This window comes from Protomyctophum bolini (assembly GCF_963924005.1).
Source record: "Protomyctophum bolini genome assembly, contig: SCAFFOLD_176, whole genome shotgun sequence".
Lineage (NCBI taxonomy): Eukaryota > Metazoa > Chordata > Actinopteri > Myctophiformes > Myctophidae > Protomyctophum > Protomyctophum bolini.
In genome coordinates this window covers 1-118,177 of record NW_027666183.1, presented here as the reverse complement: position 1 = coordinate 118,177, position 118,177 = coordinate 1, and the positions used below count along the sequence as shown (strand labels likewise).

Sequence of the window (118,177 nt, the reverse complement as noted above, 5' to 3'; positions counted from 1 at the left end):
AATAAAAGAAAACAGCTCCCATGTCTGGGGCAGCTGTAAAGCAGTACTATAAAAAAATAGGGAAGAGGCAGTCACAAAACCGAAAAAAGTAAATGATGTTGTCAATTCTCCAACTCGGTGTACCGTGAGACCGCTACAAATTATTCTAAATACACTGTGATGTGGAATTAGTTAGGGGCTATCAAAATAACTGAGTTAACTAAAAATTGAACATTAATTTTAATGCAATTAATGCATGCTTGGATGACCCGCCCCATACATCCCATCTAGCCCTATATGGGGAAAAAAACACAAGTGGTTATGTCCTGAAAGGCTGCAAAATGTAGGCAGCAGCTCAAATCACATACAGCGTGAGAGACAGAGAGACCACACATCTTATACCACACTGGATTTGTTATAAAGAATAGCACATACATACATACATACATACGTATGTTAATTATATATCGCCTTCTGTTATTTTATCTTTCCATTCCCACAACAATATAGAAATAGCCCAAAAGACCAAACCAATAGGTGTGAATTAGCCTGGTGCCCAGCAGCAGCAGCAGCCGGTCCCCCTTTCTTATCTCCGGGGAGAATTGGCCTGGCATGCTGTACGACCTGAGGCAGAGAACGCCCATATAGGGCAGGACTTCGTATAGGTACGTAGGTATATATGGCTACATCCCTCGGAAACTGCTTTTCCTCAACTAACCACCACAGGATTTCATGCACATAAACAGATCCGCAAAGTTATGACGTCGACCGTTTGAAGGCGACATATGCTTTCAGTCACCAACACAAACGGACTCTGGGATTGACCCACAGCCACCTCTGCACTGAAGCACAGCCGGACACAAATGGATATACTGTGCAGCTAGTGACTCCTGGCATAAGCTGTGCAAAAGGCAATCGGATCGTGCATCATCATTGATGATTGCCCGGGCACAGCGCGCGCACAAGCACACGCACACACACACACACCACAGGCACACACACACACACACACACACACACACACACACACACACACACACACACACACACACACACACACACACACACACACACACACATTCGACTCACAAGCACAGACTGTCCCGAAAATATATTTTTTTATGCCAGATTAAACATTAATTGTCATGGGTTATGGATTATGATTTATGAATCCCAGAGTTCATGTCCTATGAATAGGAAAACACTACTCCCAAAGTCACGCTATGCCTGTTGGGTGAAGTTTTCAAAATAGTGTGGAATGTGACCGCAACGCATAAAACATTGTTAGTTTTTTTTTTAACTCTATGTTGGAATAAATGGAAGCAGGCCGGTGTACCCTTACAGGTCACTCATCAGGCCTCATCTGAACTTCAGCAACATTAGGAGCAGGATTAATGTAACTTGCGCAGCCATGGTGCAGTACTATACAATCAGCCATCAAACTCACAAAGTTGACTCATTGACTTAAGAATACATTGATGTTCTTGTATGAATCATTAATGTAAATGAGGGCCTCGGGCATCTTGTTTAATATAATCTCTTTGCTTCTCCTACACAGCAAAATCCTTAATGTACGCATTCACTACAAGTGCGTACAGGTCCATTTGGTTCGATTTCTACGCAATTAGAGTGCAATTGACACAGAGGATTTTCCTGTGTGCAGCTCTAATGGAATGCTGTGCATGCAGTGGAATTCTTAAAAGAGATTAGCCAGGCACTCACCTCCAGTCTTCCTCCTTATTTGAATGTAATTGCGTTCTGCACAAATCTGCACAATAAATTCACTTTACCCCTTGAAATATCTGCAGCTCTGTACCGTAATCCAAGCTCCATCTGAGAATGGTGTGCGTGCGTGCGTGCGTGCGTGCGTGCGTGCGTGCGTGCGTGCGTGCGTGTGCGTGCGCGCTGTGTATGTGTAATGTGTATGTATGAGAGAAAGGAAGAGGAGAGAAGTGAGAGACACACACACAACCACTTTCATGCCTGTCTGACACACAGTGGTTCAATCTGACTGTGTGTGTGTGTGTGTGTGTGTGTGTGTGTGTGTGTGTGTGTGTGTGTGTGTGTGTGTGTGTGTGTGTGTGTGTCTGTGTGTCTGTGTGTCTGTGCGTCAGAGGCCTAGGGCTGCTGTCAGAGAATATAGACAGCTAGATTTTGACAACTCTTGCTCTCTTGGTGTGGGATGTTCCCAAAGTCCGTGCCCTTCGGCTCAGTGCACCAAACCGCTGATTGGCAGCAGAGTTACAATGATTTAATTGTCCTGATTGGTCATTTGGGTTACGGAGGGTGTGGGGGGGTGGGATTATTATAGATCAGATGCCAATCAAATGTCTGACCATAGACGTGCAGGCCAAATGAGAGGCTGCTTCCACATTGATTATGACTAAATGCATTAGATTATTTTCAACTCAAGGGCATCATGTGCTTAAACTGAAAGTAGACATTGCTATATCAAAGAGACATTTAATCATTCTGTGTAGCATAACAAAGAAGATTGCCCATGTGAGTTGCTAGTCTTAACAAGATAGAGTTTGTATAGTAGTAGTAGTAGTACTAGTCTAGAGTAGTAGTAGTAGTAGTATAATAGTAGTAGTAAGAGTCTTTAAGCTTTCGCTCAATTATTTACTAGGTATTTTGTCATATACAAAGCAAACAGCGTGTTGCATCGCGATGCGTTGAGAGCTTTAGATGTGTCATTAAAAAACATTAATGATTCTTGCTGATAATGACACGGCAAGTCTAATGTGGTAAGTATGCAACCATTACATTACTGATAAATACCTATACTAGGCCTACTAGGCATGATTACATTTAAAATTTGAATGATAATCATGCCTAGTGTTACTGCTGTTGTTGTTTGACCCAGCAGTTAAATTATGAGGAGGATAATAATGAGGTTGTAAAGAAAATAATGTTTCTCTCAGATGGCAGAGTCAGTACTCCTTATCTGCTCTCTCTTTCTCTCTCTCTCTCTCTCTCTCTCTCTCTTTCTCTCTCTCTCTCTCTCTCTCTCTCTCTCTCTCTCTCTCTCTCTCTCTCTCTCTCTCTCTCTCTCAGTAATCACTGACAAGTGTATCCATCAGCACAGCAGACACTGAGGTATTGATGAACTTATCGACAGCAAGAACCTTTCCAGTTACAGATATAGGCCTATTGCAGTCTATGATCATATCCTTGGTCGTGTGCAATATCAGATTGATCCCGCCTGCAATCGCAGAGATCATTACAAAGGTTGTGCCCCATACATTGACAAATATGCTGCTGCATATTTGTAATTACCCGCCTATAGCCTAGGAATACATGTTCATGCATACGTATATTCACACAAAGGCAGGCGGTCTGGCAGGCACGCACGCACACACATGCACATGAACACAAAACCTACTGTACTACTAGAGAACCAAAGTCTGCAGTACCAGGTTTTGACCAGTAGGGAGACAACTTTAACGTTATTTGAAGTTGGTGGGTTCTAGAGTTACGTGGATTACACACAGACAGAGACTTGGTGCATTTATAGATAGTTAGATAGAAGATGCTGTTGATAACGTTAGTTTTTGCTGTAACAGCTAGTTTGTTTTCCTTATCACTCTTCTTGTGTGTGTGTGTGTGTGTGTGTGTGTGTGTGTGTGTGTGTGTGTGTGTGTGTGCAAGTGATGTGCATTCCATGTGTGATTATGTCTTTAAAGCAGAGCTCTACCACTAAAAGAACACCAAATGCAAGCAAGCACACACTACTGAAAGTAAGGGTTCTTTTCAGTTCGACAACCAGTGGCTTTTAGCTGACTTCACACTAAAGTCTTGTCCAATAGGAATATTTCATGGATGGGGTAAAGCCAGGCCCTTAAGGGGCAAACACTGGCCAAGTAGCAGCCAGCAAGGCTCACTTAATGCCACAGGAAACCATGCAGGGACGGTATACAGGCCCAGGAACTGATCTTCAGTCTACTTCTGTGGAGCTTTGTAGTGGCCAGCAGTAAAAGACAGTATAGTTATACAGCATGATATTCCTGATGGGAGTATACGTAAGTCAGTGAGAAAGAGCATTTATAACAGCATTTCCAATGCTCTCCTCCTCCAGTAATGTTTTGAAACACATTCTCCTACTTGTACCCAAGCCCAATCTTCGCCGTCTAAGATCCTTCTGTGCTAGTAGACGGATTCTTCTTTTGTTTTTCACTTCTGTTATTATGAGTGTTCTTCAGTACTGTAGTACCACACCTGGTATGGATGTCTGTCTGCAGCCCCAAAGTCACAACTGCTGCAACAACTGAACATTTGTTCAAAGATTGTTGGACAACAACTTCAGAAACTTTATACATCCACATATGATAACATAGCATCCTAAGGTTAGCAAGGAATATCACCTCTAATACTAAGCATGTGTTGTATGGAGAATATAGGTTGCTACCTTCAGGAAGGAGATATGGTGTACCAGCATTACAATAAGGTCAGACTAAAGAGGTCCTTTGTCTACCAGTCGACCTTGAGGCTTAATCAGGAGATGTAGTAGCCACAGGATAATCTAAGCGGTGGATATTGCTCATGTCTTTATGTATGTAAATTGTCTTGTTCTTTGTGTTTGTATATGTGTTCTGCATACTTGGCTGCTGTGTCGCAAGACAAATTTCAGTGTGAACTGACAATACTATATCATATCATATCAATCTCCCCTAGATTCAAATTGTCATTTAACGATGAATCTGTTACTTGGATTAGCAGCGGAAATAGTTTTACTGTCAATTTAAGATAATAATGGAACGAATGGATGAAACGGCCAACATTAATTGTGTGGTGTTTATGCTTTGATAGCATCTGTTAGGGAGACATGCTGGAAGATTATCTGGATTAGAGGGTCTGCTAAATGCCCAAATTGTACATTGTATTAGAACGGAGGGATGCTGTGAGAATGAAAACAAGATTTGACAAGGCTTCATTAACCATGTTAAACTAATCATATCGTCTCTGTCGGGTGGAAACCGGAAGATGTGTGTGATGTCTATTTAATTCACAAAGCTCTTGTAAATATTTTTAATTTGTGTTATCCTATATTACAATTGGCTACTGGGAGACCGGGCCTAAGGGCTTAAAAGGGACATGGACTTACAGATATGGATTTACAGATATCTCCATATATGGAGATAAAAGGGACCCAGGTAGTCAGAAACAGACATTTTCATATAGTGGCAGCTGCTGCTGCCACTATATGAAGCTATTGCAATGTACTTCCAATGACCTCTAGAATACATTTGCAATTCTCCTTTTAATTTCTTTACCGTCTGAACCGCAATGTTGAGTAGAGGGCATTTGTAATCTCGAGCGCCAATTTGGTCAAATATAGCATTCTTTGCATAAATACACCTTAAGGTACTCATCAATCAGGACTCCACTGACTGAACTGCAGGGAGACATAGTGTACCTTGAGCATTTTAAATCCACATATAACAGACTGCACAGTGAAACCCTTATGCTATATAAGTTAACCCTTATGAGATCTATTTGGTTACCTTTGCACTCTCTTAGACTTACAGTACACTCAGGATTTTACAGTTTGTGTATTCACGGTACTCTGTAACCCATCCATAAATCGCCATCTCCCTACCATTTATCAAGAAATAATCACAGAAACCCATCCCACCTGCCATAGTTCTGGTGTTGCAGCTGAGTGTGACAGGCAATGACTTAAGCATGACTTGTATTGCCCCTTGCCCGTATATAACGCATGCCTCACAATAAATATATTATCATAGCATTAGCGTGGAGGGCTGTGAACCTCTCTAAATCAATCACCTGGGAGGCTGGCTTTGATGCGGCGCAGACAGCTGCAGAGGATGTGGGGCCACGCTATAGTGCTCCTCTCCCCTCCCTCCTTGTGATGGAAATTAGGAAGGTAGTTAATCAAATGTTAATTAGCATACCACTCTGTCCTTGTAGATCATAACAGCAGCCGGTGTGGCAAGAATAGTACAGTTGTGTCAGAAAATATGGCATTTGTAACAGTTTTTCCTCATTAACTCATATACATACTGTAGTGACACACCAATGGAACATTGTTTCTCACCACGTTTACTACTATACTTTACATATATAAAATGAACCTGAGCACTTTGACATAAAAATCACACCTGTGTGAAGTGAGGGGCTCTCTTATCATTATACATCATCATATCATCTCATGAACAGCTGAATTTATCTGATTGGCTAGCCAATTTGCTCGTCTACATATGACGTACATTTTCCCTTCATTGTCAGTTGTGTTTAATGTTTGTGTTGCCACAAATCTATGCCATATTTGACGGACGTATGACCTAATATAATTTCTCCTTTCATTGCAAATATTGTAACGTGTGGGGACAAAAGCTGTACATAGGAGGCCCTCAAAAATAGCATAGAACTATAAAATCACACCCGTGGGAAGTGAGGGGTACATCATCTTATCATCGTACTGATTCGTACATCATCATGACGAAAATAGACACTATGCCGATTTGCTCAGACACTATGAATCCTCCATTCATAGTCAATGGGAATTTAATGTTTGTGTAGGACAGAAATCTACACTAATATCTGAATATAGCATAGAACTAGAAAATACTGTTCCTGAAGAAACAGTGTGGGCTCGAGTAGCCCTCTACTCGATGATGATGGATTGACCCACACAACGTCACAGCCCCCCTCACTCTCTCTTCCTATTGGTTGACCCACATGATGTCACAGCCCAGAGGGCAAATGCCAAACGGCCCAGGGAATAATTACGATAACAATAGTGGACTCGCTACTCGAGCACACACTGAGCAAAGTACAGTGTATCATCAAACTCAGTCCACTGCCTTATATAGGGGAGAGAGAGCCAGGGAGTGAATGATGAAGACTAAGACCTGCATTTTTGTCCTCTGACAGGCTGTGACAGCCCATCAATTAAGTCTGAAATAACAGGAGGTCCATAACCAGTTGATAGTCTGTGAAATAGGATAATTAAACACAAGTTTCAGCCTTGGGGAGCATGATAAACGCTGGAATAGAAGTGTCCGTATGAGAGCTGTAAAATGTTTATCTCCGGACTACGCTGTGTAATGAAGAGTGGGCCCTGGTGCTCCTTTGAATCTATACAGTGTTGTTGGCCATCATGGTGGCTGAAGCCAGAGCCATAGAGTTACGACACAGAAGAAAACAGCCCGGTCACGTGGTTCATGTAACTCGTTTGTCACTATAAAGCCCATAGACTCCAATGCATTTCGTCAACCTCCTGTTCAGGCCTTTGTCACTATTCGCCAATCGAAGTCATTGGACTGGCCCCATGAAGTGAACGTAGTTGTCGTAACTCTGTCTTACTCTATGGCTCTGGCTGAAACGTAATTTACACTTGGTCATGTGTCACTGGCCGAAAAGAATACATATGTGTGCGTGCGTGCACGTGCGTGTGTGTGTGTGTGTGTGTGTGTGTGTGAGACTGTGTGTGATCCACAACCTTTTACCAAGGTCTCTCGGTCAGATACTGTCATTCACACAACTGGTGGTGGCTGAGATTGTGCTGTAATTTCATCCCATTTTCTACTACACTACATACATTATAGACCATCCGATCTGTATTTGAACTAATGCTGTACCTCTGCATTGATAGATAGATAGATAGATCTTTATTTGTCATTGCAACGTGTACAACGAAATTAAAAGTGCCAACCAATCAGTGCATTATATCACAAACAACCTATACAAGCTAAAACAAAACACACATGACTTCTTGTTATTGCACAACCCCAGCAGCATAATGCACAAACATGTAATTCCATCTGTCATCGCACAACAAACCCTTATTGTACTTTAAGATAGCAGATAAAAAAAACTAAAAGTGTCGCAGTAACAGATCATTTTTTAGCAGCATTGAGTGCAACTACCGCTGTGGGATAGAAGCTGTTACTGAATCTGTTGGTCTTGGACTTGATCACTCTGTACCGTCTGCCTGATGGCAGCAGTTCAAACAGTGAGTGAGCGGGGTGGGAAGTGTCTGTCATAATGTTCAGAGTTTTTTTATGACAGCGGTCTCTGTGTAGTTCTTCCAGTGTGGGGAGAGGGCAGCCAACGATCTTCTGTGCTGTATTTATGACCCCCTGGAGCTTTTTCCTCTGCGCCACTGTACAGCTGGTGTACCACACACATATACAGTACGTCAGTATGCTCTCAATGGAGCACCGATAGAACGACACCAGCAGTCTCTGTGTGATGTTGTTCCCCCTGAGCACCCTCAGGAAGTAGAGTCGCTGCTGGGCCTTCTTCAGCAGCTCAGAGGTGTTTCTGCTCCAGGTCAAGCCCTCCTCCATGTGGACTCCTAGAAACCGGCAAGAGGACACCCTCTCCACACAGTCCCCATTTATGATCAGGGGTGGAATGATTGTTTTATTCCTCCTGTAGTCTATGACCAGCTCCTGGGTCTTGGACGTGTTCAAGAGCAGGTTGTTTTCTCTGCACCAGTCCGTCAGCTGCACTACCTCATCCCTGTAGGCAGACTCATCTCCCTTGGAGATGAGCCCTACTACTGTGGTGTCATCCGCGAACTTCACCAAGGTGTTGCTGCGGTGGGCGGGGGTACATTGGTGAGTGTAGAGGGTGTAGAGCAGCGGGCTCAGCACACAGCCCTGTGGGGAGCCGGTACTGAGGCTGAGGGACGTTGATAGATGCTGTCCCACTCTCACCCTCTGACTGCGACCAGACAGAAAGCTCTTGATCCACATGCAGGTGTTATGTGGAAAACCCAGTTCTCCCAGTACGTCCACCGGGAAACCGGCGTAGCTGTATTTTGTACATGAAATACACACACACGCATGTCGCAGGTGCGCACACACACACACACACACACACACACACACACACACACACACACACACACACGCACGCACACCACTTTCAAATCTTTTGGCTGTAATAACCAGATTGCGCAGATATGGTGGGAGCTTGCTCACTCTATTAAAGGGTATTTGAGGAAGACCCCATTCTTGTTAAAAGGCCAGGAGAAAACGAATGTAGGGGAAGCACTTTGAAAAGCTACTCATGCTAGACCTCAACATTCACAGAGAGAGAGAGAGAGAGAGAGAGAGCTGATCAACCACTAGATAGACCTTTGTCAAATATAAGAAAGAAGAGGAGAAGGTTCCAAGTGCCTCGGTGCAAAAACGTCCCAATCTGTAGTGCATTGTGAAGAAAACTGGGCAACACAGTCCATGCAGGTTGGTAATAAACACACGCACGTCCCCAGTCTCCCACAAAAACTGCTAGCTCCTGAATGGCATACATTTAATGCAATACTGTTAATTATATAAAGAATAGGACTAAAAAAGAGCCTGGAATGATTGAATCCCAAAAGTACTATTGATCTATGTCTGTCTGTCTGACGCACACACACACGTCTGTCTGTCTGTTTGACACACACTTGCGCATGCACCCACACACACACACACACACACACACACACACACACACACACACACACACACACACACACACACATAACGATTGGATTGGTTTCCAAGGAACAGTGGTGGTCAAATATGTACAGTAATTGATGGGGTTGAGTTTGACACCGCTCTGTAATGCAATCTGGGGATATAATCCCCAGTGCGTGCGTGCGTGCGTGCGTGCGTATGTGCGTGCGTGCGGCGTGCTTGTATAGGGGAGTAAAAACAAGGCAGGATGTTGAAGGAGTATGGTGGTTTGCAGAAACGGGGATCAGGGATTTGCTGTAGGAACCATGGGGACTCTGTATAAATTTGATGAATTGTGTCATTGTGTTTTTCTCCCTGTTGCCCCATGTGTTAGAAATGTAAACAATGGCTTGCTCAGCTGTAATGCACTTTTACCGAGCGTGCGTGCGTGTGTGTGTGTGTCTCTGCCAAGCAGCCTGTTTCTTTGTTACTCTGTCTCCGTGTGTCTTGCTTAATTATTTGCACGCCTTTGAGGGTGAATCGATCAGAGCAACAAGATAAGCGAGTTATCAAAGTGCTTCATTGACTGACTGTCTCCTTCTCTCTCTCTCCATCACTTTCTCCCAACTTCTTCTCATATCGCCTCCCCCTGCATTTCCCTGCACCTATTCCTCATCTTCCTCTCTGCATTCCCTTTTCCTCTGTCTGTCTTCCTCCGCTCTACCCCTGCAGGTCGACAGACGTGCCCGCCGGAGAAGTTTGACTGTGGTGGGGCCACCAGCAAGTGTGTGTCGTTGTCATGGCGATGTGACGGAGAGCGGGACTGTGAGAACGGAGCAGATGAGGACCAGTGTGCTGCAGGTGAGATTAGTTTGGAGGAAAGGGGAGGGAGGGAGAAAGAGAGAAAAACCAATATACACTGTATTGTCTCCTGTGGAAAAGCACCAACAACAAAACACCAATGTGTGCACCGAATACACATTCACAACATTAACAATGGGTACGTACACACACACACACACACACACACACACACACACACACACACACACACACGCGAGATCAAGATCAATGGCGGCACAAAACAATAAAGAATGTGTTCATAAAGTCAACACAGCTCTCAGAGTACAGTATAATCTGTCTTGTATCCAGTGTCTTCATCACTTCCAAAACACCCCATTTTCTGTCAGACTTTTTAAAACACTTTTAAACAGTCTCACGCACAAGCAAGGAGTGTGCCATGTGAGTGGCGTGCTTTATAAACTGCTTTATAAAATAGTGAACAAAAAATCACCATGAATTCACAGAGTGAGTCATTGATAGAAGATCTTTGGGGGAATTTACAGTTGCAGAATATTAATTTTAGTTTTCCACATTTTTTTTAAAGAAGATTGCCTATTTTTTAGCTCAAGTGGTTATTTGGAAATGTTATTTCCATTATATCAAAGCACACTGGTTAAGTGCACTGACCTCGGTTTGATACCTTCTATAAGTTCTCTTTTCACTGTACTGTTTGAAATATGTCAGTGAGAATAGAAAGAGGGAAGAACAAACAAATAGGCAAAAATGAGAAAGGTACAAAAGACAAAATGGAGGGCGGTCTTGACAGCGAGAGAGAACGGTAATGATGCTGATATCAGAAAGCATCACATCTGCCAAATAAAATGGATTGCAAAGAGTTTCATCAAGCCCTAAGGTGATGAAAGCTACTCATAACAACTATGTTAACTTTAGATCCAAGAAACAACTATAAGGGTGCTTAGTGCTTACTGTACAACATCCCTGTCCAATTTCAGCAGTGATGAGTGACATAATCCAGTGCCGTTTGCCCAGTTAGTTCCACATCAGCAGTGATGAGTGACATAATTCAGTGCCCTTTGCCCAGTTAGTTTCACAGATACCAACACATTTTAGAATTCACTGAAGATGTGGTCTATTGTGTTATTTATAACTCACTTTCTTGGGAGGCAACTAAATGTTAGATTTCGTATTTCTTTTTCATATTTGCTGGGTGCCTACTAGAAAGATGAAATGAAACCATCTATTCCAATCACTGTGATCTTTTTTCTTTGATCTGTTCCTGACTAGAAGAAGGAATAAGGCAGGCTGCTTTCTTCAGGTAGACAGAAGTAGGGCATGCAGCTTAATTTGACCAAAGGGCAGATTGATAGCTCTCAAGGCGTAAATGCAATCTGGGGATAGCATGCATAAAGGCAAGCACACATACACACTTTTATTAAAATTATGCTTAACATGTTTTTGGACAGAATGGTCCACATGCGTTTGTGTAGGTTTCATACAGTATGATAGGGTACGGAACCTACACAGTTACAGTACATCACACATTCACATCACAGGTTTTATTCAAGTAACATTTTGAATACAGGCTTCCACCACTGCGCACAGTTATTCATTCATTCATTCATTGTACACGAAGAAACTCACAAACACAGAAACTCACTCTTTCATGCATGCAATTGCACGCACAGGAACGCTCAATTCTCTTTGTCAGACAACCTAACCTTATCCCCTTAAATCCTCACGCCTGATATCAAAGCTGTAAAAGAGGCATTGATTTTCCCCCTGTCTTAGATGTGAGGCGATATTGATTTAAACACACACATGCGCACAGAAACTGAAGCATTTTACAGAATAGTATGGGTTGTGTATTTGCTCTTTTGCACAAAACAAAACAAAAAACTATCCAGGTTACTGGGATTTGCTTAGATGTGTGGGCTAGCCTATAGGACATATACAGTATGAATGGGTTCTTCCTTATAATGCAAGTGTGTGGCCACGCACGTGTACTCTAGTCTGCGTTGCCCTAGATCTGCGTGAACTTCACACTGCCCAAGGCAGGTGTACTGTAGCTGTGGGTCAACATGCCCTGCATTCACATTCGCAGGCACACAAACGCACTCATGCGTGGGCAGGGGCACACAATAGTCGCGAGTCTGCATGTCTCCATGGTAGTGTAATCTCATTCTGTCACAAAAAGTGTGTGTGTGTGGGGGGGGGCGGGGGGGTTGGGTTGGGTTGGTGGAGGATCTGTGTGTTCGTGAAACACAGTCAACTCTGGGCTTGTCGGACTGCCTCTTTCTTTTGTCAGTCAATGTAAAATAACAGTGTTACCTTGTTTGTTCTAATAAGATATATAATGCCATGGGATTACAGTGTTCAGTGTTAGGTCTTGTGTTGGATATTGGCTCGGCACTAAATGCTGGTGGCCACTATATTGCAATTGGTGCGTGAGCCAAGGGAGCGCATTGCTTGTCCAACCCTCCCTGGGTCACTTTGGGCCAGTTTCCGCTTTGCAATTATCTGTTATTTCTTCTGAGACGCGCCACAGGCTAACCTCTGTATCAATCAACTCACCAGCTGGGTTTGTTGGCCTGTTGTGGTCTCTATGTCCAATTTCCTTTTTCCCATATTTCCTTCTTTCTCTCTATACGCCCTGCATTGCTCGTTTCTGCTTCCTCTGACTCCCTCCCCTCTCTCCCTCTTTCTGTGTCTCATCATTCATCTCCTTTCATGAAGCCTGTGTGTCGTTAAGGAGAAGTGCTGCTATTCGCGGCCGTGGCCCTAATGAAAACAAGAAGCGCTGTTGATTTAGTCATGTAAGCCTCGTTCCCATATCATCTCTCACCCTAATGGATATGGATCTAAAAAGAACAGGGTACGCTCTCTCTCTCTCTCTTTCTTCCCTCTCTCTTTCCCTTCATTTGTCCATCTCAGATCCCCCCCTGTGCTTTTCTCCCTCTTACTGTCTCACATTCACTTGCCCGTGACTCTCCCCCCCCCCCCCCCCCCTGTCTCTCTCTCTCCTCCCACCCCACCCCGATCCATCTCCCCTCCTTTAGTCTCCCATCATCACACAACATCACATTGTTATTCCCTGTCCATCACAGAAGGCAGGCGCACTATTTTATTCCCTTTTAATTTCTTTGTATTGACACAGAGGGCAATCTCAAGCTAAGCACTCTCTGTCCATTACCTTTCATCTGTCTGACGGGCGCATTGCCTATATTCTGTACTCGAGTGGGAAATAAGATGATGACAGCGGCTTCGAAATATTTCACAGGACTACTGATGATAATTGATTTCCTGCCTGATGTGGCATTCGTGTGTGTGTGTGTGTGTGTGTGTGTGTGCGTGTGTGAGTGTGTTTTTGTGTGTGTGTGTGTGTGTGTGTGTGTGTGTGTGTGTGTGTGTGTGTGTGTGTGTGTGTGTGTGTGTGTGTGTGCATGCAAGTGTCATCAGAGGCTGTGCGGTGGTAATAACCTGTCGAGATTGGCTTTTGATCTACAGTATCATTCCATTGACAATGGCAGATTAATATTGAGAGACTTGTGTGACTTGCAGATGGAGAGAGAGCCTTGATGGCTCACGCAAACATTACAATGGATCCTGAGGTGATTTTGAAGCACATGGGGTCAGGGTGTAAGGGCACAGGTTCAATGACGTTACTACGCACACGCACGCGTGCATTCACACACACACACACACACACACACACACACACACACACACACACACACACACACACACACATACATACACACACTATTCTTTATCACCCTCACCTGAAGCCTCAGTAATATCATTATCTACAATACATGTAATGGACATGAGCTAATATGTTATAACTATTAGAAACGTGTCCACCTCCACAGAGTCTCATGAGGCTGGAGAGATGCAGATTCCACAGGACACTGGTGGGGCAGAGACGACATGCTAGCTTAACTGCAGCATGCTGACAGATGCTTGCACGAGGAATGTATTCAGGATAGGCTGCTGGCAGATACAGTACCCCCCTCCCTCCCCCCCGAGCAGCCTTGAATTGCAGCATGGTGAATGTTAATTAGAGCTGCTAATTGAGCATATCCATGTGTTGAATTATACATGGATCCGAAGAGAGGATCTTTATTACGTTTACAAGAGGCCCCTCTGAAGAAAGTTTATGTGCCTTTAATAAATTATAATGGTGAATCACTTTCGTTTAGGCCCTCCCGCTGCAGGCTTCTTCTTTGTGTGTGTGTGTGTGTGTGTGTGTGTGTGTGTGTGTGTGTGTGTGTGTGTGTGTGTACGAGCATGATCAAACCATAAAAATCAGCTGTGCTGGGCAGTCCTCAGTTGAGTGGCTACTGTAGGCTAGCGATTTTCTTGTTACATTTTCGGTCGTTATGATATTTTATTGAATATCTTACTTACAATAAAATTGAGTTGTTTGTTTTTTAAGGTTGACTGTATAATCTCAATATTGCATTTGAGGATATGCATGCATAACCGGCATTATCGGAAGAGTTCCGTAGGCATGGCTGAAGTAAAGCACGCTGTCTTGTGTAATGTTGTACGAGACAGTGCCCAGACTAGGGCTAGTCTAGTCTCACACAAGTCTCACCTCACTGTATGTGACCTATGGAAGTGAGGGTTTGTTTAGTTGTTTTCCATATAGTTGCAGGTGCATGTTAATGGGAAAAGGTGTAGTGCTTAAGAGAAGCACCCTGTCTTTCTTATGTTCCGTATCTCTGACAAACTCTCTCTCTCTCTGCCTGTCTGTTTGTCTCTCTCTCCCTCCCACCTCTCTCTTTCGCTGTCTGTCTTTAGTTCTTTAATCTAAAGTGTTCACAGTAGCAGCAGCTTATGCCTGTTATATGTATACTCAGTGTGTTGTTCTCTGTAAATAGGAGATCATCTAGATCTATTTCCGGTGTGTGACACACCGGAAATATAAATGAGGATTTAGTAGTATGGTCTGGTCCTTAGGGAGCCCTTTACTGTGCTGTGAAAGTATACTGTAACTCCATACAGTTTTGTATACATCACTACAAATAGCCTATACAAATCGCCGACCTAAACAGCTTGCACATGAAGCGTTTCTAGCTGCCTGGGGAGTGTTTATGTTGTGGCGCTGAGGAGGCCTGGCCGTCTAGAACAGAGTTTGTCTGTATCTCTCTCCCCACAAAAGTAGGCCAATCACAGCTCGGCTGCATTTAGCAAACCACAACGCCGAGCTTATAGTTAGACACACATTTGTCATTTTGCATAACTGGAGTGACTGTTTACGTCAGCAATGCATTCCCCTGAAACCCCTTAAATGTATTGACATACATTTATACTCACACTTTCATTTTACCTCAGCTGTTGGCAGAGATATTTCTTTCTCTCACTTTCTGCGAGATATAATACATCCCTGCTCGATTAAGCTTGGCAGGTTGTTTAAAAAAAACATTACATAAGAGGAAAACAATAAACACAGTGATTGTCAGCACAAGTAGGCTGCTTTATTACCCGAGTGGTAAATTACAATGACTAGTCCTTACCCATTCTGAATACCGTATATTACCAAATAGTAGCCCGGGCCGTTATTATGCAAAATCGATTCGGACCCCGGGCTGTTATAAGAAGCCGGGCCGTTATTTGCCATAGGCCGTTATTTATTTTTGCACCGGCCTGCACAGGGCCATTATTTGGTTTCAGTATATACATACAGTAACATGTAGTGCAAATATTGTTTGGAACTGGTATTACCGTATTAATAATAAAAAAGCAAAGCTACAGTACACACAGTAAAGTGTGTACAAAAGTACAAAACAACATATAATAATACTGTACAGTGTATAGTGTACAGGGTTCCTACACCTACCACCATGAAATTCAGTGAAATATTTTTAATTTTAAAATACAGGCATAGAAAAGCTCATTTGGAATTAAAATGTTCAGATATCATTTCATAAATTGCAACCTAACAACATAGTGTTGGTTACTTTTTTACATCTGTTATTTTACCATGTTGTGTTGCTTGGGGGGATTGCATTAACCTGACTGCCAGATGGGGGCGGTATTGGCAGCGTCAGGTTAGGATTGCATGGGATGCATTACTGTACTCAGCAGCATGTACAGTAAGAATCCACGCGAGGAAAAAAAATCGCGGTAAAACAATAATCCACGGACACGATCATTTTTCATGGCCCCATCCAACCTCATCCTACGTTATAAAGAGTAAAATCCACGTAGGAATCGTTGTAGAACCACTATAGTTTGTCATAGAATTAACACAGGCGGGCGCCGCCATCTTGCTCAGAGACGCAGCCTGGAGACCAGAGACGTTTAGAGAGAGAGAGTGACGACAATTAATATTAATATTAATACCGGTATATTAATAATATTAACAATAAACATCGCAGGCAATGCATTTTGATTTAATTGTAAGAGGGAGCGTATCAACACACAGGTGTAACTGTAACCACTAAGCAGCGGACAAATAAATTATTTAATTATATAGGCTACTGTATAGGCCTACATACCGGTAGATTGCAATTGAATAAAACCATAATTTATTGGCCTACACTACACATAGCCTGTAGTACTGTGTGTAGTCAAGTGGCTAAACCCCACAGGTTAGGTTACAGGCGATAGAAAATGTAATGTCAAGCAGAGCAACATGCCTGCACGTGAACTATATGCCGATAGCGTCTGACTCCATATAATTTAAATACCGGTAAATAAAAGCATATAAAAACATGAATTATACACCCAATGAAAATGTACACTTCACGGATTATAGGCCATTTGGAATTAGAACAATCGGTTGAATATTGGCAGAGAATTGCACGATTTAAATATCAACCTTGGGTTTTATAGTACTATACTTGTGAGGGCCTGCGCTGGTGCACGCCACGCACCGGGAAAAAAAGGGTTCATCATCTGCAAGCTCACACAGCGCTGCAACACTTGGAGCTTGTAGATAGTGATACACGGATGACAATAAACATTACACAGAATATACACCACTTTGCATTAAAACAATTGGTTGTGCATAGGAGGCACTTGTGAAACTATAGCCGATTGATTTTATGGATGTGGAGGACTGCATGGTGTTGCGCTGTCGCTGTTGTGAAATGATCGAGTGGCATGCGGAGATTTGCAAACTCAACTCGGTGAACATGCATATAATAATATAAATGACGGCTGAGGCTGATTAAGTTTGCATATAACGGCCCATGGGCCGTTATATGGAGGAGGGCGGTTATTTGATGGAGGCGGTTATTACGCAAAATGGTGTCGGAACCTGGGCCGTTATAAGAAGCTGGGCGGTTATTTGCGCATGGGCTGTTAATTGGTAATATACGGTATATGAACAGCAAATTATGTTCAGTGTGGGTAATGATCTTGGGAAGTTGGGTTGGGCACAAAAGTAGGCTAATATAGATGGATGGATGGACGGACGGACGGATAGATAAATAATGTTGCTGGGTGTCCAACAGTTAACCCTAACGGCTGAACCGATCAAATAAAAAGGCCTACGGGGCACCCGCACGCACTCTTCTTCCCTGTTATTAGCCTACACTCCTGATCTGGGGGGAGGGGGGCAAGTGGACTGTAGGCCATACGAATTCCGAGAGAAAAGTACCTGAAATGGAGTTTTAGATTTTCCTATTGAAGTCAATGTTTACTAATAAATGTAGGCCTATATAAATTTAACTTTTCTTTCGCAAATACTGTAAATGCTGTAGTACAATCGTAAGTACACCATTGGTGTGTGATGTAAATTTGGTGGTAATATTCTGCATATAAATGAAGTTATTTTCACTTTCAGTGTTGCTCAGCTAACCGTCTGCTGCCCATAGAGATGCATATAATCTATTAAACTCAGAGGTTGGCTTTGGTGTTTGTAAAAAAAAGCAGGGCACATTGAGGCTGGAGGACAGAGCCGTGCGTGCGTGCGTGCGTGCGTGCGTGCGTGCGTGCGTGCGTGCGTGCGTGCGTGCGTGCGTGCGTGCGTGCATAATACACACAGACACTCATCCAACACAACACCCCGTAGACCAAAAGAACTCTACCTTCACAAACCACACTGTGACACATGCTAAACAAACATGTATACCACATGCCATATTGTATCAGTGCTCCCTGTCCACCTGCAGTGGAGTAAATACATTTTCCAAACCCATTATTTGATAACAGATCACAGCATGCTGGGATAGTCCACCACACCTTAAAAAATATATAGATAATGTGTGCAGACTGTGCACGTGCTTGGGGACAATGGTGGTACGTGCATGTTAGAGAGAGAGAGGGAGAGGGAGAGAGTTGGAACCTTACGTTGGGTCAATCGTGTTTTGAGTGTGTATAAGCGTGTGCCTGTGTGCATATTCTAGTAGTAGTAGTAGCATTTTTCCATAGTGTATGTATATACTCTAGTATAGGAAGAAACTTTAAGAAAAGAGTCTTTACTCTAGTAGAGGTGTGTAAGACTCTTTTCTGCACTTGTTTCAGTCTCTCTCTCTCTCTCTCTCCCTCTCTCTCTCTCCTTCTCTCTGTCTCCCTCTCTCTGTCTCCCTCTGTCTCCTCTCTCTCTCTCTCTCTCTCTCTCTCTCTCTCTCTCTCTCTCTCTCTCTCTCTTAGTCTGTTCTGATATTCCCCTCCTCTCCTTTGCCCCGCTATCTCCCACACAGCATCACACAGAGATGATACGGGAACCCACAGAAGCTAGTCCGAGGCAGAGCCAAAAAGATGACTGTATTGTACTCCACCCTGAGGGGCTACAGTAAAAGCTTCTGTGGGCGTCCGAGTGGGGTAGAGTTAGAGTACCTGTCAGAGTTGGCCCGGGTACTCCCACTAATACATTTGGCCATGTTGGAGGGTGGGAAGGATATCAGCATATAGGGGTGGGCGATCTCTGCATGTTGCTGCTCTAGCAACTCTTACTACAAGTAGTAATGGGTATTGTCGTTTTTGAGTGCTGTGTGTGTGTGTGTGTGTGTGTGTGTGTGTGTGTGTGTGTGTGTGTGCGTGTGTGTGTGTGTGTGTGTGTGTGTGTGTGTGTGTGTGTGTGTGTGTGTGTGTGTGTGTGTGTGTGTGTGTGTGTGTGTGTGTGTGTGTGTGTGTGTGTGTGTGTGTGTGTGTGTGTGTGTGTGTGTGTGTGAGAGTGTGCGTGTGCGTGCGTGTACGGAATGTGTCTGTATGAGCATGGAAGTATACCACGGCAATACAGCTGGATGGCACTGTGGAGCAGTGACAATTTGCGTCCTCACAAAAATCCAAAATCAGCCAATCGTCTTATTATCATACAACAGCCACGGGCATAGCTTAAGAGGTGCAAGAATTGTATCTCTCGAGTATTGCATATCTCAACCAATGGCACATCTCCCACCCAATCACACTGGCCAATCACAATTTGCATCCTCACTATTCCGTTTTCACTTTTGTCTTCAATGTTTGTGTTTACACAAACCCGGATTTTTCCCACCAGTTTTTTTATCTAATGTAATCCTGGGCGCTACACTTCCTCTGCCAGAGGCAGTTTAGAGACCAGGATTACTGCATGTTTTTGTGAAGGTACCTACCCTAGGGGACACGGGAAGAACATGCAAACTCCACACAAAGGCCCTTTCGCCAACCCCACCTCGGGTATGGGCACTGATGACGTGGAGGAGGGAACACGTCCCCAGTGCCCACAGCGTCCCCAGCGGGAATCTTACCCAGGACCTTCTAGCTGTGAGGCGACAGCACTATACCGACTGTGCCACCGTGCCCCAAAAAAATAAATGAGCATGATCACGTGCTCAGACTCACAGACTTAACATAGCAGATCCATGTTAATGAAGCAATATAGAATGATAATCATGCCATTAACAGGCAACAGACACGGCATAAATCGGGGTTATTGTTTATGACTTTGAAGTAATCACCTAAATCAGAGCGTGCAATTGTTAATGTATTCATACAGTAGATTTACTGCTTGACAATAATTATTGAAGGAAATCCAATTAATTTACAGGCAGGCATGTAGCAGTTAAGAATGATTGAAGGGCACTGGTGGAGGGAATAACAAAGACATCAAATCCCTCTGACCACACAGGGAGCTACAAGAAGGAACTATTGTTCCCTGTGCCAAGTTTTCATTCCACCAAAATCGTTTCATGAGCGTGTACAATTTAGCACATAGGCATGTCCTCATACTTTAGAAACACAAAGACATATGCACAGTATGCACACGCACTCACGCACGCATGCACGCACAGACAGACATATTCATATTCATAATGCATATATTGATCCCTAGGATTCCACTGCTAGTCTCCATACAAATATGTTGTCAGGTTCCAACCTGACAACATATTTGTAAGGCTTCAAAAGGCCAGTCTGTCGGGCTATTCATATTTGAATATAAACTCCTGTCAGATAGTGGTTCAAATGAGCTGTCCTCTGCTTTTCTACATGTGCTATCCACATTGTGTGTGTGTGTGTGTGTGTGTGTGTGTGTGTGTGTGTGTGTGTGTGTGTGTGTGTGTGTGTGTGTGTGTGTGTGTGTGTGTGTGTGTGTGTGTGTGTGTGTGTGTGTGTGTGTGTGTGTGTGTGTGTGTGTGTGTGTGTGTGTGTGTGTGTGTGTGTGTGTGTGCGCGTGTGCGTGCGTGCGAGAGAGTGTGATACTGAGAGGCCAATAGAGAAACTAAATATATTCCAAATTTCCCACTTTGAACAAAACAAAGCCTGTTGGCTGCTGGACTATTAGTGAAGGGATAAATGATACTCTTGCTGATGTTAAGGAAATACAGTCAAATCACATCAAAATGGCAAATATAATGAAGGGAGAACTTGGGTCAAATGTCCGCCAAATATGACGTAAATTTGTACGATGACAAGAGCGCCCCTCCCTTCACACGGGTGTGATTTGTATCTGTACAGTTAATCCATCCTTTATTTTCAAAAACACAGAAAATCTATGGCTGCCACTGTCAATAAATTTATTCATTAGAAACGGTATTCGGAGGGGGCTTTTGATTAGCGAGTCGGCACCACAGCATGTGTATTACAGTAAGTGTCCAATCTAGTTTTCAATCACAGCAATTTGAAGACCAGCTATGCTTTATGATTTTTTTTACCACGGCTATGTGCAATCCACAATCTGCCTCACATTCCGATGATGAGAGATGAGATGTACTTTATTATCCCTGCAGGGAAATTGATACGTTACAGCAGCATAATTGCGAACGCAGTGTTTGCGAACGCAGCGAGCACTTACTATGAGACCTAGCAGATCATGTCTGTGTGTCTGTCTGTCTGTCTGTCTGTCTGTCCCGCTATCCAAATATGGAGTGTGTTGCATCAGCAATCACTCAGCTCCATATATGGGCACAAAAGGGGCCAGGTCCACTCAGCTCCATATATGGGCACAAAAGGGGCACCATATAAGGAGTCCCCAAAGCAGCTATACGTCCAAAACCCAAATATGTACGAGCTGCGTTCGCTTCCCGCGTTTGCGCGTCTTACTCGTGTACACAAGCTAAAAACTTGACGGAAAAACACGCTAAAAACATTAAAACACTGACCTGCTGCAACAGGCAGCTACATATATACTTCACGCAGTGTCAGATGCTTTTGAAAATAATCATGGATTATGTTACCTACAAAACAAGATTTGTTCATTTTCACATTGTCACATTTTTCAGTACAGAAATTCATCTGTTTAGAGCACATCATGAAATGTGACTGTGGATTGATGAAAATGCTTGAGCTACCACACACAACACACGCTGACACACACACGCACGCACACACACACAAACACAGCACTTCTACCATGCATTATGTACTGTAGCGGTCTGTCAAAAGTGGTCCACGTCTAACGTTTGGGCTGCTACACTGCCCTCACAACCAATATGTCTGAGTCATAGTGTTTGCCAGACTAGCTTTGCCAGACTACCCATTGTACCCGTATCGAGATGTCATGTTTCTGTCTGTCTACACGTGTCCCTTTTATGCCCACATACTTATAGGAGATATCTGTATCTGTCAGTCCTTGGGTCTTTCATGCCCATATATGGAGATCCCTGATGTCATCAGTATATGCCCAATGCCTATATTGGAAAGCCCATATATGGGAATATTGGTTGGATCGGCGGCTCTGGATAACTGAATATCCAAACTACTCTGCGGTGGTCACTAGTCACCACTAGTCCATGCCGCTGCACCTGCCGAGTTTGAAGTCAGGCAGTCCCATATATGCACATGACCATATATGGGCATTGCGGTCGGATATGTGGCTCTAAACTCTGGACGGCTTGTCCAGAGCCACATGCCCTTTTGTGCCGATATGGAGCTGACTGATTTGTTTGTGGCTGATGCCATGACGACACATTGAGGTTAGACAACACCAGAGTTACTCAAACTGCGTTCACTTCATGGGGCTAGTCCAATGGCGGCTCTCCTACATAGACTTCTATTGAGAATGGGGACAACCAACTGGGACAAGTCCTGGACCGGAAGTAGGCAGAAATGCATTGGACTCAGGCAACAGCCCAGCTTTAATGATCTTAAATCCCTTTATTTTAGATTGTTTTGTAGTAATAGTACAACATAAACATTTAGTTGTTAATGTACTTTAAAATAGTTGTCATGTTGCAGACATGCTTAAAATAGCTCTTATTTGCCGCCCTCGTTGAAAATAATGTAACTCCAGCTTGACTCAGTTTAGGCTGCATGAACTGCAGACTGCATGCTCGGTTTCCGCCCCCTCAATATCGTAACTCTTGGCTCTGGACAACACACTCCAACATTTGGCAATTGGCATAGCTGCATTGGGAACTCCTTTTGCTGTGACTTTGTCCACTGCAGAAATAGCAGCCTCGCTGGAGTGCAAATCAAATAAATCAATTTTGGAATCTGTCTATACCTGCCTCACCTGTACAAATACTGTAGATAATCCACATAATCCTAATCCATTACTGACCCCTGAAATAGCCCCCCTGACTATACAACCGTCAACCTCCGTTTCACCATGGTTGCAAAATCTTTCTAGAACACTGATGTTCAGCCCATTCTCTCTCTCTCACTATTTTGCGCACTGGAGTCTTTATTCCCCATCCAAGTGATGGGTTGACAGCTTTAGCCACAGATCTACCTTTTTACTGAGTCACGCACGCTCGCGCGCGCACACACACACACACAGTCACACACACACACACACACACACACACACACACACACACACACACACACACACACACACACACACACACACACACACATCCCCACATCCCCACATCCCCGGCAGTGTTTTTGTTTCTGATCCAGTGCCATTTTAATGATATTATAGATAATGGTGCCTCCTAGCAAATGCTACATTAGTTTGATGTCTTCAAAACAATGACTCAATGCACATGCAGCTCCAGAGGGGAGTTGTTTTGCCCTGCAGTGGAGAGGGGGTTAACGGGAAGCATTTCAGTCAGGAACTCTCATGTCAAAGTAGAATACATTTAACCATTCATTGCAACAAATTGAATACAGTTAAACTTGGTGTTAAAGGCCCCACTGGGGTCATACCTATATGTTCCCTCAGCCCTATGTTCCCTCAGAAGGAGCATTGGTCCGAGGTGCGCTGGGGGTCGGGAGAGGGTGGGTGGTTAGGTTTAGGTGTCTGCCCCGGGGGAGGTTAGGGTTAGGGTGAGGGTTTGAGGTAGGTTGTCGATCGGACCGTCGGCATATTGACGCGGACCCGAGGGAACATAGGGCTGAGGGAACATAGGTACGGTCCCGCTCCACTCTGGGAGCAAAATAAGGGAACAAGCAAACCCAAATGTAGCAACTAGCAAAAAAATGGAACGCAACAGGACTTTGTTTCCGTCGAAAAGTGGCCCTAGTGTAGAAGAGAGCCGTATTTAAACGGACCGCCTTGTTGAGGGAATGAGGTGGGATTGGTGTGTAGGTAATTGCATGGCTGATTGAAAGCAATCAGCAGACTGACAGCTGATTACAGCTGAGCTGTTTTGACTCCCGTGCCTTGCATGAACTAACGCAATGCTTCATATTTCTCACTCTATATTGGCAGTTAACTCAAATCATTCAAGGCATTTATCAGACTCTACACAGAGTAGAGTCAAATTAAACACTGTATATTCGTATTTTTTTCTTTTTTACAGCAAATACAAAGCATTAATAGTACATAATGAACACACAGCAGAACACTAAACCCACCCCTTCAAGCGCCCCTTTGCCAACTCCAACCCAGGTCACAGGATGAATGCAGAGGTATCCCAAAATATTTCAGAGAAGAAGCTTGTTAGATTTAGTTGAATTGGACCGTTGTGTTATTCAAAGTTTATTTGTTTCTCTGCATACCATCCAGTGGAGTAGGATGGCTGCCAGGCTTGTATAAACACAATGGCCTCTAGTTTGAGACTTTAATGTCTATTGGCAGCAAAATGTATGAGTTGGCTAGTTTGACACACATCAGCGGTACAGTACCAGTACCGCTGGTGAGCCTAATAAAAAGAGACAACTTGCCACAAGAACACTGGCTTTTATTGCATTATATTTAACCGTGTTATTGTTGGTCTGTGCACCCTATCCAGTCCACAAGATTCTCCACATAAAAAAGATTAGAAGGGATTAGTTTTCCAGTTATGGCTTTCATTATGCAATCAGGAATGCTATATCCACACTTTAACCATGGTTTTTACCAAGTACACAATACACTATATGAGAACCTCTGCACTGTAGTTATAGTGTAACTTGTACTGCCCTCTAATGTTTTAAATAATATGTACTGTACACACCTGCTAATGTTTTTAAAATAACATGTTGACACCTGCATATGATGCTAATGTTATAAATACCATGTACGTGCTTTCACATATAGTACATATGTTTGTATACTGTACAGTATATCTTTATTGTCTCTACCAGGCCGCAGACTGTTTTTGCGTCTGTCCATCCGTCCGTCTGTCCATCCATCCGTCCATACTATAAATGCGTGTCACTGTGTGAAGCAGGTCATTGCTTTAAAATGTACCAGGATCCATTTGAAGAAGAGATTGAAATCTCAATGTGACTCACCCAGGTTAACCACTCTAGCATCCCTATGGCGGGCATATCATAATAGATTGAACATTCAGTGAAAATAGGCAAACATTTGACGAAGATAAATATGCAAGCTCACAGCGCGTTGCGAATGAAGAGATTTTGTGTAGGGGGACAAACGTAGAAGAGAATTGGGACAAAAGGAGGGACCAAGAAGCCTATAGACCACTGGGGGACTTATTCAGCGAAGTATATAGGGTTTGGGTGCTTTAGTAAATGATACATACTGTATGTAAACAAAATACTGCATAATGAATTACATCTTTTTTCCAGTGCATTCACTCTTCCTCCCTTTAAGGAATTTACACTTTTCTCCCTTTACATGGTGATGAATATTCATAATATTTTACCAACGTGTGCCTGACACACCGCCTCATGCTTCATTCTACACAGATTTTTATGTTATTGATGCTCGTCTGTGGATGATGATGCGTACATATTGATATCCCATGGAGTAGAGACGATATAGGGCCTCCCACACCGTCTGCGAACGCCGCGCGTCAAAACAGCCGCCTCCGTTATTTTCAATGAAGCTATCGCACACCGGCGGCGTCCGACGCCTCGCCTGATGCACCGATAGAACCAGTTCTATTTTCCAGGCGTCGCATGGTGTGTGTTGGGCTTAACATGTTGTTTGTCTGTTAACACAGGCCATTAACCCAGCCCTCCATTAAAAATGTGTCCCGGTGTCGCCGGGGTGCGTTTGTGGTTAGACATTAATGAGACGGCGAGAGCCAGTGGAATGTGAGGTTTTACACAGTGTCTGTCACCTTCTAAAAATGTTTACCACAATACTTCCGGTTGTTTGAGCCGTCAATGCTCTCCAGCTTGTGTTTCTGAGAGCACACCTGATAATGTCAGGTTCGTTCAGGTGTGTGTGTGTGTGTGTGTGTGTGTGTGTGTGTGTGTGTGTGACAAAAAAGGGTGTTAGCTTCAGTCCAATGGATTTTGGCTATATTAGCTATTTAATTGTATTTAATGAATTATCAGTAAAAAAAAATTACCTCCATTTTAGTAATGCCACTTACAGTAGGTCCTCCCCATGTGTGGGGTCCACACATTTATATATGTTCCTTTCTATATATTGTACCATACTGGCTCGCCTGCCTGTGAGGAGCCCCCACCGGGAGGATATAATACCTCCATCCTGCCCCCCATTTCCTGAAAAGTAATTGTTTTGGACAAGATTTCCATCTGACATCGATAACATGTTTCTTTGCGTCAAATGTATGTCTGTGTGCACATACATACACTGCACTATTTGTGCACATTACATGTGTCCATCTCTGCCTCTTTGCAGTATTGTAATGTGACTCTGAGAGAGTTTGGGAGTCCTTTTCAATGGTCAATGAGTTGCTGTACCCCATCTCCCTGCACCATATAGTAGATGCCCAGCAGTGGGTCTGGGGATGGATGGACTGATGGCTTTGACCCAGGGTTAAATGAGACCACCTGCATGGCGAAGGCGGTCTCATGGACCAGATTTAATGGAATACTGCCTGTTAATCACCGGCTTGAGACTGTAATCGGTAAACATGAACCCGTTGAATACTGCTTTATTGGATAGTCAAGCTTTCGTCTGGACTATAGTCTTCCTACATTAACCATAATCACATGGAGCCAATTTTGCTCAGGTGGGGTTTCCGGGGGGCGTTCGATGCCACGACATCCTCAACATCCCCCTAATGTTTGCTGATCTTTTTAGTCTTGCCATTTCATCTATATTTAATATTTAGTCGAAAAAAGTGACACCCCTCTCCAAATGTTCAATTATTTAATTTCTATGTGAGCTCAGTCCAGGGTATTTTGCCAAAGGAAACAAGCCACTGAGAGCAATGGAACATGGTGAACGGACTGCATGGTGAACATGGTGCAGAGCAATGGAACATGGTGAACGGACTGCATGGTGAACATGGTGCACGGACTGCATGGTGAACATGGTGCACGGACTGCATGGTGAACATGGTGCACGGACTGCATGGTGAACATGGTGCACGGACTGCATGGTGAACATGGTGCAGAGCAATGGAACATGGTGAACGGACTGCATGGTGAACATGGTGCAGAGCAAAGGAACATGGTGCACGGACTGCATGGTGAACATGGTGCAGAGCAATGGAACATGGTGCACGGACTGCATGGTGAACATGGTGCAGAGCAACGGAACATGGTGAACGGACTGCATGGTGCATGGTGAACATGGTGCAGAGCAATGGAACATGGTGAACGGACTGCATGGTGAACATGGTGCAGAGCAATGGAACATGGTGAACGGACTGCATGGTGAACATGGTGCAGAGCAACGGAACATGGTGAACGGACTGCATGGTGAACATGGTGCAGAGCAATGGAACATGGTGCACGGACTGCATGGTGAACATGGTGCAGAGCAATGGAACATGGTGAACGGACTGCATGGTGAACATGGTGCAGAGCAATGGAACATGGTGAACGGACTGCATGGTGAACATGGTGCAGAGCAATGGAACATGGTGCACGGACTGCATGGTGAACATGGTGCAGAGCAATGGAACATGGTGAACGGACTGCATGGTGAACATGGTGCAGAGCAATGGAACATGGTGAACGGACTGCATGGTGAACATGGTGCAGAGCAATGGAACATGGTGCACGGACTGCATGGTGAACATGGTGCAGAGCAATGGAACATGGTGAACGGACTGCATGGTGAACATGGTGCAGAGCAATGGAACATGGTGAACGGACTGCATGGTGAACATGGTGCAGAGCAATGGAACATGGTGAACGGACTGCATGGTGAACATGGTGCAGAGCAATGGAACATGGTGCACGGACTGCATGGTGAACATGGTGCAGAGCAATGGAACATGGTGAACGGACTGCATGGTGAACATGGTGCAGAGCAATGGAACATGGTGAACGGACTGCATGGTGAACATGGTGCAGAGCAATGGAACATGGTGAACGGACTGCATGGTGAACATGGTGCACGGACTGCATGGTGAACATGGTGCAGAGCAATGGAACATGGTGAACGGACTGCATGGTGAACATGGTGCAGAGCAAAGGAACATGGTGCACGGACTGCATGGTGAACATGGTGCAGAGCAATGGAACATGGTGCACGGACTGCATGGTGAACATGGTGCAGAGCAACGGAACATGGTGAACGGACTGCATGGTGCATGGTGAACATGGTGCAGAGCAATGGAACATGGTGAACGGACTGCATGGTGAACATGGTGCAGAGCAATGGAACATGGTGAACGGACTGCATGGTGAACATGGTGCAGAGCAACGGAACATGGTGAACGGACTGCATGGTGAACATGGTGCAGAGCAATGGAACATGGTGAACGGACTGCATGGTGAACATGGTGCAGAGCAATGGAACATGGTGCACGGACTGCATGGTGAACATGGTGCAGAGCAATGGAACATGGTGAACGGACTGCATGGTGAACATGGTGCAGAGCAATGGAACATGGTGAACGGACTGCATGGTGAACATGGTGCAGAGCAATGGAACATGGTGAACGGACTGCATGGTGAACATGGTGCAGAGCAATGGAACATGGTGAACGGACTGCATGGTGAACATGGTGCAGAGCAATGGAACATGGTGCACGGACTGCATGGTGAACATGGTGCAGAGCAATGGAACATGGTGAACGGACTGCATGGTGAACATGGTGCAGAGCAATGGAACATGGTGAACGGACTGCATGGTGAACATGGTGCAGAGCAATGGAACATGGTGAACGGACTGCATGGTGAACATGGTGCAGAGCAATGGAACATGGTGCACGGACTGCATGGTGAACATGGTGCAGAGCAATGGAACATGGTGAACGGACTGCATGGTGAACATGGTGCAGAGCAATGGAACATGGTGAACGGACTGCATGGTGAACATGGTGCAGAGCAACGGAACATGGTGAACGGACTGCATGGTGAACATGGTGCAGAGCAATGGAACATGGTGAACGGACTGCATGGTGAACATGGTGCAGAGCAATGGAACATGGTGAACGGACTGCATGGTGAACATGGTGCAGAGCAATGGAACATGGTGCACGGACTGCATGGTGAACATGGTGCAGAGCAATGGAACATGGTGAACGGACTGCATGGTGAACATGGTGCAGAGCAATGGAACATGGTGAACGGACTGCATGGTGAACATGGTGCAGAGCAATGGAACATGGTGCACGGACTGCATGGTGAACATGGTGCAGAGCAATGGAACATGGTGAACGGACTGCATGGTGAACATGGTGCAGAGCAATGGGACATGGTGCACGGACTGCATGGTGAACATGGTGCAGAGCACATGGTGCACGGTCTGTGGGAAGAGGAGCACTAGTCTTTACCATAGAAATGCATGGTGGAACGGCACTGGAATCTCAACATTTCTTTGATAACATAACTAAAGTAATTACTTTATGCCTCCGCCAGGCCGAAGGCATACGTTTTGAAATTTAGAAAATGTACGGCAACCTTGCATTTTGTCGTTCTGGTTAAGAGCGTCTGCTAAATGACTAAATTGTAAAGTGGGTCAAATTTAATTAAATATGAACCACAGTCAGGAAAAACAACTTTGTGTTTTTTTTTTCTTTCTTTTACAATACCATGCTGTATTTGCAAAGCAACCAGACATTTCAGTATCTGTCATCCTCAGTAGCATAATTTGTAATAACGGGGCCAATGTACAGTACTTATAGATGCAAGGCTCACCACAAATCCCGAACCTGTGAACCTGAATTTGCAGTTCATATTGAATTTCAGTGACCACTACCTATGTGCGTAAAACACGGAAATTAAACCAAAATACGAAAGCTACAGTGTAATATAATAAAATCACAATTCCTTTGTGAATGAGGTCTCAGATTTTCATCAGTAAAGCCCTACAATGTCCATTGTACATCGATCACATTCTCAGCTTTTCCATGAAGCCGTGAAAGGAACAGATAAAGCAGATAGCCGTGCTGAGGCATTGAGGTGAAACAGAGGTGAAGGGATTGAGAAGGGCTTTAGAAATCAGGATGTCATTTGACCAAACCGTGAAACTATGAATATCTTTTGTTGCTGTGTGTGTTGTACTTGCATTCATTTTACAGTTCCTCTGCTATGCCTCTCGTTAGCTCTCTCACTCTATTAGACTTTACCATTTATTGCAACAAATAGAATGCAGTTGACATTTGGCACTGATGGCTCCACAAACCACGTGAATACTAGCTTATTCATTCTAAACCGTGAGCTTGTAGATCGACTATTTTCAGTGCACAGGTTTGGTGTAGACAAACAGTATAGACCCCTGAGGGGTAGATTTTAGGTGGCTAAGATGCTTCATGAATTAGCCAAGAATTATTAGCGAAGCTAAATCGGGTGAATGCCCTATGGGTATGCAAAGCAAGACATTGAATATCAGTTTAAGCGTTGAGCCATAGAAGACTCGCAGCAGCGTGCATGTGTGGCAACAAGGGTGTAGAGATCAGGATATTTTAGAGGGAGTCGTTCATATGGACCTTGTGCCAAGAGCTGTGATCGGAGTGTAGAAATGTGTGGCTGATTAGCTGATGACAGCTGGGGCTGAGTGCCGACTGCCGTGGCCTACATGAACTAACCCAATGCTTCATTTCACATTGATACTTTGTTATCAATCTCCTACCTATACTTGTCCATGTCATCAACATCAGGCCATTGAGATGTAACTGCATTTGTTTTAGCATTCTATCACAGTGAACGCTGGACTCATTGACCACCCTTGTTTGCAATTAAATCAGCCATGCCCAAACCTGCTTTTGGTTATTGGTCGCATTTACTATTAAAACCTGCATCTCCCGTCCGTTAGTTAATTAGTCATCCACGTCTCCATATTATGGCCATGAACCCTGGCCATACCTGTTTTTCATTGTGCATGCATGCATGGCAGATGCGTGCATGACGGATACGTGACCCTAGCGGATGTGTGCATGGCAGATACGTGACCCAAGCGGATGTGTGCATGGCAGATACGTGACCCTAGCGGATGCGTGCATGGCAGATACGTGACCCAAGCGGATGTGTGCATGGCAGATACGTGACCCTAGCGGATGCGTGCATGGCAGATACGTGACCCTAGCGGATGTGTGCATGGCAGATACGTGACCCAAGCGGATGTGTGCATGACGGATACGTGACCCTAGCGGATGTGTGCATGGCAGATACATGACCCAAGCGGATGTGTGCATGGCAGATACGTGACCCTAGCGGATGTGTGCATGACGGATACGTGACCCAAGCGGATGTGTGCATGACGGATACGTGACCCAAGCGGATGTGTGCATGACGGATACGTGACCCTAGCGGATGTGTGCATGGCAGATACGTGACCCTAGCGGATGTGTGCATGGCAGATACGTGACCCTAGCGGATGTGTGCATGACGGATACGTGACCCAAGCGGATGTGTGCATGACGGATACGTGACCCAAGCGGATGCGTGCATGGCTTCTCGCCCTCAAAGCGTCTCACTGGTTTACAGTAGTAGTGAGACCCTCAGAGCGTCTCACTGGTTTACAGTAGTAAAAACAAATATATTCACTTCACATTACTAAACACTCCACTGCAAAGCAATTTACGTCTGGCTTTTATGTAGAACGTTTTGTAAAGAAATTGCCCAACTGCGTGTTTGCCTAACCTTACACGACCTCTGTGTCTGCCTAGGCTACTGCCAGGATTGTGTTGGTGCTGCTGTTTATTTGCTTCATTTTAATTAAATTAGTAGATCTGTGCAGGGATGATTAGTATGCTAGCGGTAATAACTAGCAGGCAATCCGATAGGCTATTATCATAATGAGTCCCCATGGCACACGCACACCATGGGAGAGAGAGAAAGAGAGAGAGAGAGAGAGAAGTGGTTACGCTGCATGTTTGGTGAGGAGAGGTACATCAAAGGACAAGTGTGTTCCTATTTAAAGCGCAACGCATGAATCATAGTGATGCGTTTCTACCTCACAGTATTAGATAATGCCATAATGCAGGGAGGAAGGAGGATGACAGCCATCTGCCAGTAGAACGTACAGTACACACAGTGCATACTGCATATGAACACAGAGGAGGAAATCTGATGATTCTGACCTGAGATCAGATTCTAAAAAAATGTCTGTTTGAAAATGACAGTTTTCTGAAAAAGCTATGTTTCTATGTCAGTCGTTCTTCGATTTTTTTCAAAAATAGCAGATCTGCTATTTTTCAATAGCTAAAGCATAACATAATGCTAACACAAAAAGGAGTTCCCACCCCAAAATGGGTTAACCCATTTAGACCTGAGAAAAATATTCTACAAATGTCTTCTGAATCCTGACAGTTTTCTGGGAAAAAAGCGGCAATAGGCCCGTCAATAAGACAAGACATCTGATAGGCCCGTCAATACATGTACTCTGATGCTACCAGTGTTCTGATAGGCCCGTCAATAAGACAAGACATCTGATAGGCCCGTCAATAAGACAAGACATCTGACACCAAATAGGAAAAATGTTCGTCGACGAAAAATGTCGTCAACGAACATTTTGCGTCGACGCAAAATGTTCGTTGACGCAAAATGTTCGTCGACGAACATTTTGCGTCAACGAACATTTTGCGTCGACGAACACTGGTAGATGTCTTGTCTTAGTGACAGGCCTATCAGATGTCTTGTCTTATTGACAGGCCTATCAGAACACTGGTACATGTCTTGTCTTATTACGAAAAATGTTCAACGAAAAATGTTCGTCGACGAACATTTTTCGTCAACGAACATTTTTCGTCGACGAACATATTTCGTCGACGAACATTTTTTGCCAATGAACATTTTTCGTCAACGAACATTTTTCGTCAACGAACACTGGTACATGTCTTGTCTTAGTGACGGGCCTATCAGATGTCTTGTCTTATTGACGGGCCTATCAGATGTCTTGTCTTATTGACGGGCCTATCAGAACACTGGTACATGTCTTGTCTTATTACGAAAAATGTTCGTCGACGAACATTTTTCGTTCAGTGTCTTGCTCAAGGACACTATAACTATAACTCTGGGGGAGCCCACAGCACAGGGTTCGAACTGGCAACCTTGCGGTTACCATCAAAGCCACTCTACCCCCTGAGCCACCGCCGCCCCCATTATCAGATGGGACATGCAAGCTTGTAGAAGCTCGCATGTCCCATCTGATAATGGGAACGAAATGAAGAACGACTGACATAGAAACAGCTTTTTCAGAAAACTGTCAAAATGGGTTCAGTTGACCCATGGCTCGTACAGTGTGGCATGTACTAGCCCATGGCTCCATGGCTCGTACAGTACGGTGAAAATATATATAGGTAAAATATTATTGGCAATCATTTCTTGTTAGTTTCCAACAGTCAGCAGGCAGGGGAGTTGTGAATGTCGAAAAAACTGCGTGCGTGCATGCTTGTGTGCATGAGTACTTGTGCGAGAACGTGCATGTGTGTGTGGCTGTGTTTATCTGCCATGTGCACAAACGTCCCCTTTGAGATGATAAATCTGCGAGTCCCTTATGAAGAACTTATAAATGTTAAGTACCGTCGTCATCAACTCCGTCGGCCCAGTTATCCATTAAATGAACTGGTCCTATTAAACACATTGGCCCAGCATCTGATGGATACACGCATGAAACACATTTAGCATTCACAGCCAGGCCCCAACACTCTTTCTATCAAACTCAGTGTCTGTGCTTTCCTTTCAGTTTTCCTATACCCCTCCAATGGCTTAAACTATGTTTCTTTTCATTAATCAAAAACTTTAACCCAAACTTTGAATCTTTCACTCGCTCTCACTCTCCAAACACCAAAGCACAGTGATAAGTTCTCTCTCTCTCTCTCTCTCTCTCGTCCTCATTAGAACGTGCCTCTTTTTAACTAGGCAAGAAAGGCAACTCATACAAACACTGTTCTAGCAGAGCAATGGATTTATTCCACTTCAGTGCAATATAGTGTATGATTTAATCAAACAATGGTCTTATAAGCCTCTGTGTTTAATTCTCCTCTCCAGGCCCAGACATAGGGTGTGTGTGTGCCTGCCTATGTTGTAAACCCTCATTCTCTTTCTCCACAGATGCCAAGGCCTGCCCCGACAAAGAGTTCCAGTGCCACAATGGCAAGTGCCTGGCGCCCATCTACGTGTGCGACGGGGACGATGACTGCGGGGACGGCAGCGATGAGCAGAAGTGCTCAGCACCCACCTGTGGCCCGCACGAGTTCCGCTGCAATGACTCGGAGTGCATCCCAGCGCTGTGGAGCTGCGATGGCGACCCGGACTGCAAGGACAAGTCGGATGAGTCCATGGAGCGCTGCAGCCGGAGGACCGAGCCCCAGAAGCCACGCTGCCCTGCTGGGGAGTTCCCGTGTGGCAGCGGGGAGTGTGTCCAGCTGAGCTGGAAGTGTGATGGGGATGCGGACTGCAAGGACAAATCTGATGAGAGCAACTGCCGTAAGTCCAACTGTTTGGCATGTGAAGGGATGGATGGGTGAGTGGATGGATGGATGGGTTTGTTGAATTCATGACTGAGTAAAGGTCCTTTCAGATAAGCAGCGATTTACAGGCCTAGTAATTCATTTTCAATGAGACCTGCGTTTTTTTTCTGTACGTGTGGATAAGTCAATGGGCTACAATGTAAGCGTATTTATGTGGGCGTGGTCACGTTAAATTGTCATGCTCATTTTGTGCACACGCCAGAAGCGTCCACCAAAGCTTTTTTTTTCAACTGATAACAAATGGTGCTCTCCTAAAAACGCAACTCTCTAGGCGCTTCGTTTCTAGCATAGTGTAAAAATTCCGTTCCCACTGAAAAAACGATTCAAAACATAGTATGTGTCAAGAAAAATACCTCTGTGGACAGTGGACACAGCCCCTAAGTGAGTATTGAACTGAAAGAATGAGTAATGATCTAATCTAGATATGAATGAATGGAAAGATGATCCCACCGTGGCCTATTACAGTTGATGCACTGTGGATAGCAGCATGTTTCAGTAAAAAACTCTGAACCCCTTTGATGCAACATTAAATGATTTAAAGGAGGCTCTTTGTTGCTGTCGTCATGGTGAGCATGTGTTGCCATGCAACTGTATGATCTCTACAAGCGGTGGAGAGCACTTGTGTGTGTGTGTGTGTGTGTGTGTGTGTGTGTGTGTGTGTGTGTGTGTGTGTGTGTGTGTGTGTGTGTGTGTGTGTGTGTGTTTGCGCAGACACACGTGCGTGCATGTGGGAGGTGAGGGTCCCTTATAAAGCACGACCCCCCCATCTGTTCTCCTCTTCACACTCCCACACTCAGGGAGACGACACAGCAGACTTGTACATGTGAACACACAGGTGCACGCTAATGCATGCTAACACCCAAAGAGAAAATACAAACATAGATGTAACTTCACAAAACACATGTGCAGATGGACACAGACAGACGCGTAATTGCACGCACGCATGCACGCACGCTTTCTTACACAGCCTATAGGGTCAAATCATCATGTAGTTCTTCGACCCCAGGAAGATATCGTTATGCATCGGCTAATGGGGTTCCTAATAAACTCAATTTAGTCACACGTGTAAAATTCTCCAATCCAATCAGAATCGCACTATGTCTGCTACAGTAAACTAGAAAGATGGCACTCAGTTGAGTGCATTCTTCTTACTGTACTTTATGTCTGCTGACCTATAACTGCTCCCTAGGGTCCTGTATTAATGGCACTGCCACTTGCCCACTATAATAGTTAGGATGGGTAAATGCAGAGGAAGGGGCAGCAAGTGGCTATAGAGCAGAGGTCGAGCAGCGTGTCTTGGAACCGGAAGGTTCCTGGTTTGATGCCCGGTTGTTCCTGGCTGTGTGTCCTTGAACACTGAACCGCTGACTGCTCCCGACGACGATGAGCATGTTGGTGCCTTGCATGGTTTCCTCCGTCATTTGTGTGTGAATGAGTTTATGTGAAAAACATTGTATACCGATTTGTAAGAAGACGTTATATAAATGCAGTCCATTTAGTGGACAATTTCACATAGATGAAACACCAGATACCGCAAAAACATCTGGTCAGTCGGTGGGAAAAGTGAATTAGCGTTTCATGTGTTCGTGGAAGTTACATGCCCTTTGTCATGAGAAGCCATGTCGCCAATGGCCAAATGTGTGAAAAGTTAATCATTTTCTTCATTGCCTTGTGACCGAACTTCGCATATAGTTTCATGCAAAACCAATCCTGCTAACAGCAAATGGAATGAAAACATGACCCTCCCCCCACCCCAACTCCACATCGGTGGATGTAATAATAAACCCGCTTCTTCCAGGCAAATGTTCACACTTTCTACAGTATTGGCAAGCAATTCCAGCGTGTTGCCCTTTGCACACATAACACAGAGTCCCAGAACTCCTACACGCAGCTCAATAACCCCCTGTCTCCTGAATATTAGAGTCATCTATCTCAATAGGCTTCTATCCATATATGCTGTGTTACAGTGATGTATATGGAACAGTCTGTGTGAGCACTGTGTGCGTGCGTGCGTGTCAGTGCGTGTGCATTTTTACAGGTAATGCGTTTGTGCGTCTGAGCGTGGGCATGTGTGTGCCTGAAGGGGGAGGGGCAGCAGGTGATGCCTGTTGTCAGCGTTGCCACAGATGCAGTGGGAGAGAGGTCTGTGTGAAGTCAATGGGAAACTGCAGAGAGGAGCGAGAAATTAATGGGAGAGAGAGATTTTTGAACCACTCTATCACGCTCTCTCTCCTCCACCACCTTGTCATACTGCCAGAGACACACACACACGCACATGCTCGCCACACGCACACACAAACACAAAAACACACATCAGCAGTTATCATTATAATATCTCATTTGAGGCATCTGTCTCAATAAGCCGGAGTTTGTCCGCAGATATGCTGAGACAAGTGGGGTGATGAGGGGGTTAATGTAAATGAGAAATAGTCCATCTCTCGCTTCTCAGTCCCCCCCTCAAAAATGTCCACCCTCCCCCTTCCCGTTTTACCCACACAGCTGCAGATGGTAACATGTTATTATTGTTATTCATCCAGGGGATTTATCATAATTAGCTGAGCCTCAGATCCCAATCGTTTGGCAGATACAATCAGCATTTTGTATGATGGCTCAGGATTATGTCTTCTTCTCGCTGCTGATTTCACCACTAGAGCGTCTGTGTGGATTTTTGTGTGGAGTGCGAGAGGAATTCCAGACTAAGCGAGCTGGCATTGTTATGCAGCCGGAGTGTGTGTGTGTGTGTGTGTGTGTGTGTGTGTTGTGTGTTGTGTGTGTGTGTGTGTGTGTGTGTGTGTGTGTGTGTGTGTGTGTGTGTGTGTGTGTGTGTGTGTGTGTGCGTGTGTGCGCGTGCGTATAGAACATGTATGTGTGTATTGTATCTTGTGCAATGGTTTCCGATACAGTCTGTGATGGTATGTCATGTATTATTTTGGTCCCCAGAGTTGTTGATCATGTCTGCCTTCCATTCCTCGGCAGAGGAACTCTAAGATGCAACACATGAATAATTAAAACGCCAGTTAAAAAGATGAATGACTTGAATAAACTCCCCCCTGACTGTTAGACCAAGCACCAGACACAAACACAGACACCATAACAAACACATACTGTACTGTACACACACATGGATGGAGCTGCAGTACACAGAGATATACTGGAGCGAACATATATCCATATGCTGTCTGGAACACACACACACGCGCACGCACACACACACACACACACACACACACACACACACACACACACACACACACACACACACACTGCACACACACACACACACACACACACACACACACACACACACACACACACACACACACACACACACACACACACACACACACACACACACAATTACAATTACATTACTCACAAACATCCATCCATTACTCGCAAACATCCATCCACATGTATCTGTGTGTTGTCTTGCACAGTGAATGAATACCTGACTGCTTTTCATTTCCAGTGGAGCGTTTTCTTTTTTGTGCAGGCGAGAGTTGTGTGTGAATGATTACTGTTGGATTGGAATGAACTCCTTGTGGGCCTGATCACAGATTGAAATACACCCAATAACACACACACACACACACACACGCACACACACACACACAGGCGCACGCGTGCAAACATCCATTAATTTAACACATCACTCACATTACTCTTTTTCTGCTAATTTAACCTGTGATCCTGTCTCAGAGATCATACTTGCGTGCAACTGTGTATTCAAGATTCAATATTGCTTTAATTTGTTTTTCCAACCGCAAGCAGCAGAAAATAAAAACTTTTTTTCCTCCTAGTTAAAAAGACAGCACAGACTCATACAAGAATAAAAAATATAAAATGCTAAACTCTAACCTAAGTCCTAAAAACTACAGGCATTCATAAATATGCATATGGCCAGATAAAAACTGAACATAGACTTCATGTCATCTCTTCTCTTACATTAGAAATCCCTCCCCGGGTTCATGTCCTATCTACTTGGGACTCTGGAGTTCAAAAGTCTGATTGCCTGGGGAAAGAAACTTTCCGTCCTGGCACTGATTCTCCTCTACCGTTTTCCAGATGACATAAGGGAGTTCAGGCTGTGAGAGGGGTGGTAGGCATCTGCAATGATGCCCCTGGAGGGCATGCGTGTCCACATCCATGTGTGTGTTTGAACTGTGCAATAATAACCCTGCAACTTTATTGCGTAGAGTTACAAATGGATAAATTAGCCCCACATGAACCATGTTCTGGGGGGAATTTCGAACATTAAGCAAACAGCAGATCTACAAGCTCTCTTCTTGGCCTAGTATAGAGGGTATGTGCATGCTTAAAGTGAATGGCACATCGAGTGAGTTTAACATTGTTTAACGTTGTTTAATGCAATCAGATATAGGACTTTTCTGTGTGGATGTATGGGCTGTCAAGGCCAGGAAAGTAGTTTTTTTCCACTCAGTAGGCGTTCCTGCATAACTTCCTGGTTTGATGATGACCCTCTATAGACCTATTATAGAGCCCTGGGAGACTCCATTAAACAAAGTATATGGGGTTTAAGTGGTTAATACTGACAATTGTACTGCTGCTCAGGTATCAACCTCCTCATATGGTTGTGATATAGTATAGTTATACTGTAGGCTCTTGCACAGTGCATAATTATGATTATATTTGGCAGCATAGGATGTGTGCTGGTAGTGATGAGATAATACAGCTTACAGTATTTCACAGAAAGAAGGCTAGGTTGGCATGTTATTTATTTTATTTGACTCCATGTCAGCTGTTATCTGTCTTTAGAGACTGTAACTGTACCTCTGTCCTAGACAAGAAATGAAATTATTTGTATTGTTCACTTGTCAACGATACATCAACATATTGCTTTTGTATCATTGCAAATTCATGCCCCTTTCCGGTTATGTGGACATATAATACATTGTTCTCAGTGAGATAACTCATGTACAGTATACTGTACATGGGAAAACCTGTTTACCCTATGTGAATACAGGTGTAAATATTATACTTGTTATTGGCGTGCAAAGTGCAATTGTACAGTATGTGACAGCAAGAGGAGCAGTATAGTAGAATGAGGTGAGCTTAAATAAGCAACCAAATCGGTCAGCTGCCTGACATGTCACAGTTGTATACTGGAACCTACAGTGGTGTGATCCACTCAAGTACCAGCTACTCATCATCTTGTGTGTGTGTGTGTGTGTGTGTGTGTGTGTGTGTGTGTGTGTGTGTGTGTGTGTGTGTGTGTGTGTGCGTGCGTGTGCGTGTGTCCTCCAGCCCTGCTGACATGTCGTCCTGATGAGTTCCAGTGTGGAGATGGCTCCTGTATCCACGGCACCAAACAGTGTAACAAAGTCCATGACTGTCCTGACTACAGTGATGAAGCTGGCTGTGTCAACAGTAAGAACTATTTAGTGTCTATACTATTCCTAGTGTTATTAATGATACATGGATTTGGATAACAACAACATCATGCTTTGGCTCGGCACCGCATCAAAGAATCACATTCTTTAAAATCTTGAAAGTGTTCATGGCCCAACCATCTGAACACTTAAGTGGTCAGATGGTTGGGCCACATGCAGTTTCAGAGCATGTTTATTTTTATGTTTAATCAATTGATTTTGTTTTGGCTTTGATCAATTGAACTAACGTAGTATATACTTTAAGTTCTTATTTATTGGTGTCACGATTTAATGTGAATTATATGTGTCTCTGTGCGTACTCCTACGGCTGGGGTGGCACCTGTCAGCAGGTATTGTAGGGTGGGAGGAATAGGACGCAGACTCTATATCCTCCCGGTGGGAGCTCCTCACTGGCAGTTGAGACAGTGTAGGATACAACACCATTGAAATGTGTTTGGGGAGGAATGACTACAGTTGGGAGAAAACGTGTGTACAGCAAGAAATGTAAAATACAAACAAAAAACTTCAAGGTCAACTTGTCATTGAACAGTGATATAGTTCCCAAATGACACTGAATGACCAGTTATAAATACTCAAAATGTTTATTTTATTTATTTATTTTTTCCTTGAAAATGCCCGTCCCTTTCTCTTCTCAATGCTTTACTTAGTGTTTCTTTCTTCGCAAATCAATACCACACTGTCCGCATGCATACAGTACATTTGTCTTAGAGATACAAAGCTTACAGGCAGAGAGAATTTGTATGTATGCCTGTATGTATGTACTGTATCATGTGGTTCTGAGTACTTGGGTGGCAATCTGTTTCACAGTGCCTGATGTGTGTTAGAAGGTGTGGGTGTCTGCGCCTGTATCAGTCCATGCCAGAGCAGTGTTCGTAATGCATCCACAGTGGAGTTGTAGTTAACATGAGTTCCTTGCCTGGCTGTCAGCATGCGTACAGTACCGCAACAGGCTGAGAGCCTGAGCTGCTGCACAGTGATAGCCTCAATGTTCATTTAACCCCTAACAGTGTAAAAATAGACCAGACTGGATTTGTATAAATTGGAATTGAGACTGTTCCACATAACTGTTTTTGTTGAGGTTCTTACATAAAACATAGAAATATAGCACGTAGCACAATATAGGCTACTGTACAAACAGACATTACATTAAACAAGATTTTTTTTGTTTTTCACATACTTTATACTGTTCAATAAGGTACTTTGAAGCTCAGTAGAGGGGTCCACTGCAGCCAAGACTGGCTGCCATCTGTCCCACATTTCAGTGTGTAGACAGAGAGTATGCTGCAGTTAGAGGTGCATTTCAGCTGTCTCACTCCTGAGAGGAATTGCTTGGAATAGGTTCATATGTCCACCTGCATGCAACTTCACATCAAAGAAACCCATGTTCTATGACTGTCGATACTCGATAGAACATGAATGTTTAGCATTAATATCGTTATCTATTTATACAAGTGAGAAGTGGTACCCATGCTCATTCTTTGTGCTCTATCTCCGACCGAACCACACTTTTACCACACATCTCTATATGCAAAATAAAATTCGCCACGCTCCCCGAACTGACATAGGCTATTTTTTAGCCGTTCAAGTGTCTCATTTACTCGGCAAATATTACTTTTATGAAACACGCTGTTATTGCTCAACGTCAACAGCCTACGTCACAATCGTCATGTTGGCGTCTACCAAAATCGTCATGTTGGCGTCTACTACGCCAACTACGTTCACTTAATGGGGCCAGTCTTTCACAGTGACACACATGTTACATGAACCACGCGCCCGGGATGGTTTCTACCCCTCAATGTCGTATTTGCTGCGCCCTACGCTGTTGCCACAACACAAGGAATTTAACCACGCTACTTGCATACACTGCAACTCGCTTACAATTCGCAAACCTGGCAACACTGCCCTCTCTTACCAGCCCCGCCCCCACACTAGCTTGACAATGTCATCTCGCGCAGCACAGAATCTGATCTCGCGCAGGACATTGATGAGAGACAGAAGGAACAGGAGAGATTATACGATCGCTATTTCGCTTATTCCATCTAAATCTCTTTATTTACAAAAAAAATGACTCGACGATTCCCTTAGTTACATCAACATTGTTCTTTGTCAATAATCGGATTGGGCCAAAATATCACCCTTACACCGACCACTTTGCCTATTTTCGCCACACAGCCAATTTACTTCCGCGAGCGGCCGGGCCATTCCGCCCATGCGAATGCATGGAGAAAAAAAAGAGACGAAAATCCAACTGTATCGGAGCAGTGCCACACACACACACACACACACACACACACACACACACACACACACACACACACACACACACACACAGAGAGGAGTTGACAAGTGAGAGAACGAGACGGCTGTTGCGTTTCACCATGGCCAGTGCTGTTGTAGACAGCGACGACGATGATACACGGAAATAAGTGTGGAAAAGAAAACGAGTGCCGTATCCCAAAGGCAACACGTCAAATATGGGCCAGCATCTTAGCAGACATCACAAAGAAATCGATCTGTCCAACGACGATGGTACAAAGACAACAACACAGCCAACTATATTCTTATAGAGAAAAGCTCTCAGCTAATTCGCCCCGTGCAAAACAATTAACGCACGGAGTTGCGGTCTGCATAGCTGCAGACATGCGACCACTATCAGTGGTGGCAAACGCTGGCTTTCAATATTTAATGAGAGTTGCAGAACAGCAGAACCACGTTACAAAATGCCATGCAGGTCACACATGTTTTCACTCCTAAAATGTATAAAACTAATAATACATGTGAAACGTTGCCCGTTAAAATCGTTTTGTGTAAAAGATCGTCAAATATATGGCCGTTAGTACTGTTAATTCAACATCCGGTGAGGGGAGGATACGGATTGTGTATGGAAATCAGTGCATACAGTGGGTGGGCTTTAGACCGGATGTAAGCCACATCCACTAAATGTACACTAAATAGAAATAGTATAAAATACTGCATAAAATGGTGTAGCCTACTGCAGCTATTTATAACCAGGTAGTGTATAAGTGAAATTACACACTTAAATTAGTATTTAATACTTGAACTAACAACAGATGGGTCTATATACTATTTGTCTTTTCTTCTTTTTTCTTTCATTTACTTACTTAGAGCTTAACAAGAATGTTACAAGTCATCTCATCTTAAAGAAACATTTAAAAAATGTTAGGGCATAAAACCCAAAGTTGTTAAACCTTTTCTTATTCTCATTCTGATTTGTTATTTATAGAAAATAAATGTGACTTATTGGGAAACAAGTGTTTTTCTTTACAAACCAAGATATTGGCCTAAATTATAATGAATATAGCCCTCAATGCTGAAAAAGAAGGTTTTAAAAAAATAGATTGAAAAAATTTAATCAAACATCGAAGCAAATCGTGAGCTTCAAATCGAACATTGAATTGAATCGTGGACTAGGCGAATCGTGATAGCGAATCGAACATCGAATCGAATCGTGAGCTGCAAATCCAAAATTGAATTGAATCGTGGACTAGGCGAATCGTGACAGCCCTAATGTATACATACGCCTGCACGCACACACACGCACATGCACGCCTGTAAGGCCCCCCCCCCACACACACACACACCAACATGCGATTCATTACATAACTATTTCTCCGCACGCGCGCACACAACATTATTCACGTGAAGCCTACAGGGAATTACAGACGGAATGTATATACACACACACACACACACACAGTCCCGGCTCACATGCTTAGAATTTATAGATGCGCAATTTTGGGATTATTTTTGTACATTGAAAAAATATTGGGGGTCCTTTGCTCTTGCCATGACAATGTTTGAGAACCACTGCTCTAAAACAATATTAGACAAAGTTTGAGACACAAACACATTGCTCTCTCTCTCTCTCTCTTCTCCTTTTGTATAAATTAAATAGGCCTATTCATGATTCTGCTTATAGAGAAGTAGCCTATGTTAGTTTGTTTTATGGACTTGAGAGCTACTTTCAAAACGACCAGCTCAACATACCCACCACATAAAACTATCATCCCATTGCTGCAAATAGTGACAAAATGTAATTGAGGGGCCTTTCATATAGGCTACATATAAGACAAACGCACATGGAATGGGAAATAGAGGGGGGACAATGCAAATCGTAGGCTTTTATTTTTGTTGGTATTTGACTTTGCTACTGATGATTGTAAGCAACAACAAGTATTGCATTGTGTGTTTGAGCTGACAGGCCCTTTTTGATGTCAATCACTCAAGTCATTTCAGTTCATCTAAAGCGGAAGATGCAAAAATCGTTTTTTTTATTAAAATTATATATATTTTTACTGCCATGTCATGTGGTCTACCTGCAAAGCCTTTGTAGATCGTGATCTACCATTTGGGCACCACTTAACGTCAGATCAGGGGTTTTTTTCGGCCAGCGCCCACAATGCTCCCCGAAAGCATAATCGCAGCAAATACCGGGCAGTGTGTATGAGCCTTAACATGTTGACTACACTACACTACACATAATAACTAATAACCCGTTTTCAGCTTAAAGCAATTATATTTCATTGAAGCAACTCCTTAGCATTGTTTTCATACCATGGATGTGATAAGAAAATATCAAACATAAGGGAAATATTAAATAGTATCGGGTGTACCAGTTTGGCCTTTTCTTTTTTTTCAATGGGGCAATACATTGATTAAACAAACGTTTGATTGATTGAGTTGTACAATGTTATACAACCCTAAACTACTTTTCGAATACACTACACAATACAATACAATTTCAGAACATATAATATTGGCCAATATGTCAAATATGTCAATATTACATATCCCATTGAATGGAAGCGGACCATTTGTAACACATGTTACAAATGACCCGCTTTTGCAAGTTTTCTTTGCAGTTGCTTACAGACCAGAATGAACGTGAATTCCGTCTAAACACCATGCAAACTAATGAAGAACATAAGCATGAACACATCCATGTGGATTTTTATTCACCAACACCAAAGACAAAAATTGTAGCACACATATACTCCAGGTGTAAAATTATACGCATTTTGAAGGTAAACACTTCAAACTTCCTGGGCACGTAGAGTACGTTGCTGTACACATACTGACGCCATGGCGTCATGGTGGCGTTGACCAATCAAGATATAACGTCCATGTTACAACCGTGAAGCGTTACAACCTTGGCGGCTCTCCCCTACATTTGTTACTAACATTAGGTTGTGGCGAAGTAGAAACGTGGCCAGCAGATACTGTGTTTTGGACAAACAGGCTAGGTATTGGTGTTGATTTGGGTCAACTGGACAAACAGCGTGGTGTTGTTTTGTGTCTGTGTTTGTGTTGGAGCGCCTCAGTGTGGCCGTACAGGTCATGTGCAACCTCTTCCACAGAGAGATGGAGACACTAAATCTCAGCTGGACAAACATGTTTGCATGCATGCATCGCTGCCTTGCATGCTGTGTGCTACTGTTGAGTCTGTCACTTACTTTGACTGATTTATGGCATTGTCTTTCTGTTCAAATCCAACTATGTTAATTTAAGAAATCTGGGCATATAGGTCATTGTTTCTTCACTGTGCACACGTGTAGCCTATTGTATGTCAGACTGTATGTCTGTCCCACAGTCACAATCCTTTAGTAATTAGGCTGTGGAAATATTCACGACAAAACAATGGTACATTTCCAATAACCCATCCGTTACTACATGTGGAGTCAACTCCCGCCATTTCTTTCTTCCCATAGTGCGTGGCGAAGTAGCTCTGGGATGAGTGCGCGCGAAGCGCGCACGAAATTCTAGTATCATAAACCAGTTAACCTAGTTGTATTATTGTCCTTCCATAATTCACAGCCACAAAATGCGACGGTAGCAGAAAGTTCCGCTGTAAGAACGGGGAGTGTATTGACATCAGCAAGGTGTGTGACAACGTCAAAGACTGCAGGGACTGGTCTGATGAACCCATGAAGGAGTGTGGTAAGAGGATCAATCTCTCTGTCACTGTCACTCTCTCTCTCTCTCTCTCTCTCTCTCTCTCGCTCTCATTGACACACACACACACACACACACACACACACACACACACACACACACACACACACACACACACACACACACACACACACACACACACACACACACACACACACACACATTTTAAGAATGTATTTAGGAAAATGCACAAGGACACAAACATTATGGGTGCATTTATGTTACAACCACAAGCCTATGACACATGTCTTGGAATCATGATACAGCAAGAATGTCACTCAGCAGCGTCTCTAATAGCCATATTTGTTCACACGACGGTGCTCAGGACTAGGCTTGTTCTCATATGGTGGCATAGACAGTTCAACAGGGACAGTACAACACCTTGCGAGTCCTTCTGCCTCATCCTCTGGACACTCCAAGCTGTCGAGAGTTCGAAACGCTCACACAACTGTCTGTGGACATGTCCCAGGCTGGACCATCAGAGAGAAAGGAGCCATCAGTCTCACACGACAGCCGACGTATATGCCGTAGTTGCCGACTCTGCGCTCTCCACACTCCACCGCCTCTCTCATGGGCCTGGAAGTCCACACACCGTTGCCCCGATGGCGGACCGTCACACCGCAGGGAAGTCATCGGGAGGGGCCGTCAGGCAGTGTGGTCGCCGGTAGTAGACTACGTCGCTGAGCACATTTTGACGTGATATCCTGACACATAGCCACGGCCACAGGAGTTGCAAAAGCTGCACCCACTACATTAACGTCGTTGTTAGAACGGGTGCGGTTGTTAGATGTTAAAGAAGAAGAAAAGTTGGCGTCACACACACACACACACTGCACGCACTCCTTACGTCTTTAGACTGCATACAGTACATGCATAAACTCAACGGAAATATTACAGCCGACCCCCATGCACATGCACTCTCATGAAGTATAGTCTCAGATTTCGACAACTACTTGAAATGCAGGCGGTCGGCCCTCGAGGACAACTGTCTCGTTGTGATCAAAGCAAGGCGTGGACTCGGTCCTGCAGTGTATTACCTGCCAGTTAAACATGACTGGACTACTAAACCCACAAAGCACACCAGAGATAATTACTGCTTGCTTAGTGGTTCAGTCACGGATATCGCAAGAAATGCCCTCCAGCCGCAATCAGTCATTGATGAGAAGGAGAAGGGTGCTCAACACACTGTTAGTAATGTGACATCACTTCAGTGGCAGGAGAACCATCTGTCAAATGAAATTACTGACACAGTGGCTAACAGTCCACTGTTCGTTACTGCAATATCACCACACAGACTATTAAGTCTTGTGGAATTGCCTTATCTAGTACCGTGTAATTGTCACACTTATGTCCCAGCATTACAGTTACATGGAATGATCTTCAACCTCAGCCATTCACAGGGCTATTAAGCCTGACTTACACGTTGTTGCACGCCGGTGGCATGTGTCAAAAACAGCTGATCGCATTGCTGCGCATCATGAGTTTGCTAGTAGATCAGGTATTTTCCGTGCGACACCACCGTGCAATGTTTTATAAATAAGGCATTAGTTCTCACAGGAAAATGGGTAGCATTTCTGTTGAGTTGAGTCAACTCTAATCACACGGCCCTGTAGCCATCCAGTAAAGGTTAACAGTGCACCATGATATGGATGCTCTTTAGAAAGACTTCTATCTCCAACTATGCCATTATGCTACAATTGAGAGCTGACATTTGTCCTCAATTGCCACCATGAAGTAGAATGTCATTCTTGAACATACAGGTAGTGCCACGCCAAAGCATTGACTGTAAATCAAGGTAAGGATTTCTTCTCACTCTGAAATGTTGTTTTAGAGGTAATTTAGAGAGGCAGTGTTTCAATCGGATAGATGTATAGAGGATGAATCGTCTCCAAACAGACACCGCAGTGCAATGTACTGCACTAAGTGCAAATTAAAAACCATCTCTCTCTCTCTCTCTCTCTCTCTCTCTAAGAAGAAGAAGTCATCTTCTTAACATCCATCTCTTTCCCCAGTGCCTCTCTCACACTCCGTCTGTCAGTCTCTTTCATAGTAGTACCTGTGGCCTAACCTTTTTAAATCTTTAATGTAAACCGGTAATGAAGTGCCAACTTAAGCTTCCTGCACCGCCGTCTCCACCCCCACCCCCCCAGGGTAGCTGAGCGATAGTTAGATACATGGAGGAATGGAAACAGACTAAGGATAAAGAGAAAAGACAGGGGATAGGAAGTGGGAAATGGTGCTTTATGCTTACACAATAAAAAAAATAGGACCGAATGGAGAGGAGAGAGGAAAGAAGTGGGAGGACAGAACACATTATGAGTGCCACCTGACACAGTCTCCTCATGGGATAATGGATGGACTTGAAGTAGGAATAGCAAGACTATCCCCACGGTTCACGCACGCACGCACACAAAGACACGGATGCTTTGTTGTCTCTCTTTCTATTTGCCTGATTTATACTTTGTGTGTCAGTATTTATTAGATCTACAAGCGGTGTGGTGTGTTATTGTATATTGTATATGTGGTGTGAGCTTGTAGAGCTGATATTTTCAGTGTGCGACACAGATGAGCAACCTTCGTGTCCAGATTACATTGTTCCGTCCAGTAGCCTGGTGGTGTTCCTGCATCAGTACTCAATCCTTCTTCCATTCTCCTTGATTCTTCTGTTATCTCCACCTCTCTCTCTCTCTGTCTCTCTGTCTCTGTCTCTATCTGCAGGCCTTAACGAATGTGCAGAAAACAACGGTGGCTGCTCACACATCTGCAGGGATCGGCGGATAGGTTTTGAGTGTGACTGTCCGTCCGGTTACAAACTTGTGGACAAAAAGACTTGTGGAGGTATAATATTTGTGATTACTGCTGCTGTGGCAGGGAAGACGGACGGACGGACGGACAGACGGACGGACAAAGTTCTTATATTACGTGATCTAAGCTTTCCCTATGGTATTTTCAATAGAGAAAATATTTCCGTGACCCCAGGGGTAGTAGGAGTGACGTCAGGACTTATATTGACATAGCCAAAATAGGTTGAGAGAGTGGTTAAAAATTTGCTGTCAAACTGCTGATACCAATGTTGTCCAAAAGGTCAAATAATGGCCTATATACAGTATTGGCTCTACTAGCGCTCTAGTATTTCTGTTAATCATTGTGACCTTGTGCTATCTTTCCTTTCCCCATGCAGACATAGATGAGTGTGAGAACCCTGACACCTGCAGTCAGATCTGCATCAACTACAAAGGAGACTATAAGTGTGAATGCTATGAAGGCTATGAAATGGACCCCGTCTCGAAGGCCTGCAAGGCTGTGGGTGAGCAATTTATCACTTGCATACTGTAGTATATATAATATAGTGCACCCACTCAAGAATAATCCCACATGGTTGAAATACCCCCCATCGCACGCACGCACACGCATTCATATGTTCACCAATCTACATTATAGTAGCATGCCTGGCTACTGGGTTATATCGTACCCCCTTCCCGCCCTGTGGGAACCTGGGAGAGCTTTGCATTCAGGTCTTGCAAAGCAATCTGTGCAAAGATAAATATTAGCCATCTTTTTCTGGAGCCCTGTGTAATGAAAAAGTTAGCAGTCGGCCCTCCTCCCCATCTCTCCCCCTATCTCCTCAGAAGCGTCAAAAGTCACTTTGGGACACAGTGAGGTTCGGCACACTAAGGCCCCATGGTAAATACTCTGCACCGTGGCAAGTTGCATGCCACGGCATGAATGAGAGATCAAGTGCCCTGTCTGAAGTGAGGTCTGAAGCGTTTTGGAAGAACCCAGTTGTATTTTATTATTCAGTTGCCTTCATCTGTGACAATGATATACAGTAGCGTGCAGCAAACTAGCACGTAGACTAAAGTATCATAATACCTGAATAAAATATTCAAGTATAAGATGTTGCACAGTCAATGCACTGTTGGAGGGTACAAAAGTGCACGTTGATGCACTTCTCATCACATGCCTTAAGACATGTCCCCAATTGAGCTATGTAGTGAAAAGGACTATCAATCACCAATTGATACACACCCCAAATTTTACTTTTTTCGATGTTGTGAAGTCATAATGGAGAAAACTGGTGTGGTAATGAGAGAGCTTAAAGCAGGGCCTCCGCTCTCAACTTAAGTGGCATAAAAAACACCCATTCATTGCCTCACGTGTGAATCTTTATTACCGCTAGACAGAGCGAATAGTCCTTGTCAGAAGCCGAGGCATTTATTAGAGTGGGATGGGATGGAGGAGGCTCAGAGGGCGTGTTGGATTGGATGGACGCAGTAAGAGAGTCAGAGTAACCCTCTGCCCATCCAAGTAATGTGTACTTGTTGTTGACTTCAGCTCTGTGTGCATCGGACATAGAGAGAGATGGAGCACGATAAAGAAAGAGAAGCGAGGTGGAATATTATTATTATTGTTGTTTATGCTGTGGCTTATTTACTCTGAGGCACAGGATGGCTTCAGGACTGTAAGAATAGAGGCGTTTGCTTTGTGAGGCTGAGGTAATGTGGATTAAATGAAGCTATGCTTGTCTGCTAACCCACATGTACAGAACATTCATACGTATATATATATACATCAGGCAAACACACTCAGTCACATGACAAACACTTTTTAGACGCACACATGCACATTGCAGTCACACTGCAGCGTTGTCATGCACACATTTCCAGCTGGATTGGGCACCCTGACTGCCATGCTCTGTCATGCAATTCAATGCGATGTGTCAGCTGAAGTGACAGGGTCATTAAGTGTGTCTTGCGGGCCATGCTACGAAACTGCAGCCGTTTGTTTAGCCGGAAGCGCCCAGTCATGTGCAGAGAGCATTGAAAACACAACACCATCGCGTGGCACTTCTACGCAGCCCCAAGCCACATGCCAGGCCGTATTTGGCTCCATTATTTCTGCCTTCCCAGCTCAAGTTCGCTACTTGTTAGCAGCCGCTGAAACAAGATAATTGCCCAAACTTCTGTGACATTTGGAGCGAGAGAAAAGTTTAGTGGAAATCTGAGTGCTTCAGACACTCTTCCTATACATCTCTGGTCCTAATACCTCTGTGGATTGTACTGTATCAGCAGATTAAGTTCAGACTGGCATTTGATCATTATGCCTGCAATACTAATTAAAAGCGTAGTCCCAGGTTGGAGTCGTATTCCGTTCATTGCTTTAAGCTGCTGTTTGTGCATTTGGTTTTGTTATTATTCTGAGTATGCCAGAGCACATAATAACCCACCCAGCCCCTTGAATAAAGGCTTACGTTACACTAATTATGTTTATTGTTTACAGTATATTCAGGCCATTACTTCCCTGAAACCTGACTTATTTGTGCTGTGTGGCTGTGTAAAACAGAGGCAGTAACCAAATTGCATAATGTATCATAAAATCATTATTTTATTCACAATTTTAGCAATCTGAAATTATTTTATTTGGGGTCCACGTGTAGAGACAAGATCTCCTTCAGGCCTCCTCTTCCTGCTAATAACAAACTCTATTTGGAGTTGCCGACAGATTCAGCTGTGGAGCTCTAAATCTGTCTTGAGCGATTACAGTTTTAGTGACACTCGCATGAAGGCGAGCAAGGATACTGCTGAGACAAAGTCCATAGTACAGCCAGACTACAGTAGTAGGCCTACATGCCCTAAAGTTTAGGGCATGTTAGACACAGAGCTTAAGGAGAGTATATGTTTAGGGCCTAAACATATACTCTCCTTAAGCTCTGTGTCTTAATTGGTCTCTCCTACTTTGACTCATGCTACAATTGAGAGCTGACATTTGTCCTCAATTGCCACCGCCATGTAGAATGAATGGAAGGAGGTAGACCCGCACACCATTATTTGTTTCTTTGCAGTGTTTCAACCGGATAGATGTATGATATGCAAATTACTTTATTTATGAATTAAAAAACTCCTTTCTGGTCATCTCTCTCTCTCTCTCTCTCTCTCTCGCCCTCCCCCTTTCTCCTTATCCTTATCTCTGTCTCTGTCTGTCGTTCTCCATGTATCTTGTCCATGACACCCAGCAAATTATGGGGAGTGTGTGGTATCGACTTTGACATTTGATGTTAATTTGTGTAGTTCACAGAAAGGTTTAGAGACAGTCGTAGCTGCCGTGCCATCTCTCATTATCACATAACATAGATTGCTTGGCATCACTAGCGTTAGCGACAGCGTAGACACATATTTACTTCCACACGGCACCTCATCATAATAACAATGGCACAGACATCCATCCATTACACTGCGCATCGATAAGCATCAACATCAGCTCTCATATTATTCGTGAATTCATATTTTTTCTTCCCATCTCCCGTGTTCGCGAGTATACAGTATACCAATGATTGTATTTATTTATTTATTTTTACATTTGTTTTACTAGTCTGCATAACAATACTGGTGGATGCTGCGGTGTGCATCCAATCGATGCTCCTATTCTATCTGACAACACAACTTATCCTTTCAAAGCTTTATCTTAATTGGCTGACGGGGGAGAGCAGGCCTGAGTCTGTGGTGCAGATTAAGATGTATCTGAGAGCCAGTGTTCTTGTTAAGCGACTTTAACAGAGCAGAGAAAGAGCTGGAGGGGGGATAATACTACACTTTATTATTCAATCTGTTTTTGTTCCTATATACTTCGCTGACCACGGTTGCCCAGGGGTTTGGTCCTCCCTTTTTCCCTCAAATCCCTTTGCCAAAATCAGCCGATCTACAAGTAGGCAACGCACCGCACCATGTGTGTGTGTGTGTGTGTGTGTGTGTGTGTGTGTGTGAGAGAATTTGAGAAACACTGTAAATATTGTAATATTCCGATTGGGGAAAGATTCATATTGGGGTTAGGATTAGTCATTTAGGATTTGGGTTATAGGGTTGGAATGTTATGCTGATTAATACTTACTGAGTCGTGCTGCGATGACTTCTGAGCTTGTAGCTTGAAATTGCTATTTTCAGTATAGTATAATTCTGGCTTTAGCGTTAGGGTGTAAAGTGGCAATTGTATATAGGTCATTTATAGTGGTAAAAAACACAGCTCAGGCAGCCTCGGCACACTCAAAACTATGCAAAATCGGATTTTATAAAAAATTAAAAAAATATAGCAAACTTTCGGTAATAGACCTTCAGGCATGAAGGTCATTTATAAATTTGTCATCATACGATTGTGATGTCCTCACAAGTACATAAATACAAAGTATGTGTGTCAGCCATGAGACAATGAGGCCATGCCATAATAGAGGTTTACAATACAAAGCTAAATGCAAAGCTTAATGCAGTGCAGTTAGAAGGATAATGGAGCTGGAGGGAATGTGTTTAGTTTCACACACATCATGATGTGCACCTGCTGTCTGCTGCACTGGAGGGAGAGTCAGTGTACCGCATGTGTCAGTGTCAGACATGTACTGTACATACACACTGGTATTTATATCCACGTACCTGTCTGTATGCATGCACGTGTGTGTGTGTGTGTGTGTGTGTGTGTGTGTGTGTGTGTGTGTGTGTGTGTGTGTGTGTGTGTGTGTGTGTGTGTGTGTGTGTGTGTGTGTGTGTGTGTGTGTGTGTGTGTGTGTGTGTGTGTGTGTGTGTGTGTGTGTGTGTGTGCGTGCGTGCATAGTTGCACACACATTTGTTTGAGCGTTCAGAGATGGAGCCATAGCCGACCTTCCATACTCTGTGTGACAATTATGCAAATGCACGAGTCATGTCCCCCTCGCTGTGATGAAAAATGTGCCACGTACTTGCACACATTTTCAACAGAGAACAACCCACAAACACAGTTTTGACTGGCGGCGGTAGCACAAAAAATAGACCTACATGTCATCTCTAGCTAGTGTTTGGCATGTTTTATATACCTGTGCAGTATACTTCATTACACACACCCACGCACCCATGTACTGTACACCCACGCGCACACACACACACACACACACACACACACACACACACACACACACACACACACACACACACACACACACACACACACACACACACACACAAAGGGGGAGAGAGCACGCACTGAATGCTTAATTCAAGATCACCTCATCAATAATGCATGCTGTGAGAACATAAATGATAACAGAGCCAGGTGTCTGTAGGACCTGCCAGTTAACAAACATAAAATTATGAGCTCGCTACACAAATAATGTCAGCGTACCAATGGCACCGTACAACAAGCTGCTCTTTCTACACTGTTGGGCGGCCAGCCCAGCAGCCAACAGCCATAGACTATTCTTTTTACAACATTTGGAACGGCAGCAGCCTCCCAGAGGAGCACTAGAATGCAACGGCAGCTGTGAAATGACCTCCGCTCGCAGGCCATGACTCAACCAGGAAAGGCCTCTAGTACATGGTTCTTAAAGTGGGGTCTGGACAGTGGTGGAATAAGTACTCAAAAACGCCAGCAACATAGAATTACTAAAAGTCTGGAATTCTGACTTTTCTTAAGTAAAAGTACAAAAATATTGTTCAACATGTACTTAAATTACCAAAAGTAGAAAGTACTTATTATGCAGAATGGCCAGTTTCACAAGTTTTACATTTAAAAGGCATAAAAAAGCTTTTGAAAATAGCAGATCTACAAGATCACAATGCGTTCCATCACAATGGATTGTGAGATTGTTCGGCTATTTTCAAATGGACAAAATGTACTGTATAGCCTTATAGACTCTGAACCCCTAATTGCTCCTGGTGTGCTGGTTGGTGCCTTGGATGGTTTCCGCTGCCATCGGTGTATGAATGTGTGTGTGTGTGAATGGGTGAATTGATGCACAATCTATGTAAAGTCGCTATATAAATGCACCATTTACCATTTACGGCTGTCCAGAACCGCCCCAAAAAGGCCTCTGCCCGAGCTCTGGACCGGGCCCCTGCCCAGGGTCCAAATATGGGGCTGGCCTGTACTGACCTCACAACACTCCATATTTGGGCATGCCTGACACAGAACTCCATAAGCTGGCCTGTTCTGACATCCCAACAGTCCATATTTGGGCATGGCTTAACACTTAACATATGCATATGTATGTCCTGGAGTGCATGGGACATTTCCATGTGTGGTATTATTTTCATAATAGACTCTTGAGGCATGAATAGTTTTTCATTTTGTTGGGTTAGGTTGGGTCACACATGTTGTTGTCGATACCACATAGTATCTAACAGTGCTATGCGTTGGTGCCAATTGTCATTAAACCATTTTATACACATACAGCTCCCATGTTTTTTTGTGATGTGAGCTGATCTTTTTAATACAGGTTCACTGTGTGTGTGTGTGTGTGTGTGTGTGTGTGTGTGTGTGTGTGTGTGTGTGTGTGTGTGTGTGTGTGTGTGTGTGTGTGTGTGTGTGTGTGTGTGTGTGTGTGTGTGTGTTCGTGTGAGCTTTACTTTTATAACACACTTAAAAAAGAGAACACTCTTGGACTTTTACAGTGTGTACTCTCCACAGCAAAGTACCAACAAGAAAAAAGGGTTGATTCCAATCTAAAGTGTATTACAGTAAGGGTAACATAGCATGACAGTGCTTCCCTTGTTCCTCAGGAAAGAGCCCATACCTGATGTTCACCAACCGACATGAGATCCGCCGTATAGACCTGCTCAAGAGTGAATACACACAGGTGGTCCCCACACTGAAGAACGCCGTCGCCCTGGATGTAGACGTTTCCACCAACAAAATGTTCTGGTGCGATCTGTATCATCGCAAAATCTACAGGTACTCGCATGAACACGCACGCACACACTAAACTATACAAAGTTACAGTATTAATTCAGTACGTACTTTGTGTGCATTTGTTTCCCAATACAGAGGCACATGTTGTACCCTTAGAAAATATACATGTGTCATGAGACGTTGACTTGCACTTCTCTGTGCCTTGGGCACAGCATGTGTGGAAACTACACTTCATAATGAGGTTTCTTTAAAACTACACTTCATGAGGTTTTTTAAAACTAAACTTCCTAATGAGGTTTCTTTAAAACTACACTTCATAATGAGCTTTCTTTAAAACTACACTTCATAATGAGGTTTCTTTAAAACTACACTTCATAATGAGCTTTCTTTAAAACTACATTTCATAATGAGGTTTCTTTAAAACTACACTTCATAATGAGGTTCCTTTAAAACTACACTTCATAATGAGGTTTCTTTGGAAGCGAATGTGATCGGACTTAAAGCAATATTTGTTTGTGGAAACTGTGAATTTCGTTCCATTCTCTACGGTTCTCATGTTTCTCCTCTATGCTGTCTGCCCCAACCTGTCATACTTTCTGCTACTGACACACACTGTGTGTGTGTGTGTGTGTGTGTGTGTGTGTGTGTGTGTGTGTGTGTGTGTGTGTGTGTGTGTGTGTGTGCACGTGTGTGTGTGTGTGTGTGTGTGTCACACCTGGAGGGCTGCGTCATCTGTCTGACAGTGAAAGGTGTTCTGTTTGTCCTTGACGTCCACACACTCACACACGCAAGTGTGTGTGTGTGTGTGCGCGCGTATGCAGGCAATGGGAGGTGCCTTATATCATCTCAATTGAGCCATATGCTCTTGCTAATTTCACTGCCTAAATAATCACCATCATTACTCATCTACACACACATAGTCAACATGCTCACACAGAGATGTGCGTGTCTCTGTGTGAGCATGGCATGTGACCACAAGGACAAATAAACACAGTTTTCGACTTTAACCACTTAAGCCTTCTAACTATAATTGACCGATACTTGGCCCCCTAAATGTTTCCCCTCTACACCAGACCACTTTGCAGAAAATAGACTGACTACAAGCTTACAGTACATTTCCATGTCAGATGTCCACTATTGATATCGAAGTCCTTCTGTTCTATAGGGGTTTGATCTCCAAGCATGACACAATTAGGAGGGAAGCCAGGTGGCAACACAAATGTTTGTGGAATAGCAATGAATTGGGAGAGAAAGTAAGGAAGAATAATTGGCTTTTCTAAATAATTAATTAATTAATTCATAGTTTGGTGCAGGGTGTCCAAACAGAGTTTCCAAAACATAAATTTCCATGGTTTATACCGCACTGCATGCATGGTATGTCAATAAATCGTTTTCTCTCATAATTTCTTGCTATGTCATCACACCTGTCTGTCTGTTGTTTCTGCCGTTTATTGAACATGAAGCACTTTGTGATTATTGTTTTTGGAATATCCCACACTAAGAAAGTTCATTATTTTCTTCTCTGTGGCTGACTCCACAGGATCTACGGTAATAATACCTTAAAGCTCAATCTGCTATTGACACCATTGCTTTCACTTTGTGCAGTAACTCTCAAGTGTGTAGTTTAGTCATGGACTTAAGTGTTCACTGTAGAAGTGCATTACATAGCATAAAATCCACTTTATTGCCATTATGTTTTATGCTTTAGCACTCTGGCTGAACACACCTTCATCATTGAATCACATCCTTTTAGCCATCTGCCGTTTCACATTTGCTGAATTGCTTTGCTTTTTATATTTAAGGTTCCATCTCTAACTCATCTCTGTCCTATATAGATCTCCTCTTCTACTAACACCAAAAAACTAGAAAAGAATAATATTTTATTATGTTTTCAGCATTGTATTTTCAGTCCTTTTGATTCATTCCACTGCTTGCACCCTCTTTTGGATACTCCGAAATGTGATAAAATGGGCTAAAGGTCTTAAATGTCAGTGCTAATGACGCTTTATTGCTTCTCCTCCACACAAACATTAGCCACCCCTCCCCCAATTGACTGACTTCTATGTAAACCAAAATTCATTAGATAGCCAGCACCCCCAATAGCACCCCACAGTCAAAAGATTCTGGAGCCCATCGCTGGTTCTTTTTCTTTTTCACTGATTCTTGTCACTTCACTCTCTGTGTCAGTGTTGTGCTGCTGGCTAATCGATAGTGACTGGTATGGTATGGGTCGATGACGTGCCAACTTCCATGATGAAGATGTCTGTACTCTGTAGCAAACAATAACACGCCAATTGACTGCAACGGTACAATCTGCTTCCTCATATGGCCCTCATCTGTCTCTGTCTAATCACCCTGCACCAAACAGCCTTGTCTTGTAAAAGAAAAAGAAAAAATAAAGAAAACTCCAGATTGGCAAGATAATAACTTTATACATATCTCCACTTGTCTGGCATCAAGAGTTTCATCCCTAACACAATGTGTGAATCCGGGATGTTTTCTAACCAATGGGCATAGTAGAGTATTAATATAGCTAGTACATCTGCAGTTGTTGGAGGTGGTCTCCCTACTATTCCATTGAGAAATGTCATGCGTCGGGTAGCACTGGTTAACAAGGTCAATAATGTCTTAAGTCTTTTGTATTGGACTTAAGACAATATTGAGTGAAGCAATGGATATAAAACGTATGGTTTGTAGTTTTAAAATGACAGATCAAGTATCAGGTTAGGATTTAAAGTTTCTATTCTGCTATATATCCTTCTAAGGCCACGTTTACACAGAAACGATCAAGACAGAAAACAACAGTACCGTTGCACGTTGTTTCTTCATGTACTTTTTTCATTTATTTTTTATATTTTGGGGGGAAATCTAATAAAATAAAATAAGTATTAAAAATGAATTTAAAAGGTATGTGTAAAAACACGATCTCCTCTCGTATTAGCATGACACTGCGGAACCACGGACGGGTGTCTTCCATGAATCTAACATGGTTAAAATGGAGCTTGAAGTTACAATGGGTTTGTATAGGAAGATAAAACCCAATGTCAAATATCTAAATACTGAATTGAGCTGTTCACAAAAGCCTGAGTAGACGATACATTGACCCAAGAAAATTGTTTTAGTGAAATATCCCTTTAATAACAAAATGGCAGCCGTGTTGAATGGTAAAGGGTTTAAGAAGTGGGTAACCTGGAACCTGTAATTAAAGTGGAAAGCATTTGGCAATACATTACCGTATGTGCTATAACATATGCCATGCCCTTTGTTCAAATTAACCCCTGAGTGAGAGGCAAGCAAGTGTTTTATAGACCTCCTGGATGTGGGAACGGAGCCCAGGGTAATCTAGCACAATATGACAGTATGCTAACGTCTAACACAGCCAATTAATGACACAGTCTGCTTCCTGACTGCTGCAGATCGGGAATCTCTCCCTCTTACATTATGTGTCTCTATCATCGCCTCATTTCCTTATGTCCTGTTAAAGCCTCAGTGTTGATTTAACTCAGAGAGTGTACGAAGATGTAAATGTAAAAAGAGATGTTCTATGTATACACTCTTGTGTTGCATTTGTACACTCAACATTAAATTAACTTTGTAATTACAGTGCAATCGATTGTGATCATGGTGGGCCAGGGCATTACAGTATATTGTTTCAGGGTTAGGATAGGGCTAGTGTTTGTGTTAGTTATTGTTCCAGTGCAGGGACCTTTTGTAGAATGACCTTATATTCTTATTACATTATTTTAAGATACATATTTTTTAGCTTTTTTTATGCCTTTATTGATAGGTACACCATAGATGGGGGGGTTGGGGGGTGACACGTGCAATGGTCGTCAGGATCGTAACTCGAACCCACGGCACGCTGTCAACCTGACAGTGTGTCATTACCATCCTGAAGAGCCGTCCTGGCCGGCCTATGATGTTCTGACAATCATAGAGTCAAGATGCCATTGCACAGGCCTGGTATTATTTGGGTAATGTACTTGAGCTCAAGTATCAATATCTTATAATGTGAAGTGTCTCAGACTCATTTCGGTCAAATAAAGATGATGATAGTTTATTTGTCCTTTTCAGCACAATACATCACAATAAGTAACAAAAAGAATTGCAGAAGAAAAGATTGATTAATACAGAATTATTTGACTGTTATTTTTACCTTTACTGGTAGTATTCTGGTATGAATAATTATGATAGTAGTGTGACATCATAGAATCAAGAGTGAACAACGTAATACTAATATAAGCCTCCTACATACTGCAGTAGAGAGGAGACAGGTGTGTTTACAAAGATGGAAGATGGGGGGTGAGATAGGGGCAGGTGTTAGATTGTGTCAGGGAAAAGAGAGTGCAGATCACCAGAGGCAGAGCAGGTCCTAATCATTGAATTTATTCAGTCACTGAGGTTGAAAGGAGGAAGGCAGTCCACTACAGGCAAACGATTTCCGAACATGTTTCTGAGTCAGGACCCACCAAGAATGTACAGACTACATGACAGTATAGCTCTAATTAAGCACTAATTAAGGAAACACAAGGTAAGTTGAGGAGAGTGCGTTGAGGTGGGAGTGGCTGGAGGGGAGACAGATGTGGCAAGAAAGGAGCGACGGAGACAGATGGTGACCATAAAGTCCAATTTTTACTTTATGTGTCGAACGATGCGTCACGTCACAAGATTGACATCTGAATTGCGCCGGACCATCGCAGATGTTGTCGTTTACCTCTGGAAAATGTGTAATGTTGTCTGGTACTACCAGTTACCACGGAGATGCACAAGAACTAAAACGGTGCAACGTGTTCGACACTTAATGCTCAAAGTATAAATTGACTTCAAGAGACAGAAAGAGAGAGAGAGAGAGAGACAGATGTGTCAGGAAAGGTGAGACGGAGACAGATCGTAACAGTAAGGAACAGAAAAAGAGAGACAGATGTGGCAGGAAAGGAGAAACAGATGGTGACAGTAAGAGACACAAAAGGGAGACAAATGTGGCAGGGAGGAAGAGACAGGTAGTGACAGAAGGAGACAGAAAAAGAGAATGGAGTTCAAGGATGAAGGCATGGATAAAAACAGGGAGGGTAAAGCGATGGGGATGCTACTGTAGTTAGGAAAAGAGAGAACTAGATTGAAAGAGATGGGGAGATGGGGGAGACAAAGAGAAAAAAACGTGCAGGTTTCTTTGTGAGCCGCTGATGAAAGGAGACAGGCTTGTTCTCCCTCGGAGGAGCTGCTCGGAGGGGTAACCCAGGTCCTTATGGAGGTGACAGGTTAGGGTGGCCTTGACACGGCATCAGCAACCCTGAAGAGTCCCCATTACCCACACTGAGGCCGTGTGTCAAAGGTGGACACTTTCACATTCCATAATAGGTGTACATTAAGTGTACTAAGTGTAATAGTAGATTGTCTATTTTCGGGAAAGAGATTTGTCGTAGTGAAAAAATGAAAGGGACCAAGAATAGACCTCTGTATGGTGGTTGAACAGAGAGGGGAAATTGATGTGGACATGACGGCAAAGTCTGAATAGTGTAATACAGTACAACGTTTGCCTTGTGTTGAACAAATACATGCCTCTTTCTTGGTTTGTTAACCATTGTCCTACAGTATACTGTAGGACCCAACCTCTTTCTTCTTCTTTTGTTTTCTATCTATGCTAGCTGCCTTGTAGCACTTCTACTCTCTAACCCTAAACAAGGATAGAATTGACTGGAATGGACTGATCAACTGTCTTGTCAAATGATATTGCGTTCTCTGATATGATTAGATATCATACCTGTTTGTTTCAATATTTTGTAATTATTGTAATTCATCCGTTCATCCCCCGCAGTGCGTACATCAACAAGGCGAGCGACATTTCAGAGCAGGTGACACTGATTGAATCAGCGCTCCACTCCCCCGAGGGCCTGGCCGTCGACTGGGTCCACAAAAACATCTATTGGACCGATTCTGGCGACAAGAGCATCTCCATCGCCACAGTAGACGGCAGGAAGAGGAAAGTGCTGATCGCCACTGAGCTGAGCGAGCCGCGAGCCATCGCTGTGGACCCACGGCAAGGGTGAGGAGAGGACAGAGGGTAGAAGGCCAAAAGAGGGAGGGATGTACTTAACTGTAGGGATGAGATCAAGATGGAGCAACAATGTTGAGCACACTGGAGGTTGTCTCTCTGGTGCATTGACGTGTGTGAAACATGCTAACTACATAGCCTTATATAAGATAAGATGTATTGGTATTATGTATCCACACACACATACGTCTAGTACTATAAGTACTTCCAAAAGGATGAAACAAATTCTCTTTTGGGAACATTATTGTACCTTGGTTTACTTTCTCCGTTTCTGGTGTCTCTTATTATTCCCCCAGGACTTCCCCCAGGACTGTATTTTGAAGGTTGACGAGAATTAAATACATAAAAATAAAAAAATATATATATAGCCTAGGCAGAGCAGGTTCCACTCGTGCACGCATGCACGCACGCGCACACTCGTGCGCGCACACACACACACACACACACACACACACACACACACACACACACACACACACACACACACACACACACACACACACACATACACAGTATGTCCATGAAGTTAACTTCATGGAAACATTCTGTTTGCCTGCAAGGTCTGTTTAAATGTGATGTGAACGCTTGGAGAGAGATGAAGTCAGAGAAAAATAGAAAGAGAGAGATACTACTCTGTATATTCAGGCAGAGAGAGAGAATTGGGATATGGTCTCAAAGCAAAGAGAACAAAAAGCAAAACAAAGAAAAAGTAGACTCTCATACATGATCCTCCAAAGAGATATGCTATATAGGCCTAATTGAACTGAACGGCATTTGATTAGCAACAATTCTTATTTATGTAACTTGTTTAAGATATGAAACTGTCCTATCATAAGTACACACTTGATGATGAGTGTCTGTGACATACCCATAGCCTTTACATCTGCTGCAGCTGATAACAAGCTTTGTGCAGTTTCCAGACAGACGCTAGTACTTTACCTTTCATATTCATGCAAATACTGCTGTTTGTGTTCTAACTGGTATATGTAACTCCCCTTATAGGTTCATGTACTGGTCAGACTGGGGAGGTCAGGCCAAGATAGAGAAGGCAGGGATGAATGGAGTGGACCGACAAATTCTGGTGTCAGAACGCATCGAGTGGCCCAACGGAATCACCCTTGGTAAGACGCTTAAGGCTAATTCACACTTCATCACACAACTCTTTAGTTTGACAAAAGTGACATTCTCTCAAATTTCTGGGAGGAATGAAGGCAGAAAACAGGGCCTTAACCTCAACTGGTATTGGTAAATAAATAATCTCCACTCTCCACTCAAGTAGTCAACAAAATGACAACAAAAACAAATACGATATCATATCAACTTCAACAAAACTATGAGATGAGATGAGATGAGATTACTATGAGATTGATGCCATAAATACCTCATTCCATCTAGAGTGGTACACTGATCCTCTTTCTCATTCTTCTTGTGCCCTTACAAAATGTAGTATCTGACCCCTGAAGTCTTGCAAGACAGATTTGAAGTTTAAACTCGTCACCACGGCTCACAGGGATCATAATGTGGTTTGTGCAGTAACCTGGCCGAGCCACCATGCACCCCAGAGATTTGTTCCTCTGCTATGAGACTGGCTTATTGTTTGTGTGTCTCTCTCATCAATCAAATCAGCTTGTCGACGACAGGCCCCTGAATGAATAAGCCACTCAGTCCAGGCCACGTCAATACCTCCCATCATCTGTTCCAAATCCCTCCACGGCACCAAACAATTTCTCCCAGCCACCCTTGCCTGAGGCATGCAGAGTTGCCTTGCTTGGGGTGGAATTGAGGTGTCGCTACATCTGTATGAAAACAAATTATTTTTGCGAGTTAAGTTGAGTGTGAGCTCAGGATCACACCTGTGGCGCACCTCGAGATGGGAGGCCTATTTCCCTCTGGTCTTTGATTTTACACAGAGCACCGAGCAGAATATGTGATTGCTTGAGCCGGGAGAGGTGAAGTGGTGAATGAATATTACTCTGCAGTTTCTGTGTCCTGCTTTGGCCCGCTGCGCTTATTATTTTGTCGGTCTGCCCTATACGGCGTTCCACGGCGTGTTAAACGTCCCGCCTTTATAAGGTCGTAAGATACACGAGGTATTCTCTGATAATTTCCAGTCATATACGATTATATTCAAACAAGTTCAGCCAGGCTAATCGATTTGCTCAAGGGCACATTGACACCGCCCCTCTCGTCCTCTCCCTGTAGAGAAGTCAACCCGCAGTGCTTCAATCACAGCTGTGATTTTTTGACATGAGGGTCTCAGCTGTCGTGTCAGAGAAGATTGATGTTGTAGCTAGCAGCCCATTACAATCATATACCTCTCACCCTAGGCCCTTTCTCTTCAAATGACCTTTCTTTTCTCCTCTCTCTTCGCTCACTACAACCCCCCCACTCTCTCTCTCACACACACACACGCACGCACGCACGCATGCACGCACGCACGCACGCACGCACGCACGCACGCACGCACACACACACACACATTGTTTTTTCATCTTTCCCGTCCCACTCACCCCATTCCCTCTCCATCATGTATCATTAATTTCTCTATTTCCGTTTCTCTCCTTCTATCACGCCTTCCTCCCGAACTCGCTTTCTCATCCATGGTACTGCCCCTCCCCTTTTATCCTCTCACTCTGTATCTAACCACATGAACTCTAGCATCCCTATGCTGGGGGGATCACTTTGAAACAGCAATTGTTTTGAGAATATATAGAGCCATTGGAAATATTGTCAACTAAGTATAGGGTTTAATTGTCTAAATTTATTGCAACTCTTTTTACTCTCTCTCTCTCTCTCTCCCTCTCTCTCTCTCTCTCTCTCTCTCTCTCTCTCTCTCTCTCTCTCTTCATCCCTCTCCCTTCTTGTCTTTCTCTTTCAGACCTACCTAACAGGCGTTTGTACTGGGTAGACTCCAAGCTACACCTGCTGTCCAGTGTGGACCTGAATGGAGACAACCGCAAAGTGTTACTGTCTTCCCATGACCACTTGGGACACCCGTACGCCATCACTATCTTCGAGGTAGGATAGGAGGGAAGGGAAGGAACCTGTCATCGCTTTTGATTAGTGGTGATAGACGTAGCCTAGTACCCGACTGTGATGTATGCAAGATCCCCTTGGACTGAGGCAAGTGTCAAGATATTGCATAGATTATCACCATACCCTCTGGAAATAATATATGGCCAGTGATTGTTTATCACATACCTATAGCCTTAGATATTCACCAAACACAATGCTAATCTGCTAATCACTTGAACCCTAGCGTCACTATTTTGGTAAGAAAATAATAAATCTACGTGCTTACAATGCGTGACACATTGTGAGCTTGTAGATGGGGTATTTTCAGGAAAGAGACGATGTACAGTAGATAGGGAAAAAAGCAGCGAACGTAATATTGAGCACTGGGGGACCCTGGTCAACTAAATAACTGGCCTGCCGAAGAGAATGGTAGGCTAACAGAGATTTCAGATTGGGGAGGCATTGAGACAGTTGGCTGAAAACATAGCTGGCCTCTGTGAATAAGGTAGCAACATTTTCTAATGTCCTTTGCGCTCCAGTGTCTCCATACATTTTACCAAACCATCTTCATCAACTGTGTTTGGCATCCATCTTTGACATGGCATATTCCATCAGCAGCAAGCACGTTTCAGGATGTAGTGGCACTTAAGTTTACGATAATTGTTTAGCTGCCATATTATCCCTAGGGCTGATACAGCTAGCCTCGCGTAGCCAGCCTTCATCTGCCTTTGCAATGCATATTGCCCCAGGCAGATTAAGTCTGGCCCCTCTCAATTGTGGGAGGACTTCATGGCTGCTCGAAGTGGTGACGAGCCAACCAGATTAGTCTGGAACCCACGAGGACCCAGTATGCAAATATGGGGCGGGACATTGCAGAAATAAATCTACTAATACTGAGAGGGACGAGACTAATAGCCACGAAGTGATATTAGTATCGCTATGCGAGGCTATGATACAGCAGCTACTAATCAGCTCAACCTTAGCACCCTCTCTGTCCTTGTATCACCCCCCCCCCCCCCCCCTCCCCACCTGGGAAGGATAACGTCGATTATACGACGAATGCTTGAAGACAGAGAGCGAGCTGAAGAGGAGAGTGGCGATAACGTGGCTAACAGAACTGATGGAACTCATTTAGGTTTGTTTATGGATGCGGGAGCTGCACCGTATGTGAGCGGGTTATAAAATCAAGGCAACATTGGCGGTATAGTGAGGAGCATTAAGGGACACGAGCAGAAGTGGAGGGAGAGAAGAATTGTCTGAAATGCGTTCAGAGTGGGAAGCCCAGGTCCATTGCTCTCGCCGAGACGTACACACACTGTGATGATGAGAAACAACGCTGCGACTGGGAAATGGGAAATCCATCATGTCCAGTGCTTTGTGTGTGTGTGTGTGCGTGTGTGCGTGTGTGTGTGTGTGTGTGTGTGTGTGTGTGTGTGTGTGTGTGTGTGCTTGTGTGCTTGTGTGCGTGTGCGTGTGCGTGTGTTTCTGTGAGTGAGAGATACAGAGCACTCGCCAGTGTAACGTTCTAGGCAGCAGTGAAAGTTAGCCCGTGTAGATGAATAGCCCTCTGCTGTTCTGTTGTGTTGTGTAGTAGCCATGCAGGACACAGAGCGAATTAAAAAAAGAGAACGGTGCAGCAGTCTGCATTGGTACCAACAATACTGGTGATGGAAAGTCTGCCTGCTATGTACATTGGAGGCGTCTCTTTTGAGTGCACCTTAGTTCAAACATATTCCTGCTGAATAACACAGTATGTTGGAGTACTTCAGGGTAACTTAAAAAATATCCAGGGCACACTGTTCCGTTTAAAAAATTAACACGCCTTTATTACTCCATGGCTTGGCAAGGATAAACACCTGCTGTCTAACGTCTTCCAGCTCAACTCATGAAAGTAATCACCTGTCATTTTATAGCATTATCAAACAGTCTACAACAATAGATCAAGGTGATATTGATCAAATTAATTATTTGCAATATTTTAAACTTAATGTACACACTATGGTGCACATTATATAGACCATATGATAACAAAGTACATTATGGATAATGGAACCTTTTGCACCTTAGCCCTGTAACACCATTGTTATTCATTATTGATACAAAAGGAGCAAATTGTCTAAAAACTTCACATCACTGCAGTGGACAACTGCTGTTTAGTACCGCAGCAGAGGCACAAGTACTGGGTCCATGCATCAAAGTCTAACCCCCCCATTACTTACACCACACACACACACACACACACACACACACACACACACACACACACACATGGGCGATTCATACCAGCATCCCCCCCCCCCCCCTTCCCTGCCTAGACACCATGCAAGCCCTTAGGGGGAGGGAGAACGCAGAGAACATTGTTTTCAGTCTCACTGCGCCGCTTGCTTGTCTCTCATGTTGGTGTGACCGGAGGCAACCGTGCACAAGACTAGTGTACAGGAGTTTGGAAGGGAGAGAAGAAGACAAAGAATGACAAAGGGAAACATAGAAAAAGAACAGTGAGAGAAAGAGAAAATAAAGCAAATAGAATAGGAGGTACTAGGAAAGCAATCAAATAAAAATAATATAATAATAAATAATGTATTGACAGATATTGTCTTATTTTGTAGTGAACTCAGCCAGGAGTCAGGACCATCAAAGATTCAGCTGTTCAGTAGTTTTGTAGCTGAATGCAGATAAATAAATACCATACCTCCCAGGACCAGTTAAGTCCTGCAGGCAATTAAACATTGAGCTGCTATCCCTGCCTTCATTCACCAGATTAGGGAAGGTACCTCTGGGAGGAGAGTAAATAACAAACTGCACTGTGAATTTTACATTTGGTGTAACATGTCCACCCAGCAGCCAACAATAGGGGCTGGTCACATTGACTTGCCATTCCAAGGTTCTTTTAGAGTGTTTATCCAGGTTCACTCTTGACAAAGGTCACTGTATCCTTTTTCCTTCCATTGAACGTGCAAGGTCTGCACATCCTGATGTACCCACCTCGTCCTATACTGACAACAGCAGACAGATGTGCAATCCTTACCCTACAGTATAACTCTCCCTGTGGGAGCCGTGGTGCAATGTCGTGCGTGCGTGCGTGCGTGCGTGCCTGCCTGCCTGTCTGCCTGCCTGCCTGCGTGCCTGCCTGCCTGCCTGCCTGCCTGCCTGCCTGCCTGCCTGCCTGCCTGCCTGTCTGCCTGCCTGCCTGCCTGCCTGCCTGTGTGCCTGCCTGCCTGCCTGCCTGCCTGTGTGCCTGCCTGCCTGTCTGCCTGCCTGCCTGCCTGCCTGCCTGCCTGCCTGCCTGTGTGCCTGCCTGCCTGCCTGCCTGCCTGCGTGCCTGCGTGCCTGCGTGCTTGCGCATGTGTCCACGTGGCCGCGTGTCTGGGGCTATGTTTGATACAAAGACTCACCTTGATCGTACAGTGAATAGTTCCGAACTGCTCAGGGCCGCAATGCACCATCACTGCTATTGGAAGCATTTAAACAGAGAGAGAGAGAGAGAGAGAGAGAGAGAGAGAGAGTTGGAGACTGACAATGGAAGAGGGAGAGAGGAAGATGGAAAAACAGAGATGTCAATATTGTCTTATATCACCTTGGCAGCTGTTTGCCTTTCATCTTTCTATCAGCTGCTGTGTGAGTAAAGGTTATGTGAATGTGGAGGTGGAGAGATGGCCATCTTATAGGAGACAGGATGGAGAGAAGGAGAAGGAAAGGTTAAGTCCATCGATGCCCCTTCACAGAGAACAGAGAGAACCATACAGAAACATGCTTGCCTACACATACACAAACACATGCACAAGAAAAAACCTGTGTTTGGATCCCTGTAGTACCTTTACAATACCGTAAAAATAAACCCTTTATCTATTGAGACAATACATGACTTACATCTCTTATTCTATCTGTGCCTTTGTTTCATAATGTATAAATATTTTGATACATTTACTAATTTTATTTTCTCTCTTTTATCCATCCAAACTGCTGTTTGCTTTTATCCTTTCTCCTCTTTATTATTATTTTATTCATAGTTGATGTTTTCCCGTGCATACAGAGGACTATCTTTGGGCCACGCCTTTGGCCTGGCGGAGACAATATCTAAAATAGAAACAAAGGGACTGTGAAGAAGGCAGCACTAAGCATGTCAAATAATGCAGAACAGTACTCGCTCCATCACGAGAGATTATTTATTCAGTGTGTTTGAAATTCTCTTCGGTCCTCACTTCAATAAGTAATGTTTTAATGGAAGTAGCTTTGAACCTGCCTCGTTTAACGAATCTTTTATCTTGCAGTTCTTTGGCAAAGATCATTCCTTATGAATTGCAAAGTGATTCTACCAAACTATTAAACGTTACATATTAAAGTTTGGGGTGGCCGTAGCTTAGTTGGTCGAGAGGTCGTCTGGCAATCAGAAGATCACCGGCTCACCTCCCTGCTCGCCCATTTCTGTGTCGATGTAGCCCTGAGCAAGACACTTAACCCCTTCAGCATTCATCATGACCATTTGAGCAGCCATCAGCTGTGTGACACTGAAGTTTCCCATGCAGGATTAAGGTCTCCCCTAATTGAATGACATAACAGGATCCTGCTTCACTAATGTGTTGCAGGATCATGTATACTGGACAGACCTGGAGGATGAGGCTATATACAGAACCAACCGTCTGACTGGCCATGATGTGGCCAAAGTGGCCGAACACCTCAACAACCCTCTGGACCTGGTCATCTTCCACGAGCAGAAACAGCCCAAGGGTAAGATACACAGGAAATATAGGAAACATTAAGAAAGAAGTTTCCATTTATTTTTATATATTTCTATTTACAACAATTCATTTACATAGACAGTTACAACATTTTTCACAAAAATATAACAAAGTTCATGTCCAATGCGCTTCAAGTTCTCCCTCTCGGTTCTGGGGGCTTGGTTGCACCAGATCCTTGAATGGTGTAAGTACACAGGTGGTTTCATTGTTTTTTTGTTTTTTTCACTTCCAAGAATATTTATAAATGATTCACAAAGTCAATACAAATGTTAAGGAGCATGCCTAAAAACTCTCCAGGGGCATGAGGAGTGGCATTATCCTGGAATATTTATACATTCATAGGATAAAAACGACATACAGGATGTTTCCTCAGAGAGAGGTTCTACTCAGATGCTCCTCTCTGCTTAAAATGTGCATTATGTGTCACATTGGTACACATTGGTACAGTATACTACTTATGCCAGAGGACGGCCCTGTTGTCTGCCTGTATTCTTTGTCCCTGGTGTGTTCTTTCAATAATACATTTAGAGCTGTGTCACAGAATTATACACAGTATCTCTTTTTTAAACCTGACTTACAATCGCTTGTTTTCTTGTAGCGACTTTTTAGCGACCTAGTCATGCTGCCTCCTAAGCCAATGGGGCATAAAAACCCATACTCTGAACACCAACCCATACTCTGAACGCTGCAATGCAAAGCGAGTGGCAACCCATGCCATGTTTGCGACCCGATATGGACAGAATATTAAATGATTACCCCCGTAAACCCCCAAGGCAATGCCAACACCGAGGATTGTTTATTTCCCACCATGGAGTAACCTCCCAGTGTCACCAGACTATCCACCTCGGAGTTGGGGCCAGAGGAACGGGGAGGAAGGGTGCAGGGGACCGCAAGGCCAACTGGCATAAGAATTACTGAGTCCCGGCCCGCAGGGGAGCACACGGCCAACTGGTATAAGAATAACTGAGTCGCCAACCGTGGCAACAGCAGCTAATGTTATGAGCTAACTGGAGCTACAGGAAAGCCATAACAAAACACAGTGATTGAACCAACAGAAGAACGTCGGAAATGAACGAAAACTACGGCCGGGAGGTTAATTGTCACAGAGAAACATACAAGTAAAACAAATAATAATAGGGACAAAAATAAATTTCCACCATAGAGGTGAGTCTGAAGACTCACCTCTTCAGACTGCACCTTAGCCTGTAGCACTTGCCCTAGCCTTGACAACCTTGCAGGCTTATGCACAGGCTAAAATGTAACTTTAGCATGTTATGTAGACAGATGCCAGGTCATTTGTAGACCTGGCATCTGGCGAACCTGGCGAACTGCAACATGCAATATTTCGCATTTTCAGATCGCTTATTCGCATCGCGCCGCTAATTCGCCAGTGTGTAATGACCTTTACTCTTCCCTTTGTGTCCTTTTCCTCGTGTCTTTACCTTACCTCCTCCACTCACACTTTATTTTCCACTTCCCTCCTATATTCCAACTTATCTTCTCCTCTCTGTCTCTCTCCTTCTCATTACTGGACTGTCCCTTATCCTCCTTTCCTTCAGCCGCCTCTTCTCACCTTACCTAACCTGCTTTCTGCCCTGTAGTCTTTTCCTGTCCCTCTCCCCGTCCCTGTTCCATTCTCCCCTTTCCAGAATAACACAGGGTAAAATGGAACCTATTGTAGCATTGTCTCCCTCCCTCTCTTAGGAGACAGAGCTATTTAAGGACTCTCCCTTAAGTCAGCCCAACCCAAAGTGCCACAGTACACTGCATCCCAATATGCAGAGTAGCTACGTGGTTGTATCGTACGCAATGGGGAATTTCTATGAATGTCGGTCAAACATGTTCGTTCATATGTGTCGAGTGGAGTGTTTATTCCCTAACTTATTAAAGTTTAATTTCCGTTGAAACTCTCTCTTACTTAGTAAAGCTCTGAGTCAAGACCTAGAATTGGGTGCAACCTGACCCAATTCTGGCGCACATCCCCACAAGAGCATCTGTATTACTTCTAGATAATTTTTCAGGAGCGAAAAATACGTACGAAATGTATCAGTTTAGGAACCCTAGTGCTTTAGCCATGTTTTTCCAAGGCTGGGTCAGGACCTTTCAGAGTTTCAAATAGGTACTCGTAGCCAGCCAAATTTAACTTCGCAAAGAGCCAGCGCAATCCCATGAGTTGAGCCACGTAAAAAAAAAAAAACGTACGGCGGCAATTCTCAAATGAATTAATTAATTGAAAACCTTCACTGAAATTATTTTGAACGTCTTCTTTTTTCCACACTAGCCCCGGACACCTGCAACATGGGGACCCTTCCTAACGGCGGGTGTGAGTACCTGTGTCTGAAGGCCCCACAGATTACAGACCACTCCCCCAAGTACACCTGTGCCTGTCCAGATGGGATGGAACTGGGGCCAGACATGAGGCGCTGCACTACAGGTGACTTGTCCTATTCTATAACAGGGATCCACACACTGTGGCTTTTACACGTATACATTTGCTTATTTACTAAGTACTGTACTTGAATACAATTTTGAGGCTTCTGTACTTTACTTGAGTATATCAAATATTCAGTACTTTTACTTCTACTCCACTACATTTCAGAGGAAGATATTACTCCACTACAATTATTTGAGAACTTTAGTTACTTTGTAGATTTTCATTACAAAACAAAACATACATTAACCACTTCAGCCCTATACACATTTCAGCCATTTGAAAGTAGCCGATCTACAAGCTGCGACCCATTGTGAGCTTGTAGATCTGCTATTTTCTGAATATTTGTATACGTTTGAAAACTTAAAATGGGACATTCTGCATAGTGAGTACTTTCTACTTTTGGTACTTTGAGTACATTTGCCAAAACTTTTGTACTTTTATTCAAGTACATTTTTAATTCTGGACTTTTACTTGTAACGGAGTAGTTCTACATTGCAGTATTTACTTTATAATATTAATATTTATTAGCATTAAGCAAAAAAAATGTATTTTTTCCACCACTGTTTCATAGCTACAAAGAACGTACTTTTATTAATGTCTCGACCCCTACGTCTTCTTCAGGCAAATTCCCAGGCAAGTTCTTTGGAGCTATGAAGCAGTATGTTTTTTATCCTCTCCTTGATCCCTTGGTGTCCAGCACCTGGCTTAAATACAGGCATACCATGTGCATTCTTCTCTGTGAACTATTCTAACACCTGGCTTAAATACAGGCATACCATGTGCATTCTTCTCTGTGAACTATTCTAACACCTGGCTTAAATACAGGCATACCATGTGCAGTCTTAATTCTCTGTGAACTATTCTAACACCTGGCTTAAATACAGGCATACGATGTGCAGTCTTCACCTGGCTTAAATACAGGCATACCATGTGCATTCTTCTCTGTGAACTATTCTAACACCTGGCTTAAATACAGGCATACCATGTGCAGTCTTAATTCTCTGTGAACTATTCTAACACCTGGCTTAAATACAGGCATACGATGTGCAGTCTTCACCTGGCTTAAATACAGGCATACCATGTGCAGTCTTAATTCTCTGTGAACTATTCTAACACCTGGCTTAAATACAGGCATACGATGTGCAGTCTTCACCTGGCTTAAATACAGGCATACCATGTGCAGTCTTCACCTGGCTTAAATACAGGCATACCATGTGCATTGTGCAGTCTTCACCTGGCTTAAATACAGGCATACCATGTGCAGTCTTCACCTGGCTTAAATACAGGCATACCATGTGCATTGTGCAGTCTTCACCTGGCTTAAATACAGGCATACCATGTGCAGTCTTCACCTGGCTTAAATACAGGCATACCATGTGCAGTCTTCACCTGGCTTAAATACAGGCATACCATGTGCAGTCTTCTCTGTGAACTATTCTAACACCTGGCTTAAATACAGGCATACGATGTGCAGTCTTCTCTGTGAACTATTCTAACAGGGCATTGAGTTCATCAGTAATTCACCTTCTTGACCTTGACCACAACATTGCACCATACTGATGTTGAAATGGGTAATAAATTAGGTTTCTTGACCTGTATTGTGACTCGATGATACAGTGGCACTGCAGACCGACAGAAATGGTAACATTACAATGATTTTAACAATAACGTTTATATGAAGATACCGCACATCGGTTTGTGCGGTATTATCCATTTTTCCAGTATCGCTGAGGTTATTGCTCTCTCTCTCTCTCTCTCTCTCTCTCTCTCTCTCTCTCTCTCTATCTCTCTCTCTCTCTCTCTCTCTCTCTCTCTCTCTCTCTCTCGTGCTGATATCACATTTTCACAGCAAAGAAACCAACCCATCCAGTATATTACTATAATCTCACACTCTTTTAGATTCATTAACCTGTTCACTCACCCAGAGAAGCTGATGCAGGATGGTGTTGCAGTACAAAGTATTTGGGAAAGGCAGTATACGGTCGAGGATTCTGAAGCACATTACATGTAAATCCCTTGAGACAACTGCTAATAATAAGCTGTTTTAAACCAAATCCCGCAGTCAAAGGGTTATTCGTAGGCTATTTTTATCGCACATTGAAATCACCGCCCTTTGTGCTCTTGACAGGCACACACATTGGCTGTACCTCCCAGGTGTCCTTTGTGTCCTACAGAGCTTTTCTTCCATATTCTCTGTCCTTATTTTCCCCTCAGTCCACACTGAGATGGTACAGTTACTTTACAGCTCCTAGTCTTAATAATACTGTAGACACTCTATGCCCTCTAGGGTTCTCATCTCTTCTCTCTGTGTAGGTTGTCTCTACAAATCACTGGTGGGAGGGAGAGAGAGAGGACGGAGGGGGAGTAAATGAGAGCAAGACTGTGCAGTGTGCATGCACTACTTTATATAGGCCACTATGAAGTGGATCAGAGAACACACACACTCTATCTCTTGCGTGCGTATGTATAATGTATATGCTCTACAACAATTTTGTGATTGAGTCCAGTATAGTTTATTCTTTTGAGAATATGCCGCCTGACATTGGCTGTGATAAAATGTGTTACATTTTTCTCTCTCAGAGAAGCTTTTTTTGTCATTGGCTCAAGGCATATGAGTTTCTGACTCAGATTTTTAACACCATGTCGACTCACTAGTTTGTGCGTAGTGTATGCCTCTTTTACCTTTGCTGTATTGTTCTGCTGCATGCTCTCAGACATAATGCCATAATAAAGCAATAAGCCACAAGGGGCTGTGGAATTTAGAACATAGATAGGGGCCGTCATGAGGCTGAGCTCTTGATGTAGCTCTTTGTAATCATTGTCCCGTGTCTTCTGACCAGTGAGGACCAAAACCACCACTTCAGCAGTTCCCACCACCACCACCACCACAGAAACCCCCACCCCCGATGAGCCCACCACCACCATGCCACCCAGCACCACGACTACAACGACAACAACTTCTCCAACTACCTCCACGACGCCTTCTCCAGCCACCACCCCAAGTATTCCTCCACCCACCACAGCTGCTGCCGTTAGTTCTACTACCACACCCCAGGCCACCACCCGGCGTCTGACCACCTCCAGCCCCGCCCCCCGGACCTCCAGACCCCCCTCGACCGCACCCCCTCTCCAGTGGCAGCGGACGCCCGCTTCCGCCAGCGGTGCAGCGACGCCCAGAACGAGCACCGCTGCTCCCAAGTCCACGTCGACACACACGTCCAAGTCCACGTCAACACACACGCCTCTGTTGGCTCCACTGGCCCCCAACAGCATCCAGAGAGAGAGCAATGCCAACCTCTCCCATAGAGGTGAGGAACTAGGGGGACCTGTGTGTGTGTGTGTGTGTGTGTGTGTGTGTGTGTGTGTGTGTGTGTGTGTGTGTGTGTGTGTGTGTGTGTGTGTGTGTGTGTGTGTGTGTGTGTGTGTGTGTGTGTGTGTGTGTGTGTGTGTGTGTGTGTGTGTGTGTGTGTGTGTGTGTGTGTGTGTGTGTGTGTGTGTGTGTGTGTGTGTGTGTGTGTGTGTGTGCGCCTGCGTGTGCGTGTCCAGACAGAAATTCTGTAGTATGTGCAAAGATAAACACACACACACACACCATCTGCATGTGGGTCTGCTTGCTGTCCCTGCTGCTTCTCTTCATGAGCAGGGTGTGACAGAGCTGTCACAACGAACAAACGTCAGCCCCTTACTCCTCCATCGTCAATCTTCTCTTACTGACCTATCACTCTCTCTGGTGGTAGTGCCTGAATTCTTTCTTCCCTTGACTGTCTGTTGTTGCCTGTAACACCCCAAACAAAGACCGGAGGAGATAATGCTTCATAAAGATGTCTGTGGGCTATAAAAGCTTTGCAGACTTGATAAGCCTCGATAATGCAGGCCCACGTACTGTACCCACACAACACGCTTTGCAATGCTTTGCAGAAATTGATTTATCTCTCCCGGCCAACGTTGGTTTCAGCAGGAATCTGTTCCTGTCAGTAAATGAAAGATCAAACAAGAGGTCTTCACTGTCAGACTTCTAGTCCACAAGCGTGTGTGTGTGTGTGTGTGTGTTGCTCAGACACTGCCAGTGTCATAGTATGACAGCTTTATGCTCCAACATTAATACCTAACACCACATTCACATTATCAAGACGCCCTGAGGGCGAGAATGCATCCACCTGACGGCAGACTGCTGGGTGAGCGTTGACGCTTTGGCATGGGGGCTCAGATCAACATGATACAGTATGGAATGAATTCTGCACTGGCCATATATGGAGCATGTCTTGAGTGCACAGAGTTTGATGAGGTCAGATGAGGTCAGATCAACATATGGAGTTAATTCTGTATATGGAGCGTGTCACAAGGCGTGACGGATGGACAGACTGACTGACAGGTTTTGCAGGTTTCCATAGTAAACTGTGACCAACGGTCGCGATGACAAATAGTCAGAAGTAGCAGATCTACAATCTCTTGTGTGATGCAGTAGACATAGGACATTCATTTATGAAAAACAAAACAAAAGAAAACACAAAAAGTGAAAATATGAAGGTAAGAGGCGTCTGTCCGACAGCAACGAAGTGCATGGGTCCAACAACATGCATGTTTTCTGGGGTGAGGCAATGCCCACATCATATCAGCCGTACTAACGTCTGCCTCTTACCAGGTTCTTATACCAGGCCTAATGCAAAAGCAAAAAAGGAAGGTATAGCCGATATACTGTACTGTATACAGATACTACGCAGTGGAAAAGCAATATTACACAGCCCTGGTAGAGATCTGCGCTTGTGGAGCACCCTATTCTAGTGTGGCTGTCCTATTCATTGTTGTAGTACTGGAGTAAATGCCATGGCGCCCTCTTCAGGCAAAGCACAGCTCTGCCCTGAGAAGACTTACTGTATCGATTGATGTGTGTAGCTCAATACGCAGTTTGAAAGGTAATTTTGTGCTTTATTTAGATGGACCCCTGCTGAGTGTGACAGCCTATAAAGATAGTTTGACATGAGATATAACTATGAGTGCATCTTTTGAACACCTAACCCCCCGCAATGTTGCAATTACATGCCACACAACCCTCGTCTGGATGAGGAGGGAAAAGACATGAAAGTTACAGAGACACATGGCAAAGCCCATGAGAGTTGCACATGGCTGCTAGGAAACGAGAAAGTATTGGAAAGACGCAGGAAGAGAGAGAAATATCTTAGACAGAGAGATGAATCAGAACCTGATCATAAAAAGGGAAAAACAAGTGAGGCAAAGGAGGCCGTGAAGGCAGAGTGAGCAAGACAATAAGGAGACGGTAGAGGTGCAGGAGCAAGGCAGCGCAGAGAATAACATGACAGGCTGCTACACAGTCAAATCCTGAGTGTTTATTTAATTTTGAGAGTGTGCAAATGGAACCATAAACTCTCAGAGTTAAAAAAAACACCAATGATTTCACAGTGTGGCACTTGAGCAGGGCGGAGGGGAGATGAACAATGACAGCCCGACCCAGGGCAGAACAACAGCAAGAAAGGATATCGGAGAGAGAGCGATAGAGAGGGAATCAGGAAGTCTCGTCACGATTTACGCAAGTTAAGAAACAATACGTAGCATGCTCCTTCCACCTTCCAACACTCTCCACCGCACTCCAAGTGCAGGAGATGAGAGGTGGAGACACAGACATACACAAATGCACAGATAATACGTTTTTGACAGTATGTTGTCATTTTGGAGCCGGTGCTCAGCATCAGCTGGTACAGGTGTGCTGCTGCTTGGTGATGGGCTCAGACTCAGAGCGAAGCCTAGGAAAAAAGATAGGCCAGCTGGCGCATGTTGCTCTTAATGTTCATACTTATTTGAAACGTATGCTCTTGAAGCGCGAGGCAGTGGGAAATACATAATTCATTCCCAGTACGACATCCTCAGTGTAACCAATCTAATTCTGATAGTCGGATCATTTTAAATTTGATTCAAGTGCATTTAAAAAATTCAATTATGCATTGTTTTTAATAGAAACATACATTACTATAGCTGTGCCATGCTGTCACAGTGTCAGTCAGAAGCAAGAGCTACATAGTTTTACTAGACATGGGCAGTTACAACGTCTTCAAACTTAAATCCTTCTAGTAATGATAGTTTTAATGAATAGAAGCTCTGAATAGACTTATTCTGAAATTATTCAGCTCATTTCATTTTGATCTCTGTAGTTCGTTCTGTCTGTCCGTCCGTCTGTCTGTCCCTTTACTTCTTGTGCTGGCTCTAATTATAAATTCTCCTTTTAGAGGACGTAATTGAAATTGTGTGTGTGTGTGTGTGTGTGTGTGTGTGTGTGTGTGTGTGTGTGTGTGTGTGTGTGTGTGTGTGTGTGTGTGTGTGTGTGTGTGTGTGTGTGTGTGTGTGTGTGTGTGTGTGTGTGTGTGTGTGTGTGTGTGTGTGTGTGTGTGTGTGTGTGTGTGTGTGTGTGTGTGTGTGTGTGTGTGTGTGTGTGTGTGCGCGTGCGTGCGAGTAAAGGAATCCCTTTGTGTGTCACTCTCTGAACCTTCCTCTCTATATTGGGGTTGCCATGCATGCTAACTACATGCTGTCTCCTCCTGGGAGGAGACCATCCGTATGCAGGGCCAGCATTCTGATCTTCCTCTTAATCTTCCTCACAAGACTTCATTAGAGCTCACTGATTACACTGACTGTGGCTAATGGCTGTCCGGACACTAATAGTGGAGGGGTGGGAGATCATTGGCTCAGTTGCACACCAGCCTGTTGGGGTGAGAGTATGAGGTGAAGGGTGTGGAGTGTGGAGTGAAACTGAATTATAGGAGAGGGGAAATATGAGTGTTTGCTTTAAAACTGAATTACACACTCACTCATCCAGTTTTCATGTATTGCTTCCTGTCACTACATTTAGCTCTCACCCAATCCAATGTCAGTCTGACAGATCACTATAGGTGGAATTGCAATTGTCCACCTTGTTCAGAAATGATCAATTCTCTTGCATTTATACAACACCTTTTGACTACTGTGACAAAATGCTTCAAAATGTATGCCTTAAAGTAGCCCACTAACACCATTGATAAGGCACCAAGCAGCTTGTGTCTTGGACACGATGAAATGCCAGGAGGAACTGGGATGGAACCGGGAATTTCCCAACTCCCAGATGGCCACTGCTGAGCCACGTACGGCCTCATTGCATCCTGATGTGATTTCATACTCTGTAATAATATGACCAATGATCTTCATTCACATTTCACAATAACAATGTGTGCGTCTCTATCAAACCATCAGAGATATCATGTTGCTTCCATTCCCTTTCAAACTACTAATATGTGATGCTAGCTTTTTTGTCACCGTTAATGTAAACCTACTATTCTCAAATGTCTTTTTTACGGGCCACTGCTGTGGATTGCCTGGTGAGAGCGCTTACCTCATGGATAAGGCTATAGGACCAGGTTCTGAGGCTCATTGCTTCATGTTACCCCCTCAGTCTCTACTGACTTTCATGTCTCTCTCACTGTTGCTATTAGAAATAAAGCAGAAATGCAGAACAATTACCCTTAACATTGTTTATATTAGACAAGATAGACGGACAATGTCATGGGACTTTACTGTAATTGTGTCTTTTCATTTTTCTCTCTGTCTCAGCGGGAAGTGAGCACTACCTCCTGGGTAATAACATCACAGTAGCAGTGTTGGGCATTGTCATCCCTATTGGTGAGTATTCTAGCTGTGGAGCACCTTGTGTTGTGCTGTTAAAACTGCCTGCCTGCTTTGTCCTCCTTGCTTCTGTTGTTCTGCTTCAATCCCACCTTCCTGCACATCTCACTGTGTGTGTGTGTGGTTGTGTGTGTGTGTGTGTGTGTGTGTGTGTGTGTGTGTGTGTGTGTGTGTGTGTGTGTGTGTGTGTGTGTGTGTGTGTGTGTGTGTGTGTGCGCGCGTGCGTGCATGATTATTTCTTTCTTTATTATTTAACGTATTATTTATTTTTACTTTATTTAAAAAGTTTTTTCGCATTGAGATTACAATTCTGTCAGTAAAATGGAGAGGTCAATGTTAGTACATTGATTGGTCCAATTAAAATAATCTACTTCTACTAATAATCTACTATATCTGAATATACATAGCTGTCAGCTTAATTTGTAAATGACCTTGAGATGGCTGCATATGGGTCTAATTGTGATCCCAATGCTTTTATCATTGATTGGTTAGTGAAGCTTTGGAAGAATTATGCAGTGGCTTCAATTCTCTCCTTCGTTTAATTCATAATTGAGATATCAGCTTATATTAAACCCCCCTTTGAGACTATTAACCCTTCCTCTCTATATGCGCCGTCTACCATTCATTCGTTCCAACAATAAATCCTCTCTTCAGCTTTCAACATCAATTACATCCACAGGTCCACATGGGCTGGATTTCTGACTCTCAGTTGCATCTGACTCATACTGTCCCACACCCACCCACAGCTCTGCAAGGGGGATTCTACCATTGTTGTATCCAGCCAAAGTCAAGTGATTATGCAGCTATGCTGTAATTGGACTGAAATTGTCTAAATGAGACAAAAGCAGATTTTCACTAGTAGAGCATTAACAGAGGGACAATGGGAGGTCTGGGGTTTCCGGCCCAGCCACGTAGAGGCCTCTATTGGCTGTCCAACAAAAGAGCAATTAGATGGGGCTTCCGCAAGGGACACTGGCATTTCCATCGCTATGGGAACACACAAACACATGCCCCAAGCGATGCGTGCATTCATGTTAGTTGTGGGTAGTGGTTGTGGTTTAAATCATTTTCTGCATGTTGCAGGAAACGTGTGTGTGTGTGTCTGTGCATGTGTATGCGTACGTGGTGTATGCATGTGCGAGTGTGAGTGTATATACTGTGTGCATTATGTGCATGTGTGTTTGTGTGTGCTTGGATAAGCTGAACGTGTGTGTGTGTGTGATGACAGCGCCGCTCCATGTCCCTGCCTGGGCTGTGTTAACGCTCCCGCCGTGTGTTGTTGTTGTGTGTGTGTTAAACACATGCAGTCCCTATCCTTGCCACAGTGGTCATCGGCCTGCTCTGCACCGGAGGCTACCTGGTGTGGCGGAACTGGCGCCGCAAGAACACCAAGAGCATGAACTTCGACAACCCCGTGTACCGCAAGACCACGGAGGACGACGACGACGAGATCCACATCGGACGGCAGGGCGAGAGCGTCGGCCACGTCTACCCCGCCGTGAGTGGCAGCCACACGCAGCCCTTCATCACGCTCCCCCTCGGGGGCGGGATCACAGACACCAACTCCCATTGGTACTCAGGGGCGCCCATGCTCTCCAGCGGCAAATGAGAGGCGGCAGGGGAGGAACGGAGGAGAGGAAACGCAGCGATTGGGTTAATATAGCGGATAAAAAGGGTGTCTTTTGTGGACGGGTTTGGAAAAGCCCTGGTGCCATACTACATGTAGGCCTGTCGACATAACGGATGCACAGGCTCAAACAAGTATACACGAAACGCTTCATTTATACTCTGTCGCGCGGTGGCGCCGCTTGCGGAAAAGATCTGTTCTTTTCGGCAAGCGACATCATCGTATGGCGAATTATGAATTGAGCCGAACGGGCATTTTTCATTATTGCATTAATTATTCCACCCATGGAACACACGCATGTACATGAGCCCTTCACCAATCACCAACACACCAGAGTCGTCTCCACCCCATTCACCTATATTGTATATTGTTTTAGCACAATCCATCACCAACCTGCCATTCCATTTTTGTACAGTCGTTTTATTCTGTTAACGGGAGACACAACTGTACTCTTTGAAAGGGCCTCGCGTAAAAACAAAACTGCTGTGCGGACAAAGATTAATTTCAGTGGCCAAGGAAATACATTTTTGTCCCTTTTGTAAGCCATGGTAGAAATCCACCGCGAGGTCATTGCACTACAAGTGCTAGCTGCACTGATTGCCTTGTTAGGAAGTAGAGCTAAGAATCACCTTCAAGTTTTGGTTTGTTTTTTCAGGGGAATTTTGTCAACCAGGCATCACAATGACTGTGGTGTGGCAGTAAATCACTGTTTCAATACAACGTTTTGCATTTCAACACTCTTAGTCTTACTAAGTTCTACTTTAACTATACTTATACAGTAAGTAAGTCCTATTTTACACTTCATCGTACTGTATGACGATGTCACACGAAAGTAGCCCATCTACAAACTCATAACACACGGCCCTGCAACACATTGTGAGCTTGTATATCTGCTAATAATGTTTTTTATTTTATTGTCTAACATATTAGAACACCCAATATAGGTTTAAAACAATTAAAACATTGGAGGGGGGAAAAAACACTCACTGGAAAGAATTACTCAGTGTAAAACTACTACTGCATATGGTGGGGACTGCTGCACTTCATCATCAAAAAAAAAGAATCATCAGTATTAACGGAGAGTGAAATACTTTTACACTCTCTGAGTTTAATTTACACAGGATTTTACAGTGCTTGGTGAGTACCACACAGCAGCATAACTAAGGCGGTCTTAAAGTTGAGAGGCCTTTGAGAAACGTGGACCTGGGTGTTTTAGCTTTATGGTAAAAGATAGCACATATTTATTCAACAGCATTATGTTGTTTAGAGATACAGCAGAACATTAAAATATGGAGGAGAGGATTATGGGGGATGGGTGTTAGCTGCTGTCAACAGTCGGCATGGTAACAACGATTTCTTTGTGTTGCGCTGGAGAAAGAGAGGGTGGACGCAAGGAATTGTGGGTAGCTCTGGCATGATGATAGACGGCAAACACAGGTGCACGCACACAGACATGCTCACCACAGGTGCACCACAGAGGCAAATTAACATTCAAGGGCGAAGTGACATATTTTCACCCAAGTCCCCTTTATTCTTTTTAGAGCTACAACTATCGATTAATTTTTTTGATTAATTGAATATTCGAGAAGCGCAGGTTTCTTTCATATATTTTTCAATCAATCAATCAATTAACCACTTTTATACTTATATACACGTTTTTTATACTTTGTCGCACAGTGGTGTCATGCAAAAATAGAGAAAATAACAGATCTACAAGCTGTCAACGGTTTGTGATGCAACGCTGTTGTGAGCTTGTATACTTGCTATTGTCACTACTGAAAGGTTTTGAAAATGTTCTTTTAATCACGGAGTAGTTTAAGTAACTGTTGCACCCCTACTTCTTTGTCTTCTCTCTACTTATTTCCGTTCTCCTCCCCTCTGTCAATGTGCTGTGGCAGTATGGTGTCTGTACAGAGAGCCACATGGCCACAGGCAGACAGGCATCCTGCCTTCTTCATAGAGACAAGGAGGAGGTACAAACAGGAGATGAGGAATGAGGAGAGAAAGGAGCAGAATAATGAGGAGGAACAGGCTTATGTTGAAAGCCTGTACTTCCTTAGAGGCTCTCTCTTTTGGTTTCTCTTTCCTGTTTTTCTGGCCTCTTTCTTTCTTGCTTATTTGCATCTCTCTCTGTCTCTCTCCCTCCCTCTCCAGTCACTATGATAACAGTCTTTTTATCTGCTGTTTGCAGCGAGTGGCACTGAGTCTGGTGGATGACGGCTACCCCTGAGGGGGGGTGCTGCACAGTGTCTCGTTTACATCCCATCCTGGGCCCCACTCCTCTGGCCACGGCCTCCACACTTCGCCCCCGAGGCCAGCACAACACAAGAGGAAAAGAGGGTTAGCAAGCACTGAAACAGGAGGGAGTCCTCTGTGTGCCCCCTCCCCAAGGAACAGGGGAGAACTCGTACTTCTACTGTAGTTCTACACCCCTTTCGCTTACTAGCATTCCTCTTACTACCATTACTAGCTGCTACTACTACTTCTAGTACTAGTCTTACTTCTACTAGTACTCTTCGCTCCGCTCCCCTCTGTCCTCTGCCCCTCTGTGAACAGCAAAATCATCAGTGTGAAAATTTTACTCTGAGATGAATAGCTTTTAGTAGTTTAATTGACACTGAGGATTTCACTGTGTAGTTGTCTATAATATAATGCTGCTCATTTGAGTTATTTTTTGACTAACCCTGTGTGGCCGTCTCAATGCACACTGTACTGTAAATAGAAGGCCTGCTGACTGTCCAATAGTGAGAGCCGGCCAGCAGGCATTATTGTTGACTTTTATTTATTATTATGTTTTTCACTGTTGTAAATATGTATTAAGTATCCTGCTGAGAGTACTGTGCACACAACACGTTTCTGTTAGTCTTACAAGGGGGATGATAGTGGGCCTGGAATTTATTCATGTTCACTTTTCCCCTCGGTTTTAAACTTAACAATGAAGGACGCGTTAAATATTTTGGTTTTGTTTCAACTTCCATGTAGAAAGCAGCCAGGTGCTGGCTTTGGAATTTTTGGGGATGTTTTGCAGTCGAGAGAGTGAAGGGGATGTTTTAAAGGGGCACAGGGAGGGGGTTTGCACCAGAGGGTCATGCCACAAGGCAAGAAAAGAAAGGGATTATGAGTAATCCTTTGACTGCTGGCATCAGAGGTGCAGTATGTGGAGGTTTGATAATAAACTTTGGTTGTGCGTGCGTGCGTGCGTGCGTGCGTGCGTGCGTGCGTGCGTGCTTGCGTGCGTGTGTTTGTGGTTTTACCAATTCTGCATGTGCTTTGAGTTTCATTTTGTACATTTATGCACATGTGTACAATAGACTTTCATGACAAAATTACTTTTTACTGAAGGATTTTGCATTACATTTTGTAAGTAAGTACGGTAGGTGAGGCTTATTGTCTGTATCAGCCAAGCAACGATGGCATCTAACCCCTTTACAATGCGCTAGACCCCTGAGAGATGGACTGCTGAGGTGGCATGTCAGCTCCCAGTACTTATCACATGTCTTAGTTACCTAGGCTGTGTTGGCAGTGCCTGGGATGGATCCCAGAACTGTATGCTCTACCGACTGAGCCACCCGGACACTACATACACATTGTGTAATATTGTCTGGAGATCAATACAGGTGTTTACCAAAATCTTACTGTACACTGGTCTTCCATAGTTAAAATGTCATAATAAATTAAACTTATAGAGTCATGTGTTGTTATAACAATAATTCCATCTTATACACGGCTGAACACTTGATATGGAAATTAAAGAAAGGCAGATTATTGTTACTTTAACGAGGCAAACAGGAAAACTCGTAACGCAGGAGGTCAAATAGGACTACTCATGTAGTCCGGATTCATGTACACAGTTCATTTTCACAGCAGATATGTGATATCTGCACGCGCGCACGCGCGCACGCAGGCACGCACACACGGACTCACGCACGCACACACACACACACACACATGATTAATGATGGGCAATCAATCGTGGCTGTCCTCTCCATGGGAAAAGACCTGTCCAGTGCAGACGCTAGTGGCAGCACAAGAAAGGGAGATTGGAGCGAATAGAAAGAGAGACACACTCACTCACACACACACGCACGCACGCACGGCTCACTCACTCACTCTCACTCTGTGTCTCTCTTTTGGGAAAAAAGACACTAATGGAATTTTGATTGGGCAGGAGGTGACGGGCTGGGATTAGACCAGACTAGGACAGTGCATGATGTGTGCAAGACAGATGGTCGGACATTTATCCTGTTGGATTTTGTGCTGATGTGGTGTCCCAGTAATCTGACATACTGTACACGTCCCCTGCAGCCTCAGTAGGGTGGGACAGTATCTCATCCACAAGGCATGTAGAAATACATTACAGTGGATGATTTGCTCATATTTTGTTTACAAGTGGCATGGTAAAACAGGTACATTGGGTTAATTATTTTGTCCAATCAATTTCCCATAACATTTACAGATGGTGTATGAGATTTCATTTTTAGAGAATTTGATCTTCACCTCACAATGCATCACAGTGTGATATACAGGCATTTATAGATCTGTCATTTTCAGCAAAGTGATTTAGTGTAGAAAGGAGCGTACCAAGTATAGAGGGGACCCCAGTCAACTAAGTACAGTACGTATGTACAGTATGTAGCGTTTAAGTGGTCAATAATCTTTGTTGAAGAAAAGGATACTCCCAACCCATACCAGCAGGTGTTCCTGAAATGTGAATTTAAGACCGAGCTGCATTTAATATTGAACAGTAAACGCCACTGCTCCAGCCATCATGTCCTTGCCAGAGCCCAGAGCGTATGCATTTCACCTTGTTAGCCTCAAGTAACCGTTTCATTTACGAGAATAAATGGTTCATTCATGGAGGTGACCGAGCATGGCTTTTTATGAAAACAAATTCTCAGTGCTACAGTGTTCAAATTACTTTGTTCAGCCGCTGACAGCGAAGGGCATGGAGAAGGACAGTCATGCGTTGAAAAGGCTGGTTGCGCTCATCATTCCTCATGCAGTAGGCCTACTCTAGCACTTGTACTTTATTGTAGAGGCCTTGTTTACAGCTCTTAGCGTTCACTCGCAGCAGCATCGCTCCACTGACTTGTGTTTTAGGAATCCATTGGGATCTTACCTGTTCTCTATCTTGCCTGTTGATATCACTGGGATTACTGTCTGCCATGCAGCCTTGCGTACACTGTGTGTGTGTGTGTGTGTGTGTGTGTGTGTGTGTGTGTGTGTGTGTGTGTGTGTGTGTGTGTGTGTGTGTGTGTGTGTGTGTGTGTGTGTGTGTGTGTGTGTGTGTGTGTGCGCGCGTGTGCGCATACTGTATGTGTTCAGTCATTAGTACATACTAGAAATATCACACAAGGACATTTGTTTGTATCTTGCTTGAAATACTAGTGTTGTTAGCCTTAGTTGTTGCTCTACTGTACACTGTAACACATTGTTACAGTGCCATAACTAAGTCATATTTACAAATATTGAGCCACTGATATTGCAGTTCAACTAAATCTAACATGTATGTTCCATTATGCTCGGTTGGAAATCTGATTATTATGTTTGGTGCACTTCATGTTATATTTACTGGAACATTCTTGGCAAAGCATCACTGGTTCTTGACCCCAGTGTCATCTCTTTAAACTGTACATAAAGGCAATAAAATCCCTCCGTAAAATATATTTCTCTATAGACTTGTGGGAAACACTTTACTTAATACATACATTTATTATGAATATTATAATGTTTGTCATAACCCATCTAAACACTTTCATCATATATCAATATTCATACTATATTATATAATTTATAATTTGCTTCACAAAGAGACATATCAAGCTATTAACCAGTTAAAGACATTCCAATAGATGACATACAGTAGGTCCTATTCCATTTTAGTGTAGTATGCCTTGACTAAAGTGTTACTGATTTGTGCTCCCTGCTTCTTTAACTCTTGTCGTCTCTCATCCTCTTCCTCTTCTTCTGACTATGCATTTCGTGGTTATTCCCTATTGATTCTGACCAGGGTATATGACCCATGCTGCTTTAACCATCATACTGACATATCTCTACGTCAACCCCTTGTGCATGTACAAAAGTAATGCTAGCGCCTAGCTAACGAAACTAACAAAACAAAGGAGCACGGACGCTTCCGTTTGCATGCTAGTGTTTTGTTTAGATCACATACAAAATATCACGTTGGCTACACAATTCATTGTGTTGACTTTACTTAAAAATGAAGTTGCTGCCTCCATGTCAGTGCGTGATCCGTGATGTCAGCTTTTTGGCCAGCATTGCTTTTCTTAGTGTGTCTTCATTCTATCACCCTCTCATCTTCATCTCAGCATCATCTTCATCTCTTTACATCTTTCATTTGGCAAGGGCTATCTAAGGGTAGAGAGAAACACTGGAAGACAAAAAACACTGGAGGAAAATCAGGAAATGCATGGAAATCTTTGGACAAGAAGGAAACGCAAGAAGGAAACGCAACCCCTCACAGCTGGGAATCAGAAAACGCACACACAAACATACCCAGAGAGAACAGGTCAACCAACCACCCCACAATGCCGGATGTTGGGACTCTTTTATGTGACTGGCATTTCGTTTGTCAACACAGTGACTTATCCCTCACCAACAGGTTCCTCTTAATGTTATCACATGTCTTTTGAACTGTGAGTTTGCAAGTAATTTGTTACTGTCTCTTTCTGTCCTCACCAAACCATTCCTGGTTTCATATTCTGCCTTTTTGATGTGTGATTACTTGAATATCAGTGTCCAAACTTCTACATCTTTCTGTCATTTTAAACTAAAGGTTGGATAGATGTTGCAGCTGGGGTGGGGAAGGGGGGAGATCTCTGTGTATAAATATGTTTTATGGTGTGTAGGGAGGTCATTTTGGCATGAACAAACCTACTGGACAACATTTTGATGTGATGCCAAAATTGCAATAGAGATGGGCAACATTGCCTGCATTGATATAAATTGAATTGAATACATTGATGTGCAGGGAGGGGGGTGGGTGTTAGTGGAAAATACAATTGAATTTATATCATAACATTTGTCACAATTATTGGCAAAGCATTGAATATTCTCTAAATGTGTTCTGGTCTAAGGGGTCAATCTTCTTCACCTCCCAATGTATGAATGAATGGACCATTGTAAAGCACTTTGAGTAAGCACCAAAAAGCTTAGGAAAGTGTTCTAAAAATGCAATCCATTATACAAAAATCATTCTATTCTATTCATTCCACAGCCATATCACAAGGCATTTTTTACGCTGTTTGTTGCACAAAACTTTTCAAGAAGCCTTCTGCACTGTGTAAAGAGGTACGTATTTAGGAGGGGAGGGAAGAGGGGGGGTGATCCAATGGTACAGTCCAATGGGTTTGAATCATGACTTGTAAATACATTTTCATATAGAAAAAACTTTTTGATAATGTTTTAATTGTATCTGTAAAAAATGTAAAAGGAAAAAAAAAACATGTACATAAATCTCCAGGGGGAAAAGGAGTGTAGACCATAATATGAATTTATTTGTACACAAGAGCACTGGATTTCTTTAATACTTGATTGTAACTAAAAAATTAATAATCTGCCAAAGTGTTTTTATTTCCTTTTATTTTCACTTGACTGTTATATATAATTTTTTGCTTTTTTTTTGTTGCTTTTTAACAGTAAAGCATTGCAGATTTTAGTGTTCATATTTAATTCGGTTGAATAGTTTTTGTTGTGTGTATTTTGTTTATTTTATTTTAAAGAGGGGTTATAATTTTAATTTATTGGTGCCTTGTTTTGTGATCCTGTATACTTTTACTCTGTTGCTTACATTTTTCGGTGTTTAGTGTCTGCAAGAGGGGTGGGTGGTGTTGGGAGGGTTAGATGGGTTGGGCTGGGTGGGACTTAAAAACCTAGTGATTTCTGTACTTACATGGAATATCTGTACTGTATGCCAAAATGGTCTCACTCACGTTTCTATGAAATCAAGCTGTTGATAAATATCTCTATATATTGATATTAAATTTATAAAAATCACCCAATGTTCTTGTGTCAGTTTCAATTTATCTTTTTGTCAATCCTACTGTTCCTCACTTTGCAGCTGCTCAGGTAACCAGTCAGGATGTCATGAAGGCATCCTGGGATTCATGGAAGCTAAAGTTGTTGTCGGGTAATATACAGAGCGAGGGGAGCCACTCCATTTCACCTATGTGCTCGTGACCTTAGCCCGAATCAAACACATGTATGTATGTATGTATGTATGTATCAACGCAAAGGAACAGCTGAAGGGGAAGAGAAAAAAGACAGAATAAAGAGGGTCTGAAAGAGCGAGGAAGAGAAAGAACATACACAGATGGACAGAGGGAGATGAGAGTAACCTCCAATGGTGGGGACAGAGTGACAGCTCGCTGGGGGTTTGATGGATGAGGAGGCAAGGAAAGCTGGCTGTAAGTAGGGACACTCCATGGCCTTGCCTATTGTTCCTGTGTTGTGTTGCTGTTCATTGAACATTCAGGCCCATGCCCTGTGCTGTCACATCACTGAGAATTAGATAAAGCGGGGCAGCTCCGTGGCTTAATCTCATAGCTTTCATTACAGATTTATGATAAGTGGAGGGCATGATCCGGGTGAATCAAAGTTTTGTGGCACATGCTGTGTACTCACAATGTGGGTGTGATTCCCGATCACAACCTCCATCGTTCCCTCACTTTCACATAACCTGGAAATTGTATAAAACTATAAATATAATCCTGAAAAAGATACCCCAAAGATGCTATCTATTTTCAGGTAGATTGTTTTATTTTACTCAGTCAGCCATATCACTACTCATTTTTTTTCATGAAAAAGGTCATAGCTGGGTAATCTATTTTCAGGCAAATTGTGTTTATTGTATTTTATTTTACTGAGCCATAACAATTTATTTTCTGTTAACCAACTTGCTGGCTGGCAGGCAGGCAGACAGCTACTCATAGACAGGCAGACAGACAGACAGCTACTCATGGAGAATTGGACAGGCAGGCAATCAAACAGCTACTCATAGACAGGCAGACAGACAGCTACTCATGGAGAATTGGACAGGCAGGCAGACAGCTACTCATGGACAATTGGACAGGCAGGAAGGCAGACAGCTACTCATAGACAGACAGACAGCTACTCATGGACAATTGGACAGGCAGGAAGGCAGACAGCTACTCATAGACAGACAGACAGCTACTCATAGACAATTGGGCAGGCAGGCAGACAGCTACTCATAGACAGACAGACAGCTACTCATGGACAATTGGACAGGCAGGAAGGCAGACAGCTGCTAGATGGCTGCTGGTGCTCATTTGCCTGATTGAACACCTGTTAAAGGCTGATGGTGGTGACACTCAGAGTACAGCTACACGACTCTGGGTGTTTTTGCAAACGCACATTTCTATGTGCGTTTGGGCCTTTCAGCCAGACGCAAACAGCGTTTTCGGCCACTCAAACGGACAGCCACATAGCGTGCCACTCGGTGGCGTGCTATGAGCTTGTAGATCTGTTATTTTTCAAAAGGTAAATTATAACATAATGTTTAAAACACCAAAAGGGGTTCCCACCCAGAATGGGTAAAAAAAATGATTTTAATATTTTTTTACTTTGCATGCCTGATGTAGCCACCATATTTAATGAATACAATGTTTTGGTTCCAGGGATTCCGGAACTCAGGAGGTTGGAATCTGATCAGGTCTGCAGAGACAACCAGCCGAGAGACGCCGCTGCCTTCCTCACAGTCCCAACGAGGCTGATTTCTGTCCCTTTGAAGTTGATGTGCAAAATCAATTGAACATGTTGGGGGAGTGAATTAACTGGTTCGGAGCTTAATTTTCCGAATGGCTGAAAGCATTTTCTCTAAAGTATTTACAGTATTTCTGAGAGCATTCCTCTATAGTTCTAGGTAGTTTATACCATTTAGACCTGAGGACGATTCTACAAATGTCTTCTAAATCATGACAGTTTTCTGAAAAACCCCATGTTTCTATAATAAGTGGTTCTCAAACTATTTCATGTCAAGGAGCCCCAGAGTTTTCTGTATTTGGCCGCCGACCCCCATCTGAAAAGATTTGAGTTGAAAACTTTCGCTCTGAAAGAATATAGTTATATTCCAATTTTTGGGTTATTTTTCATCTATCACTAGATATATGGACATACAGTATGATTGTTTTTATTGAGTCTGTAAATATCTTCTGTCATATACTCATATTGTATCTTGGATCAGCCGGCCCTGTCCATCTGCTACAGATTGATCTATATGTAGCCCAGTGGCATATATGCCTGTAGTTCTATGTAAATCCACCAGGTGGCACTGTCACTTTAGGAGTGCCATGTTCTGGGGGTCAAGGGTTACACTGAAAAACGTCTTGAATAATAAGAAGCAACCTGCGTTTGTGGGGTTTCTTTGAGAAGATCTTGATGATTGTAAACAAGAGGTGAAAGCTGAACTAGTAACTCAACTTGGTTGAGTTTCTGTGTCTTTGTACTGTCTTGGAAAGGGGTGAAGCTTGGGGGACCAGTGTTTGCTCAGTGTGTGAGTTGGCCGTTCCTCATACACTGTTTGTGATAGAGCCACTACCGTATTTTGTTTAGGTTTATTTTATGTTACAGGCTTGCATGCCATATTTGCCAAACTGTGGCATTCTTTACACCAATAAGATACACCAACACCAACTTCTTGGGAAATAAAGAACCCCAATATATGTCTGTGTCCTGTGCCTCGCTATTTGCCAGGTTACATATAAGGCTATTATGGGCCATTAGATTGTTTTATTACTGGAAGTATATCAGTTACCTTATCCCTCTTCGCTATATCAACATTTCATTGCATATTCCATAGGATAATGTTAATTAAAATGACTCCTATATCTCTAGACTTTCCATCTACATCCCTCTCCACAACTATTAATAGACTGTGTGTGTGTGTGTGTGTGTGTGTGGTGCACACAGCTGTGATGATCAACAGTGGATGATCCAAACATCCAATCACTTATCGCTCTGACCAACGGACCAATGATGAATGGACTAGTTGAACAGGTGACCGGATCCAGTGGGCGTGGCTTTGGATTTAAATAGGAGCGGCCATGTTGTTTCCCAGCATGCAGTTTGGTTTGGGAGCCACTGAGCCAGGATGCATGCTGTTGCTGTCTGGGAGCCATGCTGTTTGTTCCAAGGTAAGGAGCGTTTGTTTGAGAAACACGGTTTTATCATTGAACACTGTTGTATAAACATTAGAGGATTGAACACTGTTGTATAGACATTAGAGGATTTATAGGACTGTATATTGTGACACTAAATGGACAATGTCAGGAATATTTGTCCTTTTTCATACAAACAACACTGTCTGTGTTTGATGGCTGCCTCAAAGCTTTTCCAATGGGAGGAACATGGTTTGTCCAAACACTTGTGTTTCTTTGCCCCCCTCCATCAAACACAAATGTTTGGTCAAACCATGTGACTTCCATTGGCAAAGCATTGAGGTGGCCATCAAACGCATGCAGAGCACAGAACATGTGTTGTGTGAATGAGGCATTGGGCCTCTATCTCACAAAAAAAACCATTTGTCTTGTCTGTGTTTAATGGCCGACCCAATGCATTTCCAATGGGAGGCACATGGTTTGACCAAACATTTGTGTTTGATAGTAGTGTTCTGTCCCCCTCCCCTCCATGAAACACAAATGTTTGGTCAAACCATGTGCCTCCCATTGGCAAAGCATTGAAGTGGCCATCAAACACAGGCAGAGCACAGAACATACGTTTGTGTGAAACATTTGTCTCGTCTGTTTTTAATGGCCGCCTCAATGCTTTTCCAATGGAAGTCACACGGTTTGACCAAACATTTGTTTGCTGGAGGGGAGGGGGACAGACACAGCCATCAAACAAATGTTTGCTCAAACCATGTGAAAAGCATTGATGATCGAGGCCTTAGAGAAGGAACAATCGCAAACAAACAAACCATGGTTCCCAACAGTGGTGGAAATTAAATCATTATACCTTTACTCAAGTGTAGTGTAGAAAATATACTCTATTTGGAAATGTTTAACTACTAGTTACTTTGTAGATTTGTATTATTACTAAACGTACTAGCCTACATTGTTCATTTACCACTACAGCCATATTTTGGCCATTTGGCTGATCTACAAGCTCACAATGCATTGTGATGTGACACATTGTGAGCTTTTAGATCTGTTATTTTCAAAAGGCCTCAGTAGAGGATAAAGTGAAATATCCCTTTATTATATTAATTTTACAATGTATGAAATCTGGATAAAGAGTCTAATGATTTTTTTTTTTTATGTGTCTTACAGGTTAATCATGTGACCTTGGTGTCATGTGTGACCTTGGATGGGGTCATCAGGAGATGGCTGGTATTGGTAATAGAGTGTCTACTCGGTTGAGCTGAAACTTCTAACGGTGTCAACGAACGCTCTTCCTGAGATTACGAGGCGAACGGTGACGATCGGGACGTATTGTGCCATACAACCTTCGCGGCTCTATTAATACCGGCTATCTTCAACCGAGCGACGGAAGCCCCCCCATGGTACGTACCGGGATTGCATGTGGCTGTAGTAGAAACTAGGGCTGTGTCAAATCTTTTAATTCTTTTTGGGAGATAAACACTTTACCAAGGTTTTTAATGCGTCTTTAGTATTTCAAAGTGTCCATTATGTCATGGACACTTCCTACCCAGACTACAATTCCCATAATGCATTGGTGCACTGATCCTTGTGGATAGGGTGAGGGCTGTCTTACTGAGACAACATGTAGTCCAGGAAGGAAGTGAGCCCAGTGTCCATGACATGTCATGGAGCCCATGGACACTTTTGTAAAATAATTATTGCCCAGGAAAGTGTTTCTTGTCTCCAAAACATAATTGAAATAAGCTCTGTTTGCAAAAGGGGTGAAGTCTAATGGGTTGAATCGTTAAAGCTGCTATAAGCAACATGTCAAATGTAATTTTATTTTTTGGTATTCAGACAGCAATGGGTAAAACTAAAACACAATTTTGTCTCTGACACATCTAGGGGCCACAATTTGCATTCAAAGATTTTCCTAGATTTGTCATTGGTCGATTTGCCTGTCTACTTCCTGATTGGTTAGTCATTTCGACCGGGTTTTATTTTTCTTCGACCAATGACAAAGCTTCTAGGAACATCTTTGACTGCAGATTATGGCCCCTAGATGTGTCACAGAGACTAAATAATTTGTGGTAGTGTTTTACTCATTGCTGGCTGTCTGAATGAAATAAAAATCATTATAATTGACATTATTGCTTATAGCTGCTTTAATCACACTTTTGAGACTATATTAAAGTAAAATATTGGTGACACATGTAGCCCTGTCAGTGACTGTTGTTAATACAGTAAAAGGATGGTGACACAGCTTTCAGTGACTGTTATGATTTCCAAAATGTCATCCTGTAGGCAGACAACTAATGTTTCCTATTTTCCCTGTCATTTCAGAACGTGAAGCTGGGCGACGTCTGTATTGAAGGTACAAACTCTATGCTGTTGCCGCTGCTGGGTGCTGTTAGCAGTGGAGGTTGGTAATGAACCTTTTGATTCCTGCTGCTTGTGTAAGTGGGCTACATGCTACCGTAGGCTACCGTAGGTTGTCATTCGCACCGTGTATCGTTTCACATCATTTGTGTATAATGCCACTCTACATCACATGCCGCTATGTGATGTTTGTGTAGGCATGTGATTTATTTATCGTTTAACATAATTTACGGGTAAAGCTTTCACGTCACATCACATATGTATGTTCTGTTCTAGTGTCTCCTTTCTCTTTGCTTTTAATAAAGTTATTTGTTTTGGTTGTCTCAGGAAAAAAAAACACTTTTTATTTCTTCCTCCTTGCCTATCTATCGCCCTAGTTCTTCACTAGTGGACTGTACAAATGTGATGTGACGGTATGTGACTTATGTCCGGTAGCATGTAGCCTGCTTAACACTGTTTACAGCCTTCTATGCTGTAGATCTGTCCACACTAACAGGAAGAAAATTATGGCAGATTTTCTTCCTTCGTTAGTGTGTTTTGTTTAGTGCTGATAGTGAAGGTAAGTGAGCGTAGTTTATTATCTTTGGCTGTCGGGCAGAAACCTTGTATCTCCATAGTTTTGTAAATTAATTTCCTTACTTGGTCATGCTACAGTGTCACACACTAAAGTAGCAAATGGCTCAGGATGCAAAGATCATCCATTATTGAATATAACCTATTTTTGTATGTATCGAACCATTTAAGTATAAACAAGAGCTTGTGACTAAACATTGGAACACAGATCATTATATTAATAATAAATATAATCTTATCACAGGTTTTTTTTGTCCAGTAACTGTTTTTGACATGCACGGTTTCTACCCGACCTTTCATCTCCTCTTCTATTCTTTGCTTTAATAAAGTTATTGGTTTTTCTGGTCTCAGAGTTTTTTATCGCATTTTGCTTCATATTTTAAAGTAATTTCTTTCTTTCCTATCTATTGCTAGTTCTTCACTAGTGTATGTGGTGCGTGTGTCGTGTCTCGCGTACAGTTTCTAATCATTGATTGGAGCTGTATGTCGTTTCACGTCATTTGCGTTTGCGTCATTTGCCGGTAAAGCGCCATCACGTCAGTTCACATCAGATATGAACACACCCTGTATGTGATGTGCATTTATGTGATTTTTTTTGTGATTTATTTTCACAGTAATTGCGGATAGCTCGTCGGTGTCGTCGCACGCCATACGAATTTTGTTCATTGCTGTTGTGTTTCTAATGTCATTCGTAGTGTTGTTGTGTTCTCATGTTCATAGTGTTGCTGTATTGCTGACAAATACTGGGGTCCAAAGAATGCTGCTGCCATTGCATAATTTGCACCTCGTATAATTTATGTCAAACGTCCACAAATGGCATAAATTGTAATATATTTTTTTTAAATGTAGGCAATTATTTTGAAAACACTAAATATAAATTTTAAAATAAAAATGTAGGAAACAAGGGACAACTGGCTAGAAAATCTTGCACCACGAAAACCTACGGCCAACTGCTTGGGCGGAGACCAAGAATCTTTTTGTTTTGTTCATGTTCATAAAGAGCTCCAAGTGCTTTAAGTGAAAGTCCAGCAGCAAACCTCTAGGTCATAAGACCATTGTTGGTGCTATATTATCAGATCTAATTTGTGAGTAAAGCTTCATCAAGTAAGCCCACATCACATGCCCGGTATGTGATGTGTGTTTATGTCTCGTATCATTTCACATTGGTGAGTAAGGCTTCATCACGTCATCCCCACATCACATAATGAACTTAGGGTTAGGGTAGGGTTAGGTATGTGATGTGGATTGATGTGATGCATGTCTTTTATAATGTGCGAGTGAAGCGTAATCGCGTCAGTTCACATCACATTATGTGGTGTGTATTGATGTGATATATTTATGCTGCCATTTGCAGCTAAAACTTCATTCATGCCGGTCAGTAGGCGAGGCATTGACGATGGGCCTATGACCCAAAGGTTTTCTGCTGCACTTTCACTTTTAGCACTTTGGAGCACTTTATGAGCATGGAAAAATAAAGATTTTCTTAGTTTATGTCAGGAGTTTTCTTTAAGGTATTTGTGGAGTGAGTCTTCTTCTCTATTTCAATTGTATAAAGACATAATCATGGCTATCATTTATAGTCTGTTATGAATCAAATTGTTATGAATGATTGCTTTTGGACATGTAAATTACAACAAAACCAACTAAGGCACTGGTGTGGTACTACTGGTTTACCAGAATGGGGTTCAACTCCCTGCGGTGCCCTCAATTTGTTGTATTTACATGGTTCATTTTCTGCTCATTGTGTTTCCTTTGCATAGATGATAACCCCCAGGTTCTTTACTGTGTTTGTACTCTCTACAGTTGGGTTACAAGTCCATTTATTGGGTTACAAGGGTTACAAGTCCATTTATTATTTTTCTCTTCTCCTTCCACCAAAAATGCCAGTTCTGGCTGAACCGTCGGTTTTCACGAAAAGATATGTGACCAAATTTGACTGACTGCCATTGGATTCTTTTTGCTTTTTCATGTCTTATGAAAGCTGTGAATCATAGCTTCAAATTGATGTATCTGTTGTTCATGTTCGGCGTGCCATAGTATGCCGTACGATATGGGCTATAGCCCACGGTCCAAAATGATGAGAAACGAGGCTAACTTTTTTTTTTCAAAAAACATGGGCTATAACCCACCGTATTTTTCATTTTTTTCAAAAATGATGAAAAACGGCGTGCCATAGTATGCCGTACGATATGGGCTATAGCCCACGGTCCAAAATGATGAGAAACGAGGCTAACTATTTTTTTCAAAATTTCAAAAAACATGGGCTATAACCCACCGTTTTTTTCATTTTTTTCAAATGCTCAAAAATGATGAAAAACGGCGTGCCATAGTATGCCGTACGATATGGGCTATAGCCCACGGTCCAAAATGATGAGAAACGAGGCAAACTTTTTTTTTCAAAATTTCAAAAAACATGGGCTATAACCCACCGTATTTTTAATTTTTTTCAAATCCTCAAAAATGATGAATTAGTATGCCGTACGATATGGGCTATAGCCCACGGTCCAAAATGATGAGAAACGAGGCTAACTTTTTTTTTCAAATTTTCAAAAAACATGGGCTATAACCCACCGTTTTTTTCATTTTTTTTCAAATCCTCAAAAATGATGAAAAACGGCGTGCCATAGTATGCCGTACGATATGGGCTATAGCCCACGGTCCAAAATGATGAGAAACGAGGCTAACTATTTTTTTTTTTAATTTAAAAAAACATGGGCTATAACCTACCGTTTTTTCATTTTTCATTTTTTTCAAATCCTCAAAAATGATGAATAACGGCGTGCCATAGTATGCCGTACGATATGGGCTATAGCCCACGGTCCAAAATGATGAGAAACGAGGCTAACTTTTTTTTTTCAAAATTTCAAAAAACATGGGCTATAACCCACCGTTTTTTTCATTTTTCATTTTTTTTAAATCCTCAAATGATGAAAAACGGCGTGCCATAGTATGCCGTACGATATGGGCTATAGCCCACGGTCCAAAATGATGAGAAACGAGGCTAACTTTTTTTTTCAAAATTTCAAAAAACATGGGCTATAACCCACCGTTTTTTTCATTTTTCATTTTTTTCAAATCCTCAAAAATGATGAAAAACGGCGTGCCATAGTATGCCGTACGATATGGGCTATAGCCCACGGTCCAAAATGATGAGAAACGAGGCTAACTTTTTTTTTCAAAATTTAAAAAAACATGGCCTATAACCCACCGTTTTTTTTAATTTTTCATTTTTTTCAAATCCTCAAAAATGATGAAAAACGGCGTGCCATAGTATGCCGTACGATATGGGCTATAGCCCACGGTCCAAAATGATGAGAAACGAGGCTAACTTTTTTTTTCAAAATTTCAAAAAACATGGGCTATAACCCACCGTTTTTTTCATTTTTCATTTTTTTCAAATCCTCAAAAATGATGAAAAACGGCGTGCCATAGTATGCCGTACGATATGGGCTATAGCCCACGGTCCAAAATGATGAGAAACGAGGCTAATTTTTTTTTTCAAAATTTCAAAAAACATGGGCTATAACCCACCGTTTTTTTCATTTTTCATTTTTTTCAAATCCTCAAAAATGATGAATAACGGCGTGCCATAGTATGCCGTACGATATGGGCTAAAGCCCACGGTCCAAAATGATGAGAAACGAGGCTAACTTTTTTTTTCAAAATTTCAAAAAACATGGGCTATAACCCACCGTTTTTTTCATTTTTCATTTTTTTCAAATCCTCAAAAATGATGAAAAACGGCGTGCCATAGTATGCCGTACGATATGGGCTATAGCCCACGGTCCAAAATGATGAGAAACGAGGCTAACTATTTTTTTTTAAATTTCAAAAAACATGGGCTATAACCCACCGTTTTTTTCATTTTTCATTTTTTTCAAATCCTCAAAAATGATGAAAAACGGCGTGCCATAGTATGCCGTACGATATGGGCTATAGCCCACGGTCCAAAATGATGAGAAACGAGGCTAACTTTTTTTTTCAAAATTTCAAAAAACATGGGCTATAACCCACCGTTTTTTTTATTTTTCATTTTTTTCAAATCCTCAAAAATGATGAAAAACGGCGTGCCATAGTATGCCGTACGATATGGGCTATATCCCACGGTCCAAAATGATGAGAAACGAGGCTAACTATTTTTTTTTTAATTTAAAAAAACATGGGCTATAACACCACCGTTTTTTTCATTTTTTATTTTTTTCAAATATTCAAAAATGATGAAAAACGGCGTGCCATAGTATGCCGTACGATATGGGCTATAGCCCACGGTCCAAAATGATGAGAAACGAGGCTAACTTTTTTTTTCAAAATTTCAAAAAACATGGGCTATAACCCACTGTTTTTTTCATTTTTCATTTTTTTCAAATCCTCAAAAATGATGAAAAACGGCGTGCCATAGTATGCCGTACGATATGGGCTATAGCCCACGGTCCAAAATGATGAGAAACGAGGCTAACTTTTTTTTTCAAAATTTCAAAAAACATGGGCTATAACCCACCGTTTTTTTCATTTTTCATTTTTTCCAAATCCTCAAAAATGATGAAAAACGGCGTGCCATAGTATGCCGTACGATATGGGCTATAGCCCACGGTCCAAAATGATGAGAAACGAGGCTAACTTTTTTTTTCAAAATTTCAAAAAACATGGGCTATAACCCACCGTTTTTTTCATTTTTCATTTTTTTCAAATCCTCAAAAATGATGAAAAACGGCGTGCCATAGTATGCCGTACGATATGGGCTATAGCCCACGGTCCAAAATGATGAGAAACGAGGCTAACTTTTTTTTCCAAAATTTCAAAAAACATGGGCTATAACCCACCGTTTTTTTCATTTTTCATTTTTTTCAAATCCTCAAAAATGATGAAAAACGGCGTGCCATAGTATGCCTTACGATATGGGCTATAGCCCACGGTCCAAAATGATGAGAAACGAGGCTAACTTTTTTTTTCAAAATTTCAAAAAACATGGGCTATAACCCACCGTTTTTTTCATTTTTCATTTTTTTCAAATCCTCAAAAATGATGAAAAACGGCGTGCCATAGTATGCCGTACGATATGGGCTATAGCCCACGGTCCAAAATGATGAGAAACGAGGCTAACTTTTTTTTTCAAAATTTCAAAAAACATGGGCTATAACCCACCGTTTTTTTCATTTTTCATTTTTTTCAAATCCTCAAAAATGATGAAAAACGGCGTGCCATAGTATGCCGTACGATATGGGCTATAGCCCACGGTCCAAAATGATGAGAAACGAGGCTAACCTTTTTTTTCAAAATTAAAAAAAACATGGGCTATAACCCACCGTTTTTTTCATTTTTCATTTTTTTCAAATCCTCAAAAATGATGAAAAACGGCGTGCCATAGTATGCCGTACGATATGGGCTATAGCCCACGGTCCAAAATGATGGGAAACGAGGCTAACTTTTTTTTTCCAAAATTTCAAAAATCATGGGCTATAACCCACCGTTTTTTTCATTTTTCATTTTTTTCAAATCCTCAAAAATGATGAAAAACGGCGTGCCATAGTATGCCGTACGATATGGGCTATAGCCCACGGTCCAAAATGATGAGAAACGAGGCTAACTATTTTTTTCAAAATTTCAAAAAACATGGGCTATAACCCACCGTTTTTATCATTTTTCATTTTTTTCAAATCCTCAAAAATGATGAAATACGGCGTGCCATAGTATGCCGTACGATATGGGCTATAGCCCACGGTCCAAAATGATGAGAAACGAGGCTAACCTTTTTTTTCAAAATTTAAAAAAACATGGACTATAACCCACCGTTTTTTTTAATTTTCATTTTTTTCAAATCCTCAAAAATGATGAAAAACGGCGTGCCATAGTATGCCGTACGATATGGGCTATAGCCCACGGTCCAAAATGATGAGAAACGAGGCTAACTTTTTTTTTCAAAATTTCAAAAAACATGGGCTATAACCCACCGTTTTTTTCATTTTTCATTTTTTTCAAATCCTCAAAAATGATGAAAAACGGCGTGCCATAGTATGCCGTACAATATGGGCTATAGCCCACGGTCGAAAATGATGAGAAACGAGGCTAACTTTTTTTTTCAAAATTTCAAAAAACATGGGCTATAACCCACCGTTTTTTTCATTTTTCATTTTTTTCAAATCCTCAAAAATGATGAAAAACGGCGTGCCATAGTATGCCGTACGATATGGGCTATAGCCCACGGTCCAAAATGATGAGAAACGAGGCTAACTTTTTTTTTCAAAATTTCAAAAAACATGGGCTATAACCCACCGTTTTTTTCATTTTTCATTTTTTTCAAATCCTCAAAAATGATGAAAAACGGCGTGCCATAGTATGCCGTACGATATGGGCTATAGCCCACGGTCCAAAATGATGAGAAACGAGGTTAACTATTTTTTTCAAAATTTCAAAAAACATGGGCTATAACCCACCGTTTTTTTCATTTTTCATTTTTTTCAAATCCTCAACAATGATGAAAAACGGCGTGCCATAGTATGCCGTACGATATGGGCTATAGCCCACGGTCCAAAATGATGAGAAACGAGGCCAACTTTTTTTTTCAAAATTTCAAAAAACATGGGCTATAACCCACCGTTTTTCTCATTTTTCATTTTTTTCAAATCCTCAAAAATGATGAAAAACGGCGTGCCATAGTATGCCGTACGATATGGGCTATAGCCCACGGTCCAAAATGATGAGAAACGAGGCTAACTATTTTTTTCAAAATTTCAAAAAACATGGGCTATAACCCACCGTTTTTTTCATTTTTCATTTTTTTCAAATCCTCAAAAATGATGAAAAACGGCGTGCCATAGTATGCCGTACGATATGGGCTATAGCCCACGGTCCAAAATGATGAGAAACGAGGCTAACCTTTTTTTCCAAAATTTCAAAAAACATGGGCTATAACCCACCGTTTTTTTCATTTTTCATTTTTTTCAAATACTCAAAAATGATGAAAAACGGCGTGCCATAGTATGCCGTACGATATGGGCTATAGCCCACGGTCCAAAATGATGAGAAACGAGGCTAACTTTTTTTTTCAAAATTTCAAAAAACATGGGCTATAACCCACCGTTTTTTTCATTTTTCATTTTTTTCAAATCCTCAAAAATGATGAAAAACGGCGTGCCATAGTATGCCGTATGATATGGGCTATAGCCCACGGTCCAAAATGATGAGAAACGAGGCTAACTTTTTTTTTCAAAATTTCAAAAAACATGGGCTATAACCCACCATTTTTTTCATTTTTCATTTTTTTCAAATCCTCAAAAATGATGAAAAACGGCGTGCCATAGTATGCCGTACGATATGGGCTATAGCCCACGGTCCAAAATGATGAGAAACGAGGCTAACTTTTTTTTTCAAAATTTAAAAAAACATGGGCTATAACTAGGGCTGCGAATCTTTAGGTGTCCCACGATTCGATTCGATTCCGATTCTTGGGGTGACGATTCGATTCAAAAACGATCTTTTCGATTTTTCCGATTCTCGATTCAAAAAAGATTTTTTTCGATTCTAAAGCAGTTTATTTTATTTTATTAAAAACAATTAAATAGAATTTTAGCATGATCTACTCCAGTCTTCTGGCATGAAAGCAGAGTACATTTAGTAAAAAGCTTGTAAAATTGTAAAGGTTTTATCAACTGAATGATTTAAACACACAAAGGTTAAATCCAAGAGTAAGAACATGTCTCATGTATTTAGCTTGCACAAATTTGAACCAGTACAAAAGTTACAAAATCTCTTCTCACTCAATACCAGAACAATACATTAGTATTAAAACAGGTGTAAAATAAATACAATTGGCAGGCTTAGCTTAGCTGGTAGTAAATGCACTATGCAGAAACCCAGGCCATAATGCATTGCATGCACAGGTACATTTGTGGGGAAAAAAAATTAAAAAAAAAAAAAAAAAAAAAAAGGTTTTTTTTTTTTTTTTTTGAAAAATCGATTTTTGGAAAATGAGAATCGATTCTGAATCGGACAGCATTAGAATCGCGATTCTAACTCGAATCGATTTTTTTTGACAGGCCTAGCTATAACCCACCGTTTTTTTCATTTTTCATTTTTTTCAAATCCTCAAAAATGATGAAAAACGGCGTGCCATAGTATGCCGTACAATATGGGCTATAGCCCACGGTCGAAAATGATGAGAAACGAGGCTAACTTTTTTTTTCAAAATTTCAAAAAACATGGGCTATAACCCACCGTTTTTTTCATTTTTCATTTTTTTCAAATCCTCAAAAATGATGAAAAACGGCGTGCCATAGTATGCCGTACGATATGGGCTATAGCCCACGGTCCAAAATGATGAGAAACGAGGCTAACTTTTTTTTTCAAAATTTCAAAAAACATGGGCTATAACCCACCGTTTTTTTCATTTTTCATTTTTTTCAAATCCTCAAAAATGATGAAAAACGGCGTGCCATAGTATGCCGTACGATATGGGCTATAGCCCACGGTCCAAAATGATGAGAAACGAGGTTAAATATTTTTTTCAAAATTTCAAAAAACATGGGCTATAACCCACCGTTTTTTTCATTTTTTTCAAATCCTCAAAAATGATGAAAAACGGCGTGCCATAGTATGCCGTACGATATGGGCTATAGCCCACGGTCCAAAATGATGAGAAACGAGGCTAACTTTTTTTTTCAAAATTTCAAAAAACATGGGCTATAACCCACCGTTTTTTTCATTTTTCATTTTTTTCAAATCCTCAAAAATGATGAAAAACGGCGTGCCATAGTATGCCGTACGATATGGGCTATAGCCCACGGTCCAAAATGATGAGAAACGAGGCTAACTATTTTTTTCAAAATTTCAAAAAACATGGGCTATAACCCACCGTTTTTTTCATTTTTCATTTTTTTCAAATCCTCAAAAATGATGAAAAACGGCGTGCCATAGTATGCCGTACGATATGGGCTATAGCCCACGGTCCAAAATGATGAGAAACGAGGCTAACTTTTTTTTTCAAAATTTCAAAAAACATGGGCTATAACCCACCGTTTTTTTCATTTTTCATTTTTTTCAAATCCTCAAAAATGATGAAAAACGGCGTGCCATAGTATGCCGTATGATATGGGCTATAGCCCACGGTCCAAAATGATGAGAAACGAGGCTAACTTTTTTTTTCAAAATTTCAAAAAACATGGGCTATAACCCACCGTTTTTTTCATTTTTCATTTTTTTCAAATCCTCAAAAATGATGAAAAACGGCGTGCCATAGTATGCCGTACGATATGGGCTATAGCCCACGGTCCAAAATGATGAGAAACGAGGCTAACTTTTTTTTTCAAAATTTCAAAAAACATGGGCTATAACCCACCGTTTTTTTCATTTTTCATTTTTTTCAAATCCTCAAAAATGATGAAAAACGGCGTGCCATAGTATGCCGTACGATATGGGCTATAGCCCACGGTCCAAAATGATGAGAAACTGAGAAACGAGGCTAACTTTTTTTTTCAAAATTTCAAAAAACATGGGCTATAACCCACCGTTTTTTTCATTTTTCATTTTTTTCAAATCCTCAAAAATGATGAAAAACGGCGTGCCATAGTATGCCGTACGATATGGGCTATAGCCCACGGTCCAAAATGATGAGAAACTGAGAAACGAGGCTAACTTTTTTTTTCAAAATTTCAAAAAACATGGGCTATAACCCACCGTTTTTTTCATTTTTCATTTTTTTCAAATCCTCAAAAATGATGAAAAACGGCGTGCCATAGTATGCCGTACGATATGGGCTATAGCCCACAGTCCAAAATGATGAGAAACGAGGCTAACTATTTTTTTTTTAATTTAAAAAAACATGGGCTATAACCCACCGTTTTTTTCATTTTTCATTTTTTTCAAATCCTCAAAAATGATGAAAAACGGCGTGCCATAGTATGCCGTACGATATGGGCTATAGCCCACGGTCCAAAATGATGAGAAACGAGGCTAACTTTTTTTTTCAAAATTTCAAAAAACATGGGCTATAACCCACCGTTTTTTTCATTTTTCATTTTTTTCAAATCCTCAAAAATGATGAAAAACGGCGTGTCATAGTATGCCGTACGATATGGGCTATAGCCCACGGTCCAAAATGATGAGAAACGAGGCTAACTTTTTTTTTCAAAATTTCAAAAAACATGGGCTATAACCCACCGTTTTTTTCATTTTTCATTTTTTTCAAATTCTCAAAAATGTTGAAAAACGGCGTGCCATAGTATGCCGTACGATATGGGCTATAGCCCACGGTCCAAAATGATGAGAAACAAGGCTAACTTTTTTTTTCAAAATTTCAAAAAACATGGGCTATAACCCACCGTTTTTTTCATTTTTCATTTTTTTCAAATCCTCAAAAATGATGAAAAACGGCGTGCCATAGTATGCCGTACGATATGGGCTATAGCCCACGGTCCAAAATGATGAGAAACGAGGCTAACTTTTTTTTTCAAAATTTCAAAAAACATGGGCTATAACCCACCGTTTTTTTCATTTTTCATTTTTTTCAAATCCTCAAAAATGATGAAAAACGGCGTGCCATAGTATGCCGTACGATATGGGCTATAGCCCACGGTCCAAAATGATGAGAAACGAGGCTAACTTTTTTTTTCAAAATTTCAAAAAACATGGGCTATAACCCACCGTTTTTTTCATTTTTCATTTTTTTCAAATCCTCAAAAATGATGAAAAACGGCGTGCCATAGAATGCCGTACGATATGGGCTATAGCCCACGGTCCAAAATGATGAGAAACGAGGCTAACTTTTTTTTTCAAAATTTAAAAAAACATGGGCTATAACCCACCGTTTTTTTCATTTTTCATTTTTTTCAAATCCTCAAAAATGATGAAAAACGGCGTGCCATAGTATGCCGTACGATATGGGCTATAGCCCACGGTCCAAAATGATGAGAAACGAGGCTAACTTTTTTTTTCAAAATTTCAAAAAACATGGGCTATAACCCACCGTTTTTTTCATTTTTTTCAAATCCTCAAAAATGATGAAAAACGGCGTGCCATAGTATGCCGTACGATATGGGCTATAGCCCACGGTCCAAAATGATGAGAAACGAGGCTAACTATTTTTTTCAAAATTTCAAAAAACATGGGCTATAACCCACCGTTTTTTTCATTTTTCATTTTTTTCAAATCCTCAAAAATGATGAAAAACGGCGTGCCATAGTATGCCGTACGATATGGGCTATAGCCCACGGTCCAAAATGATGAGAAACGAGGCTAACTTTTTTTTTCAAAATTTCAAAAAACATGGGCTATAACCCACCGTTTTTTTCATTTTTCATTTTTTTCAAATACTCAAAAATGATGAAAAACGGCGTGCCATAGTATGCCGTACGATATGGGCTATAGCCCACGGTCCAAAATGATGAGAAACGAGGCTAACTTTTTTTTTCAAAATTTCAAAAAACATGGGCTATAACCCACCGTTTTTTTCATTTTTCATTTTTTTCAAATCCTCAAAAATGATGAAAAACGGCGTGCCATAGTATGCCGTACGATATGGGCTATAGCCCACGGTCCAAAATGATGAGAAACGAGGCTAACTTTTTTTTTCAAAATTTCAAAAAACATGGGCTATAACCCACCGTTTTTTTCATTTTTCATTTTTTTCAAATCCTCAAAAATGATGAAAAACGGCGTGCCATAGTATGCCGTACGATATGGGCTATAGCCCACGGTCCAAAATGATGAGAAACGAGGCTAACTTTTTTTTTCAAAATTTCAAAAAACATGGGCTATAACCCACCGTTTTTTTCATTTTTCATTTTTTTCAAATCCTCAAAAATGATGAAAAACGGCGTGCCATAGTATGCCGTACGATATGGGCTATAGCCCACGGTCCAAAATGATGAGAAACGAGGCTAACTTTTTTTTTCAAAATTTCAAAAAACATGGGCTATAACCCATTGTTTTTTTCATTTTTCATTTTTTTCAAATCCTCAAAAATGATGAAAAACGGCGTGCCATAGTATGCCGTACGATATGGGCTATAGCCCACGGTCCAAAATGATGAGAAACGAGGCTAACTTTTTTTTTCAAAATTTCAAAAAACATGGGCTATAACCCACCGTTTTTTTCATTTTTCATTTTTTTCAAATCCTCAAAAATGATGAAAAACGGCGTGGCATAGTATGCCGTACGATATGGGCTATAGCCCACGGTCCAAAATGATGAGAAACGAGGCTAACTTTTTTTTTCAAAATTTCAAAAAACATGGGCTATAACCCACCGTTTTTTTCATTTTTCATTTTTTTCAAATCCTCAAAAATGATGAAAAACGGCGTGCCATAGTATGCCGTACGATATGGGCTATAGCCCACGGTCCAAAATGATGAGAAACTGAGAAACGAGGCTAACTTTTTTTTTCAAAATTTCAAAAAACATGGGCTATAACCCACCGTTTTTTTTTATTTTTCATTTTTTTCAAATCCTCAAAAATGATGAAAAACGGCGTGCCATAGTATGCCGTACGATATGGGCTATAGCCCACAGTCCAAAATGATGAGAAACGAGGCTAACTATTTTTTTTTTAATTTAAAAAAACATGGGCTATAACCCACCGTTTTTTTCATTTTTCATTTTTTTCAAATCCTCAAAAATGATGAAAAACGGCGTGCCATAGTATGCCGTACGATATGGGCTATAGCCCACGGTCCAAAATGATGAGAAACGAGGCTAACTTTTTTTTTCAAAATTTCAAAAAACATGGGCTATAACCCACCGTTCCACCGTTTTTTTCATTTTTCATTTTTTTCAAATCCTCAAAAATGATGAAAAACGGCGTGCATAGTATGCCGTACGATATGGGCTATAGCCCACGGTCCAAAATGATGAGAAACGAGGCTAACTTTTTTTTCAAAATTTCAAAAAACATGGGCTATAACCCACCGTTTTTTTCATTTTTCATTTTTTTCAAATCCTCAAAAATGATGAAAAACGGCGTGCCATAGTATGCCGTACGATATGGGCTATAGCCCACGGTCCAAAATGATGAGAAACTGAGAAACGAGGCTAACTTTTTTTTTCAAAATTTCAAAAAACATGGGCTATAACCCACCGTTTTTTTTATTTTTCATTTTTTCAAATCCTCAAAAATGATGAAAAACGGCGTGCCATAGTATGCCGTACGATATGGGCTATAGCCCACAGTCCAAAATGATGAGAAACGAGGCTAACTATTTTTTTTTTAATTTAAAAAAACATGGGCTATAACCCACCGTTTTTTTCATTTTTCATTTTTTTCAAATCCTCAAAAATGATGAAAAACGGCGTGCCATAGTATGCCGTACGATATGGGCTATAGCCCACGGTCCAAAATGATGAGAAACGAGGCTAACTTTTTTTTTCAAATTTTCAAAAAACATGGGCTATAACCCACCGTTTTTTTCATTTTTCATTTTTTTCAAATCCTCAAAAATGATGAAAAACGGCGTGCCATAGTATGCCGTACGATATGGGCTATAGCCCACGGTCCAAAATGATGAGAAACGAGGCTAACTTTTTTTTTCAAAATTTCAAAAAACATGGGCTATAACCCACCGTTTTTTTCATTTTTCATTTTTTTCAAATTCTCAAAAATGATGAAAAACGGCGTGCCATAGTATGCCGTACGATATGGGCTATAGCCCACGGTCCAAAATGATGAGAAACGAGGCTAACTTTTTTTTCAAAATTTCAAAAAACATGGGCTATAACCCACCGTTTTTTTCATTTTTCATTTTTTTCAAATCCTCAAAAATGATGAAAAACGGCGTGCCATAGTATGCCGTACGATATGGGCTATAGCCCACGGTCCAAAATGATGAGAAACGAGGCTAACTATTTTTTTCAAAATTTCAAAAAACATGGGCTATAACCCACCGTTTTTTTCATTTTTCATTTTTTTCAAATCCTCAAAAATGATGAAAAACGGCGTGCCATAGTATGCCGTACGATATGGGCTATAGCCCACGGTCCAAAATGATGAGAAACGAGGCTAACTTTTTTTTTCAAAATTTCAAAAAACATGGGCTATAACCCACCGTTTTTTTCATTTTTCATTTTTTTCAAATCCTCAAAAATGATGAAAAACGGCGTGCCATAGTATGCCGTATGATATGGGCTATAGCCCACGGTCCAAAATGATGAGAAACGAGGCTAACTTTTTTTTTCAAAATTTCAAAAAACATGGGCTATAACCCACCGTTTTTTTCATTTTTCATTTTTTTCAAATCCTCAAAAATGATGAAAAACGGCGTGCCATAGTATGCCGTACGATATGGGCTATAGCCCACGGTCCAAAATGATGAGAAACGAGGCTAACTTTTTTTTTCAAAATTTCAAAAAACATGGGCTATAACCCACCGTTTTTTTCATTTTTCATTTTTTTCAAATCCTCAAAAATGATGAAAAACGGCGTGCCATAGTATGCCGTACGATATGGGCTATAGCCCACGGTCCAAAATGATGAGAAACTGAGAAACGAGGCTAACTTTTTTTTCAAAATTTCAAAAAACATGGGCTATAACCCACCGTTTTTTTTATTTTTCATTTTTTTCAAATCCTCAAAATGATGAAAAACGGCGTGCCATAGTATGCCGTACGATATGGGCTATAGCCCACAGTCCAAAATGATGAGAAACGAGGCTAACTATTTTTTTTTAATTAAAAAAACATGGGCTATAACCCACCGTTTTTTTCATTTTTCATTTTTTTCAAATCCTCAAAAATGATGAAAAACGGCGTGCCATAGTATGCCGTACGATATGGGCTATAGCCCACGGTCCAAAATGATGAGAAACGAGGCTAACTTTTTTTTCCAAAATTTCAAAAAACATGGGCTATAACCCACCGTTTTTTTCATTTTTCATTTTTTTCAAATCCTCAAAAATGATGAAAAACGGCGTGGCATAGTATGCCGTACGATATGGGCTATAGCCCACGGTCCAAAATGATGAGAAACGAGGCTAACTTTTTTTTTCAAAATTTCAAAAAACATGGGCTATAACCCACCGTTTTTTTCATTTTTCATTTTTTTCAAATCCTCAAAAATGATGAAAAACGGCGTGCCATAGTATGCCGTACGATATGGGCTATAGCCCACGGTCCAAAATGATGAGAAACTGAGAAACGAGGCTAACTTTTTTTTTCAAAATTTCAAAAAACATGGGCTATAACCCACCGTTTTTTTTTATTTTTCATTTTTTTCAAATCCTCAAAAATGATGAAAAACGGCGTGCCATAGTATGCCGTACGATATGGGCTATAGCCCACAGTCCAAAATGATGAGAAACGAGGCTAACTATTTTTTTTTAATTTAAAAAAACATGGGCTATAACCCACCGTTTTTTTCATTTTTCATTTTTTTCAAATCCTCAAAAATGATGAAAAACGGCGTGCCATAGTATGCCGTACGATATGGGCTATAGCCCACGGTCCAAAATGATGAGAAACGAGGCTAACTTTTTTTTTCAAATTTTCAAAAAACATGGGCTATAACCCACCGTTTTTTTCATTTTTCATTTTTTTCAAATCCTCAAAAATGATGAAAAACGGCGTGCCATAGTATGCCGTACGATATGGGCTATAGCCCACGGTCCAAAATGATGAGAAACGAGGCTAACTTTTTTTTTCAAAATTTCAAAAAACATGGGCTATAACCCACCGTTTTTTTCATTTTTCATTTTTTTCAAATTCTCAAAAATGATGAAAAACGGCGTGCCATAGTATGCCGTACGATATGGGCTATAGCCCACGGTCCAAAATGATGAGAAACGAGGCTAACTTTTTTTTTCAAAATTTCAAAAAACATGGGCTATAACCCACCGTTTTTTTCATTTTTCATTTTTTTCAAATCCTCAAAAATGATGAAAAACGGCGTGCCATAGTATGCCGTACGATATGGGCTATAGCCCACGGTCCAAAATGATGAGAAACGAGGCTAACTATTTTTTTCAAAATTTCAAAAAACATGGGCTATAACCCACCGTTTTTTTCATTTTTCATTTTTTTCAAATCCTCAAAAATGATGAAAAACGGCGTGCCATAGTATGCCGTACGATATGGGCTATAGCCCACGGTCCAAAATGATGAGAAACGAGGCTAACTTTTTTTTTCAAAATTTCAAAAAACATGGGCTATAACCCACCGTTTTTTTCATTTTTCATTTTTTTCAAATCCTCAAAAATGATGAAAAACGGCGTGCCATAGTATGCCGTATGATATGGGCTATAGCCCACGGTCCAAAATGATGAGAAACGAGGCTAACTTTTTTTTTCAAAATTTCAAAAAACATGGGCTATAACCCACCGTTTTTTTCATTTTTCATTTTTTTCAAATCCTCAAAAATGATGAAAAACGGCGTGCCATAGTATGCCGTACGATATGGGCTATAGCCCACGGTCCAAAATGATGAGAAACGAGGCTAACTTTTTTTTTCAAAATTTCAAAAAACATGGGCTATAACCCACCGTTTTTTTCATTTTTCATTTTTTTCAAATCCTCAAAAATGATGAAAAACGGCGTGCCATAGTATGCCGTACGATATGGGCTATAGCCCACGGTCCAAAATGATGAGAAACTGAGAAACGAGGCTAACTTTTTTTTTCAAAATTTCAAAAAACATGGGCTATAACCCACCGTTTTTTTCATTTTTCATTTTTTTCAAATCCTCAAAAATGATGAAAAACGGCGTGCCATAGTATGCCGTACGATATGGGCTATAGCCCACGGTCCAAAATGATGAGAAACTGAGAAACGAGGCTAACTTTTTTTTTCAAAATTTCAAAAAACATGGGCTATAACCCACCGTTTTTTTCATTTTTCATTTTTTTCAAATCCTCAAAAATGATGAAAAACGGCGTGCCATAGTATGCCGTACGATATGGGCTATAGCCCACAGTCCAAAATGATGAGAAACGAGGCTAACTATTTTTTTTTTAATTTAAAAAAACATGGGCTATAACCCACCGTTTTTTTCATTTTTCATTTTTTTCAAATCCTCAAAAATGATGAAAAACGGCGTGCCATAGTATGCCGTACGATATGGGCTATAGCCCACGGTCCAAAATGATGAGAAACGAGGCTAACTTTTTTTTTCAAAATTTCAAAAAACATGGGCTATAACCCACCGTTTTTTTCATTTTTCATTTTTTTCAAATCCTCAAAAATGATGAAAAACGGCGTGCCATAGTATGCCGTACGATATGGGCTATAGCCCACGGTCCAAAATGATGAGAAACGAGGCTAACTTTTTTTTTCAAAATTTCAAAAACATGGGCTATAACCCACCGTTTTTTTCATTTTTCATTTTTTTCAAATTCTCAAAAATGATGAAAAACGGCGTGCCATAGTATGCCGTACGATATGGGCTATAGCCCACGGTCCAAAATGATGAGAAACGAGGCTAACTTTTTTTTTCAAAATTTCAAAAACATGGGCTATAACCCACCGTTTTTTTCATTTTTCATTTTTTTCAAATCCTCAAAAATGATGAAAAACGGCGTGCCATAGTATGCCGTACGATATGGGCTATAGCCCACGGTCCAAAATGATGAGAAACGAGGCTAACTTTTTTTTTCAAAATTTCAAAAAACATGGGCTATAACCCACCGTTTTTTTCATTTTTCATTTTTTTCAAATCCTCAAAAATGATGAAAAACGGCGTGCCATAGTATGCCGTACGATATGGGCTATAGCCCACGGTCCAAAATGATGAGAAACGAGGCTAACTTTTTTTTTCAAAATTTCAAAAAACATGGGCTATAACCCACCGTTTTTTTCATTTTTCATTTTTTTCAAATCCTCAAAAATGATGAAAAACGGCGTGCCATAGAATGCCGTACGATATGGGCTATAGCCCACGGTCCAAAATGATGAGAAACGAGGCTAACTTTTTTTTTCAAAATTTAAAAAAACATGGGCTATAACCCACCGTTTTTTTCATTTTTCATTTTTTTCAAATCCTCAAAAATGATGAAAAACGGCGTGCCATAGTATGCCGTACGATATGGGCTATAGCCCACGGTCCAAAATGATGAGAAACGAGGCTAACTTTTTTTTTCAAAATTTCAAAAAACATGGGCTATAACCCACCGTTTTTTTCATTTTTCATTTTTTTCAAATCCTCAAAAATGATGAAAAACGGCGTGCCATAGTATGCCGTACGATATGGGCTATAGCCCACGGTCCAAAATGATGAGAAACGAGGCTAACTATTTTTTTCAAAATTTCAAAAAACATGGGCTATAACCCACCGTTTTTTTCATTTTTCATTTTTTTCAAATCCTCAAAAATGATGAAAAACGGCGTGCCATAGTATGCCGTACGATATGGGCTATAGCCCACGGTCCAAAATGATGAGAAACGAGGCTAACTTTTTTTTTCAAAATTTCAAAAAACATGGGCTATAACCCACCGTTTTTTTCATTTTTCATTTTTTTCAAATACTCAAAAATGATGAAAAACGGCGTGCCATAGTATGCCGTACGATATGGGCTATAGCCCACGGTCCAAAATGATGAGAAACGAGGCTAACTTTTTTTTTCAAAATTTCAAAAAACATGGGCTATAACCCACCGTTTTTTTCATTTTTCATTTTTTTCAAATCCTAAAAAATGATGAAAAACGGCGTGCCATAGTATGCCGTACGATATGGGCTATAGCCCACGGTCCAAAATGATGAGAAACGAGGCTAACTTTTTTTTTCAAAATTTCAAAAAACATGGGCTATAACCCACCGTTTTTTTCATTTTTCATTTTTTTCAAATCCTCAAAAATGATGAAAAACGGCGTGCCATAGTATGCCGTACGATATGGGCTATAGCCCACGGTCCAAAATGATGAGAAACGAGGCTAACTTTTTTTTTCAAAATTTCAAAAAACATGGGCTATAACCCACCGTTTTTTTCATTTTTCATTTTTTTCAAATCCTCAAAAATGATGAAAAACGGCGTGCCATAGTATGCCGTACGATATGGGCTATAGCCCACGGTCCAAAATGATGAGAAACGAGGCTAACTTTTTTTTTCAAAATTTCAAAAAACATGGGCTATAACCCATTGTTTTTTTCATTTTTCATTTTTTTCAAATCCTCAAAAATGATGAAAAACGGCGTGCCATAGTATGCCGTACGATATGGGCTATAGCCCACGGTCCAAAATGATGAGAAACGAGGCTAACTTTTTTTTTCAAAATTTCAAAAAACATGGGCTATAACCCACCGTTTTTTTCATTTTTCATTTTTTTCAAATCCTCAAAAATGATGAAAAACGGCGTGGCATAGTATGCCGTACGATATGGGCTATAGCCCACGGTCCAAAATGATGAGAAACGAGGCTAACTTTTTTTTTCAAAATTTCAAAAAACATGGGCTATAACCCACCGTTTTTTTCATTTTTCATTTTTTTCAAATCCTCAAAAATGATGAAAAACGGCGTGCCATAGTATGCCGTACGATATGGGCTATAGCCCACGGTCCAAAATGATGAGAAACTGAGAAACGAGGCTAACTTTTTTTTTCAAAATTTCAAAAAACATGGGCTATAACCCACCGTTTTTTTTTATTTTTCATTTTTTTCAAATCCTCAAAAATGATGAAAAACGGCGTGCCATAGTATGCCGTACGATATGGGCTATAGCCCACAGTCCAAAATGATGAGAAACGAGGCTAACTATTTTTTTTTTAATTTAAAAAAACATGGGCTATAACCCACCGTTTTTTTCATTTTTCATTTTTTTCAAATCCTCAAAAATGATGAAAAACGGCGTGCCATAGTATGCCGTACGATATGGGCTATAGCCCACGGTCCAAAATGATGAGAAACGAGGCTAACTTTTTTTTTCAAATTTTCAAAAAACATGGGCTATAACCCACCGTTTTTTTCATTTTTCATTTTTTTCAAATCCTCAAAAATGATGAAAAACGGCGTGCCATAGTATGCCGTACGATATGGGCTATAGCCCACGGTCCAAAATGATGAGAAACGAGGCTAACTTTTTTTTTCAAAATTTCAAAAAACATGGGCTATAACCCACCGTTTTTTTCATTTTTCATTTTTTTCAAATTCTCAAAAATGATGAAAAACGGCGTGCCATAGTATGCCGTACGATATGGGCTATAGCCCACGGTCCAAAATGATGAGAAACGAGGCTAACTTTTTTTTTCAAAATTTCAAAAAACATGGGCTATAACCCACCGTTTTTTTCATTTTTCATTTTTTTCAAATCCTCAAAAATGATGAAAAACGGCGTGCCATAGTATGCCGTACGATATGGGCTATAGCCCACGGTCCAAAATGATGAGAAACGAGGCTAACTTTTTTTTTCAAAATTTCAAAAAACATGGGCTATAACCCACCGTTTTTTTCATTTTTCATTTTTTTCAAATCCTCAAAAATGATGAAAAACGGCGTGCCATAGTATGCCGTACGATATGGGCTATAGCCCACGGTCCAAAATGATGAGAAACGAGGCTAACTTTTTTTTTCAAAATTTCAAAAAACATGGGCTATAACCCACCGTTTTTTTCATTTTTCATTTTTTTCAAATCCTCAAAAATGATGAAAAACGGCGTGCCATAGTATGCCGTACGATATGGGCTATAGCCCACGGTCCAAAATGATGAGAAACGAGGCTAACTTTTTTTTTCAAAATTTAAAAAAACATGGGCTATAACCCATTGTTTTTTTCATTTTTCATTTTTTTCAAATCCTCAAAAATGATGAAAAACGGCGTGCCATAGTATGCCGTACGATATGGGCTATAGCCCACGGTCCAAAATGATGAGAAACGAGGCTAACTTTTTTTTTCAAAATTTCAAAAAACATGGGCTATAACCCACCGTTTTTTTTCATTTTTCATTTTTTTCAAATCCTCAAAAATGATGAAAAACGGCGTGGCATAGTATGCCGTACGATATGGGCTATAGCCCACGGTCCAAAATGATGAGAAACGAGGCTAACCTTTTTTTTTCAAAATTTCAAAAAACATGGGCTATAACCCACCGTTTTTTTCATTTTTCATTTTTTTCAAATCCTCAAAAATGATGAAAAACGGCGTGCCATAGTATGCCGTACGATATGGGCTATAGCCCACGGTCCAAAATGATGAGAAACGAGGCTAACTTTTTTTTTCAAAATTTCAAAAAACATGGGCTATAACCCACCGTTTTTTTCATTTTTCATTTTTTTCAAATCCTCAAAAATGATGAAAAACGGCGTGCCATAGAATGCCGTACGATATGGGCTATAGCCCACGGTCCAAAATGATGAGAAACGAGGCTAACTATTTTTTTTTAAATTTCAAAAAACATGGGCTATAACCCACCGTTTTTTTCATTTTTCATTTTTTTCAAATCCTCAAAAATGATGAAAAACGGCGTGCCATAGTATGCCGTACGATATGGGCTATAGCCCACGGTCCAAAATGATGAGAAACGAGGCTAACTTTTTTTTTCAAATTTTCAAAAAACATGGGCTATAACCCACCGTTTTTTTCATTTTTCATTTTTTTCAAATCCTCAAAAATGATGAAAAACGGCGTGCCATAGTATGCCGTACGATATGGGCTATAGCCCACGGTCCAAAATGATGAGAAACGAGGCTAACTTTTTTTTTCAAAATTTCAAAAAACATGGGCTATAACCCACCGTTTTTTTCATTTTTCATTTTTTTCAAATCCTCAAAAATGATGAAAAACGGCGTGCCATAGTATGCCGTACGATATGGGCTATAGCCCACGGTCCAAAATGATGAGAAACGAGGCTAACTTTTTTTTTCAAAATTTAAAAAAACATGGGCTATAACCCACCGTTTTTTTCATTTTTCATTTTTTTCAAATCCTCAAAAATGATGAAAAACGGCGTGCCATAGTATGCCGTACGATATGGGCTATAGCCCACGGTCCAAAATGATGAGAAACGAGGCTAACTTTTTTTTTCAAAATTTAAAAAAACATGGGCTATAACCCACCGTTTTTTTCATTTTTCATTTTTTTCAAATCCTCAAAAATGATGAAAAACGGCGTGCCATAGTATGCCGTACGATATGGGCTATAGCCCACGGTCCAAAATGATGAGAAACGAGGCTAACTTTTTTTTTCAAAATTTCAAAAAACATGGGCTATAACCCACCGTTTTTTTCATTTTTCATTTTTTTCAAATCCTCAAAAATGATGAAAAACGGCGTGCCATAGTATGCCGTACGATATGGGCTATAGCCCACGGTCCAAAATGATGAGAAACGAGGCTAACTATTTTTTTCAAAATTTCAAAAAACATGGGCTATAACCCACCGTTTTTTTTCATTTTCATTTTTTTCAAATCCTCAAAAATGATGAAAAACGGCGTGCCATAGTATGCCGTACGATATGGGCTATAGCCCACGGTCCAAAATGATGAGAAACGAGGCTAACTTTTTTTTTCAAAATTTCAAAAAACATGGGCTATAACCCACCGTTTTTTTTCATTTTTCATTTTTTTCAAATACTCAAAAATGATGAAAAACGGCGTGCCATAGTATGCCGTACGATATGGGCTATAGCCCACGGTCCAAAATGATGAGAAACGAGGCTAACTTTTTTTTTCAAAATTTCAAAAAACATGGGCTATAACCCACCGTTTTTTTCATTTTTCATTTTTTTCAAATCCTCAAAAATGATGAAAAACGGCGTGCCATAGTATGCCGTACGATATGGGCTATAGCCCACGGTCCAAAATGATGAGAAACGAGGCTAACTTTTTTTTTCAAAATTTCAAAAAACATGGGCTATAACCCACCGTTTTTTTCATTTTTCATTTTGTTCAAATCCTCA

At 42.0% G+C, this 118,177-nt stretch overlaps 1 protein-coding gene across 1 annotated transcript; it reads left to right on the top strand.

The window, feature by feature from the left end:
• Positions 1–9,660: 9,660 nt before the first annotated feature.
• LOC308312043 (low-density lipoprotein receptor-like) lies at positions 9,661–83,826 on the top strand (the record flags this gene model as incomplete). The annotated part of the gene is made up of 17 exons (XM_080794449.1): positions 9,661–9,709; positions 10,125–10,253; positions 34,332–34,706; positions 40,016–40,138; positions 45,997–46,119; positions 48,853–48,972; positions 49,316–49,441; positions 55,650–55,821; positions 61,595–61,822; positions 62,834–62,952; positions 64,710–64,849; positions 69,433–69,574; positions 71,867–72,019; positions 74,860–75,327; positions 79,613–79,681; positions 80,992–81,182; positions 83,503–83,826. 17 exons carry the CDS (start codon positions 9,661–9,663, stop codon positions 83,539–83,541), a joined length of 2,766 nt encoding a protein of 921 aa, XP_080650575.1. The 3' UTR covers positions 83,542–83,826.
• Between the last annotated feature and the right edge of the window lie 34,351 nt (positions 83,827–118,177).